Consider the following 144179-nt stretch of genomic DNA (forward strand, 5'->3'; position numbering starts at 1 on the left):
ACACAGTTGAATTATGCCAAAAGTTATATATTCAACACTCACTCGATACACATTTCTATATATTTGAGAAAGTTTCGACTTTTTAGCAAATAAAAAATTTCAGACTTATTTTGCATATATTCATTGATGAAACAAATCTAAAATCTTTTTCTCTCTAAATATAAATTAGTAAAAAAATTTTAACTAATTTTAAATTAGTGACTAACTTTTTGCTTTTGAATTAGATTAACAGAATATTTTTTTTTTTTTCAAGTCAATATATGGAATTTTTTTTTTTTTTTGTTTATTTTTTCAAGGCTTTGCATAAATTAGAAGGAGAAAAAAAAATTGACTTCAAGAGAGAATTCGTTTGCGTTTTACGAGCAAGGGGGATATTTCCCTTTCGAAGTGGGGAAAAAAGGCAAACAAAAATAAAAACCCGACTTTTCAAATTCGATTCGACTTTTAAATTTATATGTACCCCCAAACATCATTTGGCATTTCTTTATGAATTCTGAATTTTATCAAAAGAAGAATTTTTCCCTTTTTTTTATTTTTATTCCTCTGAATTTACGAATAATTTCCGAATTTCTACGAAAAAATTTCCATTTAAAAAAATTATATTTTATTTAAATATTAAATTATTATTATTATTTCATATAATAATCGTGAATATCTTTCGCTCATTCTGTCCACACCTGAAGTTAGTATTTGTTATAGGTCTTTTGTTTTTTTTAAATGTGTTGTTTGACATTATTTTGTGTTGGTTAAAATTTTTCAATGTTTTGACATTGTCATTTGTGCGGTCGTATTTTAATTATTAAAAATTATAAAATTGTTAGAATCGTGCAAAAAAATTGTGAGGATTGTGAGAAAAATTGATTCGATTGTTGTTAGAGTAAGCTGCATAAGTTGATAATTTTATCAAATTTCAAAAATTTATTTAATTACATCACAATAATTTAATTAATTTTAAAAATAATAAAAAAAAATTTATATTATTTATTTATTTATATTATTTATTTATTTATATTATATCTATTATTTATATTATATATTACAAATTAAATTTTTTTTTATTTTCACAAAATATTTATTTATTTTTGTTATTATAATTAAAAAAATTTATATTATATATACATATAAATTTTTAATTTTGACTAAATATTAATTTTTTTAATAATTTTTATTTTTAAATATTAACTTAATATAAAATTTTTTAAAATAATTTTTATTTAAAATAAAATTTAAGTTATTATATTTTATATATATTTATATATGTTACATTAATTAATTAATTAGGAATATTGAATAATATATATTAAATATTAAATTTAAATAATTTATAAATTATTTATTAATTAATTTAAATTTATTAATAATAATAATAATTATTTATTATTATATAATAAAAAATAAAAAATTTTATTTAATGATAAATATTTTGATGATAAGAAATTGTTACAAGACCTTTACCGATATATGTTAATATTAAAAATTATCAATTTAAATTTTAAATCGAAAATTTTCTTGAATAATTTCTGAAAAATTATCGACAGATAATCAAAAAAAAAATCAAGAAATATTTTTTTCTATTCGATAAAAATTAAGGAATTATTATTAACAATGTAATAATATTATAATAAATTAAAAATATTATTGATAATATTAATTTTAATTTCTTTATAATAAACAATTAAATCCCTAATTTCGCGCGCTTGTGCGCGTTTAATTTTGCTAGTATTTAATAATAGTCAAAACAAAAATGAAAATAAAAAAATTGAAAAAAAATTTCTAACATCTTGTTAAAAATATCAGTATTAAAAATAAAAAAAGTAATTGAATTTTTTTTTTATAGCATTGTTTCTATTCCCTATAGAGAAAAGGATCTCATTCAAAAGCAATAGAGTAATCAAAAATAGAAGTGAAAAAAATATATAGTAAAAAGGATCGTAAAGGATTTTCCTTCAGGCTACTGTCATTCTTTTTTTTCCAAAAATAAAATTCTAAAACATAATTCAATGTTCGTGTGTATAAGGTCAAATTTTTACGACTCCAAGATTTATATATATATATATATATATATATGGGCAATGTGCAATATGAAATTTTCTCACCCCAATATAAAATTATACATAGAAATATTGAGCCTGGGGTTTTTTTTTATTTCCCCTACATGTTCCCATGGGTATTTTCATACAATTTTCTCTATTATTATCAAAGTAAAATTATTCCCCACAGAAATTATCTAGTGACCATAAATAGCAAAACAATGTATTTCATTAAAAATATAAACTATATATATATAAACCTACTGCAAAATGGAGAAGGAAGCAAATTGGAGAAATTTACTCTAGGGAAATAAAATTTGAATATCAATTATAAATATATATATATATATAGAGAGAAGACGAATTTATTTATAGTGGATTTTAATTTTAAGTGCGGCGAGCGGTTATCCGGGAAAAATGGAAGTTAATAATGCCCTAGGCACCGAGGGTACCATTATTATCTTCGTGAGAGTATATTTTGCTCTAAAGTGCCATGAGATGCTGTGAAATGGCACAATATATATATATATATATATATATATATATATATATATATATATATATATGTATATAGTGGAAGGAAAAGTCCTTTTCTTGTATATCGCTTGAGAAGCAGAAAGTGACCATGACGTGTCTGTATGTGTTCCTTTCTCCCACTTTATTTCTATTACTCTCATATGTGTTTTTCTTTTTGCGCGCACTATTCTAGAAAAGACAATCTCTTTCCCTCTTTTTGGATTTATGGGAAGGGTAAGAGTGTCTATACTCTCGATTCAATTCCTTTTATCAAATATCGTATATATATAGTGTTCCTACATTTCTGTCACGACAATTTGCAGGGATGATTTTTTAGAAAAATTTTTAAAATCAATTCTAATTTTTTTTATCGTATACTGAGAAAAAAAATTTAGTCTTCACAGAAAATTAAAAGGCATTAAAATACACTCAGAAAAAAGATATGTTTGAACCAAATGTACCATTTTTTTTATATTTACCAAATTTTTTGGTTAGTTCAAACAAAATTTGTTTAATTCAAATAAATATTTATTTGATCTAAATAACTGTTTGGTTTATTTTAATAAATTTTTTGAACAAAGAAAAAATTTGATTGAGCTAAATAAACGTTTGGTTTATGTAACCAAATGTTTGGTTAACTGTATATCAATGCATTTATTTTGTTGATTTAACCAAAATTTGGTTGCTTATTTTAATCCATTTTGGTATTAAAATAAGCAAAATTGGATTAAAATAATAAGCGTTGCAGCTTATTTTAATACCTTATAATTTTCTGTGTTTGCAACAAAATTGTTTCATTAGGCAATTTTGGTTCTTGTAACCAAATTTTGGTTGGCTGAAACAAAGTCGTAGAGTTATCTTAACCAAACATTTGGTTAAGCCAACAAAATTATTTGGGTTGAACATTTTTAAATTCCAACCAAAATTTGGTTACAACAAAATAATTTGGTTGATACAACAAAATAGTTTGGTCTAAAAAACCAAATGATCGTTTGTTGTCCAAACCAAAATTTTGTTGCGACAACCAAATAATTTGATTCGCTCTCAGCTCATAGCTTAAGAGAACAGTTAGTTTAAACCTCTCACAAGGATGGTGGTGGTCCAGTGGTCAGAGCTCTCGACCTTCAGTTTTAAAACAGAGGTTCGATCCCAGGTGGGGATAAGATTTTTCAAAGTCCACAAATATTTCAATTGGTTAAATATAAATTCAATATCAAAATAATAATAAATAAATAATAAAATAAATAAAAAAGATAAAAAGAAAAGTGATAAGATAGAATAAAATTTTTAATTTTACAAAAAAAAACTGTTTATTTGATCAACCAAACATTTTTGTTGACCTAACAAAAAAAATTTGGTTGAGCTAACCAAACATTTTTGTTGTGCCAACAAAAAACACTCAACCAAATTTTTTGATTGACTCAAACAAATAGTTTGGTTGCTTAAATACCAACCAAATGTACCATTTTTTTATATTTACCCAATTTTTTGGTTAGTTCAAACAAAATTTGTTTAATTCAAATAAATATTTATTTGATCTAAATAACTGTTTGGTTCATTTTAATAAATTTTTTGAACAAAGAAAAAATTTGATTGAACTAAATAAACGTTTGGTTTATGCAACTAAATGTTTGGTTAACTGTATATCAATGTATTATATTTATTTGCATTATTATTATTTTTATTAAATTATTGGAAATTATTTAATTTTTTACATAATAATTACTAATTATTAATACATAATTACTTACTAATACTAAGTAATTCACTTTCACTTTAATTTCACTTTCCTTTCACTTCAATTTCACTTTAATTTCACTTTCACTTCACTTTCATTGCATTTAATTTTTTACATAATAATTACTAATTATTAGTACATAATTACTTACTAATACTAAGTAATTCACTTTCACTTTAATTTCACTTTCCTTTCACTTCAATTTCACTTTCACTTCAATTTCATTGCATTTTTACTTTGCAAATGAGAGTGAAGTAAAAGTGAAATGAAAGTGAAGTGAAATTGAAGTGAAATTAAAGCGAAATTGAAGCGAAATTTAAGTGAAATCGAAGTGAAATGGAAGTGAAATTGAAGTGAAAGTGATGTAATATTCCAAACACAAAGTCCCTCAATGTAACAATTTGTCTGTATATCTGAAAATTAGGGTCTTGTATATAATATTCCCTAGTTTTTTTTCGGGTGGCCCTGAATCCAATTTCATTTATTTCCTAAGGAAGAAATCCATCTTATTGAGTTATACAATACGAAAAGTTCGAAAGCAGAAATCTAGCCCTCTTGAAAATACTCAAGAGGACTGGATCATAGAGATTCCTCCCCTTTCGTTTTTACTAACACTTTCAAGAATCAAGTTTTTTCCCTTATTCCTTTTTTTTCGCAGTTTCATTAACTATACAAGAAATTTAAGTGCCATTCATTGTAATTTGTGAGAAGAATTTGAGTATATTTGCCTTTTTTTGGCACTTAAAAACGTTTATACTTTTTAAATGGTACCTCATCAGTGGAGTGTCAATTGCAAAATTTCAATATTTATTATAATTAAAAAAATTTTTTTTCTCCCTTTTTCTAAGAAATTGAGACACGTTTCTATGTCTCACCATCAATGAACACGAGAACAATCCTTGGCAAACAATACAGTGTATATATATATATATATATATGTATACGGTTTCTAGAATTGTTCCCTAGCCACGAATAATGTAACAATGTACTCCGCACATAGATGGGAAAATTACGAGGTACCAGTAATTGTTGCGCCTGAATTACTTTAGTATTGACCATCTTCATTAATTGAATCGCAATATTCGAGTTCAACAAGTGTAACAACTATCATACTCATCATCAGAGTTAAAATTGACCAATCATGAATATTTATTATTGTTCATAATAATTATATTCTGTTAAAGCAGATTTTTTTTTTTGGTTGAAAAAATCAATATTTATACAAATTAATTATATAATTAAATCTAAAAGCATTTTTTTTTCAATCATGAATTTTGACAATTAATTTGAAAAATATACAAGATTCGTAATCTGTACAAGAAATGTTTTTAACAAGACCTTTTTGGATGTTGATAAAACTTTGCAAAAAAAAAAAAAAAGACGAATTAAACAAGATTTAAACTTGATGAATATTGAAAAATTGTCTGATTATTATCTTCCTGGGAGCAAAAGATGTGTTTTTCCACCTGTTAGGCTGGGTTCGAGAAAATTATATTATTAAGGAAGTACATAATTATACAGTTAGAAAAAAAAAGTTACATTTTAAATCATTTTTTTCAAATTGAAAACTACTAAAAATTTACTATTATAATTGTTTTTTTATTAATATAATTATAATACACTTTTTTGGAAAAAAAAGATAATATTTAAAGTAGAAAATGGTTTTTTATAAATGAAAGAAAAAATTTTTGATTAAATATAACACCGTCCGACAAAATTCAACTTTTTTTTGACCCACAAAAAAATCCAACATTTTTGGAAACTAGGACCCAAAAAAAAAAATACCCGTGTCTGACCTTTTTGCTAGATCAAGTCATTTGTGGTTTTTAGGGGTGAAAACAGCCCCTAAATAAAAAGTGACATCTTTTAAAAATTATCAATATTTTATAAAACTCGGTATCGCTGATTATTAATCTGATGTCAGATTTTCAAAATTCAAAATGGCGGATTCAATATGGCGGTCAAAATTTTAAAAAGTTATTAAATTTTTTTTTAAATCTTGATATCTAGGGGTTTTTTGGGTCGCTGATGACGAATCTGATGTTAAATTTTCAAAATTCAAAATGGCGGATATAAAATAAAAAATTTAATAACTTTTTAAAATTTTGACCGCCATATTGAATCCGCCAATTTGAATTTTGAAAATCTGACATCAGATTAATAATCAGCGACCCCGAAAACCGCCAGATACCAAGTTTTATAAAATATTAATAATTTTTAAAAGATATCTTGTCACTTTTCATTTAGGGGTTGTTTTCACCCCTAAAAACCACAAACGACTTGATCTAGCAAAACGGCCAGATACGGGTATTTTTTTTTTTGGGGTCCTAGTTTCCGTAAATGTTAAATTTTTTTGTGAGTCAAAAATTGTGTCGGACGGTGTAAGGCTTCAAATGCATATTGAAAATTTATATGTAATTTCACCACCCCCCCAAAAAAAGGGAAAGTTCCCAACTTTTTTACTCGAGCAAAGGGAATATATATATATATATATTTATTAACTAAAAAGTACATTTGATGAATAGAAAATTATAAAGAGAATTCTAATTTCATTGTGACATATATGGATTAAAAATAAATTAATTCCGATGCATTACATAGAAATTTCTTTGTGAATTGAGGCATTGTTCTTGCCTATATTAAATATATATATATATGTATATGTATATGAAAATTAGATCAATACGCATGAGGCAGGTCAACCTCTATCTGATGCATTCTCTTTGAAGCACGCTGTCCGTGAATGTAAGGTCTTAAGGGTAGTCAGGGGTTCAAAGCGACGATTGCCATAATTTCCCTTTAAGCAAATTATACCCACTCAGTGGTCCGGTGAGACCTCTGCCACGTTATATCATATATAGAGAGAAGCAGGTATTCCTCTCTCTCTCTATGCTCAACATTAAACTATTTAGTTTCAAGATGGAAACTAATCAAGAAGTATCTTCGAAACTCAAAACTATTTCATCTTCTACAGCACTCTCAAACATACAAGAAAATTTTCTCGAGTTGAGCGCAAAGCCAAAAGTTTTATAAGCATCATTATCATTAATTAACGTCTAATAACATTGTAATTGTTTAACTAAAATCATTTACAAACATTTACACTTGTGATAATTATCACAGGCACACAAAAAAAAGTGGTTTGTCCGAGACACTACAGTAGTAAAATTAAAAAAAATTTTGAAAAATTAAATTTGCGAGATAAATAATCGGGAATACCGCCAAAGTCTTAACCCGAGAGTCTCGAACAAAAAATGTATGGCGCACTTTTTGATTGGTCCAGCGGATGCTGAACTACACTCAAATAAATTTCGGAAAAATTTTTGAAAAATTAAATTTTCGAGATAATCGTTCCGGAATACCATAACTGTCTTTAGCAAATAGTAGCGAACAAAAAATGTATGGGGCACTTTTTGTTTGGTCCAGCAGATGCTGAGCTAAAGTAAAAAACAAATTCGGAAAAAATTCCGAAAAATTAAATTTGCGAGATAATCGTTCGGCAATATTGCCAATAAAATTCGGAAAAAGTTTCGAACCAAAAATGTATGGCACACTTTTTGATTGGTCCAGCGGATGCTGAGCTACACTTAAATAAATTTTGGAAAAATTTTTGAATAATTAAATTTTCGAGATAATTGGTCGGGAATACCGCCAAAGTCTTAACCCGGGAGTCTCGAACAAAAAATGTATGGCGCACTTTTCGATTGGTCCAGCGGATGCTGAGCTACACTCAAATAAATTTCGGAAAAATTTTTGAATAATTAAATTTTAGAGATAATTGATCGGGAATACCGCCAAAGTCTTAACCCGGGAGTCTCGAACAAAGAATGTATGGCGCACTTTTTGTTTGGTCCAGCGGATGCTGAGCTACACTCAAAAATAATTTAGAAAAATTTTCAAAAAATTAAATTCGCTAGATAATCGTTCGGGAATACCGACATAGTGATTAGAAGAAAGTTCTGAACAAAGAATGTATGGCGCACTTTTTGATTGGTCCAGCGGATGCTGAGCTACACTCAAATAAATTTCGGAAAAATTTTTGAAAAATTAAATTTTTGAGATAATCGTTCCGGAATACCATAACTGTCTTTACCAAATAGTAGCGAACAAAAAATCTATGGGGCACTTTTTGATTGGTCCAGCGGATGCTGAGCTACAGTAAAAAACAAATTCGGAAAAATTTTTGAATAATTAAATTTTAGAGATAATTGGTCGGGAATACCGCCAAAGTCTTAACCCGGGAGTCTCGAACAAAAAATGTATGGCGTTCTTTTTGATTGGTCCAGCGGATGCTGAGCTACACTCAAAAATAATTTGGAAAAATTTTCAAAAAATTAAATTCGCTAGATAATCGTTCGGGAATACCGACATAGTGATTAGAAGAAAGTTCTGAACAAAGAATGTATGGCGCACTTTTTGATTGGTCCAGCGGATGCTGAGCTACACTCAAATAAATTTCGGAAAAATTTTTGAAAAATTAAATTTTTGAGATAATCGTTCCGGAATACCATAACTGTCTTTACCAAATAGTAGCGAACAAAAAATCTATGGGGCACTTTTTGATTGGTCCAGCGGATGCTGAGCTACAGTAAAAAACAAATTCGGAAAAATTTTTGAATAATTAAATTTTAGAGATAATTGGTCGGGAATACCGCCAAAGTCTTAACCCGGGAGTCTCGAACAAAAAATGTATGGCGTTCTTTTTGATTGGTCCAGCAGATGCTGAGCTACACTCAAAAATAATTTGGAAAAATTTTCAAAAAATTAAATTCGCTAGATAATCGTTCGGGAATACCGACATAGTGATTAGAAGAAAGTTCTGAACAAAGAATGTATGGCGCACTTTTTGATTGGTCCAGCGGATGCTGAGCTACACTCAAATAAATTTCGGAAAAATTTTTGAAAAATTAAATTTTTGAGATAATCGTTCCGGAATACCATAACTGTCTTTACCAAATAGTAGCGAACAAAAAATCTATGGGGCACTTTTTGATTGGTCCAGCGGATGCTGAGCTACAGTAAAAAACAAATTCGGAAAAATTTTTGAATAATTAAATTTTAGAGATAATTGGTCGGGAATACCGCCAAAGTCTTAACCCGGGAGTCTCGAACAAAAAATGTATGGCGTTCTTTTTGATTGGTCCAGCGGATGCTGAGCTACACTCAAAAATAATTTGGAAAAATTTTCAAAAAATTAAATTCGCTAGATAATCGTTCGGGAATACCGACATAGTGATTAGAAGAAAGTTCTGAACAAAGAATGTATGGCGCACTTTTTGATTGGTCCAGCGGATGCTGAGCTACACTCAAATAAATTTCGGAAAAATTTTTGAAAAATTAAATTTTTGAGATAATCGTTCCGGAATACCATAACTGTCTTTAGCAAATAGTAGCGAACAAAAAATCTATGGGGCACTTTTTGATTGGTCCAGCGGATGCTGAGCTACAGTAAAAAACAAATTCGGAAAAAATTACGAAAAATTAAATTTGCAAGATAATCGTTCGGCAATATTGCCAATAAAATTCGGAAAAAGTTTCGAACCAAAAATGTATGGCACACTTTTTGATTGGTCCAGCGGATGCTGAGCTACACTCAAATAAATTTCGGAAAAATTTTTGAATAATTAAATTTTAGAGATAATTGGTCGGGAATACCGCCAATGTCTTAACCCAGGAGTCTCAAACAAAAAATGTATGGCGCACTTTTCGATTGGTCCAGCGGATGCTGAGCTACACTCAGATAAATTTTTTAAAAAAATTTGAAAAATTAAATTTGCGAGATAATTGATCGGGAATACCGTCAAAGTCTTAACCCGGGAGTCTCGAACAAAAAATATATGGCGCACATTTTGATTGGTCCATCGGATGCTGAGCTACACTCAAATAAATTTCGGAAAATTTTTTGAATAATTAAATTTTAGAGATAATTGGTCGGGAATACCGCCAAAGTCTTAACCCGGGAGTCTCGAACAAAAAATGTATGGCGCACTTTTTGATTGGTCCAGCGGATGCTGAGCTACACTCAGATAAATTTTTTAAAAAATTTGAAAAATTAAATTTGTGAGAGAATTGATCGGGAATACCGCCAAAGTCTTAACCCGGGAGTCTCGAACAAATAATGTATGGCGCACTTTTTGATTGGTCCAGCGGATGCTGAGCTACACTAGAAAACAAATTTGGAAAAATTTCCGAAAAATTAAATTCGCGAGATAATGTCTCGGCAGTACCGCCAAAAAAATTGTCAAAAAGTTCCGAACAAAAAATGTATGGCGCACTTTTAGATTGGTACAGCGGATGCTGAGCTACACTCAAATAAATTTCGGAAAAAATTTTGAAAAATTAAATTTTCGAGATAATCGTTCCGGAATACCATAACTGTCTTTAGCAAATAGTAGCGAACAAAAAGTGTATGGGGCACTTTTTGATTGGTCCAGCGGATGCTGAGCTACACTCTGATAAATTTTTAAAAGTTTGAATCAGTCATATTTTACTGATTTGCAGTAGAAATCTACTAATTTCCATAGCGAGAATTGAGCAACTAACAATTAGTAGAAATTTACTGATTCAATTAGTAAAATATCAATTACTGATTGAATCAGTAATATAAATATATGGCGGCGGCCACAAAATCTACTGATTTACATAAGTTATTCTCTATTGCTTGCTAATTCACTAATTATATTAGTAAATTTCAAAAAATAACTGAAACTTCAGTTAAAATGAAAAGTACTAATTGAATTTGTAAAATTTCTACTGATTCAGATTTAGAGTGCAGTTATTTAAAAGTACTAGAGATATATATTTATAAATAGAAAATTACACCTAGACACGATATAGCTTTAAAAGTGTAAAGTAAAACCACTTGTTGCTGAGAAAAATATGTCGATTAGAATCGGAAATAATATGTCTACTATTATTTTGAAACTATTTTTAATTTTTAAAAAATGGTATTATAGTTGATAAATATTAAAAAGAAAAAATTGCTAAAGATTAAAAGGGGGCACATGAATTTCTCATCAAAATCATTATAATTTAAAAAAAAAATTTTATTCAAATTTTAATTTGACTGAATTTATATGAATTTTAAGTGATACGAATTTTTAAATACCAGAATTTCCAAATTCCAAATCTTGTCCGAATTTTTATTTGACTATTATTTGCTCTCTAAATCTGAATTAGTAAGAATGTTTACTAATTTGAATTAGTGACTCACTTTTTGCTTTAGAATTAGTTAATTTTTACTAATTGTTAGTAAAAGTTACTAATAATTAGTAAAATTTTACTAATTCAGAAGCAAAAAGTGAGTCACTATAATTCAAATTAGTACACATTTTTACTAATTCAGATTTAGAGAGTGACACAATTTTTAAAAAGAATTTCCCCCCCCCCTTTCCGTTATCAATAAATAGACAACTATTCTAATAATAACCTTGATGAATTTACAGCAAGGATTTCTAATTTCAATCTATTTTGTACTTTGCCTTGATGAGAGAGAATATAATAGAGATGTCGTTTGCATAATTGGATCCGCCTTGATGACATTCTAGAATGTTATGGATCTATATTTTACTTTCAAGGCAAAAAAAAAATAAAAAAGAAGATCGACTTCCCGTGTAGAAATTACTCTATATCAGGGCCCAAGTAGGGAATGAAACGCCACACCTGATCAGAGCCAAATTAGGGCAACCAGAAAATATGGATTTTCTAATCAGGGCCACATCAGGCGAAGGCGTTTCATTCCCTAATAGGGCAGCCTGATTTGGCCCCGATTTGTACCCTGGCAAAATTTCTGCATGGATTATTAAAAATTATTTCTCTAAAAACAAAAGATTCATTTTTCAAAAAATTTACAGTTCATATTTGTGCGCATACATTTCTTTAATATCAATGTATGAACATAACAACGACTGTACGATAAAAATAACACGAGAGTTATATTTTGGTTTTTCTTTCAAACATTTATATGTGAAACCATATATAACGAAAAAGAATATAAGAAAACTTTATCAAAATTTGTTATTATTACGCGCATTCTTTTTATTTTAATGTGTGTATAGGTCCTAATCTTTTTTTTACGTTTAGAAAGGATTCTGTTATATAGGATGTACTGTGGGATACAAAGTACGACTGGAAATAGACTCAGAGTCGGAAATGATTCCCAATGGAATGTACCAATGTCGTAAAATTGTACACACGCAGCGACCGATGCGACGATACCCAGCAATGTTTATAGACCACCATAAAAACGAAATAACTTGAAGGAGAATTTCACCAAAAATGGCCTTTCTGTTATAGAAGGTTCATGTCTTATTTTACTTTATATATATATATATATATATAAAACATACTCGAAAAAAAAACTATTTCATCACGTTATTTAAACATGAAAGAACACGAAAATGGATTTTAATGAAAATTTTATTCTCACAAACGCGAGTAAACGAAAATTCATTTAATTGTCCTATAAAAAACAAACATTAAAAAAAATTTTACAACGCAAACATATAAAAGATAAAAATGACACTATTGAAAATGTACTTAAAATGAAGAGAAAATAAATACTATTTTTCGAATCGTTGGATTGTTATTTTGAAAATTTATTTCTATTAAAATTATTTTATTAACGATAAGAAAAACTCGATAAAAAAAACTCTTTACATCAAGTGCAAATCAGGGATGCTATTCTGTAATTTCACTTTCACTTCACTTTCACTTTCACTTTACTTTCACTTCACTTTCACTTCACTTTCATTTCACTTTCACTTCACTTTCACTTCACTTTCACTTCACTTTCACTTCACTTTCACTTCACTTTCACTTCACTTTCACTTCACGTGTAGAAATTTTGCCGGGGCCTAGATCGGGGACAAGTCAGGCTACCCTATTAGGGAATGAAACGCCGCGTTTAATGTGGCCCTGATCAGAAAATCTATATTTTCTTATCGCCCTGATTCGATCCTGATCAGGTGTGGCGTTTCAATTCCTACTAGGGCCCTGATAAAGCAATTTCTACACGGGTTCACTTTCACTTCACTTTCTGAAGTTAAATGAAAGTGAAGTGAAAGTGAAATGAAAATGAATTGAAAGTGAAGTGAAAGTGAAGTGAAATTAAAGTAAAAGTGAAGTGAAAGTGAAGTGAAAGTGAAGTGAAATTAAAGTGGAAGTGAAATTAAAGTGAAAGTGAAATTAAAGTAGAAGTGAAAAAGAAGTGAAAATGAAATGAAAATGAATTGAAAGTAAAGTGAAAGTGAAGTGAAATTAAAGTGGAAGTGAAGTGAAAGTAAAGTAAACGTAAAATTAAAGTGGAAGTGAAAATGAAGTGAAAGTGAAATGAAAATGAATTAAAAGTAAAGTGATAGGGCAATTTCTACACGGGTTCACTTTCAATTCACTTTCTGAAGTTAAATGAAAGTGAAGTGAAAGTGAAGTGAAAGTAAAATGAAAGTGTAATTAAAGTGGAAGTGAAGTGAAAGTAAAGTGAAGTGAAAGTGAAGTGGAAGTGAAATTAAAGTGGAAGTAAAGTGAAAGTGAAGTAAAAGTAAAGTGAAAGTAAAGTGAACGTGAAATTAAAGTGGAAGTGAAAATGAAGTGAAAGTGAAGTGAAGTGAAGTGAAATTAAAGTGGAAGTGAAGTGAAAGTAAAGTGAAAGTGAAGTAAAAGTAAAGTGAAAGTAAAGTGAACGTGAAATTAAAGTGGAAGTGATAATGAAGTAAAAGTGAAATGAAAATGAATTGAAAGTAGAGTGAAAGTGAAGTGAAATTAAAGTGGAAGTGAAGTGAAAGTAAAGTGAAAGTGAAGTGAAAGTAAAGTGAAAGTAAAGTAAACGTGAAATTAAAGTGGAAGTGAAAATGAAGTGAAAGTGAAATTAAAGTGGAAGTGAAGTGAAAGTAAAGTGAAAGTAAAGTGAAAGTGAAGTGAAATTAAAGTGGAAGTGAAATTAAAGTGAAAGTGAAGTGAATGTGAAGTGAAAGTGAAGTGAAATTACAGAATAGCACCCCAGAATATAAAAGAAACAAACAAAAATTTATGTAATTTCCTTAACAAATTTTGTTGTTGTTTTTTCTTTTCATTTTATCCATTTGAAACGTTCCCCACCTCTTCTCATTTTGATTCAGTTGACTAATTTGCATCTCCTCGGAACGACAGATGTCGGAGTTTGTGAGCACTCACTGCTCCCTTTTTTTTTTTTTTTTCTTTTTATTCAAATTCTAGCTCTTGTAATAATGAAGCATATTCCGTACGGGCGAACACGAAAAAAAAAATCGGGTCGACCCTTGTGTTATACGCGTAACAGTCCTCAAAGCGGAGGAATTCAAAATTATGATCCTTGTATATACCTTTGTTCATTTCTAAATTCGTAGTGTTTCAAGCAGAACGAAAAGAATTTTTTTTTTTTCCTTTTTGTAAATAATTTCTATTTTATATTTATAAATATCAACATGTCGTCCTTTAAATTATTATTATTAAATAAAATGTTTCTAATTTTATTTATAAATGATGTTCGGATATATATTTAATGAGGAAAGAAAAAATCGCATAAATTACAGAAATGTAAGATCATATGACAATGATATAATAATCCATATCGTTAAAGGATTGATTGGGTCATAGAGGGTGCCCTGAGGAATAATCCAATCGTGAGCAGTGTCATGCATCATCGAACGAGGTAATTAGGGTACATCTCCCGAGAAGACTGTATACTATGTATATAGACTCTTCAACCTCGCCAACGACGTAATATGTTGTTTTCGAATAAACAGAATATATATAACATATCAATAATGTAATTATAAATAATAATAATAATAATAATTTATTATTAGAAATTTTTTTTTATAATTATTATTATTTATTAATATTTTTTTAATATTAAAACATTATTAGTTAATATTAGTTAAATAAATATTAACTTTCCCATACGTTAGTTGTTAAATAATTTCCAACGAAAGAATTCTTTCAGTCTGAAAAGTTCACTATACTCATCTGCAATTCTGAGTTTTAGATTTTTATACAACATTGAAATTACGAGTACTTGATCTCAGGGAAAAATAGCAAGATTAAAGGCACATTCACCGAGTTACGTGCATCAGGTTATGTGCGTGCACTATGCGGAGTATAATCTCGAATAACGAGAGATAGATATATAATAACACCTTAAGAATCTCAAGCAAGTATTCTAAGAATCACTAAAGTTTGATTTGTTTTTTGTTTGTTTATAAAAAAAAGAAAAAAATTTACCACGAACTTTTAACCTTTCTTTATATATATATATGTACTAATTGTAAAGAAGAAGGCAATAGAGAAATGTAAAAATATCCCTGAATGAGTATAGGAGAGCGAGAAATGTTACGTGATACTCTTCGTTACCGAGGCAATCGAGCAAGTAAATGGGAATTCAAGATCTAAGAACCTTCAAGGAGTTTCTGATATGGTGCCCGCAATTACTAATTAGCTCAAAACTCCACGGAGGGTTTAAAAGCCAGGATCATGCTGAATATAATTATGTAGAGTGTCTCGGCTAGCATATAATACTAGTATATATGCAGTTCACATTGAACTTCGTAAAATTAACCATTCTTGAGAAGCTTCATTTATATGAATTAGAATTCCGCAAATTTTATCTTGGATAAAAAAAATAGTGAAAAATATTCTTGTAAATTCCTTTTTTGTTTTACAAATTTTTCCATTTGCACAATTAATACACTATACTACTATACCCATATAGCACGTAAGTTTGTAGTAACCTTGCGGCAAGCTTGCCGCGCAATATTGCCAACCTTGCACGGCCACCTTGCCGCAAGCTTCAAATGTCCCACTTGACCCAAGGTTGCATGGTAAGCTTACCGAAAGATTGCAGTGTAAGTTTACTGCAAGATTGCACAATAAATTATCGCAAGATTTCTCAGGAAGCTTGCACGGTAAGCTTGAAGCAAGGTTGGTGCAAAGTTGCCAAATAACCTTGCTTTAAACCTAATTTTTTTTTTAATGTTTCGTCTAATTTATGTAACAACATTTATATAATAAAATTATATAAATTAGGCGAAACATTAAAAGGAATTTTTTTTAGGTTTAAAGAATAGTTATTTGGCAACCTTGCACCAACCTTGCTACAAGCTTACTGTGCAAGCTTACTGAGAAATCTTACGATAATCTTATTGTGCAATCTTGCAGTAACCTTACACTGCAATCTTTCGGTAAGCTTACCATATGCTTCAAATGTCCCACCTGAGTCAAGCCTGCATATATGGTTTTAAGATTGCATAAGATTGCAGTGTAAGGTTACTGCAAGATTGCACAATAAGATTATCGTAAGATTTCTCAGTAAGCTTGCACGGTAAGCTTGTAGCAAGGTTGGTGCAAGGTTGCCAAATAACTTTTCTTTAAACCTAAAAAAAAATTTCTTTTAATGTTTCGCCTAATTTATATAATTTTATTATATAAATGTTGTTATAAAAATTAGACGAAACATTTAAAAAAAATTTTTAGGTTTAAAGCAAGGTTATTTGACAACTTTGCACCAACCTTGCTTCTAGCTTACCGTGCAAGCTTCCTGAGCAATCTTGCGATAATTTTATTGTGCAATCTTGCAGTAACCTTACACTGCAATCTTTCGGTAAGCTTACCATATGCAGGCTTGGGTCAGGTGGGACATTTGAAGCTTGCAGTAAGCTTGCGGCAGGTTTGTCGTGTAAGGTTGGCAATATTGCGCGGCAAGCTTGCCTCAATGTTACTGGAAACTTACATGCTATCTGGGTACATATTATACAAATTCAACTTAAAATCGCATAATTAAACTCGACTAATTCAACCCCAAACTAACTATTTTTGGTAATTTTAAATTTTTTCGTTTATAACAATTTGTTTAAACAAATTACATTTTTTTTAATTTTTAATTTCAAATCAGTTAAATATCTATAAAGAAATATGATGTAAAATCAAATAAAATATAAAAAACTTGAATTTATTAATATATTGTCTTATTTCCTCGACAATTGCGATGCGCATTTACCCGCAATTAAAGTTCTAAAAGAATAATATTTCCGAAACAATAACGATTTTAATTTTCAATTAATATCAGTTTCAAATAATAGAAATTCCAAATAATAATATATAGCTTCAATTAAAAGTAAATTCAAACAATGCTTGTAATTCCAATGAACATTGTCAGTGTTCCAATTATTATTGTCCGTTCAATAAGACTTTGACATTCATATAAATGAAAATATCAAAGTTTTCCTTTTAGAATAGCAAATATTATTGATTATTATTATTTATTTTTGGATCCAAAATTAAAATTTATATTCAAAATATTTTAACTTCAATGTGGGCCTTGATTATTATCAAATAAATATTTATTTGAACCAAATAATTTTTGAGTCAATTAAATGGTATATATTTGTTTTAAATACAAAAATTATTGATTCAAATAAAAATTTATTTGGTTTAAGTAAATATTTATTTGACAATAATAACCGATTATTTGAATCAAATAAATTTTTTTTCCATTGTAAATTACAAAAAATTATTTTTCCATTGTATAAATTACAAAAAATTATTTTTAAACAAAAGCTGTTTTTTGTTTTGTTTCTAAATAACTGAACTCGGATATAATAAAAATAAATAACAAGAGTTCTTTCTACAAGAAGATTAAATATTTGATATAATCTTCTACATTTGTTTAAAGTAACTGCAAAGTCGTGCAGCACTTCTTATATATATGTGCGCATATATATTATGAAGCTCTTAAAGATATATATATGTAAACAAAAAAAAAAGAGAAGCTATAGGAAGTTCGCGTACGGCGAAAAGAGGATTTAAATCATTTATCGATTTTTTTGTTCAATGAAAAATCAAGGTTAAAGTTGTACTATATATAATAAATGTATATCCGACATTGCTTTCGAGATGATAGAGAAAGAGGATACTCTGCCTATATATATATATACCTATAAAACCTCGACGTCTCGAAGGAATCTGGTCCCAGGTCTCCTCACATAGTACCAAGCAAAGGTCATCGAAGGCGTTCACCAGAATTATTTTCCTCTTCCTCTCAAAGCCAACAACTACATATGGCCTTTCGCGAAGGCTATATCAATAAGAATTCTTGTTTTTTTTGTCTATCATTCATCAAACAGAAAAAATCTAAACCTAAATTGGGACAAAGCGCAAGAAAAATTAATTCTAAATTTCAAACTATTAGTTCCTCATATATCTTAGCCAAATGGTTATAGAGTGTCGACTTGTGAAAATTAGGGTCGCAAGTTCGATTCCAACCAGGCGTAAATATTTTAGTATTATTTTTATTTCAAATTCTTCTTTCATGGCTAAAAAGTTGAGAAATAAATTATTTATTACTTTAGAATATTAACTCTTTTAAAATGAATAAATTGATGTTAATACTTGGTGAAAATAAAGTCAAAAGTTAAAATACACCGCGTGTTTCCTTTTATGTGAATACGTTTCAACGAAATCGTTAAAACTTCTCTCTATGTACAAGAGAACACGTTTCATTTAAATATTCCATGTATATATATATATATATATTTCCGGAAATTTTTCTCTGTTTATAAAATTCGATTAAAGAATATTTACACACTATATAGAAGTTATTAATAAAAAGTAGAAATTCGCAATCACGTTTTATTTATTTTTCTTCATTATTATTTTATTTTTAATTATATTCGAAATTTAGTATATTCAAATAAAAATAATTTCTAAAATAAAGAATTTTCAATTTTTATTAATTTATTTCAAAATTCAATTTTTAAATAAATTTCATAATTTATTTGAATAATTTCCATTAAATGAAATGAGATCGATTTTCACTAGAATACAATTCTCCAATAGGTATATATAACAATATCAATGTTCTGAATATATGTGTTACCAACTTATTGTTTGGATCTCATTAGTGACCCCATGGTATATATATGGAGATAGTGTCAATAACTTTTAAGTACCATGCGGATCATTTGAAGCATTAGGTTTAAATACCCACTGAAGTATATATACGTGATTTAAACGATAATTTGGCTTTGTTCGGTTCTCGTTACACATTATTTCCCTGTAAAAGTCTTAATCATTTAATGCAAATTAATGAAATATTTATAAACAAATACAATTACTACTGTATTGTAAAGAAAAAATTTTTTAAAAAAATTTTCTAATAAATTCTATTCTTTTTGAAAATTTTTATTATTTAATTCAAATAAGAGCGCTATTTTGCTTCGGCCAATCAGATCGTGCATCTCATTCGAGTTTTCAATTATTTTCGACTTTCGACTTTTAAGTTAGGTTATAGGTATTTTAACTGTCATGGCGCCTCCATCGTTGGGTTTCGTGGTAAATATTAATATTACCGTTGCTAAGGAAAAAAAACTATAGCAACTGTTGCTATAGAAAAAAACGGTTATGGTAACGGTTGCTATGGTAACTACTGTCATGGAAACGGTAGTCATGGAAACGGTGGCTATGGAAACTGTTGTTATGGTAACGGTTGCTATGGAAACAGTTGGTATGGTAACGGTTGCTATGGTAACAGTTGCTATGGAAACAGTTGGTATGGTAACCGTTGCTATATAAATGGTTGCTATGGAAACAGTTGGTTTAGTAACCGTTGCTATAGAAATGGTAGCTATGGAAACGGTTGTTATGGTAACGGTTGCTATGGTAACAGTTGCTATGGAAACAGTTGGTATGGTAACCGTTGCTATATAAGTGGTTGCTATGGAAACTGTTGGTATGGTAACGGTTGCTTGGGAAACAGTTGTCATGGAAACAGTTGGTATGGTAACGGTTGCTATAGTAACAGTTGCTATAGTAACTGTTGTCATGAAAACGGTTGCTATGGAAACAGTTGGTATGGTAACGGTTGCTATGGTAACAGTTGTCATGGAAACAGTTGCTATATAAATGGTTGCTATGGAAACAGTTGGTTTGGTAACCGTTGCTATAGAAATGGTTGCTATGGAAACTGTTGTTATGGTAACGGTTGCTATGGTAACAGTTGCTATGGAAACGGTTGCTATGGAAACTGTTGGTATGGTAACGGTTGCTTGGGAAACAGTTGTCATGGAAACAGTTGGTATGGTAACGGTTGCTATAGTAACAGTTGCTATAGTAACTGTTGTCATGGAAACGGTTGCTATGGAAACAGTTGGTATGGAAACAGTTGGTATGGTAACGGTTGCTATGGAAACAGTTGGTATGGAAACAGTTGGTATGGTAACGGTTGCTATGGTAACAGTTGTCATGGAAACAGTTGGTATGGTAACGGTTGCTATATAAATGGTTGCTATGGAAACTGTTGTTATGGTAATCGTTGCTATGGAAACGGTTGCTATGGTAACTGTTGTCATGGAAACAGTTGGTATGGTAACGGTTGCTATGGTAACAGTTGCTATGGAAACGGTTACTATGGAAACAGTTTTCATGGAAACAGTTGGTATGGTAACGGTTGCTATGGTAACAGTTGTCATGGAAACAGTTGCTATATAAATGGTTGCTATGGAAACAGTTGGTTTGGTAACCGTTGCTATAGAAATGGTTGCTATGGAAACTGTTGTTATGGTAACGGTTGCTATGGTAACAGTTGCTATGGAAACGGTTGCTATGGAAACTGTTGGTATGGTAACGGTTGCTTGGGAAACAGTTGTCATGGAAACAGTTGGTATGGTAACGGTTGCTATAGTAACAGTTGCTATAGTAACTGTTGTCATGGAAACGGTTGCTATGGAAACAGTTGGTATGGAAACAGTTGGTATGGTAACGGTTGCTATGGAAACAGTTGGTATGGAAACAGTTGGTATGGTAACGGTTGCTATGGTAACAGTTGTCATGGAAACAGTTGGTATGGTAACGGTTGCTATATAAATGGTTGCTATGGAAACAGTTGGTTTGGTAACCGTTACTATAGAAATGGTTGCTATGGTAACAGTTGCTATGGAAACAGTTGGTATGGTAACCGTTTATATATAAATGGTTGCTATGGAAACGGTTGCTATGGAAACAGTTGGTTTGGTAACCGTTGTTATAGAAATGGTTGCTATGGAAACTGTTGTCATGGAAACGGTAGTCATGGAAACGGTTGCTATGGTAACAGTACGAGTGTACGACGGACGGACGGACGGACGCCAAAGCGAAATTACAAGTCTTTCGGGCCTGGGCCAAAAAACTCTAAAAATGAAAGCAAAAAAAACAATAACAACCTATAAAATGAAATTTACGGAACTTTTAGGTTAATTTACATTCGATTTTGAAATTTCCAAAGGTCTTGTATTTTTACTTTTAGGTTATAAAATATAGTTAATATTTGAAATGCAAAATATTTCCAATCCAGCTGAATCTAATTCGCATAGGCACACTAATTTATATATATATATATATATATATATATATATATTATATATATAGGCGAGTGACAGTAGTATGAACATTTATTCAAAATTGTACTAGACCGTTGGTCTTCTCTCGTGATCGATTCAATTATGTGATCACTCTCGCGTCGCGATTTAATTATAATACAGAGATAGAACGGGAAATTAATATTCTCTGAAAATTAATGAGAAAATTACATCATAGCTCGACCGAAATTAGCGTGAAGAAGTAGTGCTGAGCTGATATTGCATTTATCAAATTAGTTCGCTAAAAACAAGTTTTCACCGGAATATGTATCTGTATAGTCACGCATATTAAAAGTCATTTTTAATAAAATATTACATAATTTCATTATATTTGACAATTAAAGACTAATTATTCTACAAAAAAAAAAAAATTTTTTTAATAATCCAGTTTTTTTTAATAAAAAATGGAATTCGTTATATATTTGAGAGAAAAATTTTAGGGTAGAAATTTTTTTGTTTCATCTTGAAATAAAAATTAAAAGTAGAAAAGAAATTTTCTTTTTTGTGTATAAATCTCTGATGGAAAAATGTGTAGAGGTATATAAAGTGCAATATATATATATATATATGTGTAGCACTTATATATTCTGCGGCCAAAATGCAATATTGCTTCATTTAAAAAGGATATTTCAGGAGCTTATATACTACTTTGTGCAGAGATTACTCACACAAAGGAAGTTGCCAAGTCTTTGAAGTGAATATTCCTCTCTTTGTGTTACGATATATCGATAAACTGATTACTTTACAAAATGCATAACCACTTTATTTATTGGTTATATATCTTTTGCATATGCTCTACAATTAGAATTCTGTTTCCAATTTCAATTTTCATATATATATAGATATATACTTTGAAACATGAAATTAATGACATTATTTATTTACCAAATGGAAAATGTCTCAGAAATATTTTCACTTTATTCGCGAAATATATATTTCACTGAGTTTATAATTTTCAATTGTCTTGAATTTTTACTTTAATTTTAAAAATAGAAAAGCGTAAAATGAGGAGAAAACAATTTTTTCGAAATATTAAAATCGAATACTTTTTTTTGATAAACAGAAACATAATTTCAAATTTTAATGAATTATACTCAAAAAATTAATAAATATAGATAAAAATGAAATAATCTTTGAAGATATATATAAATAAAGTATAATTATTACGAAAGAATGTTTCTTGTGCTCTTTTATTATGAACAAGTTTTATGGTATACTTTTATGGATTTTTAAATGAAAAGTAATTGGATGATTGAAGAAATTCCTTGTGTCTAAATAACCGAGACGCGACGACCTTTAACCGTGAGGCAAGACAAAGATTGGGAAACAATCTTTCTCAAGATTAAAAGAAGATCGAAAACACAGGATCACTTTCGACATAATTGATCGTACAACTGGTTTAATGTTACGTAATATCATTATTTTATATATTTATAAAAGAGACTCTGCGAAAAGTTCAGGATTTTATACTGCATTTTTTTTCTTCTTATTTACCCATTAATAATCATCTTTCCAAGAAACTATAAAAATGTAAAATAAAATCATGTTCATTAAATTAATTTTTTTTTTAATTTTAATTATTTGACATTTAGTATTAATACTATATTTAGTATTATTAATAAATTTTTATTTATTTAACGAAATTATTATTGCATTTTGTAAAAATAAAAATTTTTACAACAAATATAAAATTAAAAGAATGATTTTTATTATTCTATGAAAAAAAAAGTGTAAATAAATCTGTCAATAATCAATGAACCCATAAAGTACTTTAAAAAACACAATATCGATTCGTTTTCACGCCAACACTAGTTTAAATCGACGACTCATGAACACAATCATACTTTTCATCAGTGCAACGATTTTTTTTTCTCCCGCTTCTTTTTTTTATCCTCAAACCACGATTTTCAATTACTACCAGACGAATGAGAGTTTCCATTGCTCGTAAATCGTATATACCAGTGTTTTATTTTCACTATACACATGAATTTCATCTTTTTTTTTTTTTTTTTTTTTTTTTTTTTATTTTTCTATTTAGCTGTCGCACCAGCATTTTACGTACCTGTCGTACGATACCTTGAGATAATTTTTTTTTAACATTAAAACTATTTCTAAATTTTTGAAATTCAATTTACTAGCAATTATTGCAAAATTTTATTAATATTACCATTGTGATGATAATAAAAAGTGAATTTATATAAAATTAAAATAAATATGATAAAAAAATGAATTGAAAGTAAATGTTTCGTTGAAAATGTGAAGGTAAATTTTGAAGGATGACATGGAATATGATTATTTTGCGTTATAGCTCTAGGGTGGAATAAAATTAAATAACGGTAGAATTTTGATTCTCTCTTGAATGTTGTTATATTCGAAATTTACTCTCTTCTCGATTATCTCGCACAATTTCCCTTGGTTGTGTTTTGTCGATATATATATATAGTTCTCTATTCGTTTCCACTAAATCTAAAACGAGACGCTTGACTATTCAGGGCCAGTACTTAGACTGATGGGACTACATTCAATATACACACTGCTTAACCATGCACACAACGGTCACTACTTCATCGTAAGTGAAACGAGGGTCAAGTATATTGCTCTCTACAAGTCAAGGAAAATGGGTTCAACGAGGCACCAACTTCAAATTTAACACATACTCAAAATTATATATAGCATTTCATCAGCATAATAATAATTTCCAAGTTTCCAAAATCTTATTCGATAGAAGCACATTTTTTTTGGTAATCCAAAAAAAAGGTTGATTACTAATAAACAAATAATAATAACAATAATGTTCATAATCACAATATAAATAAGAACAGTCATAAAATAAATAAATTAATAAAATTTACTTACCCATTCTTTTTTCATTCGTCATGCTTTATTGTGCTGTCAATTCTGCAACAAAAAAAAAGTGGAATGCAATAAATAAAATATAAAATTGTAAAATTTTCAAAAGAATTATTTATTTTCTGAAAAAAATTTACACAAAAATATAGTAATTAATCATTAATGATTATTCATTAAAGCTTTGTGTTCGAAATGCAATAAGCTTGATGCTATTAAGTCGCGGTATAAATTTTGTCTGACTTGTCCCATAACGTGGGAAAGGGACATTAATGTCCCATATAGCACGTAAGTTTACAGCAACCTTGCGGCAAGCTTGCCGCGCAATATTTCCAACCTTGCGCGGCAAACTTGCCGCAAGCTTACTGTAAACTTTAAATGTCCCACCTGACCCAAACTCGCAAGGTAAGCTTACCGAAAGATTGCAGTGTAAGATAACTGCAAGATTGCGGTGTAAGATTACTGCAAGGTTGCGGTTTGAGGTTACTGTAAGATTGCGATGTAAGGTTACTGCAAGATTGCTCAATAGGATTATCGCAAGATAGCTTAATAGCAATATTGCCAACCTTGCGCGGCAAACTTGCCGCAAGCTTACTGTAAACTTTAAATGTCCCACCTGACCCAAACTCGCAAGGTAAGCTTACCGAAAGATTACAGTGTAAGATTACTGCAAGATTGCGGTGTAAGATTACTGCAAGGTTGCGGTTTGAGGTTACTGTAAGATTGCAATGTAAGGTTACTGCAAGATTGCTCAATAGGATTATCGCAAGATAGCTCAATAGCAATATTGCCAACCTTGCGCGTCAAACTTGCCGCAAGCTTACTGTAAGCTTTAAATGTCCCACCTGACCCAAACTTTCAAGGTAACCTTACCGAAAGATTGCAGTGTACGATTACTGCAAGATTGCGGTGTAAGATTACTGCAAGGTTGCGGTTTGAGGTTACTGTAAGATTGCGATGTAAGGTTACTGCAAGATTGCTCAATAGGATTATCGCAAGATAGCTCAATAGCAATATTGCCAACCTTGCGCGGCAAAGTTGCCGCAAGCTTACTGTAAGCTTTAAATGTCCCACCTGACCCAAACTTTCAAGGTAACCTTACCGAAAGATTGCAGTGTAAGATTACTGCAAGATTGCGGTGTAAGATTACTGCAAGGTTGCGGTTTGAGGTTACTGTAAGATTGCGATGTAAGGTTACTGCAAGATTGCTCAATAGGATTATCGCAAGATAGCTCAATAGCAATATTGCCAACCTTGCGCGGCAAAGTTGCCGCAAGCTTACTGCAAGCTTTAAATATCAAACCTGACCCAAAATTGCAAGGTAAGCATACCGATGTAAGATTACTGCAAGCTTGCGGTTTGAGGTTACTGTAAGATTGCGATGTAAGGTTACTGCAAGATTGCTCAATAGGATTATCGCAAGATAGCTCGGTAAGCTTGCACGGTAAGCTTGTAGCAAGGTTGGTGCAAGGTTGCCAAATAACCTTACTTTGAACCTAAAAAATTTTTTTTAATGTTTTTAATGTTTTAAAAAAAATTAGGTTTAAAGCAAGGTTATTTGGCTACCTTGCACCAACCTTGCTTCAAGCTTACCGTGCAAGCTTTCTGAGCAATCTTGCGATAATCTTATTTTGCAATCTTACAGTAACCTTACACCGCAATCTTGCAGTAATATTACACTGCACTCTTTCGGTAAGCTTACCTTGCAAGCTTGGGTCAGGTGGGACACTTGAAGAAACTTACGGCGATTTTCCCGTGCAAGGTTGGCTACAGTGCGCGGCAAACTTGCCGCAAGGTTGCTGCAAACTTAAGTGCTATCTGGGCAGTGGGAAAAATCAATTAAACAAATGTCTCATCAAAAAAGAAATCATTCAACTACATTCGAAATATTAATTAATTTTATAAATGCGACTTTAATTTTTATAATTTCTTGCAAATGTGAAGAATAAAAATTCTCTGTGTGATTTTCAGATAAAATATATAAATACATATACAGTACATATATGTGGTCTAATAATTGTGACCTGTGACCTTATTATCCAGCGCAGCTTCACGCACACGCATTATAATATATACTCATGGACGAAAGCACACGCACGCATTGTGTGTGATTTGAATTTGCATATGCCTAGCACCAGGGGAGGTCGCTTCGATGTATTGTGTCGTATACACACTAGCGTGTTTACAGCATAAGCGTATCCGTGTGGAATCATGCACGTTTGTGCATAGGAAGCTTTAACGAACGTCACAGGGATGAATAATTTATTTCATATAGAATCCATGGGAGGACATCTAAAAGTGTCTCTCTCTCTCTTTCTCTCTTGTGTCTTTTATATAGTTCCACATGTCTGTATTTTCCGACTATATATATATTCGCAAATGGCTCTCCTTAATTTACACAAAACATTACACATTGCCTTTTCAAGATACACACACACACATACATACATACAAAACAGTCCATTTAATTCCATTTTCACTTCACACACCCGGTACGTGAATGAAATGCAAATTTTCTACAAGCTTTGTGGTCAGGGTTGCTCTTGGAAAATGATATTCAATGGTTCCATGCAATTTAATTATTAAAATATCAATAGTGTAAACAAAAAATAATTTGTAATACATAAATTATTTAGATATAATATAAATGTATATATAAAATTGATTCAATGAAATGGGGAAACAAAAAAAACTTTTTCTCAGTAACGAGATTTTTTTATGATCCGGAAAAATCGATACAATTTTTATTTTCTCTCTCTCTCTCTCTTCTCATTGGAGATTTTGCGGAATAAAAATGTTGGCTTTTGATATTCAACTCAGTGACCTCGAATAATATGTAGTGACCCAGTATACCTACGACAAACGATTTTGGTGCTTTTTCTTCTCAGTATATAGTGAGTCGCACGTTTCTACGATAAAATAAACATTTCTAGCTTTACGGCTAGATACCATTGGGACTAGAATTTCTTGCCTAATATGTTAACTTGTTCGGACATTGTAATCTACAGCGGCGCAAGGATTCAAGGTATATCCTGATGAGGATTTCAGTCCCTGAAATCTTGCATCATTTACTTGTTAAACCCGCTTTGAAACTATAATTTTCTCGGCTTTGAACACATCCTGAACATTACAATATATATATATATATATATAAACATGTTCTTTGCACCAGTTTCTAAATCTTATACATATGTAACAACTTCAAGTGTGTATATATATTCAAGCTTTGAATTGCTTTCGACTTACAATAACATTTATGATCTCTGGAAAGTGCGCTTAATCAAATTGTAAAAACTTGTTTAAATTATTTTCCTAATTTAACAGTTTTACAAATTAAAAAAAGCAAGTATTAAATATAATCAGTTTTATTATTTTTCTGTATATACGGAAGAGGAACCACTAGCAACGGTTGCTATTAAAACAGTTGCCATAACGGATACTATCACAGAAAATTAAAAGGCATTAAAATAAGCTGCAACGCTTCTTATTTTAATCCAATTTTGCTTATTTTAATCCATTTTGGTATTAAAATAAGCAAAATTGGATTAAAATAATAAGCGTTGCAGCTTATTGTAATACCTTATAATTTTCTGTGATGGTAACAGTTGCTATTGAAACAATTGTCATAGAAACAGTTGCTATGGTAACGGTTGTCATGGAAACGGTGGCTATGGTAACTGTTACCATTGCAACTGTACAAGTGTACGACAAACAAAAGAGGACCGCAAAGCGAAACTTTTCGGCCCCAAGCCACGAAACCCTAAAAAAGCAATGCAGATTTATAAATACAATTTTTTGTGTTGTCCAATGTTTTAAATTTCAAAATTATGTTACTCTGTAAATCTAAATTAATAGTTTTCTACTAATGAAAGAGTGCGGATTCGTTTACCAATTGAATTAGTAACAGTTTTGTCTCTTTTTTAGTAGAAAACTACTAATTCATGGAGAAAATCGTATTTTTTACTATTTGAAATTAGTAAGCCGATTTACTCCATGAATTAGTAGTTTTTTTTACTAGCAATTAGTAGTTTTCTACTAAAAAAAGAGTCAAAACTGTTACTAATTCAATTGGTAAACGAATCCGCACTCTTTCATATTAGTAGAAAACTATACACTGAGAAAAATGTTTAGTCAGAGCAACCAAAATTTGGTTGGGCCAACAAAAAAATTTTGTAGGTATTTAAGAAACCAAACTATTTGTTTGAGTCAATCAAAAAATTTGGTTGAGTGTTTTTTGTTGGCATAACAAAAATGTTTGGTTAGCTCAACCAAATTTTTTTTGTTAGTCAGAGCAACCAAAATTTGGTTGGGCCAACAAAAAAATTTTGTTGATATTTAAGCAACCAAACTATTTGTTTGAGTCAACCAAAAAATTTGGTTGAGTGTTTTTTGTTGGCATAACAAAAATGTTTGGTTAGCTCAAACAAATTTTTTTTGTTAGGTCAACAAAAATGTTTGGTTGATCAAATAAACAGTTTTTTTCAAAATTAAAAATTTTATTCTACCTTATTTCTTTCCTTTTTCTCTTTTTTATTTATTTTATTATTTATTATCAATTTAACATTGAATTTCTATTTATCCAATTGAAATATTTGTGGACTTTGAAAAATCTCATCTCCGCCTGGGATCGAACCTCTGTTTTAAAATTGAAGGTCGGGAGCTCTGACCACTGGACTACCCATCCTTGTGAGAGATTTAAACTAACTGTTCTCTTAAGCTATGAGCTGAGAGATAATCAAATTATTTGGTTGTCGTAATCGAATTTTGGTTGGAATTTAAAATAAATGTCTAACCAAATAATTTTGTTGGCCTAACCAAATGTTTGGTTGAGATAACTCTGCGACTTTGTTTCAGCCAACCAAAATTTGGTTACAAGAACCAAAATTGTCTATAATCAAACAATTTTGTTGCAATCACTAAATTTTTTTTCTCAGTGCGTACTAATTCAGATTTAGAGAGTATAAATAAGAAAGGGAAAAAAAAACATGAAAAAGTGTTTTGTGGAAAAATAAAATTTTTCAAAACTAAGGTTATTTGGAACGTGCATTATTTTCTACAATGGTATATATATACGCATTCTGTTCTGCATATTGCAGATCGTGAATTTTCTCGTTATACCGTTTTGCCTGTAATATCTGTCCAGGGTCGAGTTCATGAAATTCCGTCTGACTTTTGTCATCTATCGTCAAGTGTACTTAATAATAATAATGATAATAATAATAATAATAATAATAATAATAATTTTACGAAGAATTGGGGAAACATAAACTTTCCATACTATACTTCAAAACATTAATAATTAAATTAATTATATAAATATTTTATAAATTGTATAAATGATTTAAATAAAAGATCTTAAATTCTTTGTTTTACCTAATGGCTTTTGTAAATTTGGCACTAAAAATTCAATATAATGTTTTTTGATACAATATATACCCTCATCAATACAAATATCGATTATAAAAAAATTATGAATATTGATATTTTAATAGAAAATTACTATTTTAAATTATTATTGCAGTTCTCATGTCTAGACTGTCAATTTTTTGTGGTTAAAATGTAATAACGAAACGCTATAAATTAAATATGATATATACGTATAAGCTAATAGATATAATAATGAAACATAAGTCTAGAACGAAAGCTTCACATACGGAATTTGATGCAAATTGCAAAACGTTAATATTCTTGTGCAATAGAACTCTCATGCTCTGTAAAATCTGGTGAAGCAAGCACCACCTTAAGAGGATTAAATTTTAATTAAGCCAATAGAATGGTAATATGCGTATATATATATATATAGTATATATACTGAAATGTTCTTCTCTGTGACTTTCAAAATCGTGAAATTCTCTTATTCAAGGGTCGTAAATACAACACAATACTTTTTCTTATTAAATTTCTTTCTTATTATACATTTAATTTTAATCTAAAATCCAATGATGAATAATTAAGTTCTTTTCTTCAAAGAGAAAAATGCTTTTTTAAAAATACTACAATTTTTGTTAATTATATTCTATAATTATATATTATTCCCTAAGTTTATAAGAGATAAATAATTATATAAATCTTTTCATTTTCTTATTATATTTATGGAATATACATTTTCAAATCTAGTTATTTGAATAAAAATTTTCTCAACACGTAAATTAGTGAGTTTGAAATTTGCATAATGTTCAGACTGTGAGCGTCTTTAAGTAGTGTTAGTATAAGAAATGGTCAGACGCGGCAGTAGTAAAGAAACGACTGTAGATGACAAATTTCAACGAGATATATAAATTATATGTTTCTTAATTAATTTAAAAGCACTTTTTCCTCACTAATTATTTTATTTATAGCAGCCAATTATTTTGTCGTTAATTAAACTGTCTTAATGTTGTTTAATTTTTTTTAATTAAAAGATGTGTCGATTTTTTAATATTGAAATCATCATTTTATCATTGCAAACTAAATAAAATCTTTACATTTTTTGTCCCCAATGATATTCTTTTAATTCTCAATGATAAATAATAACTTTTGTCAAAATCTATTTATAATATATTTTATATATATAGATTATAATCTTGATTGGTGTTAATTAATGATTTTCTAGTGAGTAAATCATTAATTTCACTTTTCTTAAGAAATTGACAGGATTCACCGTACTTTTAGCAAGTGATAGATTAGAGGATTTCCCGGAAGTGACATATACCACTTGGGGTAAAAGAATATGTGGATAAAAAGTTGGAAGCTTTGAGTGAGAAGAAACGATGCCATCCAGAGTTGAAAGGATCCAAGTATATGTATACCTTCCGGGAATAGCAATGCTTCAAGGCTGCAACAGGTCTATATATACAAAACGAAAAATATAGACTCCTACAAAGATTATATCTTAGAAAATGATAGCACTATCAATCCATAATGTTTGCTTTCTTTTTAATTGGATTTTTCCTCTACGTGATTGGCAGCTTTTTCTCATAGTTAATCCCTCATAATTCAATATATTGATAGAAATATTTATATTTATAGAAACTTGTGATGTAATATATACCTTTGTCAATATATAGAAGTTCGTAACAGGCGAATTGCGCTTTAGAGGGGTTGTTATGTAAAATGTTTATTTTGAAAATTTTAGAGAAATTTAACCTTTTCGTTATTTTCAAAGACATAACAGATTTAATTATAAAATCATTAGAATATAATGATTATACCATAAAACAATAATATTCAATTTTAAAAATAAATTTTCCCTTTTTAATAATTATTGGAAATATGATTCTACTCTTTAAATCTAAATCAGTTATATTTCACTGATAAGCTGTAGAAATCTACTAATTGCCATAGCGAGAATTGAGCAACTAACCCAGGTGAAAAAATTAACGTTACTAACTTTACTAATGTTACTAATGTCACGGAAACTTTGCCACTACTTTCCCATTACCACTTTCACTTCCACTTAAACTTTTTATAATTTTCATTCCCATTTCTACTTCTACTTTTTCTAATTCTCATTCGCACTTCCATTCTCACTTCTACGCTTGCTAATTCTCATTCCCACTTCACTTCCACTTTTTCTAATTTTCATTCCCCATTTCCACTTCCACTTTTTTATATTCATTGCCACTTCCACTTTTTCTATTTTTCATTCCCATTCCTATTTCCACTTCCAGTTTTTTATATTTATTGCCACTACCACTTTTTCTAATTCTCATTCCCACTTTCACTTCCACTTCCACTTGTTCCAATTTTCATTCCCATTTCATCTTCCACTTTTTTATTTTCATTACAACTTTTTTATATTTTCACTCCCACTTCCATTCCTATTTTTTAAATTTCCATTACCACTTTCACTTTTTCTAATTTCCATCCATTGTAATTAAAAAAAGTGGAAATGGTTGTGTAAATGGAAACTAGAAAGAGTTTTAGTCGAAATGGCAACAGTTAATGAAAATTAGAAGTGGAAAAAATGGGAGTAGAAGTGGGAATGAAAATTAGAAAAAGGGAAGTGGGAAAAAAAATTAGAAAAAGTGGAAGTGGAAGTGGTAATGAAAATAAAAAGTGAAAATGGGAATGAAAATTAGAAAAAGTGAAAGTGGAAATGAGAATTAGAAAGAGTGGAAGTGGGAATGGAAGTGCGAATGAGAATTAGAAAAAGTGGAAGTGAAAACGGGCATGAAAATAATAAAAAATGGAAGTGAAAATGGGAATGAGAATTAGAAAAAGTGAAAGTGGAAACGGTAATGAAAATAAAAAAATGGAAGTGATTTTCGACAAGTTTCTGCAAAAATACAATTTAGAAACAGTTTCTTAATTTTTTTATAGGTACTAACGTTAGTAACATTAGTAACCTTAGTAATATTAGTAACGTTAGTAATGTTAATTTTTCTACCTGGGAATAATTAGTAGAAATTTACTGATTCAATTAGTAAAATATCAATTACTGATTGAATCAGTAATATAAATATATGGCGGCGGGCGCAAAATCTACTGATTTAATAGTTAATTTTAAAGGTTCAGTCATATATCACTGATTTCCAGTGAAAATTTTACTAAATGAATCAGTCAATCTGTTTTACCCATTACCGATAATACAGATTGACTGATTCATTTAGTGAAATTTTCACTGGAAATCAGTGATATATGACTGATTTTCAGTGAAAATTTCACTAAATGATTCAGTAACCGACTTCCTAGCTATTTCACTAGTGAAATTTCACTGATTCAAATTAAGAGAGCAGTTAAAATGAAAAGTACTGATTGAATTAGTAAAATTTCTACTGATTCAGATTTAGAGAGTAATTAGAAATTTAAATAAATTAATTCGTTGCCAATATTAATATTACCGTTGCTAAGGAAAGAAAGTCATTGTTACTAAGGAAAAAAACGGTCATGGTAACGATTGCCTTGGTAACGGTATAGCTATTGAAACAGTTGTCATAGAAACAATTACTATGGTAACAGAGTTGTCATAGAAACGAATGGTAACGGCTGTTAGGTCACGAAACCCTAAAAAATACCCTTATACAAATATTTAACCAAAACTGCACAAAGCAAAAATTATGATTGTAGTTATATCGAAAATAAAAAAAAAAGTGTGAAAATACCTTTTATAGTGGTATTTTATTTCCTAGGAGCACTATAATCTTAATGCCTGACAAAATTGATCTCTTAAACATATTATTTTCCACAAAAACGTGCTCTCAGCGTGTTTAATCCGAGTTATCGGAAATCTAAAAGGCGTAAGATGAGAAAAGAGGAAGAAGACGAAGAAGAAGAAGAAGAAAAAGAAGAACGACAAAGTACTGGAAAGCCAGCCTCTTTGTTAACAGTGTACATTTCCTTTGTTGGCAGGAATCGGTGTGGCAAAGTCAGAAGATGGAGGGGTTGAAAGCTAGGCAGGAGTACGGATCGATAGAGCCCCCAAGGGATAGTGTTATGGGGGAGGTTTCACTCGTAATGCATGGGGTTGTTGGCGTTCCATGGCGGTGGATATATTTTCGATCTCCCCCCTCCCAACATTGTCCAATTCGTCATCCCCTTATGTCTCCCACCTCTATTTCCAACCAGTCAGGGACTTCTTTGTCTGAGTTCGTTAAACTCCCCCGATGTTTCCTCGCCTCTATATACATATATATATACATATTATTCTTCCTTTCTTTTAATACCTACATCTTTGTTCGATTCTTTATATTCTTTTTCAATTTTTCAAAGAATGCGCGCATCATGCGACGATAATTATTATTAACAACTAAAGAGCACTTCGTTTGATTTTCTCTTTTCATTGAAAGTGTGAGGTGCGCACACACATGACTTTTTCTCTTCAATTGACAACAGTAGAATATATAATTCATCAGTTTTCAAAGCTATCCTTATATTTTAAAACAAAAGAAAGGAAGAAAGGCAAAATTATTAACGCGACACTGTTGAATTGAAAGAAAAGCGTGCGTAGATTTTGAAAGGATTATTTTTGTTGGTAAAGAGACTTAAATATATGCGTATATAAAGGAACAAAAGTCAAAAAGTTACTGTTAATGTACACTTAATCAAACATCCCAAGTAGCACGCAATATTACAGTAATGCAATGGTAACGGTAATGGTAACAGTTGCTATGGCAAAAATTGGCTTGAAGTCTGTTGCTATGGACCTATAGAAACATTTGCCATGGAAACGGTCGCTATGGTAACGGTTGCTATGGAAACGGTCGCTAAGGTAACGGTTGCTATAGAAACGGTCGCTATGGTAACGGTCGCTAAGGTAATGGTTGCTATAGAAACGGTTGCTATGGTAACGGTCGCTAAGGTAACGGTTGCTATAGAAACGGTTGCTATGGAAACGGTTGCTATGGAAACGGTTGCTATGGAAACAGTCGCTAAGGTAACGGTTGCTATAGAAACGGTTGCTATGGAAACGGTCTCTAAGGTAAAGGTTGCTATGGAAACAGTCGCTAAGGAAACGGTCGCTATGGAAACGGTTGCTATGGAAACAGTCGCTAAGGTAACGGTTGCTATAGAAACGGTTGCTATGGAAACGGTCGCTATGGAAACGGTTGCTATGGAAACAGTCGCTAAGGTAACGGTTGCTATAGAAACGGTTGCTATAGAAACGGTTGCTATGGAAACGGTCGCTATGGAAACGGTTGCTATGGAAACAGTCGCTAAGGTAACGGTTGCTATAGAAACGGTTGCTATGGAAACGGTCTCTAAGGTAAAGGTTGCTATGGAAACAGTCGCTAAGGTAACGGTTGCTATGGAAACGGTCGCTATGGAAACGGTTGCTATGGAAACAGTCGCTAAGGTAACGGTTGCTATAGAAACGGTTGCTATGGAAACGGTCTCTAAGGTAAAGGTTGCTATGGAAACAGTCGCTAAGGTAACGGTTGCTATGGAAACGGTCGCTATGGAAACGGTTGCTATGGAAACAGTCGCTAAGGTAACGGTTGCTATAGAAACGGTTGCTATAGAAACGGTTGCTATGGAAACGGTTGCTATGGTAACTGTTACACAGAAAAAACTTGGTCTCAAAATGAGTAGCGAACGTTACTCATTTTGAAGTGCAACAAAAATTAGCCAAGTTGGTGGCGCCACTGTCGATATCGATTAGCATTGGCTCATTTTGAGATGTAACAAAAATGAGACTAGATTTTTCTGTGTACTATGCATTACTTATTTTAACATTTACATTTCAATAATTATTGTAATATATATATAATTGAAAATTCCGATGATAAAAATTAAACTCTATGAAACTAAAAAATATTATTCCCTTACACATATATATTGATATAAATTTGTGTAGTCACCCGTGAATACAAATATATATATTTAAACATTTGATTCATTATATTTAATCAGATATAATAATATATATATATATGGCATAGAGATATTTTTTTTGTAAATGTTTTTACAACAATTAGTCATTGGGAATGTATAAAAAGTGTTGTCTTGAATATCATAAAATGGTGAGCACAGTCTGATAAGGCACCAGTTTTAAAGTGACGTTCAAAGTAGGAGGTATAAGTGAGTACCAGAAATATAAAAATCATGCCTGGTGAGTTAATATAAAATTTCATTTCTTTTTAGCTCATAAATTTGAAAATGTAATTAAAACATGTATTGTAATTTAAATTGAATCGCTTGCATTAAGTGGATATTATTTATGAAAGTTTATACGAATGAAATATATATATATATATATATATATATAATAAACGACTGAAAGTTTTTTTTTTATTTTAAATATACTCCTACTCGCACTTGCAAACTTATTTATTAGCGAATTATTATTCATTATTGTAAAACTATAATAACTATTAGAATTACTTTAACATATTTTAATTATTTTTTTTTATTTTTTTTTACAATAAATTTTTAATAAAATTTTTATTTAGATGATGAAATTCCAATTTGAATGGAGCATTCATTTAAAATTAATTTTTGATTTAAAATCATTGAAAATATAAATAAAGGAGTAATTTGAAAATCTTAAATTTATTAAAGAAAAAAATATATTAAAAAAAATCCAAAGAATGAAAAATTGAAAATATTTATCTATCATGTAATATTGGAGAAAGTTTTGAGCAGACGATTCAAAGTATATATATATATATATATATATATGGCTAAAGAAAGAAAATAAAAGTTTTTCTTCAACGAGAATATTTCTCTAGGCACTTGTTGCAAGGCCTTTGAAGTACACTCGTTTGCAATGTATTTTTCAATAACATTACGACATCAAATATATCACGTGATCCAACAGATAAAAGATAAACCATTTCAAAGCAAATAGTATTTAATATTTTTCTATATGTTAAAAAAAATAGATATAGAAAATAAAAAGAAAATATTCAATAACTTTTTGCTTTTTTTTATCTTCTTTTATATATATATATGTTATTCTATGCTTTTGTAAGTGTATTCTTTTCTGAAAAAGTCAAAATTCCTTGACTGTGTTTTATAAATGTTTAAAAGACCATATATGCGGGTTTTAATTACTCGTATTTACAGAGTGATAAAGATAAAAAAAAAAAGAGTACGTAGTAAAATAAACTGAAAATCGTTTTTGAAAATTAAATATCGGAAATGAAATTGTCTTAAATCAATAAAGTTTATTTTTGTGTGTTTTTGTTAAATACACATCAGGTTATATTAATCTAAAAAAAAAATTGTATAAAATTTTATTATAAGAAACAATTTTTTAAAAACTATAATTATCTTAATAAATCAAAAATTAAATTTCTCATTGTTTCAAAAATAATATTTTTATTTTTGTTAGCGAAAATCATGGAAATATATAGTTAAAATGAAGAAAACTTAATAAAACTGAAAATATGTGAAAAATAAATAGCAATTTGTTCATTCACAATTTGATGCAATTATTGATCAATAGAAGCATGATGAATGTAAATTCAAGTCGAATACTGTGTGTATATGTTTCTCTAATCGTACCGCATGTACGAACGGATTCATGTTTCAGGATACAAATGGGTCAGATACACAGGAGCACGTTACTGTGTGCCAGGAATGGTCTCAGTTGGTAGGGATCTCGATGGTTCTAACATAGTCGTAGGACGTGCCATGTTCCAAAATGATGTCATCCCTGCGAAGGTCAAACCGGAACATGGTGTCGCTTATGTTTGTCATGGGGGAAGGGAACACTTGATGCATGATTTTGAGGTATAAATTTTCAAAAGCCCGATTTATGTTTTTAAATATCTATATTGTCAACCTTCAATTTCAAGATTATGTCCAAAACCTTTACATTTTGAGGTTATGTCTGTTGGTTCTTAGAAAGAATCTAGATTCGCCTTTAGCGGCAAATAATAGTAAATATTACTATTTTATTATTTTTATCATTATTGTTCTTTTATTATTTACTTATTTAACAAGTAAATGGAAATAGATAAAAAAAATTTATTATCCAATTTCACAAAATTATTTATAACACTGACTTCATAGATTTTTATATAATTAAATATTTTAATAACGATTATCTGAAATTATTATCTTATGAACGTTATATAGATAAGATCCCATATGGCAAGCTGATTCATTATATCGATAAATATGTTTGCGAAATCATTTCTGTTTTTCACAAAAAAAAAAAAGATGAATAATTAAAATACTGAATTTGTTTTTTTGAATTATAATATTTTTGTTATGACAAACATAAATTAATATAGATTTAGTTAATTTTGTGTTAATTAATATTCATGTCAATTGCAATAATATTCAATAAGCGTATATGCTTCGGAAACCAGGTGCTAATGCCAGCTGATTTTCATTGGATTCATTCTCATAATGGATTCATACCACATGGAGCAGTGGAATCTGGTAGGACATCAAATGGAGAGACTCTTTATACTGGACGAGTTTATCATAACGGAGTTCTTACTGCCGGAAAGGTAATATTTTTAAATTAATTTTTTTTTTTGATTAAATAAAAATTAATTATTTCTTCATTTCACTCTTTTATATACAGGTACATCCTAGTCACAAGGTTCTCTACATCCCATTCGATGGAAAAGAAATTCCTTACAGAGAATATGAAATTCTTGTACAGAGTTGAATTTCTTTAATAAAAATGTTAGAAAAATAATTATAAAAAAATTGACTGTATTATAATACATATGTATAAATATAATATAAATAAATTAAAATTAAAAATTATTGTATAAATCCTTTACATTTTAGTCCATTTAACTGTTTAGTCAGGACGATTTTATTTAGCTAACCCTATATTCAGAGTAAACCAAAATCATTATAAAAATTCAACAAAAGAATTTCTTACATTTAGAACATTTAATCATCATATATATTGACACAACTAAAAGTATGTACCAACGTGTCAAAATAAATTGATCATCGCTTTATTTGAGTAAATCAATTAAGGAACATATCGGACAAATTCACAGAAAGAGATTTCATCTTGTGTGAACCTTAAAAATGAAATTTCAGTCTATATAGTATGCGTATAAAAGGGATTTGATTGTATATAATAAAAGTGTTTATTGAACGAACACCCTGTAGATCAGGGGCACGTGACCGTTGCCGATATTATTCCCATAGCCAGGGCACGTGTCTGCTGAGAAGTTCCATTGTTAGCTCTCCAACACTCGGGGGTTCTGCTATTTAATATTTTGATCGAAATAGGCCTAGAGGGTTGCCTTTGCACGATTCCCTTTTGATCAATTTCTCTCGCTTGGATCGGTGCCTACTAAACGTATATATATATTTTGAGAATGGCAACAGCTGCACCATCATATGTACCACTATATATATATATATATATATATATATGTATATATAGTCTAGTACATCGCGGACAATGATACAATATTGCGTGAAATACATTTTCCGTAGCGAATCTGTAACCCCATAACTCGTTTAATCAAAGGCCGCCGCTTATATTTCGAGGAAAAAAAAAAGAATCAACCCTTTCGTATATATCACCTTTTTGAGGGAGGACGCACACAATGAATCAGTCATTGACGAATTATATTTTTCATTCTTAATTTATATTATTAATTTTATTTGTAAGCTTAAATTAAATGAAAAAAAAAAATTATCTATTCTCTAAATCTGAATCAGTCATATTTTACTGATTAGCAGTATAGTAATCTACTAATTGACATAGCGAGAATTGAGCAACTGACAATTAGTAGAAATTTACTGATTCAATTAGTAAAATATCAATTACTGATTGAATCAATAATATAAATATATGGCGGCGGCCACAAAATCTACTGATTTAATAGTTAATTTTAAAGGTTATGTTATATACAACACAGAAAATTATAAGGTATTAAAATAAGCTGCAACGCTTATTTTAATGCCTTTTTATTTTTCTGTGAAATTACTGATTTACATAAGTTATTTTCTATTGCTTGCGCATATTCACTAATTGAGGCTTCAAATTCAAGAATCGGTCGCCCGCTATGGCTAAAACAGTGTGCACGACCGGTTCTTGAATTGGGAGCCTCAATTATATTAGTAAATTTCAAAAAATAACTGAAACTTCAGTTAAAATGAAAAGTACTGATTGAATTAGTAAAATTTCTACTGATTCAGATTTATTTATTTATTTTATTTAATTACAATGTACGGGCTTACAAATAAAAAGTTAAAAATGCCCTTTAGTGCAAAAGCACTTAATATTATAAGAAGATATAATGAATGTAATCATAGAATGACGAAATCATGTATAGGTGACTTATAGACTAATACAAAATTAATTTTCATAGGTCGTTTGTGAATTTGCCTAAAGATATACCAAAGAAGTCTAACGCGTGACAGTGCTCGTTATCTCTAATACAAATTCTGTTAATAACACTGTTGTCTAAATAGTTAAATTTATTGAATTTAACTCTGAACAGTTTTTGATTTCTTAAACCTTTTGAAGGAACAATAAAATTTATGCTTGACAATATCGATAGACAATTGATTAATCCGTTAATAATTTTGAACAATAATAGTAGGTCCAAAAAAAATAATTCTGGAGTAGAATTTTGAAACCATTAGTATTTTTCTTAAATCTGTATAATCATGACTGAGTAAGTTGTAATATAGATTTCGAGTGTATTACTTCTGGCCAGCAGCACCAGAACTGGGTTTGCGTCAGGTTTGACTCTAGACGTTCCAGACGATTCTTTTTACACGGATATTAAGAAACAAGAAAGGTTTGTGGCATTCCTTAATTATACCGCAATGCATTGTAGTCGAATATAAAGTCGGTTCTACAATGGGCAGAACATTGGGACATCAGCACGTACACTTTCACGTTAGCTTACAAACGTTGCCATTGGACTTAAAGTTGGTTCCACAATAATGCTGATTCTACACTCACCGAAAAATGAGCGAGCGGTCCGCTTTTCCGTGACGATTCCGATATTTAACTATATCTACACTGAGAGAAGAAAAGCACGGAATCTAAAATGGAGAAGTTCAACATCTGTACACCAAGTTGAGCGCAGCAGCAGCGTCACTGTGTGATAGATGCCGTACTAAAATGTGAAATGAATGGCTTGAGTATAGATACACTAAGAGAAGAAAAGCACAGAATCCGTACTGTGATGAACGCCGGCCGTGTAAAATGGGTGTCAGTATCCGTTCTTTAGTTTTGTTCAGTTGGTGTCGTTCATAGTTCAGATACTAAGCTCTAGCAGAGCGGCAGCGGTGTGAACTAAATTATACGGAATCTGTCTCATAACGACAGACAGATACTCAAGCCAGGCACAACATCCATTGTACGGCATCAATCACACAGTGACGCTGCTGCTGCGTTCAACTTGGTGTACAGATGCTGAACTTCTCCATTTCAGATTCCGTGCTTTTCTTCTCTCAGTGTACTGTACACAGATATGAACTGTTCTGAAGTACAGTATCTGTCGGTCGCTTTGAAACAGATTCCGTATAACTTAATTCACACCGCTGCCGCTCTATGAACGACACCGCAACTGAACAAAACTAAAGAACGGATACTGACACCCATTTTACACGACCGGCGTTCGTCACAGTACGGATTCTGTGCTTTTCTTCTCTCAGTGTATATATATTTAAAAAAAAGTAACGGAAATGCAGACCACTCGCGCAGTTGTATAGAATCAGCATAAGCTCGTCGGACGTGGACCTAATAAGAAAGAGGAGTATGGCGATATACATCTATACACCTCTCTCTCATTAGGTACACGTCCACGTCCGACGCACTTATTGTAAACCCAACTTTATGGCTAAAACATAAAATTTCGTGGTTCTAGAAGAATCGAAGAAGTCAGAAACCCGTTATGATTCATGTTTTCTTACAATGGGCGTTTTCGACCTTGAAGCCTAACATAGCGCGGGAGTTGATAGAGTTCAGTTCCAATGACGACTGCAAAGCTTAAACTGTGTATTTTTTCAAGAGATTTTTGAGTTTTAATTTAAAGTTCACTTTGTCTACTTCCTTTGTAGAATTCAGAACAAAAAATTATACATTCAGTCTGATATGTGCCACGAGAAGTAAAGCATAGAGTAAAAATTCACGGAAAAATTTATTGTCAACTATATTCAGAGCTTTCTCTCCTTTCCTTGGACTACGAACAATACAGTTATATTCGGTAAGTGTTTTATACACAGAAAATTAAAAGGCATTAAAATAAGCTGATTATTTTAATTCAATTTTGCTTATTTTAATATACATTTTGGTATTAAAATAAGCAAAATTGGATTAAAATAATAAGCGTTGCAGCTTATTTTAATATCTTATAACTTTATTTTTTATATACCAAAAAAGTATTTAAAATTTTTGATTAGAAAAGGGTGAGAGGTTCTTATATTAGAAATTCAATTTATAATTTTTTCATTCATTTGAACATCGAAAAAAAATATTCTTGTATTCAGAGGAAAATTCCTCTTACAGAATCCTCTTGAATTTTATTCTTAAAACAAGAGTATTACTCTTTAAATGAGAATATTTTCCTCTAATTTCAAGAGGATCGAAACAAAAGGACTATTCTAGAGCATTCCTCTTATATTCAGAATAATCTTTTTAGAATAAAAATAATACTCTTAGAATTTAGAATAATCTTCTATATTTAAGAATATTCCTCTAAATTCTAAGAGGATTTCCCGCGTAAAAAGTCGCTCATGCGTAAAGATGATTGCGTCATATCATTTATGTCGCGTCATAAATCGCATATCATGCGTGAAAAAGTTTTAATTTCTGTGTGAAAAAAAGGGGAATAAACCAAAATGGATAATAATCTTTTAAATATTTTGATAGAGTTGCAACTTACACAATACGTACCTATTTTTGTAGGTAAAAGAAATTTTTAAAAGTAATTTTTAAGAAAATTTAAATAATTTTGAGGTTATGCTATTTAAAAATTTATTTTATTACGATTTTTATTTATTTTAATTTTATTTAAAAAATTTATTTAAAATAAATTTTCAAATTTAATGAATTATATGTTTTGCGCATAAAAATATTATTAAAAATAAATTTAGTTGATTTATTCAAAAAAATTAAAATCAATTTCAATTTATTTATATACTCAAATAGATGTAAATCATGGAATAACAAATTTTATTCCTTTTAATTTTATAGATTATATCTATGACATACAAATTAGATGATTGCAATTTTATTATTTCAGACTTCTTTTTAAGATGATATTTTCCTCTTAAAATAAGAGTATCCTCTTAAATTAAAAGGAATAATTTTACATATAGAGGACAATCCTCTTAAATCTAGAGGACATCCTTTTGCAGCATATACTAGAGGAAAATATGCATTGAAATAAGAGGAATCCTCTTGAAACAAGAGGATTTTTTTTTCGGTGAACATTCAAAACTTTTGTATCATTTACTGAGTCCTTGAACATTTTTTTCTAATCCGTAATTATTTTACATTTATTACAAAATAATAAAAATTTTGTAATGGTTTTTACTTTTTTTCTACTTAAAAATTTGCATCTAAATTTTTATTTAAAATTGAAAATTTTTAATAGTTACGAAATTTGTTTGTAACATTAAATAATATCAATATTTTTCTTTTATAGAGGGCGCAATTTAAAATTGTATTGAAATTTCACTGCCACCATAACTGATCGAAATATGAGTTCAAAAAAACGTGTTGGATTTTCTTGTGTGGGATTTTTTTTAGCGGATAAACAAACAATGTCTGTCAAGAAGGAAAAATATAACGCGAGAAAAATAAGAAAAGGTGATTATCGATAATGTTTTATTGAAAATAATTTCTTAATATTACAATTATATTCATTTCTCTTTATACTCTAGGCTAATTAAATAGCGACCATTCGCTGATTACTAGCGAATAGTCGCTAACTCAAAGTAATATTTTTTAATAATGTTCTTTTTTTAAAAAAAAAAAAAAAAAAGTAAAATCACGTAAACCGAAGAACCCGACGTCTTTAACCGTCACACGAGGGAATAAAATTGATGAACTTCTGTTAAAATGGAGTCCACCCTTTAATGAGGACATAATAGAATATATTGTTGAAAAAAAAGACGGTACCTCCTGGAATGAATTTCGTATTCTAAGTGGTAATAGGGTTACTTGTCGCATCAAGAAATTACGTGAAGGAGAACGTCATCAGTTTCGAGTGAAAACTGTGAATCGTTATGGTAAATCAACTGGAACTAAGGCTGTGGAATTTTTTGTCCCCCCATTTGGTTTAAGTACGTCATCATTATATAGAAAATTATGTCTTATCTAATAAACTTGTTATTTGTAATTTATTAATAATCAAAATATTTATATTTCAGTGTACCGCCCTTACTCATGAATGTTTTCCATGGTCCTACTTGACTCATTTTTGCTGTTGATCAAAATAATAGAAAGAGCGGCAATACATTTTTTATAGTTTTTAATAAAATTAATGCTGTATGAACAATGGTAATACATTTTTAGTATTTTTTTTTTTTATTGAATTTTGGTTTTTTTTTATCCTTTTTCGTGTACCACGAATCGAGACAAAAATGCTTTTACCCTGGACACAAAGCATGGAAGAATATTTTTGGTATTTTTTTCTTGAATTATTTCAAACCCTTGGAAAACCATTACTTAGTATTTTTTAAGGCAACATAACAAAGATATGTGGTTAATCAGGATAAGAGAAACATGAAAATGTACTCAGACAAAGGAATTAGTAATAACGAATACCATTGAAAAGTTTGGCAAAATCTTGTAAAAAGTCATCAAGAAATTATTTGTTAAGATATTTTAAATCCACGAAAAATCAAGTTAGAAGTATCTTTATACCCTAGAAATAAACCGCAGCAATAGAATTTTTATAAAATAAGGCATTTAATGTTCCTTTTAATTTTTTTAATTTCTAATTTTATATTTTCAATTACTATCACAGAAAATTATAAGGTATTAAAATAAGCGTTGCAACTTATTTTAATTTAAACGGTTCTATTAACTATATAAAAATAGTTAAACCAATTAAAAATGTAATTGGTAGAATTACATTTTGTGATTGTATTAACTCAATTTAAAAATGTTAAAACAACTCAAGATGTAAGTAGTAGATTTTACTACTTAAAGTCTGCAAACTACTCGAAGACTACTTTCTGCTTGTCCAATTGGTAATTTAACTATTTAAAGTAGTCATTTTTACTATTTTTATTAGTTGTTATAACTATCCTTTTTAAGTTTTGACTTGTAAATTTTTCATCTTTTAATTATATTATAAGTTGTTCAATTGCATAGTGCAGTAAAATCTACTACTTAAAGTGATAGTTTTAATTGCAAAGGATTTTTTTAATTCTACAACAAAAATGTTCTTAAAGCCTATTGAACCACTTTAAGTAGTAAAAGCTACTACTGAAAATAGTAGTTTTAATTGGAAACGATTTCTAAATTTTACATCAAAAACGTTTTTCAAGCTTATTGAATTAATATCTACTACTCTCTAAATCTGAATCAGTAATATTTTACTGATTATCAGTAGAAATCTACTCATTGCCATAGCGAGAATTGAGCAACTGACAATTAGTAGAAATTTACTGATTCAATTAGTAAAATATCAATTACTGATTGAATCAGTAATATAAATATATGGCGGCGGCCACAAAATCTACTGATTTAATAATTAATTTTAAAGGTTATGTTCTATACAAATTACTGATTTACATAAGTTATTTTCTATTGCTTGCATATTCACTAATTATATATTAATAAATTTCAAAAAATAACTGAAACTTCAGTTAAAATGAAAAGTACTGATTGAATTAGTAAAATTTCTACTGATTCAGATTTAGAGAGTACTTAAAGTATAGTAGTTTTAACTGGAAACGATTTGTAAATTCTACATCAAAAATCTTCTTTAAGTTTATCGAATTAATTAAAATAGTAAAAATCTACTACTTAAAGTAGTAGTTTTAATTATAGACGACTTGTTAATTCTACAACAAGCATTTTATTTAGACCTATAAAATCATAGAAATTAATAAAAAAATTTACTACTCAAAAAGCAGTTATATTAATTAAAGAAAATAATTCCTTTTACTACATTTCATATACCTGGTGAATATAGTAGTTGGATTTACTACTCTTCAAATTTTGAGTTGACTACAATTCCACTTGTTTTTACTACCTTAAGAAAGTTAATTTTACTACCAACCTGTAGCTGTACATTAACTACATATTTACGTAAAATCAACTATTACTTATTAACTTCTTAAAAATAGTTACGTTAACTACATGAACATGATTAGATTAACTAAAAAAGTAGTCATTTTAACTACTTTCTAGTAAACTACCCAATGGTAGTTGAATTTCTCGGCAACATTTTTTTTCAGTGTATACCTTACTAATAATTAAAAGGAGTGAATGTTGTATCAAACTAAATAACTATTTGTTAGGAAAAGTGTTTTATAGACTCGAACGGATCCAATTAAGCCTTAGGTACTTTCATACGCGGCGAGACATGGAAACCAGAATCAGGATTGGGATTCAGGAACTACGGGTAGGACAGCTGCATCGATCTGGAAACTCGGCAGCTGCTTCACTATATACATATATATACACACACGTAGATCCTACTCGCATGCCAATCAAATTGGTCGATTCACCGCTATATGTCAGTTGAATGAAAAGTGTTGGGTGTTCTTTTTTCTTCATTCAAACGGGCTTGTTGATTCTCTTGAGTATTTTTCACCAATTCACCCAATATATTTCCACCCCTTTCTATATATACATGTATATATATATATATACCTCTTCACCGTTAGGAGGAGCATTAGAATCAATTGATTACTTGATGTTATGTTTCTATTTGCTGTCACAATGCAACAGATGACCTAAATTGTATTCAAATGCTATTAATAAGCAATGCAATTGTAGTGGTATCTTAATAATAAACAAATCTCACATTGTGTATTAAATTAATTATTAATGTACCAATTTATGACTTTAATATATAATTCAAATTTGCATTGTGACGTTTTATTTAGATATATACAAATTATAATTTCCCTTATGATTTAATTAAATATCTTGTATTTAATTTAATTATAAGTTCATGTACAGTGGAACCTCTATTATCCGAACCGAAAAACATTTTATCCGAACTTCTATTATCCGAACTATATTTTCGTCTCTCGAATTTTAAATTTTATTTTCTCTATTTATTTTATCATTCATTCATTTCTGAGAAGAATGCGTGATTTGGCATCTAAAAAACGAATAGATGCTATCTTTCAAAGCAAAATAACCAAATTTATGCCAAAAAAAAATCTTAAAAATTTCCAAATTTTCTGAGTTTTTAATATATTATTAATTTATATATATATTTACATATACACTGCCGCTCAGTAGATTTTGCCCACTCTACAGAATTTTGGGCGTTGCAAAAAGTTTTATATTTTTGTTTCTAATAAAGATAAAATAATAAACAATGACTTTTTTTAAAGCTTATATCCTCTACTTTTAGAATATCTAAAAATTTAATAAAAAAAAATTTTTTTTTCATTGCTTAATTGCTATTATTAATTAACAAAATTTTCCATTTTTTTTTTTGTAAATTTTTAAACTGATATATTTTCATAACAAATCATCACATTTTATTTTCACATATATCATTGGAAAGGTAATTTTATCACCTTTAAAACGCTTTTTTGAAAATTGTTATACGATAATTTTTAACAAAGATATGGTCAATTGTTTAAAAAAAAAATTTTTTATTAAATTTTTAGATATTCTAAAAGTAGAGGATATAAGCTTTAAAAAAAAGTCATTGTTTATTATTTTATCTTTATTAGAAACAAAAATATAAAACTTTTTGCAACGCCCAAAATTCTGTAGAGTGGGCAAAATCTACTGAGCGGCACTGTATGTATATACTTATTTATATTTAATATTAAGTTAAATATATAGTTCAACTGTATTTTTTTTTTACTTTAATTATAAAAAAAAATTAAAATCTCTATTATCCGAATTTTCGATTATCCGAACCCGGCCTTGCCTAGATTAGTTCGGATAATCGAGGTTCCACTGTAATTTGTCTTTTTGGTAAAAGAACACTGTGCGATCGGTTAATAAAAAAAAAAAAAATATCATAAAAAGTAGAAATATAAAAAAAATAGTCATATATTTTTTTTTATATACCTATATAGCGTTTATGATTATACAGTTGAAGAGTTTTATGAAACTAAAATGAAATGGTTTTCGAAGAGCGAAGTGAAAAAGCATAAGGTAAAAACGTTAAATTGAAATAGACGGATATATTTTGCAAAAAAGAAAAAAAGAAAAAGGGGTTGAAAATAAACTTTTGTGTATCTTTTCTCGAGTTTGACATGGTTTCAACCGGTGATGTGGTGGTGTCAAGGTGGCAGTTTAGGCACGAGCCAGACAACTATACTAATACCACCCGGCAACAACAGGTTTCCGTCGAGGCTTTCAACCTTTAAAAAACTACCCATGGGGGCTAAAAACTCTATGATCGAAGCAGGGAGGAGAAAGAGAGAGAGAGAGAGAGGTTATTTCCCCCATACGAGTTACACGACTTTTATGTTATATGGTTTCACGCTAAGCGAGTATTTCGGCAGATGTTCATTGCTGAGGCCCGTGCCATCTGCCATGAGGTGGTTACACGCGTGCGCAAAACTTATGGGGTCCATATAATGACCACACCTTTATATTGGGTGTACCGGAAATTCTTCAAAAAAAATCATCATTTAAAGTTAAATCATTCTAAATTACGAATCAGTAATTACTTTCCAAATAATTGTTATGTAATATATAAAAATTGTTCCAAAAATTGCATCGAGATGCAGTTCGATTCCCGCTGTTCAGAAAAATATTTTTTAAATTATCAATTCTTGAAATTAAACAAAATAATTCAGAACCGATGTAAACTGTGATTACATGTTTGTATAAAGAAGGACCCTCCTTCTCTATGTAATATGATAATAAATTTTTTTCATTAGCAGTCAATAATGTGAAGATTAATATTCCCCCTCTTTTTTTTTATATAAGATAAGATCGATAAAACTTTTCGCAAAAGCAGTTTTGGTCAATTAAGTGTGTGGCATGAAAAAAAAGGGACAAAGCAATTGCAAGTTTCCTGTCGGCGCTTTTTTTTTTTTGCGCGCACATGTTCCCGCCAATTGAAGCGCTGCATAAAAATTAGCATAACGAAAGGGCGTCACAATGGGATGGAATCTGGCACACAGCCGCCACGCGACATATATACGACGTATCCCTATATATATCGTCATCATCATCATCATCCCCATGAGAAGTGGGTTTGCTGACCAGAACAATGTTGTCGATCGTCACGTATGAAAGCTTAACAACTACGAATGAAATGTCATTATAAAAAGTAAAAAAAAACACAACCCTCGACAGGACCAAAGCACATACTGTATTATTTTGTTACCGATCGTGCCGTATGCACGCTTTAGGATTAAATATAAAATCCCCCTTCTCTCCTTTTTATTCTATAAATGTACCTAGTTTTGCATATTTCATGAGTAATCAGATCAGGTATGAACCTCCAGAAGCTGGTCATTTTCGAGGGGGAAATATATGGTTAAAATTTCGTACTGATTGCAGATTACTTCCGAATAGATATCATTTTGGAAAAAAAGTACGAAAATAATCTGAAAATGATTTGTATTAGTTTGGATGTAAAGAAAAATCCGATTACGTTATGATCGAAAATTTTTCAGCAATAACTAAAGATTATCGCCGCACCATTAGCTGTTGTACATTTCTACAAACAAAATTAATTCCTTAAACAAGCCTCTACGGTTGTGAAACAAATTTGAAAATTTTCCTGACAATACAACAGTTTAATTATTCATGATCGAATTATTTAATACACAACAATTAGCAATAATAATAAAATTTTGATTCTCTCACTCGGTAGTATTTAATAATATAAGAAGATGATATCGATCATTCCGAGTCAAGGATTAAATAAAAACATTATTCTTTACGTTTCAATGGCACAGCCATCCCCCTTCAGAAACTGAAAGTTTATTACAAAATATAAAAAAAAAATTTTTTATAAAATTTTAACACATTTGTAGAAAAAAAATATTTCTTATAAAAAAATAAAATTAAATGACTAAATTTACCTTTAAAAAAATGAAAAAAAAAACTTTTTTTGAATAAGTAAATTTAAAAGTGATTAAACGTCTCAATTGACACGATTGCTAATAGACACTGATCAATTACAAAGTTGTATGAAGAAGCGTTGAGTGAAATTAGGTTCATTGACCTTATTTCAATAATGTAAATAGAGAAACGTCAAGGTATTATTAGACAGGGATAAAAGTTATGAATATTTTCTGTCATTGAGAAAATGGAAGTAACAATTACTGAGATTTTGAGTGTCATCTTTTTTGTTTATTGCATTTCTTTTGCAGATTAATATGAATCATTTCGGATATCAAGCGTTTGTTTTCATTTAATTCTCTGTCAAGAATTGAAAAGTTATACCAGTCAAAATCATGCTTTTTAGAATCTCTATGAGTAGCAGTGACACCAACTTTTGATTTTTTATTTTCATTAATGTGAACCCCCACCATTCTCTTTGTTTCACCAACATAAGATGCGGTACAATTTTTTGCAATTTAATTTATAAACAACATTAGTTACTTCTGTTTTTTTTGTTTTTGTCCTTACCCTTTCTGATCAAATTATGACTCATAGCATTGTTATTTGTAGGAATCGTTAAAATATTATAATTACTAAGCATTGAAGACGTTTTTTCATATAAATTAGGAACATATACGGTAAAAAGACTTTGGGCGTTCGTTTGTATAAAATATTATTTGCATCGTTTTTTTGAGTATTGGACTTTATAGATCAAGTACGTTTGTTAATGTATTTGTCTATAAAGTCAGTGGGGTATTTATTGCGTAGAAGAACTTTTTTAACGTATTCAATGTTTTTTGAATAAAATTTTTTATTTGAAAGTTTTACTGCTCTGTCAATTAAGTTATAAATAATAGCAATTTTTTGAGTGATAGGATGCTGTGAATCATAATTTATTATTCGTTCAGAAAAAGTAGGTTTTCTATACCAGTCAGTTTTTTTTATACCAAAATTTTTTTATATTTTGTAATAAACTTTCAGTTTCTGAAGAGGATGTCTGTGCCATTGAAACGTAAAGAATAATGTTTTTATTTAATCCTTGACTCGGAATGATCGATATCATCTTCTTATATTATTAATTAGCAATAATGTTGTGAAGAAAGTATCATCAAGGGTGGGAGCAAAAATGAGAGGTGGGGGTAATGATAAGGAGTGGGGATAAGAGTATAAAGAGAGCAGCTCTGGGAGACTAGAGTCATTATCTTTACAGATACGCACGTCGTAGATTTCCAGTGCTTCAAGAGATCCTACAACGAATTTGTCATCAAAAACTATGCTATCATCCCACTTCAATAAAATGCTCATCCATTGTTTCTATTCGAATCAAAATTTGACAATTAAAAATAATTATCATTTTATTGATTGTGATCCTAGTGACATACCTTATGAAGATTTACAATCAAACGAATAATTAATAGATACAACTACAGTTTATGTAAAATTAGAAAAACAAAAATGATTAGTATATAAAATTCAGTCCGAAATGAGTTCGAAAAATCCGTAATTAATACACACAAATTCAATAGTCAGTCCGCATAAAACTCTTAATCAGAAAATAGTCCGAAATATAAGAAAACTGAATGTAACGATGAATTCGGATTTAGTCAGGTGAAAAATTTTAATTAAAAATCTGTTATTAGTCCGCTACGACAATAATTTTGTATATACAAATTCTAGATTATTTCAGACTCATTTCGGATTTGAATGTTCGATCAGATTAAGAACAAATTGTTGCTAATACAAGATTTTTCAAATTCTTAATCTGTTCAGCTAAATGTTATCTAAAAATTTTTATGAGAAAAAATATTATCTCTAAATAAATTGAAGAAATAATTTCAAAAATATTAACTCCTTTTGATGTAAAATAAATTCTTTGTCGTGAACTATATATATATATACTGGACTCTTGAAAGCCCCTCATATTTTCCCACTTGCGGCTTATATTCAACTACAGTGAATTCACTCCCCCAAACAATACACTTAGTCTCTCATTGAAATTTCTAGCTAAATGCAATTTCAAATAATGTATTATTGATAATCATTCAACTAGAGGTTTTATATATCGATTAAAATAATTTATTTCACAGGCAAACATAATATTTTTTCCCATTTATTTTTTTTTTAGTAAATTTATTTTTCGAATAATAATAAATAATTGCAATCTAGTTTGAAAATTTGAAAGTATATGGGCAAATCCACGAAACTTTTAAGAAAAAAAATTTCTTTTTTTAATTTGCAGGCACATTGATGTCACTTTGTATACACGTTTAAGAACATTTTAGCAAATTCATATGCGTGATTCATTTTTAGCTCACGCTGTCAATGTTTAACTCTTTAATGTTAATAAATTACATATAAAATTGGAAAATTCAACTTTTTTATTTTTGATATCGAGAGTGGTTTCTAAAGTATATTTTCGTCCTCTGAACACGATTCTGGCACCAAAATTTGCTAAGCACGTCAGGATTTTGAGAAAAGAGGGGGTAAAGACTCCAAAAAAGTGTTTTGAGCATATTCTTAACTTAATAAAATTTATTTCACTCAAAATCCTTAAGCGGCGTTTTTGTGTTCAAATGTATGAAAACACAGAAAATTAAAAGGCATTAAAATAAGCTGCAACGCTTATTATTTTAATCTAATTTTGATTATTTTAATACAATTTTGCTTATTTTAATACCAAAATGGATTAAAATAATCAAAATTAGATTAAAATAATAAGCATTGCAGCTTATTTTAATACCTTATAATTTTCTGTGAATGTTCCGATCACACCATAGATTGATCTGTTTAAAGCAAAAATGCAGTTGTGCCTTTAAAAAATGTATAAATTTAAATTAAATTACAGAAAATTAAAAGGCATTAAAATAAGCTGCAACGCTTATTATTTTAATCCAATTTTGCTTATTTTAATTCATTTTGGAATTAAAATAAGCAAAATTGGATTAAAATAATAAGCGTTGCAGCTTATTTTAATGCCTTTTAATTTTCTGTGATCACGATTTTTATCATCATCTTTAAATTGTTGCCACAGAAATACAATTAGAGGCACATCATTGAAAAAGGTCTTAAAATTTTTGTTTTTCAACACCTTTTAATAAATGCATTGAACTTTTATTTTTATCCAACGCCGTAATAGATATTTTCATAAGAAGACGTTCAATTGAATTTTTTTAAAAAGTGCTATCACTATACTGTATATAAATGTTCCTTTGTATATAATTTAGCAAAAAAAAATTATACCCAAAGTTTTAATTAAAAATAATTCCGATTTGAGAATCACAAAAGTTAAAAGTTTCATGGATTTGCCCATATATACATATAAATGATTAAAGTAAACCGATATTTGAAAATTGGATAAAATCTGATAGAAGGAAAATTGAGTCGATAAATAATGCAATTATTATACATGCTTCTATCATTTACAGTTGCGGTGGCGGCGGTCTTTTCCCTAAGGACACTTTGTATTCATCGACATGTATAACGTCATCTCTGAAACTCATTTCACACGTGGCAGCAATTTCACCGCTTGTCAAGGGCCAAAGTCTATCGTCTTCGATAAATTGGTTAACAAACTTTATATTTTCCAATTACACGGCCTCAAACGATCTAATTTCACGAATAGGTGAAGGTTGTAGGTCGCGCGTATATATCTGGGTTTATGGTCAAATTGGAAAAGCCGAGATTATTAATGACAAGACATAAAATTTTCTAATTTATCACCAGTTCTGTATACAAAATTACATTTTTTTTTTTTTATTTTTCTACAAGGATTCTCCCCCGTCAATGACAATTCATATAATTTATAAATAAAAAATAATCAGTAATTTTAAAAAAATGAAAAAAAACTATTAGTAAAATTTATAACGAGTAATGGGGATATGATGATCAAATTTCTCAAGATATCCACAACAAAGTTCTTTGTATATTTGAGGAAAGTTTAATTTACCCTTCAAAGGCAAAACTTTGTGTTATATAAGAATTTGATATCAAGAGCTGAAGAAGAGGCCAATGCTCCTTAGAATTGTTGAAGACTTGTCACGTTCTCAATCAAGCAATCTCAGAACTCACTTTTTTTTCTTTGTTATAAGCGATGAGAGTTCAGAAAATAGAAGAAAACAAAAATCCCCCTACAATATTTTTCGCAACCCTAAATCCTCTGGAAATATACTGATAGAATATCTTGATTTGCGATGAGCCATCTGGTTTGTCCACCCAGAGAGTGAGCATATAAGGGAGACAAAGAGAGTGAAAAAAAATAGGGTATATAATAATTTTTCAAAAAGGGACAAAAAAATTATATCTATAGTCAAAAGTAGAGTTTAGAAAAAATATAAAATAATAATACAGAGATTTTATATAAAATAATTGAAAACTAATTAAATAACCAAAAAAAAAATAGATTTTATTTTTAATAATATTTTTACTGAACAAATATATTTGATGGAAATAACAAATTTATGTGAAATTAAAAATGTTTTAAATTCTCTACAAAATTTAATACAAATGTTCCCACCTTTCGGACAAATTTTGAACCTTCTCAATAGAATTGATGGCTATTTCTTGATAAAGTAGACTACAATGATATATATTATACTGTTACAGAATAAAGGATGCACTGAGAAAAATGTTTAGTCAGAGCAACCAAAATTTGGTTGGGCCAACAAAATAATTTTGTTGGTATTTAAGTAACCAAACTATTTGTTTGAGTCAACCAAAAAATTTGGTTGAGTGTTTTTTGTTGGCATAACAAAAATGTTTGGTTTGCTCAACTAAAATTTTTTTGTTAGGTCAACAAAAATGTTTGGTTAGCTCAACCAAATTTTTTTTGTTAGGTCAACAAAAATGTTTGGTTGATCAAATAAACAGTTTTTTTTTGTAAAATTAAAAATTTTATTCTACCTTATCTCTTTTCTTTTTATCTTTTTTATTTATTTCATTATTTATTTATTTTATCAATTTAACATTGAATTTATATTTACTGTTCTATTATAAGCTATGAGCTGAGAGCGAATCAAATTATTTTGTTGTCGCAACCAAATTTTAGTTAGGACAACAAACGATCATTTGGTTTTTTAGACCAAACTATTTTGTTGTGATAACCAAATTATTATGTTGTGGTAACCAAATTTTGGTTGCGGAATTTAAAAATGTTCAACCAAATAATTTTGTTGGCATAACCAAATGTTTGGTTGAGATAACTCTATGACTTTGTTTCAGTCAACCAAAATTTGGTTGCAAGAACCAAAATCGTCTAACCAAACAATTTTATTGCAAACACTAAATTTTTTTTCTCAGTGTGTTCAATTTATTCCACACAGAAAAAAGGGTTTGGTATTGACCACCAAACGTTTGGTTGGTATTTAAGCAACCAAATTTTTTTTTATTGATTCAACAAAATTTTGGTTGTTCCAATCAAACTTTAGTTAGGACAACAAAAATCCTTTTTTTCTAATTTTGGTTGTGTTAAACAAATTTTGATTGAGACAATTAAAATTTTGTTGATTCAACAAAAAAATTTTGGTTGCTTAAATACCAACCAAACGTTTGGTTGTCAATACCAAACCCTTTTTTCAGTGCAAGCAAATCCAAAGCTTTTCCAATAGGTGGCAAATTTTGACCCTTTGATAACAACAAATAACACTCTAACAATTTTTTTATGTTCTGAAAATATTTAACAAACATTAAACATTTTCAGAACGTTATTTGAGAAGACATTAATTTTCTAAGATCGTTTTGTGCCCCTAATGGGCAATAATGAATTTCTTTAAAGTTTGTTAAATATTTTTTTTTTTACTTTTAAACTTTTATTTTTACAACATTAAATATTCTTTAATGAAACCACATAAATATATACGCGAGATTTATTAACACTTGATCGGTTCTTTTCAAGAATAACTTAAAAATTGTTTTCCTTAACTTTCAAAATGGTATTATAATTAATTTTCGATAACAAAATTGACTTATATTTATTTATACCAAAAAACTTCCAGAAATTTTGTTTGATAAGCTTTTATATTAAATACGAGGAAATAAATGATAAATTGAAAAGTTATTACATGATCCATATATTTGCGATAAGATAGATAAGATATTTTTATAAAACTGCAATCAACTAGAACTGAGTCAGTCATAAATTGGTAGAATTTTAGTCAGGTGAGTAAAACATTAAATGATTTAAATTTTACTTTTTACTTTTCAATTAAAACTAATTCAAATAAGTCAAAATTTGTACTAATTCAGATTTAGAGTGTATTACGTAAAACGTTCAAAATGAGTTCACATTTTTCAATATAAAATAAAAAACCACATATTAATAAATATTTAAATAGTTTCTAAAGAATTTTTTTTAAAATCTTTTTTAAATATAAATAACATTGAATTAAATTTTTCATTTCAGAATTGTGAAACTTTTTACCTTTCTAAAATGTTGTCATTAAAATCTGTGATAATATTTACATTTACGATAAGTATTGCACTGGCATGGAATTTAAAGTCACAAGAAACAAATCTAAAAGGCAAAGTTCCTGGACATGACATGATTGTCGGTTCACGTCTTCCTGGTGACAAAGTGATTCATAAGGAAAATATTGTAAAATCTGGAAAATGGTTACGAGTAGTTGAACTCACTAAAACAATAAATACCATTAAAGGAACAAAAATCACTCAAATTATAGCAAAAGATTTAGAAACCGATGGCAATGGTGGTTATGTAAAAGTAACAAATGGAGGTCCATCATTTTCTGATGTCACTATGAAATTCACTAGTCAAAGAAGTTATGGAATTAATTTTTCTCTTGAAATTTACGGTCGATAAAAATCTAATATAATTTGTAAATCAAAAAATTGATTAATAAATTTATATTAAAAAATTTTAATAAATTATTATTTTTAATTAAAAATTATAATAATATATGTACGTTACAGTTCTGCAAGTTGGGTTATCAAATAACAGGGGCATATCCTCTGGTATTTATCATACGGCTCCATCTATCGACGTAAGGTTAAACTAGCTACTACTATACATTTGTTACCTACTATAGGTTTCTAAAATTTCTACAGTATAAACTGCTGGTATTTTTATTAACAGAATTCCTATTAAATCCTCTTATAATTATACAGAATTTAGAAATTTAATTTTATTAAAATATTTCAAATTATTTTTGAATTATATTTTCCCTTCAATTTAAGTTTTAGTAGATTTTGAAATAGATTTTTGTTTTAAAAATTCAAATTCATTGACTGAAAATTCTTTTCTAAATTATTGCGCATGCGTTTTATTCATGTCCGTTAATTTGTCATGAATTATCTGGTTTCATGTCATGTCGTTTTTTGTGTTTCTTAAAAAGTGATTGTCGTGAAAAAAAAAAAAAATTGTAAACATTGTACAACAAAATTATTAATTAACAGTTTTATTCTTTTTAATTAGATTCAATAAAGAAAAGACTGAAATATTTTCTATTGTTTAGTAAAGACATTCTTAATCGCATTATAGAAATAAGATTTTTGATTTTGAGGTTAGAAAATATTTTGACATGTCAAGAAAAAGTTTTTAATTAAATTTAAAAATCGTAACATGGCGGTTCATTGATACTTTTAAAACATTAAAAAAATGACGAAAGACACTGATAACAATTTCTGTTTAGTATTCTTGGACTTTTACTTGAGAAACCGATAAATGAAAAATTAAAAGGTTATAAAAAGAGAAAGAAGAATTTTTTATTAACAATTGTAATTTATAATAATTAGCTGCTGGATTTTTAAATACTTGTTTTCAGAATGGTATGTATTAAATTTTGCTTTACTTAATTATCTGTAACAATTAGTTGAATAATTACAGAAAGAAATTACAATTGAAGGATAAAATAATAAAAGGAGTCAAGTTAAGCCTACAGTTAAATAAATTAAATAATTTCATTAAATTTAATATACATTGACTTTAAATTTAATGAAACTTTATATTAAATTTAGTTCTAGTACTCTCTAAATCTGAATCAGTAGAAATTTTATTTCATTACTTTTCATTTTAAATGAAGTTTCAGTTATTTTTTGAAATTTACTAATATAATTAGTGAATATATAAGCAATAGAAAATAATTTATGTAAATTTGTATAGAACATAACCTTTAAAATTAATTGTTAAATCAGTAGATTTTGCGGCCGCTGCCATATGTTTATATTACTGATTCAATCAGTAATTGATATTTTACTAATTGAATCAGTAAATTTCTACTTAATTATCAGTTGCTCAATTCTCGCTATGTCAATTAGTAGATTTCTACTGATAATCAGTAAAATATTACTGATTCAGGGTAGCGATTATGTATTTTGATTTAACTTTGACGTCAAAGTCATTTTTATTTTGATTTCGTAGTCAAATGTCATTTTTCGTAGTTTTACGTAAAATGATTGTTTTGATTTGTCAAATTGTAATATCCACAATTTATTTAGGAATTTAATTATAAAAAAGTAAAGTAAGTAATTTTAAACAGTTAAAAAAGCGGTATAATTAAGGAATTTTTAAAAGATTAATAATTAGGTTAAAATTATTTAATAAAAAATTATTTCATCTGTCAATGGTAAGTATTTTTTAATGTTGAAACCAGGGATATGTTATAATTGTTTTGAATAATGCCTTACTTTCATTTTTATAAATGTAGTCAGAATAAAATAAACTAAAATATCAAAAACTAAAGAAGAAATTATGTCGTTTAAAAGATAATTCAAAACATAAAAAATTACTTACATTTGACCGATGAAATATTTTTTTCCTAAAATAATTTTAACTTAAATTAGTTTCCTATACTGTTTTGAGCAAATTGACATTTTGTACATAATTTATTGATGTAATTTAAAATAGAAAATGCTCAACATAAATTATTATTAAAAATACCCAATTTTTTGGCATAATGTAATTGCAATTAATTCCTAAACATAAATTCAGTAACGAGACTGTTATTTATATTTGTGTAAATAAAAATTAACGATTAATTTTATTTAAACTGTAATTAATTATATATAAATAGTAATATTTAAATAATTCTTTCAATTTTTCCTCTTAACATATGTGAATGAATAAATAAATAAAATAATATTAATGTTTTAATTATATTTCATAAATTAAAGTTTTTTTAACCTCTTACTTTTACTTAGTTTGTTAAAGTTATAAAAGTTTTTTTTTTTAAATCCTTGTAAAGCTGTCTTGATCTTTTTAAAATTATACTTACTTCACTTTTTCATCATTTAATTCTTAAATAAACTTTTTATTCTTAAATTTTTAATAAAGGGAAAAAAGTAATTATACTTCAAAATTGTGGTTATTACAATTTGACAAATCTAAACAATGATTTTACGTAAAACTATTTAAAATGACATTTGACTACGAAGTCAAAATGAAAATGACTTTGACGTCAAAGGAAAATCAAAATACATAATCGCTACCCAGATTTAGAGAGTATTGTATATTTGCTTCATATTTAACAGTGTACTCACTAAATCTGCATGTGAAATTTCATTTATTCAAATTTAGAGAGCAGGCATTAAGATCTTTGAAAATATTTGTCATAATTAAGGAATGATTAAATTAATCTTAATTATTTTCTACTATAATACAGGCAATCGCAAAGAATGATATTGAATTGCCAGCTGATATTCCACAATTATTACTGGAAAAACATGCAGATTATCTCGTTTCCTATTCAATGAATAAAGATGATTATGTAGGTATATTAATATTTTTAATTCTAAAATTTATTTTCAGTTTCCATATCTGTATTAATTCAGTTCATCTATTTATTTTTTGCAGACATATTGTATGACAGAACATTTGAGAATGTCAGGTATATATTGGGGCTTAACAGCACTAGATCTTATGGATCAATTAGATCGTATAAATAGAGAAGAGGTATTAGAATTTATAGGAAAATGTCAATATGATTGTGGAGGAATTGGTGCTAGTATCAATCATGATCCACATTTATTGTACACATTAAGCGCAATTCAAATACTTTGTATATATGATGCATTGGATGTGATTAATGTTGATAAAGTTGTGAAATATATAAAAGAAAGACAACAACCTGATGGGAGTTTTACAGGTGATATTTGGGGTGAAATTGATGTCAGGTTTTCATTTTGTGCAGTAGCATCATTATCTCTGCTGGTGAGAAATTTTTATTTGTCAAATAGTTCATTTCTTTAAATAAAAGTAATCAAATTTTTTTTTTTACAGGGCAGATTAGACGAAATAGATGTTGAAAAAGCTGTAGAATTTGTAAAAAGTTGTATGAATTTTGATGGTGGATTTGGTTCGAAACCTGGAAGTGAAAGTCATTCGGGACTTATTTATTGTAGTCTTGGACTATTATCAATTACAGGTAAAAAGATTTATAAAAAAAAAATATTCTTTTTTTTAACATTGAATATCATAAGAAATAATTTTTCTGGCAGGTCATTTACATTTGGTGGAGGTTGATAGATTAGGCTGGTGGTTAGCTGAAAGGCAATTAGGATCTGGTGGATTAAATGGAAGACCAGAAAAATTACCAGATGTTTGCTACTCGTGGTGGGTTTTATCATCCCTTTCAATCTTGGGACGATTGCATTGGATAGATAAAGAAAAATTGGTAATTATTATTTTAATATGAAAATTATTTTCAATTTCTTTGATGATTAATTAATAAAATATAATTTACAGTTGAATTTTGTGATGTCGTGTCAAGATTTAGAGACCGGAGGTTTTAGCGATCGACCTGGAGACATGGTGGATCCATTTCACACCTTATTTGGCTTAACAGCTGTATCATTACTGGACACCAAAACTACATTGAAATCAATTAATCCAACATATTGCATGCCACAATATGTTATAGATCGTTTAGGTTTAAAACCATCTCGACTATCAAGATGATTTACCATCCGAGGTTTTTTTCCTCAACAATGGTTTTTAATTTCACCGAAAGATGTCAGCACTTACTCGAGAATTCAATGTGAAAAAAAACAATTTTACACGATTTCTGTAAACTTTCACTTATGTCGCTTCATCTATTTTTTTCCAATCAATCAGTATCGAATTTAGAAATTCATTAAATATCAACAAAATTTTTTTTTATATAACAATATTTTGTAATCAATGATCTAGATTCATATTTCAGAATTTTGCGCAATTTTACTACAATCAGAAATGTGATGTAGATTCTTCTAAAATAAAAGTACTGTTTACACTTGTAAAATGAATTTTTATAAAAAGCCTAGTTAAAAATTAATTTCTCGACATTTAGAATTGGAATAATTTGGATTTGATTTTTATGATTTGAAAAGTATTAACGAGGATGAAATTGGATGCTGTAACAAGTGTGCGGGTATCCTTTGGAAGAAGGTAATTAAAATTATGAAGGAATGTAAAGAAGAGAGGGCTATCTCTTTCTTTTTCTCATTCCCTTTATGGCGCGATAACTCCTTGTGGAGAGGATATGGCGCATGTTCGCGTGTGTACTCGTGCGATGCGCTTTATTCGCTTATGGCTTAAAAGGAGGTTCGGGCTGCAATATGTCAGAGCAAAAGTAGTGGGGAGGGTTTGGACATCGTATTAACGGCCATGACGTACGAGGCACGAAGCACGAGGCGCAATGTGCTTTACGACCTTCCCCTCCCGCGAAGAGAAAAGATTACTCGAGCGTGAAATCAATTACCTTCCTTCCCTTTCTCTCTACCCCTCACCCCACCCCTTTCTCACTATCTTTCCTTTACTCTCACAACAAAATCCCTTCCAAACTGGATTATATGCCCCTCCCTATCATCAGTGGCGTAACTTTTACTGGGCTATTGGGGTGATTAGCAATAATTTTTTTTTGAAACCGCAAAAGAAGATTTATTTATTTCAGATAATTGATTTTTAAAAAATATTGACTACAGTTGTCCTAGTACTATTGTACTAAATTACATATTAGGGCAACACTGATTTTGGTGCGACAAATGTCAAAGCTGTTTTTCGAATCCGTAAGTGGATTCGAAGGGGTCAAAAAAATCTCGAAATGTTTGAGTACATCTATAGCGATGAAACAATAAGTGCTAGAACCTTCATGGTTTCAAATTAAAGCTTAAACTTTCGACTACCTTGACGATAACTTTCCCGACGTGTTGAATTTTGTTGGGCACTTTTTCAATCTGGAAATTGTGATTAACTTCTAATCTAAAGCACGCAGTCGATTTGTCCTCTGCCTTACAGTGTCGTTCGTAATCGAGGCATCGATGTCACCTGACGACCTTTCTTCATCATACACTACTGAAAAAGTCTTGGGCGTTTAGAATTCCCAACGCATGTATGAGAAGCACCAAATAAAGAGATTCTGCACAACTTCATTGTGGGGCTAACTGTTTCCCATCTTGGGTGCTCTGAGTGCCCAAGTCTGATGCTGGAGCATCACCAAATCTTGGTAACAATAACGTGGAACATCTGCTCGCCCAACATTTAGCATAGAGGTTGCTCAAAATCATGCTCCGCAGACACTCCAAAGCAAAGAGCTATACTGTATTTCCACTGTTGGAACTGCTGATCGCTTAAGACTTTTTCAGTGTAGGCAACTCATAAAATATCTATATGTTTGAGACTTAGCCGCAAGGCTCTGTTAGGATTAAAACTCAACGGAGGCTTTCCCTTCTAAAACTCAAAAAGATCAGGGTTAGAGCAGTATGGTTAGGCTATATACTCACAGGACATATGGCCCCCTAAACTATCATCAGCACAAAATAGAGCGGATTTTCACGCCTTCATACCGAAGCATGACTTTAGGTATATATGCCTCTTTGGTAGCCTGACGTCTGGGGTACCAACGCAACTGCAAACCGTCGTCTGCTTTTGTTTATGTTTAGAGCAGACGACGGTTTGCAGTTGCATTGGTACCCCTGACGTCAGGCCACCAAAGAGGTGATGCAGAACAGGAATCTTCGACTCATATTTTATGTCACTGTCCATAGCTGACGCTGCAGTTATACATCAATACTGGGGTCATGCCTTATTTGTAGACCCAGATTGGATTCACAGAAAATTAAAAGGCATTAAAATAAGCTGCAACGTTTATTATTTTAATCCAATTTTGCTTATTTTAATCCATTTTGGTATTAAAATAAGCAAAATTGGATTAAAATAATAAGCGTTGCAGCTTATTTTAATGCCTTTTAATTTTGTGTTCGCAACCTTTTAGTAGAAGAATTACTAGACTTTTGGAATATAGGACAGGACTCTAGACTGGGTTCGAGCTTGCCGGGGTTAGGTGCAATGGGTCTTGCGACTTAAATATACCAACACTCGTACTAGAGGGGACTTCGATATAAGCTCGTTTTTGATTAGATTAGATTCCATCAACTGGATTGGTGACATACTGCGAGTGTCACTCCTCGATGGTTGCGGGTCACAGGACCGCATTTCTGGACTTTTTCAACTCCTCGATAAAACAATCCAATTCGCTGATTTCGAATGTAACCTTTCCATCCACCAACTATGCAGTACCATACCTTTAACCCAATTTGTCGCCATATTGCTAGAGCATAATTGATTGAGTGTCTAATCTAAGGCACATAAGTCCAATTAATGAGAGGAAATTATTTGTTAATGTCCTCATAGATGCCTCTACATTTAAATTCATCTGTTAAGGCCTGAGCAGAATAGAAACGTAACGCGGAATCGTAATCGCAAACGCAACCAGAAGAATGAGTTAGAAAAGGATAGATATATTGTTTGTCCTTCTCTAACTCATTATTCCGGTTGCGTTTGCGGTTATTCGATTCCCGTTACGTTTCTATTCTGCTTTGGCCTTTACATTTTCATTTTGACAGAAATTTCTTAACTTTTCCTAATATAGACATTCTGCCATCCTGATGATAAAAAAATTTGATGCCAGAATTCACTTTGCACTAAATTTCAGGTGGCAGCACGGTAAATATTCCTAGAAATTTCTCTCTATGTATATATAGTTTATGGCGAACTTCCACGAACTAAGAAGATTATTACAACGCAGAAAATTAGAAGGCATTAAAATAAGCTGCAACGCTTATTATTTTAATCCAATTTTGCTTATTTTAATACCAAAATGGATTAAAATAAGCAAAATTGGATTAAAATAATCAGCTTATTTTTAATGCCTCTTTTAATTTTCTGTGAATGTGTCATGATTTTTCAAAATACCGTCAAACCGGAAGCTTGAAACCTAATTTTTCATGACAAAAAATGAAAATATCGAAACATTATTGATTTTTTATTATTCTTTACTGCGTACAATCTCCAAAGATTGGAAAGTATATATAGCCCTTTTATAACTTTCCAAGTAATTTTTTTTTCTTTTTCCAATACTTATTCCAATGATCTACTTATTCATAATAATGATTTTATACATACTTATCATGATTTCTTAAACATCGTTCTTTATTCACAAGTACATATTATACATATATATATATATATACGTATGTGTATATATATACATATGAAAGTACAAAACGATCTCGTGAAAACAATTTAGAACAGAAAAAGGCGGAGACAAGAGAGAGAGCATAAAATTATATGCAGTGTGCAACCGAGCTCGTTATCTATAAACATACTTAAAGTATATGGAGGGGAGGTTTCTGCCACAAGGAAAATAGTCCCTCTGCCTCCATCTCTCTTTCTCTCTCTCTCTCTCTCTCTCTATTACTTTCGGAAGAACCGCGAGGTAGGTGGAGCTCACGGATGCGCACGCCTATATCTTTCGCTCAAAGAAGGTTCTGCTTGTATATGTCGACCATGTGACTGAAAACGACTAACAAGACATGAAAAAACGATATCTCCATTGATCGAAATCAAGATCAAACCAATCGATTTCTGATGCGAAAGATTGCCATTATATGAACTTATGAATATGAAAAATTTTCATATATATATCCGCAAAATCCTTTTATATTATTTTTGATGACCGCAACATTACGTTTGGGAATTTCAAATTATTTATTATCCGATCAAGGTGCATCATTGAATTCACTTTTCCCTCGATGTTGAACAAAAAAAATATATATTCTCTCATCTGCATATTATTAAATCATTCAAAATTATTATTTTCTTTTTAGATCCAAAAAGATCTGACAAAATGGACATTGAATTTGATTTTAGCAATCCGAAAATAGAAATATTTTTTTTGTGAAGATTTTGACGTGATGGGGTAAAATCTTGATTCAATTCCAAATGATTAAACATTTCAAACATATGAGCGCACATAAAATCCATTAATCATCAGAAAACTCTTATTTGTCACTACAAACTGATCTCCTCATTCCCAACTATATATAGCAAAACAACATACACACATTATTGGACAGGGACATATAAACAAAATTAATCAGACCCATGGCCATAAATCAAAAGTTTCTTTTAGCCACAAGCTTCTCTCCTGATATCCATTAACCTTAGTACTACACTTTTCTCGTTGCCTTCTTGTATGTCAGCAATCAAGAATTTGCATTAGTTACGTTCCGCTGATTGGAAGCTTAGTTTAAGTTCACAATAAACCTACCGTCAAACTATGTGGGCGCGTTCCATAAGCAACTAACTATATATACATATATAATATTGTGGAGCATCATTATGGGCGTTTACATTTTCAAGCTCCACCTCCTTCCTTGATAGAGGAATTTTCAACCCCTTCTTCAATTCCACATTTCAGAGGGGTCGCGGGTTCTTCCTACTTTTCATTCTTTCCCATTCCCCTTTTGGGTTGATCATTCCAACCCCCTTGGTTTACATCAAGATCTTCTCATTGGTCCCATTTGGTCAGAGTAATCGCCTCCAAACAAAATCTCCGGTCAAACAACATTCTCCTCTAACCAATGAGTTGCTGGTCTACCACTGGTGGGGCAAAAGTCAACCGCGAGGGTGTGGGGACTCTTTACCAGCAGTATCCGAGAAGCTCCGATCGTGGATGCTTGTATTTTATATATATTCTTTATTCCACATGCGGATTTCCCCTTTTTTTACACATATATATTTTGTCATTCGAGTTCACAAACACTCGATGACTATATAGCCAATCAACGTCGGTATAGTGATGGTGATGCGACACGTGCTTCGAAGTGATATATTCATATGTCAAGACTTGTCAAAAAGTTTCATTTTCATGAAAGAGTGTTCAATGGTTCTTCGCTATTTCAGTGACAAAGAAGACTGAAACTTTTTTTTTCAAGTGTTTAGAGGATTAAGTTCATTTTTTCATTAATTATAGTGAAAGTTTTTCAAGTGTTATTTTTCCTCAAGAAATTATTCTTGGACCTTAATTGTCAGTCTTCAATTTATGGTGGGGAAAATTTTACGCAATTTATTAATATAGTGATATGTTGGATTATTGTTTGGTGATTGCGTCCGTCGCTTATATGTTGATTCTTCGTGAAGAATTGCGCAGTTTTTAATAAAATTCAAAAACACAATGGAAATCAAAGAAGAATAATTGAAGATTCAAATTTCGCAACAGAAGAAACTAACAAATTCATAATTGTTTTCGATAATTAAAGTTTTTTAATATGACAAATTATAGATATATTTATGTTATCAAACCGTTCTAAAAGTAAATTCTTGTTTTAACTAAATCACTGATTGAAAAATTTTCAAAAACGAATTTGTAAATCGTCATCTACATGCAGAATTGAAATTATACATTTAAAAATCATAAGAATCTAATTCCTATATCATCTGAAGAGACATATATACCTCTGTTATTTCCCAAAGATTCAAGATTAAAATCATTGATAAATTTGATTAGTAAAGTCAAATTAATGAAATACTCTTGATGTTAATAATGATGCTCAAAATGAGGACATTTAAATCTAAAGACATTGGATTTTGATGTCAATTTTAGCATTAAGAAAAACAATGTGTTGTCAAATAATGTGATAATAAAAAAAAACTGAAATAAAATTAAAACTTTAGGAATTAATAATGCCACGACCGTCGCGTGACACTTATGGTGATCAAAAGCCACCTTATTCTTATATTTCACTGACAGCCATGGCAATATGGTCCTCAAGAGACAAGATGTTGCCCCTAGCTGAGATTTATAAATTTATTGCTGATCGATTTCCATATTATCGAAAGGACACCCGTCGATGGCAAAATTCTCTTCGGCATAATCTTTCCTTCAACGACTGTTTTATAAAGGTTGGTTTTATATTTATAAATCTATTTTATTTTCAATAATTATATCAATCTTTATATGCGCGCCAAAAGATTATAGTCACAGGATAAATTTCAGTAGGTAAAGGACATGTTTTGTGAGACGACACTGCGCGAATTCTCTATAATAATTTTGTCGAGATTCTCTTAAAATATCACAGAAAATTAAAAGGCATTAAAATAAGCTGCAACGCTTATATTATTTTAATTCAATTTTGCTTATTTTAATCTATTTTGGTATTAAAATAAGCAAAATTGGATTAAAATAATAAGCGTTGCAGCTTATTTTTATGCCTTTTAATTTTCTGTGATTTAATGGATATCTAAGTAGATTTTGTTTAGATGTCTATAAAATATGATGGAGGAATATGTGCGAAAAATTAAATATTTTGTTGAAAATAATATAATATTATATTATATTATATATTATTATTATATTATAATATAATATTATTATTAATAATAATATAATATCATTATTATATATATATATTATACAGTAAAACCTCGTTAATACGAATATTCGACGGGACTATAGAGAATTTGTTCTCGTTATAACGAAATTCGTATTATTCGTTAACATGTTGCCCGCATGTTATTTTCAAGGGACCGAAACTTTTGTTCGTCCTAAAGCGAAATTCGTGTTATAAGGGTTCGTGTTAACGAGGTTTTACTGTATATTTAAGTTTTTGTACATAACTTTTTCACAAAAGCACGGATCAAATGAATAAATATTTTTAAAGGACAAAATTAAAATCATGAAACAATCACGCATGTTTATATAAAAATTTCCCTTACAGAACTGACTACAGTAAAACCTCGTTAATACGAATATTCGACGGGACTATAGAGAATTTGTTCTCGTTATAACGAAATTCGTGTTATCCGTTAACATGTTGCCCATGTTATTTTCAAGGGACCGAAACTTTTGTTCGTCCTAAAGCGAAATTTGTGTTATAAGGGTTCGTGTTAACGAGGTTTTACTGTATATTTAAGTTTTTGAACATAACTTTTTTACAAAAGCACGAATCAAATGATTAAATATTTTTAAAGGACAAAATTAGAATCATAAAACAATCACGCATGTTTATATATAAAAATTTCCCTTACAGAACTGACTACAGTAAAACCTCGTTAATACGAATTTCGCTTTAGGATGTACAAAATAGTTTCGGTTCCTTGAAAATAACATATGGGCAACATATTAACGGATAACACGAATTTAGTTATAACAAGAACAAATTCTCTAGTTCCGTTAAATTCGTGTTAACGAGGTTTTACTGTAATAGGGAGTTATAAATAATTGTTCATGCACTAAATAATAAATAAATAATAATAATAATAATTTTAGCATCAATTCAATACGAATTTATCTGCCGTTTTTATTTCTATTCGTGTGTCGAACAAAATTCATATATCCACTGAGTTTAATATTTGTGTCAATATCCTGACACGAAAGTCAAACTAAGGATCGACAGTGTGTCTATATATAGAAAAATGTTTCTTTCAATCAAAGAAATATTTCTTTGATAAATATAGGATCAAAGAAACGTTTTCTTTAATTTAAAGAAAAATTGTTTAATTTAAAGAAATACTAAATAGATAATTAGATAGATTAACTATTAACTAATTTAATTAATTTTAACTAATTATCGAATATAATTTAATGTTGACTAAAAAATAATTTAACATTTACATTAGAAATTTGAATGATTTTTTTTTATAAATCCATATAGGTGGATAGGATTATTACTTTGTAGTATACGCGATTCTTGCATCTTATATTAGCTGAGATAATCGTTTTATTAGAATAGGTTGGAACTATTTATTATAGTTACACAATCGCAAATATACCCACTAATGAAATACCAAAGACATAAATTACAAACTATGTTACCCGGACCATATTTTTTTTAGTAAAATTAATAGAATTAATAATTAATAGAAATATTAAAATAAAATATAATATTTATCAATATTATATTAAAATACTCATTAGCATTTAATTACATTCAAAAATACTAAATAATTATTTTTAATGAACAAACATTCAAAATATTCATTACACGGGCGGAGAATTTTGATCGTGATAACGTCTCTTTTTTATTTTTTTTTTAATCGAATAACACAAAAATCTTGAAAATATGACTTTACACTGTAAAAAATCTTCACCTGAAACAGAAATAAGTTTCACTGAAACAGCGATATGTTTCACTAAAACAGCGAAAGTTTTCGCTAATCTAGAGAAATATATTGCTGTTCCAGATAAAGATTTTTTTTCGTGTATATAGTTTTTGAGTTCTGGCCGTGTCGATATGATTTTCTGACTGACTCCCTAAACCTCGGAGTAAGACGTTATTATCACGCCAAAAAATACAACTAAATTTTTTGTAATAAAATTTTTCCAATAAATTCAATTATTTACCTTAATAACGAATTCTCAGCTTCAAGGAGATTATTTCAAACTAAATAGCCCTCGGAGATCCCTACTTTCAAGTTAAATTTCCATTCAAAAAAATGTGAAAAATAACCGTAAAAATAGACCGAGTTCTAAAAAGTTTGTGTGAATTCTGTGCCCTTATGTTTGAAGTACACCCCAAGTCATCCAGGATAGAATCTGCAAAAAGAAAAATTAAAATACTGTCAGCGCTGCGTAATAACATATGTAGTTAAATCTTCAACCAGTCGGTAATATAGAAAACTATAAAAAATTTCATTTTCAAATTTGACAAAAATAAGTGTGGCATATCGAGAATAAACCCAACTCCTATAAAATATCATAATTATATAGATTAATGAAAAATGCATCTATTAATTTATTTGCAAAGTTTAATATAAATAAATTAAAATTCTTATTAAATAAACCATGAAAATATATTCTTTTCCAAATTCATAATTAATGTATATAATGATATAAAATCAATGAAATAAAATCTAGTAAATCGGGTTTTATGTTTTGAAATTACATAATTTTCATCTGGTTTAATTGCAATTGGCGAATAAGTCATGAAAATTGATTGCTGGATTTAATTGAATTTATGGTCTCGTTAACTTAAGGCCATGCGCGCGTTGAATATACACTAAATTAAATATTAACAGTTTTATTTGTCAAGGCCTGAATTATACAAAAAACATATTTAATTAATTACAATTTTAATTATATTTCTATTTTAATTACATTTAATTTAATTTTAAGTATTTTGTATAAATTTTTAGGTGCATTTGTCATTATTCTCTCTTTATTATACAGGGAAAAAATTCTTTATCTAGAATAGCGATATGTTTCTCTAAAATAGCGAAATACCCAGTAGGAAATTGCAAATTTTAACCATTGGGCTATTATAGGACCAATGATGGTCCAATATTGGACCAATGCTATGCCAATATTGGGCCACTCTTTTGCCAATGGTAAATTTCCCACTGGGTATATCCCTGTTTCAGTGAAACTTATCGATGTTCCAGGTGTGAATTTTTTTGAATTAAAAAATAATTCAGTTCTCTAAAAGAATGAAAAAAAATAATTGCATTCTAGTTAGTTTTATTTTAAATACGAATATTTTTTATATATGACAATGCGCAATACATATTTGCAACGCTTGTCCACTTAATCATTTGTTGTCACAACAACAGATTTTACTTATATATATATGTAACCGTATAATTACATAAAACTTTAAATTCCTTAACCGGAAGAATAATGGTGACACGTTGGTTTTACGTGACTTTTTTGTTACATACATTTTACCCTCTATTATATTTGAAATTGAAATAAATTGCATATATTGAATTGAATATATACGCAGTTGTATAACAAACTAATGTCACGATATTCAAGATGGTTAATTAACTTTAATAAAAAAAAAAAAAAAAATTTACTACTTAATTCGAAATTTGAGCTTATTGTATATAATGATATACTCATAAGTGATGAGTCTTCAAGTTTAAGTGTTTTGTATGTGTATAAACGACTACTTTGTTAAAAGAAACGATAGATAACATATTACAATAGTAAAGTGAAATAGCAACTTTGTATAATTTATGTGTATACTGTAATTATTATTAAGGAAGAAGACGAAAAAAATCAACTTAATCATGAATATACTTTCAGATGTTAATATCAAATTAATTCTGCGTCATTTACTAATTTTTCATTTGGTTATATGTTTTACGTTTTATATTTCTATTTTCTTTTTTTTACCTTCGATTGACTTCTCGTATAATACAGTAAACTCAGAACTAAGACTGAAATATACTATTTTATAGAGATGAGAGAAGATAGGTTCTTTCAAATACAATTGAACGTCTGTAATGTGACACATTGCTGGGAGATTTTCAAGGGTTGGAATTACGTAAAACTTCATAGAGGTGGAGGGACAAGTTATTTGTTACACACAGCAAAAAAATGACGCTAATGAATACAAAAATCTGTTACAAAGGGAGGGAGGGGGTTCAATTTTCAAAGAAAAAGCGTTACATAATTAAAGTGTACCCACTTGCTCTCTAAATCTGAATTAGTAAAAATGTTTACTAAATTAAATTAGTGACTCACTTTTTGCTTTAGAATTAGTTAAATTTTACTAATTGTTAGTAAAAGTTACTAATAATTAGTAAAATTTTACTAATTCAGAAGCATAAAAAGTGAGTCACTAATTTAAATTAGTAAACATTTTTACTAATTCAGATTTAGAGAGTGGAAAGATTTCCCGGAAAGTGCCCCCTGGAAGTTCTATCAGAATTCCGCCGGAACTTCCAACGTAATTCCGTCGGAATTCCATCGGAGTTCCAAAGAATTTCCGATGGGATTCCGACGGAATTCCGATTAATTGTTTTCAAAAATTTTAGAGTCCTAATTCCGTCGGAATCCCATCGGAAATTCTTTGGAACTCCGATGGAATTCCGACGGAATTACGTTGGAAGTTCCGGCGGAATTCTGATAGAACCTCCAGGGGGCACTTTCCGGGGAATCTTTCCAAGTGGGTATAGCCCCTATAAGGTAAATTACATTCACAACCCTGGGATATTTATTTCAATATTTTTCGTGTCACACTTCGGATGCTCAACTAGCCATGCGCAGAACAGTGCGCACATATCAAGCAATCTAAACGGATAACATAACCTTAACCTCTTAATTAAAAACCCTTAATCGGAAAATGCTGTGAAAAAATTTAAAAAAAACATACTACGACATTAATTGCGTTTAAAAATCAATTCGATTTAATCAATTGATGACTATTTCGATAAACGAACATTCCGTAAAATAAACTGTAAATCAGTATAATAAGACTGTGCACGGTAGCAAATCAAAATGGTAATAAAGACCCTTACCAATAATGTAACGTGTTATATGCGGCATTACAATGAAGCAAAATCGTGTAAATTTTTCATTCTTGATTATTACTTATTGACTATATTGGCATGACGTTCCATGAAAACGTGGCAAGGTGTCTGTTGGTAGGTGCAATATATATATATACGTGTATTATTATATTTGCCATCTGTTTCGCACCTGCCAAGGCGATGATCACTTTTGCACCTCCTACCAAACACGTTCAACATAGTTTTCTATATGGATATATATATAGCAGAGGATTTTGATGGAACCCTCCTACCAATTGGTCAACTTGTTGCAAAAGAAAAAAAAATGAAGCAAAGTATATATATATATATATATATAGTTATTACTGCAAACACGAAAAAAGTCACTTTATAAAGATTTCAAACCCTCCTAAATACAGGGCTCTTTATTTTTATGATTCTTTCCATGTTTGTACAACTTATATATACGATTTTGCTATATATATATATATATGTATATATCTCGAGATCAGACCGTTCAAATTTATGTCTTTTCGTCCCACTTCTGTTCAAATAACTTTGAATTATTATTCAAATAATGCATTGTTAACACGCGAAATAAAAATTGATTCATTTTTTATAAAAATTAATATAACAAACAATAATTGAGTTAATTTAATACAAAATTTCATTATCCAATATTTTCTCTTTAAGCTTTTTTTGTTGTATATATATATATAAGAAAAGTAATAAATTATTGTTATTTTTTTCCAAAGAGGAATAAAATTGAAATTTTTATGCAAAAAAATCAAGATTAAAACTAATTTCCTCTTGAATGACTTTTTTTTTGTTCATATATTATTTTTTTATTTTAGAAAAGATTTACATTTCTAATGGTAGGTTGAAGTATATATATATGAAGTTTAATATTTATGTTAATTTTTTTGCACGGAGATAGTATGCGCTAAATAGTAAATATAAATGGGTTGCCAATAGAAATGAAATGTTTACTCTGTTTGATAAATCGTTTTCTTTCTGCTTCAATGATTGCTTACTTTTATATATATATATAGTAGAGAGACACATTCTAACTAGTATTTGCTGTAGTTGCAATTAGAATATATACAAGACACCTGCATATATATTGTGATTGTAGGCTCGCAAAAGGAGGAGGCGTTAAATTATACAAATGCGTATTTATAAATATATCAGAAAATTGATCGCATTCTTATATATAAAACAGATTTAATTTATCTCGGTTCAACATTTTTATTTCATCTTTGTAAAATCTGCACATTTAGAAAAAGGATTCTTATAATTTTTTCACTTTCATTTAAAAATATTGTTTTTTTGAATTAAAATGATAAACTTTAGTTTAGAATAGGCGCATGTAAATTTTTCCCCTGGAATTCGAGTAGAACGTCCGAAATATGACATATCTTTATATTTTTGTCACCTGCTTCACCCTGCTTTCCTCTATTGCAAAATGGTTGATATCCATTGTTCCCACTCGCCATAATTCTCCAACTACCGCACCCTGCTCTAGTGAAAATTTATAGTGACATTCTAGTTAAAATTAAAAGTTACCACAAAGTCACAAAATTTTCACTAGAGCAGGGTGCGGTAGTTAAAATTAAAAGTTACCACAAAGTGACAAAATTTCCACTAGAGCAGGGTGCGGTAGTTAAAATTAAAAGTTACCACAAAGTCACAAAATTTTCACTAGACCAGGGCGCGGTAGTTAAAATTAAAAGTTACCACAAAGTGACAAAATTTTCACTAGAGCAGGGTGTGGTAGTTAAAAATAAAAGTTACCACAAAGTCACAAAATTTTCACTAGAGCAGGGTGCGGTAGTTGAAGAAGAATTATGACAAATGGGAACTTTGGTGAATGAGAACATTGGTATTTATATATTTTATCATTTATTATTGAATTAAATTTAAATACGTTTAGCAAAGATGAATGAATTTGTCTTTCATGAACGGAAATTCCACTAATGATACGTTGACATATTATCACAGATTTTTACAATAAAAATACGATTTACTTCCTTTATATTTATAAACTATGAAAAGAAAATGAGCATGATACGTAAAGTCGTGTAAAACGTATACTAATCAAATGATTTAAAAATATATAACCGCATAGTTAATAAAAAAAAAAACGTGCTTTATGTCGAAGAGTTTGCCATACACATAATCGCTTCGACATAATTTGACATAATTGAGCAAAAATGTTCTTTCCTCCTTTCTGCTTCTTGTATATATGCATAAATAATATATACATATATACAGTTGATTAATATGCGCGGAGTCTGTGAATAAATGGAGTAAAAAGATCCCTGAAACTCACTAGTCCGGTGACTGCTTCATTAATTTGTGATGTGGTTGACGGACTCGTAAGCAGTCATGCTATTAACTTTTCAGTAGTATAACTTTTTGTTTGTTTCATCATTCATCGAGTAAAGTGTCGCTTAGATAATAATTGCCACTTTATTAGAATCATCTTTAAACACATCACTCTCAATAGCTAAACTTTTAAAAAAAAAAATCAACGCTTTTTTTTGTCCTATTCAAATTGTTTTTACATTTCATTTATAAATTATTAATTTCTATTATTAAAATTTTAATGGACTAATATATATTAACAGCTGCGAATAAAACTCACGACATATACGAAACAAAGTATTTTAATAGAGTTTTAGTACACGGAAAAAAAGAAAAAGTAACTTTTACTACTTTAAAAGTAAAATTGGACCTGTCCGAAGTTTCTGCGCATCTCTGGCAACTTTTACTCCAAAAATAGTAAAATTTACTTCAGAAATAGTAAAAATTACTACGGAAACAGTAAAAATTACTACGGAAACAGTAAAATTTACTACAGAAATAGTCAATTTTACTATTTTTCGAGTAAAAGTTGCCAGAGATGCGCAGAAACTTCGGACAGGTCCAATTTTACTTTTAAAGTATAGTAAAAGTTACTTTATTCGTTTTTCCATTTTTCTCCGTGTACTCATCCCTGTTAGGAGAGGACTGACAGCAAGAGTTTCACATAATAGACGTTTCAGGAGTTTTACTTTGCATCTGTCAAAAAATATTGTATAAAGCATATTTCAATTGTTTGTATTATTTATTAAAAATGTAATTGTTTATTACTAAAAACTTTGATAACTGCTATAATAATATATAAATAATAAATAACTATTTGTAATAATTTTTTCTGCAAACATATATTACATATGTATTTTTAATATTATTTGTATTTTAATTTGAATGCTTTATTCGTGTACACGATTTGCGCACGTCTGCTTTTAACGCACCGAGTATAATGAATATGCGCGCCTTAAGGCACTATTCTTCGATTTGCACAATTTTCCATGAAATTTTGCCCCGGTATTTATGAATACATTTAATAAACTAAACAATATACAATGAAATAATCTGCGTGGAAAACTCAAACAAATCATTAATAATTCACACACATTCACTAAAGATGCATAAATTGTTCTGCAAGGTGTTTAACTAAAGTATATGTATGTGTGTGTTTGTAATAAAATAACGGGTGTTGGTGACGCACCTATATACGGTTTTGTTATTACTACCTAATTGTTATTAGCATTATAATAGTTATTGCGTCATTGAATCGACGTAAATGTGACACGGCTTCTGCGTTCAATGCGATTATTAGTTTTAACGGCAGAGTATAATAATTTTACAAATATTATTACTACCGGTCTTTTACCAACTGCTATACATGATATGCTATCAATAGTATTATAATCGATTGCATTTTTTTTAACCCAGATATAAAGATTGACAGCTTTTGGAAGTAAAAAAAAAATAATGCAATTTATGTGCAGCAGCGAGACTAGCATTTCTTGTAAATATTGAGACAATTTTCTGACGCCTATTAAGTTTAATGATCATTTGATAAAGTTAATCCTTTACACACATCTATACACATTAATGATAATTTTATAATTTAACTTTATAATGCGTCTACCGCATGAATATCTTATCGTTGATTGTTAAATTCGATAACATTTTTTTTTTTAATTGTATACAGAGCAATATGGAAATGAAAAATTTATTAATTAAGGCTGTAAAAAAAAAACATCTTTCAAAAAGTTTATTTAACACCTTGAAGACTTTCTCTTTTCAAGATTCTATTTGTTTTCCTACTGTCAATGATAATTATTATTCTAATATACTAATTAATATTATATTACAAAATAAATTAAAAATTACTTTGCTATTTTTTTTGAAAATAAAAATAATTAAATCACAGGATGTCAGAACTATGAAAAAAAATAAAATTTATGCTTTGGAATACATATATCTACTGTGATAGTAGCTCTTATAGTATTCAAGACTGATCTCAACTGTAGGAGAAAAAATTCACACCATCTAGCGGCGTAAGTGTGGAACTATGAAAATTCCCATATATTATCATAGTTCCACACTTACGCCGCAAGATGGTGAGAGTTTTTTCTCCTACAGTTGAGATCAGTCTTGAATACTATATAAGAGCGGAGACTAACTCAAAAGACGTATTCCAAAACATAAATTTTGTTCCTTTTCAGAATAATATTTTAATTTTCACCATTAATTACTTTAATTTAAAAAGAAAATTACCAAAGTAATTTTTGAGAAAACTTTCGTTGCTGAAAGTTTTTGTGCTAAATAACATGTTTCTATACAGAAACAGAAAATTCCCAAAAATTACTGAAATTTGAATTTGACGCTACCAAGTCAGAACATTTTGATCCAACAACTGTTTATTTTGACAATTTCAGGTTCCACGAGGTCCTCATAGGCCAGGAAAGGGTGCCTATTGGGCCCTGCATCCCGCGGCCCTTTCCATGTTCGAAAATGGATCTCTTCTTCGACGACGAAAACGATTTAAGCTTCATAAGCCGGACAAAGAACTTTTAAAATCCGAATTGCAAGCTCTCGCTTCCGCAATGCCACCACCACGACCGGAACCAGCGAGTTCAACAAGTCCAGGCGAAACAAGTAATGGACTTAGTGCAGCGAATCTTCATCGTCTACGGGAAGATCTTCTCAGGTGACTATTCTTTAAATTTTGTTTCCATTAATCCGAATCTATATTAGATCTTCTATAAACCTTCTGTAACGGGACTTTGAAAAGTTCTCTAATTAAAAAAAATTAAAGCGAATAATTTGCGACAATGAATTTTTACGACGCCTGTCCCAGGTGGGAGATGCAGGAGAGGCGAATGATGCTGGCAGCAGCAGCGGCTGCAGCGTCGGCAACAACGGGGAACTTTGGCTTTACCGAAGCGGCAGCGGGCGTCGGCACCGGAACTGATGCATGTCGTACAAATATTCCCTGCACCGGATATTATCTCCTATCACCCGAGGCAAGACAAAGGTTAGCCAGTGCAGTTCCCGAAGTTGGAAGTGAAGCCACAAGTCCCTATGAAGCAGCGACTCTTCTTCATCCTGGCTCGTGGAATTTCACCGGACTCAGTGGAACCCCCTACATTCCCCAATTACCCGCCTATCCTCATTCATCATCAGCTTCCGATTTGACAGACAGGCGACGTACAATTCCATCCCTGACAATGGTCGATAGTCAAGAGTCAACAATTCGCTCGCTGACAAGGGATATTGAACCATTCACGGAAAATTCCTACGACGTTGGCTACTATCATCGTGAACGAAACGATGAGGAATCACCATCATCAACATCCTCAAGATTGGAGGCTCTCTATTCAGATCCAAGTAATAATTTCACCTCAAGACTGTCACCTGGCTTTGAATCTTCCCCAAGTAATGTTAGTCAACAACAGAGAACACCCAGAACGAGTCCCAATCTTGATGTTTTACCTGTTCGACATTCGAATAGCAGTCCATCGAAACAAGTGGGGAAAAAGACGAAAAAACCATTTACTATTGAAAATATCATTGCACCTGACGAAGAGGAAAAAGCCTCAAGAGAGTCATTTGAGGTTGTTGAAAGGAAAACAACAAACCTGCTGAGTATGCCGAAACCATTGTACGCTGCGGGATATCCTTTGACGGGTGTGGTTGCGGGTAGCGCTATCCAGAGATCATCCTATGGCACTACCACGTAAGGTGATGAATTTTCGAATAAATGGGAAATTTATTATTATTAAGATTAATGGAACAAGTGGAGAGAGAGATTTTCAGTAGGAAGGCTATATTGTCGATATTGTGCTTCTAGGATTATTATATTTCTTTTAAAATTATCATTATGATCATAATAGTTGATGAAATTAATCTTTATGTCAATGATAAAAGTATTATTTTTACTTCAGGTAATAAAATTTGTTTGTTAAAAAGTTTAGTGGAAAAATTATAACGATTATTTCACTAAAAAAAACAATTCCTAAAAGGACCCTGCACTTTCTGTACAAAAATTGTCATTCGGCCAATTTTTCTGAAACTCTGTAGTTTAATCTGTTACTCGGGGGTTTTTTGGGGTCACAGATCAGGAATCTGAGGTCAGAATTTCATAATTCAAAAATGACGGACGCGTTTTGGAAAAATTTCTCCAATTCACTCAGAATCTGTTACTTAGGGATTTTTTGGGGTCAAGTAACAGATTCGGAGTGATTTTTCCATAACTCGACCGCCATATTGGATTCGCCATTTTGAATTCTAAAATTCTGACCTCAGATTCGCAATCTTAATCCAAAGCTGATCATTATTTTGAATTCTAAAATTCTGACCTCAGATTCGCAATCGTAATCAAAAGCTATGACCATTATTTTGAATTTTGTCATTAAAATTTATTGTTCAGTAGGTCTTAAACTACTAAACTGCGCAGAGTTTTAGAAAAATTGAAAGCCAATTTCTATACAAAAAGTTTATAACTTTAGTTTCATAAGTCGAAGAGATGACTCCACTTGGCAAATGAAGTTCATTTGCTGGCACGAATTGAAAAAAACTAGCCTGTAATAAATAAAATTAAAAAGTATAAAAACTCTGTCGTGCAACTGGTATAACAAGAATCGATGAGGGGGGGGGGGAAGATCTCTGACTCGCGTGACCAAAGCATCGATAGAACAACATTTTGACTCCGATGAAAGGAATCGCGTTCGGTTCATAGATATATACACACACAGTACTTAATTTATCGCCTCTTGAAAGTTAATGTATATTTGAAGCAAAATAGCGATCAACACTAAAATAATCTATTCACGAAAATCAAAGGTCAAAGATCTTCTTCAACCTACTTATGTTCATAGCGGAATATTTTAATGCATTTAACTTCTACCACGATCGTTAAATTAAATATTAATCTTTTCTTTTGAATTCATATATATGTCTATATATATTACAATTCGTTTCTTTCAATCTTTTGTATATAACGCAAGAAGCAGATACAACATCTAAAGATTTTGTGACTGCTTTATATAAAAAAAGGCATTATAATTTGTATCTTATATTCTATAAAATGGAACATTTTTTCAATCATTTTGTAGGTTAGAATTAGGGCGTTGCGCAAAACGCATTTTGCGCATACAATTACTTTTCTTTGAGTATCCGAAGTGTGATACGAAAAATATCGAAATAAATCCCAGGGTTTTGAACGTAATTTACCTTAGGTAAGTTATCCAACCCTGGGGGTCGATTACGTAACTTTCCCACTTCCCACATCCCACTTCCCACATCTCACTTCCCACATTTTACATCCCACTTCCCACATCTCACTTCCTACATTTTACATCCCACTTCCCACATCTCACTTCCTACATTTTACATCCCACTTCCCACATCTCACTTCCTACATTTTACATCCCACTTCTCACTTCCGACACTTTACATCTCACTTCCCACATTTTACATCCCACTTCTCACTTCCCACATTTTACATACCACATCCAACATCTCACTTCCTACATCTCACTTCCCACATCCCATTTCCCACATCTCACTTCCCACATTTTACATCCCACTTCTCACTTCCCACATGTGGGATGTGGGAAGTGGGATATGAAATATGGGAAGTGAGAAGTGGGATGTGAAATATGGGAAGTGGGATATGAAATATGGGAAGTAAGAAGTGGGATGTGGGAAGTGGGGTGTGCAATATGGGAAGTGGGATATGAAATATGGGAAGTGAGATATGAAATATGGGAAGTGAGAAGTGGGATGTGAAATATGGGAAGTCGGATATGAAATATCGGAAGTAAGAAGTGAGATGTGAAATATGGGAAGTGGGATGTGGGGTGTGCAATATGGGAAGTGGGATATGAAATATGGGAAGTGAGATGTGAAATATGGGATGTGGGAAGTGGGATATAAAATGTAAGAAGTGAGAAGTGGGATGTAAAATGTAGGAAGTGAGAAGTGGGATGTAAAATGTGGGAAGTGAGATGTGGGATGTGGGATGTGGGAAGTGGGAAAATTACGTAATCGACCCCCTGGTAAATCTCCCAGCAATGTGTGACATTTCGGACGTTCAATTGTATTTGAACCAAAACATATAAACTAAGATACTTCTTTTTGGTAACGCTTATTGTTGTCATGGTAATTACTACAGTAACAGCTACTATGGTAACGGTTAATATAGTAACAATTACCATTTCATGAAAGCGATTTTTTTTTTATTTCAAATCGGGTAGTGGTAATTTGCATTAAAATGTTTGAAATCCCGAGATACCAATGCTCACATCTATACAGATTGCTTTTGCTGCAGGTATATATATATAAAAACGGAAATCGATTACAATTTATTCGAATAAGAAAAAAGCGATATCGATATTACACTCAAAGTATGTATTTATAAACTTTGAAGCACAAGATCGATAAGACAAGGGCCTCTATATGTGGTAAGGCGGCGCGCCTCAAGCGAATAATATTCCTTGCTGCAACACCCTTCCTACAAATTGTCCATTTCCATCAGACAAAAAAAAATTTATTCCCATTTTTTTAAAACGCAATTTCTCTATTTTATGATCAATCTATTAAATATAATTTTCTAATTTCTTATTAATTTTTTTTTTGTTAAATAGATCCTTATTTTTGAAAAATACAATTAAAAGTAAAAAAAAAATTATTAAAAAAATTGTGAAAAATTTACGTCAAATAATTTTCTGTTTTACATTCTTTCTGTGGTTTATTTATTTATTATTATAAAGATTTGTCCTGTTTTTATATATTTTTTTCTAATTAACTTAAATTATAGAATAAATTCGAAAAAAAAAAAAATAATGGAAGGGTGCAGTTAAAGTCAAATAGGGACATTCTAATATTTGTAAATAGAGATAATTTCTTAGAGGAATCAGAGCTTAGCAGATTTCTTCTGGAAAATAATAAAAGATAAACAGTCTTAGCCACAGGGAAAATTGTACAGAAAACAATGTGGTGCAAAATATTGCTTGAACTGTTGTGATTATGGCGATTAGTTTTTTTTTTTTTTCATTCTCTCAAAGATATATATGTACAAGTGTAACGGCAATCAGGTTAATGCTATTTTATTAAATTCCTTTGATTACGGTTTATTGAGAGAGTTAAAGAATTTGTCTCGCTGCGACGTCACATATATTATATATTGCCAATATTAAAATTCTTTTTCTGATATATTAAAAAAAAAAAAAATCCCACTTTCTCCGGAAAGTGCCCCTTGGAGGTTCTATCAGAATTCCGTCGGAATTCCATCGGAGTTCCAAAGAATTTCCGATGGGATTCCGACGGAATTCCAACGGAATTAGGACTCTAAAAATTTTGAAAAAATTAATCCGAGTTCCGACGGAATTATGACGGAATTCCAACGGAATTAGGACTCTAAAAATTTTGAAAAAATTAATCGGAATTCCGTCGGAACTCCGTCGGAATCCCATCGGAAATTCTTTGGAACTCCTATGGAATTCCGACGGAATTACGTTGGAAGTTCCGGCGGAATTCTGATAGAACCTCCAGGCGGAACTTACCGGGGAATCTTTCCAAGTGGGATTCAACATTTGTAATTTTCAATTTTTCTAACGAAAATAAAAATTTTCAAACTATTGGAAAAATTAAAAACATTTTGAAAAATTGAAAACAATTTGAAAAATTAAAAACACTTTGAAAAATATGAAAGAATTTGATGTAAAAGTAAGAAAAAATTTGAAAAATTGTTTGCAATTACAATATTGTTACAGAAATTAAAAAATATTAAATTTTTTTCTTTAATTTTAAAAATTTGTGTAATATTAGAATTATAAATTTTTGACGTCGTGGAGTTATTATACAATATTCTAAAACGTTCGACATATTCATCAGTTGTTAAAGCATATATATATATATATGTATATTATATATGAAAAAATTGCTGTGATGACAGTGAGCGTGATGTTTCGGCTATATTCGTAGTAAACGTAGCGAGTAATAGAGTGACTACGTTAAAAATAATAAATAAAAAAAAACTATACTCCAATGATATTTGTTAACGAAAAAAAAAAAAAATTAATAATGAAAAATAGGATCGAATTCTCTTATATCCGGTTTATGTGGCGAGCTTGCACACTCGTTATCGTTCATGCGCATATTAGTCTACGTACTCACTCACACAACAAAGTATTTGTAAAAGTAGGACAAAGTAAATTATTGTAAATATTGCGAATATATTATATATATTATCTGCGTATCGATATAATCATTATGTTTTTATTCACTTTTCCTTCAAACTTTATTCCAAAAATCCCCCTTTACTAATTTAAAAAAAGAATTATTTTAAGATTTCATTAATTATTAATTCTTATTAAAAAGAAATTATAGATTTCTGCAAAAATAGTAGTGTTTTAAAAAAATGACGCAAAAATGATTTTGGAATTATTTTTTTCTTATTCAAAATGATTGCACCTCTAAGATAAACGTAAGTGAAAAAAAATATAAAATTTTCCATCATATTAAATTATTTCAATAAGAGATTTTTTTTAAAAAATGAAATTCACTTAAGATTTATTTTGCAGGTTGGATTTTTTGTAAGAAAGATTGATCTTTACAAATATCGTATCGTTGATTAACATCTGATTATCTTCGTTGACCTTTCCTATATAGTTTTGATTTAGTATTTATCTTCGCTGGTTCAGAATGTCAGCTATCTTTAATGTATCTTTCATCTCTCATATATATATATATATATTATATACTATGTACAGGTATATACAAAGAATTCATCAGATTTATCTCTGACAAAGTTTAAATAGATTCATAAAACTTTAATTGCAAAATAAAGACAATATTACTGCACATTTTAATCATGCGTGGAACTTATATGTATATATACAGGTATAAATTGCACAGTAATTACAAACGAGAAAATCTTTGTCAATAATTGATGATGAAAGATGCTCTTTTAGTATATATATATAAATGAATTCATTATGTATGCAGTAAAAAAAATTAAAATTTTGATTATAAAAATTAAATATTGTTTTTAATAATTTCTACTTTTGGAAAGTAGACTATAAAAGAATTTTTAATATAAAAGGTCAACAAAAATAATCAAGAAATAATAAATTTAATTGTGATAAGTACACGATTGGAAAAAAGGGACCCAAAAAATTATAGGTTATTTTAATCATAGTTTGTGAAAATACATATATCGAAAGATGATATATACTCTCAATAAAAACCCATTGGTCTTTTCATTTCATTCAAAATAGAAACTGATTTTGTTTTCACATATAATTAAAAAGAAACTTTTAATCAAGGTAAAAGCACGAAGTAGTTTCCTTAGAAAGTGATGACGATTTTTCTCACCTGAGTTGCAACAGTTTCTCCGCAAGAGCGCTAGTATCGCTAACTAAGCACGACTTGAGCAGAAAAGAAAAATCATCATCAAATTTTTTTGAATTAGAGTGGAAGCTATCATAAACATAACCTACAATTTTTTGCTTCTTAGGTCCCTTTCTTCAAAGAGTGTCACATATATGTTTTCTAATTATTAAAATTATGTTAATATCAAAAAGTAAGTCATTCAAATTAGTTACAATTTATTATACAGCGATATGTTTCTCTAGAATAGCGGAAACTTTTCCTGTTTTAGAGAAATATATATAGCTGTTTTAATGAAACTTATCGCTGTTCCAGGTGAAGATTTTTTTTCCGTGTTCTAATTTCGATATGTAGAGAGGAAACAAATGTTTAAGTCAATAAAATTAGTTTCTAATAGTCGAATAATCAAAAAGTAATTAATAAACTTTTCAATCATTTAAAGTGGACGTTAATTTTTAATCAAAAAGGTGAGAATATACTTTGATTTCGAAAGTAGTTAAAAGATCATCAAAATATAATATCCAGTTGGCTGTCATTAGGATACCAGGAAAGTTGCAGCATCTTTTGATTCTATTGTAAAGTTGATTTACAGTCGATCATTGTTGCGGGGAATTAGAACGACCCTTTTTCGGCTCAGCCTCCGACATCAATATATATGAGAATCCGTCGGGGCCTTATGGCTTTTTAGCTCCTACACCTTTCTTCCTCTATATATATATTTATATTTACTTACTATTCTCTTCCTCATCCAAAAAACTAAACACAAATCATCTTCAGACTCTTCAGACTCTTCAGAGTGACCCAGGGCCTCAGCTTTTGTGTTTTATACTTTGTATATACTATTTTGAGTTTTATGCTTTTCATTTCTATTTCTCTCAAGATGACTATACAGGAATATATTGGTTTTTATTGTTTGTTAATTCAGCGAGGAAAATGAATTTTAAGAAAGAGCAAAATTAATAAAAGATTTGCTAAATAATTTTAAAGGAATATATATATATATAACCTTTTGTTATTTTTTTGGGTAATTTAAAATGTTCTCACAGTGAATTTAGGTAATTTCGAAACACATCGTCGTTACTCAGTTTGGCCACAAAATCTTTGGCCCTCCAGTTAAAAATATACCTAAACGTGACAGACTTTCACGATTCGTTACGAGAGATCGTTTCTTGTGGTTTTGCGTGATATATATTTTCAAGAGGCAAATTTTTCTTCTCAGGCCCTTTATTTAAGTGAGTACACCACATTTGATATGCCCCCCCCAGAAAAAAAATATACAAATGCACCACGAGAAAGAATTGACCGCATATATAAATCAATGAAAAGGAAAAATGCATTGATTTCACGCTTCGATGACGAACGATGGATTTAAAACGATGGACAATGGATATTGTGTTTATTGGATTTCAACAATCTTTTGACACCGCAAATTGGGAGAATTCAAGTTCAAAAACCACCACCGCGCCAAGGAAGTCAACTTTGTTCCTCTATATTGGTGAGAACAAATACGACGACGACACAAATCAGAAGGCGAATTATGATATTACTTTTTTATACATGAAATTTTCTAACATCCGCCAATTTCAGTTAATTCAATATAATAAAGAAACAATTTTCCGCTTGAATTAACAATTTTGGAAATAATAAAAATAAATTCATGAAACTTGAAAATAAACGAATGCGACCATACCCTACAACATCCGAAATGTGAGACAAAAAATTTCTATAGTAAAATAAATCCCAAGGATGTGAACTTACTTCACCTCAGATAAATTTAACATCCGTAAATTTAATTTAATAATTTGAAAAGTTTTTAGAAAATGATGATGAATTGAGTACAACAAAACGTGTTCTTTTATATATATCTATAATAAGATTAAATTCAATATTGACTTTTGTTATTCATAACGGAAATGATAGTCACAATTTCAAGAAGAAGGAACAAAGCCACTGTCTGATCAAATTTGGACCTCCACTACTTTAAATAATTAAATTCAAGCTGAATAGCCCCGTTAATTGTGCATTAAATTTTAATTTTCGAAGAAATTATAAAAAAAAGGATTATTCATTTTATTTATATATGCGAGTACCGAGAAAAAGACTAGTATATTTTTGTGAACGATCGAAATGCAAGTCATGCCATCAGGATCGTTCTCGCGTATCAAACGCTATTGCGTATGTGTATATATATATATATATAGGTCTTTCAAGATACGTGTATGTATATATATATATATAGTGATCCGATTTCCAGAGATCCTTTTTTGTTTCCATCTTGGCTTGTCGAGGCGTGTCGACTCCTCGGTTTTTGAGGATCGTTAATTAAATTTATGAGAAGAAGCAACCGTGAGACTTCATAATGGACACCTCCGTGAACATGTGCCGGGTGGTTTGTCCCAAGCATTTTCGAATCACTTTTTTATAACAAGAGTTTTCTATAAGGTATCATTCAATGTTTAAAAAAAGAATCTCTCATACAAAAAAATCAGGAAAAAAAGCAGGCGCAAAGCGCCTACATCTATAGGATTTCGTGGCTTTTTAAATTTAGATCAAAAGTTATTTGAATATAATAAATATAATTTATAATTACATTATTTGTGAATTACTATGGTTGCCATGGAAACGGTTGGTACGAAAATCAACTGTTGCCATAGTAACTTTTGCCATAGCAACTATTGCCATAGTAACTACTTCTATAGTAACATTTGCCATTGTAAGTAACTGTTGCCATAGTAACTTTTGCCATAGTAACTTTTGCCATAGTAACTTTTGCCATAGTAACTTTTGCCATAGTAAGTAACGGTTCCCACAGTAACTATTCCCATGGTAACTATTGCCATGATAAGTAACGGATGCCATAGTAACTTTTGCCATAGAAACTATTGCCATAGTAACTACTTCTATAGTAACTTTTGCCATAGTAAGTAACTGTTGCCATAGTAACTTTTGCCACAGTAACTGTTGCCATGGTAACTATTGCCATGATAAGTAACGGATGCCATAGTAACTTTTGCCATAGTAAGTAACTGTTGCTATAGTAACTGTTGCTATAGTAACTTTTTTTATAGTAACTTTTTGCATCGTAACTATTGCCATGGTAACTATTGCCGTGGTAACTTTTGCCATGGTAACTTTTGCTATAGTAAGTAACGGTTGCCATAGTAACTATTACCATGGTAACTATTGCCATAGTAACTATTACCATGGTAACTATTGCCATGGTAAGTAACTGTTGCCATAGTAACTTTTGCCATAGTAACTATTGCCATAGTAAGTAATGATTGCCATAGTAACTGTTGCCATAGTAACTGTTGACATAGTAAGTAATAATTGCCATAGTAACTGTTGCCATAGTAAGTAATGATTGCCATAGTAACTGTTACCATGGTAACTATTGCCATGGTAAGTAACTGTTGCCATAGTAACTTTTGCCATAGTAACTATTGCCATAGTAAGTAATGATTGCCATAGTAACTGTTACCATGGTAACTATTGCCATAGAAACTATTGCCATAATAAGTAACTATTGCCATATAGTAAGTAACTGTTGACATAGTAACTGTTGCCATAGTAAGTAATAATTGCCATAGTAACTTTAGCCATAGTAACTGTTGCCATAGTAACTGTTGGCATAGTAAGTAACGGTTACCATAGTAACTATTACCATGGTAACTGTTGCCATGGTAAGTAACGGTTTCCATAGTAACTTTTGCCATCGTAACTTTTGCCATAGTAACTTTTGTCATTGTAACTGTTGCCATGGAAACGGTTACCATGTACGACGGATGGACGGACGGACGCCAAAGCGAAACTATAAAGCTTTCGTCCCTGGGCCACGAAACCCTAAAAACATGGACTCATGAGTATATCATTACTGCCCGAGTAAAAATTGCCCTACCAGAGTCCTAATGGGAAATGAAACGCCACACCTGATCAGGGCGGCCAGAAAATGTGGATTTCCTAATCAGGGCCACATAAGGCGCGGCATTTCATTCCCTAATAGGGCAGCCTGATCTGGGCCCTGTCTAAATTACTGCACGGGTGAAAAAATATATTTACCCCTTTTTTTTATTTACAAAAATTGTTAAAAATTAATGCAATGCAAAATACTTTTTTCACTGATATTTAAAGCAACGTTTAACGTACATGGAAAATGATACTATATATGACTGAAGAGTGCAAATGATGCAAAAGAATTGTTGCGTGTGTCGTGTTCCGCTTATAACAAGGGAGGTTCTATATCGCAGGAGAGGTAGCCATTGTATTGGCATCGCTCGCCGTTCGCGGAGCTTAGTACAATACATAAATGAATTATATACCCCCTTTTCTCTCGCTTGTTTCTCAGACCAACCCCTTTTGTTTCGCTTTTCTTTAGTCCTCTCCCCCACCCTTAATTCATTTTCATTCCCTCTTTCTAGTTCACAAATCTCTCACTCATTGACTTCCAACACCCAGAGAAAAAAAAATCTATACTCTCTAAATCTGAATTATTGAAAATTGAGCTTCTAATTTAAATTGGTAAGAATTTTTACTAATTTTTAGTCACTTTTACTAAAAATTTAGTAAAAAAAAAAATTTTTACCTACTAAATCAAATAGTAATATTTTACTAAAAATTAGTAAAAATTCTTACTAATGTGAATTAGTACTTTTCACTAATTCAAATTTAGAGAGTAATATTTGTCTCGAGAAAAATTATTCAAATAAATTTTTTTATTTGACTCAAATAAAACTTATTTTTGAAACAATAAATAAATTGTTATCTAATTCTGAAAAAAATATATATATAGTTTTATTTAATTCAAGTAATAGATTATATATTTTAGTTTGGAATAAAAAAATTTCTCTGGGTGCAATACAAAAACCACCATTTCTAATTTTATCTCAAATATGTATAACTTACTAACTATATCAGCGACAAGTTTTTTTTTTATTTTTATACTCAGCTTCGCAGACGTAATTTAATGTCAAGAATATAATAACCGCAAGTATTGATGCATCGATTTCATGATATATACTTTAGCCGACATATTATATATTAATAAAGCTACTTTTCTCCCTTTATACTTTTAATTACTATACACAATTGTGTACGTTTGTTTTAATCAATATTTAATCAAGAATATTAAATCCAGAGAAATGTTTTATTTGAACCAGATATAGAAATTTATTTAAATCAAATAAATATTATGCGAGACAAATATATCATTTCTCTGGGTGTAACATTTCCTTTACAGTTTTCTTGTTTTTCCAATTAATACCGCGTTAAACGGATCAACTCATATAATAAAAAATTAATTAATGATTGTATACACTGAAAACCCACAGTGATTTTCTAAATCGAAATTTCAAATTTTTTTTTTTTTTTAAAATGTATAACCACACCTTATTTTAACAACGGTCCGTGAATATTCGAGTTAATATAAGTATAGCATTAACACAAGAACTTTCCGATAAACAATTTATGGAGAAAAGTGATTATTGCTTCTAAGTCTTCCGACTCCAAAGCTTTAGAAAATTGATTATTACTCTTTGCGCGCACACCAACTTTGTGGGAGAGAAAAATTTTCCGTAAAATGGACTCATTCCTTATCCCAACGACCGGTAGGTTTCAATTCATCATGAGTGGCTACCACTTTCTAAACTCTCTAATGATGTGTAATCTGCACCCATTCAAGAAATAGAATTTATTTGCAAAATACAAAGTTCCTCTTGGTTGATGCGATGAGAAGGTTGATAAAGTCAAGTAGACCTTCTTCTTCTTCTTCTATGATCGAGTGAAAATCTGCACAATTTGCTTATATTATTAACTACACTGTATTACTATACTTTTATGTCCGGCACGTCCGGTTTATTCCACTTGATGAAGATTGAATTATGAGTTGGTATATAGTTTTATGGCTTATATCGCATAAAGTCGCATTTAAGTATAGCTGTGTGTATCTCCTATAGATACAAAGGTGACAACCTTTGTTTTAACTTGTAAACGTCGATGACACATTTCTTTGATTTTCTGACATCATATCACAGAAAAAAAACTGTACTCAAAATGAGTACGAAATCATACTCATTTTTATATGCAGCAAAAATGATAACGCTCTTATTCATTTTGAGTTTTCAGTGAAAAAATATCAAAATGAACAACGTCAGTTTCATTTTGAGTAAATTTTTTACTACACGGAGAAAAATGGAAAAACGAATAAAGTAACTTTTACTACTTTAAAAGTAAAATTGGACCTGTCCGAAGTTTCTGCGCATTTCTGGCAACTTTTACTCGAAAAATAGTAAAATTGACTATTTCTGTAGTAAATTTTACTGTTTCCGTAGTAATTTTTACTATTTCTGAAGTAAATTTTACTATTTTTGGAGTAAAAGTTGCCAGAGATGCGCAGAAACTTCGGACAGGTCCAATTTTACTTTTAAAATAGTAAAAGTTACTTTTTCTTTTTTTCCATGTATGAATTATAGATAAATAACAAATGATTATTTAATTTAAAATAGTACTAAAACAATTGTTCTTCATAAATAAACACTTTTAAACTAAAAAGACTTTAATTCTTAAAGTCAATCTATTATTATTTATAAAATAAAATAAATCAAGTTTTAGGTTAAGAAACATATGAAATGACAGGCAGTAGTACCAACTGCGTTAACATGAAGTAGAGAAAGAAAGCGCTATTGTCTAAAAACCAAAAGTAATGGCGCCTTATTTAAAAAATTTAAAAGTAAAATATTGTTTACGAAACAAAATGATATTGTGTTAAAATTTTTTTTTACATTAATTAATAAATAAAAAAAAATTATCTTTAAAAATTTTAACAAATAAATTTTAATTCTTAAAATCACTGTTTTGTGATCAATAAACTAATAAAAAATTATAAATTCAATATATGTGATTGATGTATAGTTTTTCTTTGGATCTATAATTTTTAGTAGAAGTTGTTCTTTTTTTATTTGAAAAAAATCCATCGTCAATGGACGAAAAGCTTTGCTTTTTTTGTAATAAACGAAATGATTATTTTAAAATATTATAATATTATAAGATTGAGTTTTTATTATTTAAAAATTCTTATGCAAAATATATTTAAAATAAAAATAAATTTATATTATTATATAATTAAATTAACTCATAATTATTAATATTATTAATATAATATTATAATATGAATAATAATAATTATTATTATAATTATTATAAACAACTTTAATAATAATGTGATAAAAAACTATGAAATAGTTCACAGTTAGTACCAACATAATAGTGGTAAACAATTTTATCTAGCATAACCTGACATTTGATACTAACCAGTTTCATTTTGAGTAACGTGAAGTTTGCCGTTTACTCATTTTGATAATTTACTCAAAATGATAAGCAGCAAAAATGAGTACAGTTTTTTTCTGTGATTTTAAAAATTCAAAATGTCACAAAAAAAAAATTAAACGCTGGATAAATTTTGTTACGGGTAATTTTAACCATATAATTTACTTGCGCCCTCGGACAAAATTTGTTGCAGTTAATTTTTATATCGTTTTTGAGGTGAAAATTCTATTTTTTTGGTGTGAGGGGAAAGAATTAGAAAAAACTGATCAAATTCGTTTTATCGTTAATTCACAAGTGTTTAGGATAAACTGATTAAAAATCCTATTTCAGATTTTCGTGCTATAATTTGTACACAGGAAAAACAAAGTGTTATTTTAACACCAGATTTGGTGTTAAAACAAATTTTACCCTAATTGTGGGTTAAATCTTATGGGTTTTAGCATTGGAGAAAATTGCCCGCAACAAAAATAACACTAGCTTTTTTTTGTGTAGTGATTTCTAATTAGGGCTCCTAATTTTGTATCGTTAAAAATCTCTTAAAAATGTATTAATATTTATATAACATAATTGAAGTTAAAATTTTCTTTTCATATATATAAACCTTGATTTGAAAAACAATTATATATCTTCCCATATTTGACAATTTGCAATGATCCTTGTTCCACGCGGTCTTGTTGAAATCTATAATTATTATTATTCTTAAGGAGCTGTATATAGAGGGTTCTCTCGCATGACAAACCCTATAATTTCCTTCACCCTCGTTGAAAGAAATAGTTTCCATTTTATGAAACGAAGAACGTTTTCCTTATTGATAGAAAAGTAAAGTAGATATATGGAATATTTTTGTTTCCGATGCTTGTTGAAGAGTAATTTACCACACACAAAGGGGGGTTGTTAAGTATGATAAACTCTACAATTTTCTGCGTCTATACTCCCTTTTTTTTCAAAGTAAAAACTAACGTTTTATTATATTATAAAAGCGGACCCCACTTGAATAAGAAACTTTTTTTTTTACATTGATAAAAACTTTTCTTCAATCGATATATATATACATATATATATCTTACTAAGTATTTAGATATTGAAGATTAATTCAATCTTATATTCATATTGCTATATTTTACTTAAACAATTTCTGTATACTTTCTAGTTTATTGAGACCTCTGTGATCTCTATTATCAACATTGAAACCTGTACTACTTTCTCTATAAACAAAATCAATATTAGAGGGCTTCATATGAAATATTGCAATTACTAATTTTCAAAATGTATTCCCATAACTTTCTACATGCTCAATTTGAAGCAGGGGATCAATCAGTATCATGGATCATTAATATTGACTTACTGAAACGGATTCAAGGAAAGTTATACAGCTTTTCTGCTCAGTGTATAGATGATGATGATGATGATGATTCTTGATATAAAATCTTTAAGTCTCGCATTAGGGCTGCTTGACTCGAGGGTTGTGTGAGTATGGTTGAGCACTTATATATATATATATACAGATTGTATGAGGAGGATGGAAGACAGCAAAGACGGGCGCGAAGAAGACAAAGATGAAAAGATGAAAGGCATTCCGCCTTGAGCCTCCGCCGCCGCCGTGTCTGGTCATCAACACCCGAGACTCAAGAGCGCTCCACCTTACCTTTATCTCCTCTCACCTCGTCTTACTACCTTCACCAAAGCGGTCGTCGCGCTCTTTTCTCATTCTCTCCCTCACTCTTTCTTGTGTATGTGCCTCGTATAGTTGTTGTGGCCTTACGCCCCTCTGCCCTTAGGCTATAGGTACACTTATATACTCTATACTGCCTATAACTAACGCGGCGTAGCTTGCCATGGATGGAATTCCTCGTTGCCGCCGCCGCCGCAAAACCGAACCAGAAAATATTAGGTACAGACCAAATGGTTCGATGCCGCTTTTGTGATCACTCTCTCCCTATACTGAGGGGAAGTCCTCATTTCAAACCGGTAGCAAATATAGAGTACAACCAGAGATAAGACTCGGAAATTTTTTTTTCAGACCTTGTACATTCTTTAAAAGGGTATCATTATAGAATTGATACCGATTGAATTTCATGGTTGCAATGGTGAAAAAAATACGATAAATAGTGAAGAATAATTTTGCCGTATCTATTCCAAGGTCATAATAATTTTTGTTCCATTATCTTTGGAAAGCGCAAGAAAAGGGAATTTTATCCTAAATCTGGAATATGAATTCTACTAAAGACACTTCTAACATCTGCAAAAGTACATTGCAAAAAGAAGTATCTTATTTTAAGATGTTTTGGTAGCGTTTTTAAGACATTAAGACAAACATCTAAATGCTACAAAAACATCTTAAAATCACAGAAAATTAAAAGGCATTAAAATAAGCTGCAACGCTTCTTATTTTAATCCAATTTTGCTTATTTTAATCCATTTTGGTATTAAAATAATCAAAATTGGATTAAAATAATAAACGTTGCAGCTTATTTTAATACCTTATAATTTTCTGTGATAAGATACTTTTTACAGTGTATAACTTATCTTTTTAAGCAGATTAAGGATCCAAAATCTGCAGTGTTGCTGCCAAATACATTTCGATGCAACACAGTGATTAGCTTTTATAAATATTGTATCATTTCTAACATATATTTAAAAGCCCCTCCAAAAAAAAATGATATTCCTCAACAAAAAACCGAAATCTAAAAATAACACTTGATAGCCCTAACAAATTCAGTCAATACCAAAAATCGATTACCGTTGAACCTTTTTTGGAATCTTAAGAAATAAATCCAGACTGTTTCTCTCGCCTCATAATAAGTTACACAATCATATACCTGACTTGAGAGGGAAGTTATGCGTTATAGAGTTTCACATGCATGAACAAGTTGAACTTGTGTTCACCTCCCGCGTTTGGAATTCCGCCGGTAGGTATATATACACTCCAAGAGAGAGACTATGGTATATATAAACCTGGCGAAGACGAGAGGCAGAGGAGTAATTTGGCACCGTCGAAAAAGTAATGGGTTTTGAGGGAGAAATGGTGGGAGTGTGGATGACCCCTTGGCTATGGGTCCTTTTTTTTTTATCATGTTTGTGTGTCTGCAAAACTTGTAGGTGAACAAATCACGTGTATATGTTTGTTGTGCAGGTATATATGAGTTGGAAGTTTTTTGGGGTGCCTGTAGCACACCTGCGAGGAGTCTTATATACGAACTCAACCGACGAGCCACGCTGTCTGGCTGGAGGCCGTTCCATCTTCGTTCGGCACATTCTCTTTGCTTTGGACCAACTCTCTCTCGCATCTTATTTGGTGAGAGGGAATTTTCTCTCTTTCGCGCGCGGTCTAAACCGAAAACAACGCTGCGCACAAAGGCGGCCTCTATAAATCACTCTTCGTGTCCAACATCTCCACTCTTGGGTACCTACGACCTTTCGCCCTTTGCACGATCGCGGTGGCTTCAACATCTACCGCGTCCTTTCAACTTTGATGAACGCTATCGTCGCTTCTTTCCAAGGAACCGTTATCAAGATCCACTTTTAGATTCATTGTGTCCCAATCTCTTTCATCCATTTCGAGCTTTGTATATATATATAGCTTTCTGCATGATTTTGTCCATTTTTAATTGTGTTTTATTTTAATATTAGTTATTTTTTATATCACTTTTTGATTGCTTTCTTTAACCCGTGATTTAAAAAATCCTAAATATTCCTTAAACTGGTTATTCGGGGGTTTTCGGGGTCGCTAATTCCAAATCTGATATCAGTTTTTCAAAATTCAAAATGGTGGATCCAATATGGCAATAATCGAATCCGTACATTTTTAAGAATTTCAATCCGCCATATTGGATCCGCCATTTTGAATTTTGAAAAACTGATGTCAGATTCGTAATCAGCAACCCTAAAAACCTTAGTATACCAATAAGTTTCATGAAAATCCGTTAAAATTTTTTTCGACACACTTTTGGCCCATACTGAAAAAAAATTCTGGTTAGGCTATATTTAACATTACTTTCTAGTTATGTTAACCAGAATTCTAGTTGAATTAACTAGAATTCTCGTTAAAATAACCAGAATTCTGGTTAACCTAACCAGAATCAAAATGTTAAATATACCCTAACCAGAATTCTGGTTATTCTAACTAGAATTCTGGTTATTCTAACTACACTCAAAAAAATAAGTAGTAGATTTGACTACTTTCTAACTACCCTGTATAGTACAATAGGTCCTCAACTCAATTTTAAAAGTTGTATTAACTACTAAAAAGTAGTTAAAATAACTAAGAATGTAGTTGATATAATAAGATTTTGTAGTTAGTTTTAAATTCTAACTACATTTTTAAGTTAATTGTACTACTAATTTTTAACTACTTAAGAAATAGTAAAATTAACTACACAAACATTGTTAAACTAACTAAGAAAGTAATTGTTTTAACTTCTTTTCACTTAACTACCCAAAGGTAGTTGAAGATTTCGGATAAATTTTTTTCAGTGTAGAATTTTTTTTCAGTGCAAACAGTGGAAATCTTGTCGACAGCCAAGGGCCGGGTTAACACTTTGTATTGTGTATCGTTACTATTAGCCACAGTTCTCCTGCCACTGTAAAAAGAAGGTACTAAAATAGTACCGATTTTAGGTATCAAAATAGAACCAAATAACAATTTAGTACCTACTCTCTAAATCTGTATTAGTAAAAATGTTTACTAATTTAAATTAGTAACTCACTTTTTGCTTCTCAATTAGTAAAATTTTACTAATTGTTAGTTTAAGTTACTAATAATTAGTAAAATTTTACTAATTGAGAAGCAAAAAGTCATTCACTAATTCAAATTAGTAGACTTTTTTACTAATTCAGATTTAGAGAGTAAAGTCGGTATTAAATTAATACCTTTCGTTTTACAGTGTGAAGGTATATAATTCTCATTATATCATCTTGATCCGCATTATTTGGATCATTTTTAGAAATGATACTAAAATTCGTATCAGTTGTTTTATATCTAAAATTTATATTAAAGAAACTAAACACTATTAAAACAACTGTTCAACTGTTCGGATCAAGTAAAAAAGTACCTTAAAGAAGCTTCTGGATCAAAATCAGTTTGTAAAAAAAGCAATTCAAAAATTAAATCCTCTTTTAGAAACATTTTCCGAATCATCTCATATTGTTTAGAATTTAATTCAATATTTTCAAAACAGTTTTATTGATCCAATGATCGATTGTGAAAATAATTTTAATTTCATAGAATTTTAAATTGATATTTATAGTTTTCGATTAATTATCGCATTTATAACATTGGAATATTTTCAAATAAAATTTCATAATACTTGATCGATGTTTAAAGATTTTCTAATGGGTTTCAATATATATATATATTTTATGTATATAATTTTGAATCACTCGATTTTATTCTTGATGAAGAATGTAATTGAAGATTAAAATATGACACGACACGTACGTATTTATAACAACTGACTAGCCAAGCGAATTACGATGACAAGAGGCTGTTCAGTATGTAAGAGAGCGTTATTTCGATGGTATACGGTCAATTAGTAAGGTAATTAAGCTCGTTTGCATACTTATTGATGGCGTGACGGCAATAAACAAATTTTTTTTTTTTTTTTTTTAATATTTTATTTTCTCCAATTAACGTTATATTACACGCAGTCAATAATTTAGTTGCAATAATTCGGAAGCTGTTAAACCGATATCTTTAGAAATAGAATCTTATAAAAAATTTCCCTTGAGTTATAAAAATTTACTTGCCTAAAATTTATCAGCACAGGAATTTATTTAAAATTCGTAAAGGAAAATACTTTTTGTCTCCCTTCTACTTTTTTTTAGTCTTTAATGGGACGTGAATATTACATTCACATTGGAAAAACAGAATTGTAGGGTCACATTTTTTGGGAGGGGTAAGAATGAATCTTGTGAGTTGCATCGTAGTGCAGAAACACACATTGGAGAGGGTTCGTGCGACTAACCAATGTACCATTTGTTATGATACATTACGCTCTACAATGGAGACGCCTACATGAATACCAAATGAACTACTTCTATAGTGTCAGCAAATAGTATACACACAATATAAAACATGTTTGATATTTTTAGACACACCTCTTTCCCTTACAAGAATACCTTTACAATTTTTTTAAAAATAAAATCGATTTAATACTAAATTAACCTTGCAATTTGTTTTTTTTTAAAGCTAGACAGGAATTTTTATTTCCTAAACTAAAAATCTTATATAGAACCCCTAAATAAAATTGTTGTTCTGAATGTAAAATTTTATTGAGGGGGTGAAACATTATTCATGCATCAACTAATTTATACACGCGTCGTTTATTTTTGTGACTTGAAAATATATAATATTTCGCGAATATATTCCAAACCGCCCTTAGTTATATGCTCCGTACACATATGTACATCAGAAAAACCACGACTTTGTAATTGCATAGTAAAACATATAACGACCATCTTTTGGTTAGAATGCATTACAATAAACCATTCATTGTTGCTACTGTGGTAACAGACGCATGACGTATAGTATTGTGTTAATGTATAATATCAGGTCGACTTGCTATTCACTCGTTTCACTTCTTCTAAGTATTATGCGGACGTTTCTCCAACTTCTGTCTAATTTCCTTTCATAATTATACACTTTTCGCGGATGTTCGCTTCTCCGCGCACTTCGATTCCAATTAAAGAAAAAGGAGAACCGCGAAATAACGGCATGCGAAAAACATTGTTTTCCATGAAATTCTAACAATGCTTTTATTTCTTTCTCTTTCTCCTGATATTATAAAATATAAAGAAAACGGACCACTTCATGCTTTACAGGCGCAGCGGATTCGCTTTGATAGACCTCCCACAAAATTTAGCGTGTAATTTTTGCTCTATTACATTGTATGATTAGTCTCTATAACATTGTATATGGAAGGAAGGTATATAGAATCATTGATCATATCATTATTATTATATATATATAATTTGTAATTTTAAAATCCTGAATAGAGAAAAAAAGTTTTACGCATAATATTGGACGACACGAACTATGCGGAAAGAAAGAAATATGATCAATATAAGAAACAGATATTTAATTGGCTGTGGCCTAATTACAATGAGAAACTATAGAAGTTGTATATACTTTCTTTACTCATTCTGATTATAAGGTCTTTATTTATTAATTAATGTGTACCCTCTACTCTACTTTAATATGATTTCTTTGCTTTATAACCTGAATTACTACAATATATCTTTCCTGTGCAAACAATACACCTTGTTATTAAATAAATATTTTTTTTTCCCCCAATTAGTTGAAATTGCAAACTTATATGAATGTATAAAGTAGTTATAAGGGTACAATTTGTCAGTATAATCATTTTTAGTGTCGGGCAGGTTATAACATAGAATTTATTGAGGGATAATTGAAATTGGTTCCAATATATATTCCGAGACTTGGCGGGAATGAAATAATAATGCTCGTCATCCTTTCTCACCCTCTCTTGGTGTTCGACCCTCATATGTATATATATATATATATATATAGACTGCGTTTCGCGTGCTGAGGGCATTATTCATTGTCTCTTTCTCTCTACCACCACCCCCTCCTCCTTTTTCCTCTCTTCTTCTCACTCTTCCGAAACAACAATTGAAAAATTGCCGTCCGCAAAAAGCGGCGCGTGCCACGCGGAATGGCAATGATTCAATGAATTCTGCAAACACGGCACTTTCTTGCAGCCGACCATGTTGTCGAGGGTGTGAGTCACGGCTTCTCAACTTGACAAGCTTACGCTCTTAAAGTATCACCACCATAAAGAATTATTAACAATGAGTCTTTTGGGAGCCAACAAAAAAAAAAACAATGAAATTGTTTTCTGAAATTTCATCCCAACAATGAAGAAAGAATACTGTATATTAAAGTCATATTTGCGGCAGTGTAAAATTTTTGCTTCCTTTTGTTGTTCAGGGGGGGGGGGAAATTCAATGTGCCATTTTGAAATTTATAATAAAATTTTGCTAAAGAAAGAAATATATATTTTTTTAAACATTGGTATTTAAAAATACTTCTCAAAATTCTAAGAAATAAACGTAATTTTTAACCGTGTTTGTTACAGTAGCAGATTTAGGGTCTGTTCAAAATCACAACACTTGAAAATATTTAATTATTTTTATGGTTCAAATGATAATTATAACAATTTAATAATTTAATTATAAATGAACAAAATTTAAACATTGCATACTTATTTTTCACGCGTTGGCAATTAATTCCTGCACTGTAAAACAAGAGGTATTAATTTAATACTAACTTTAGGTACTAAATTGCCTTTTTGGTTCTATTTTAATACCTAAAATCGGTACTATTTTAGTACCTTTTTTTTACAGTGTGTTATACAATATCTTAATTGGCAAACGACATTTGTAAACATAAACAGGGTTTGGAAGCAAGAGCCCAAAATATGTTCTTCAAAAGCAAAGGTGGATGAAATTTTGTCCAATAAGAATTTTCCGAAAAATTATTCTTCACAATGGTAACATCCATTGTGAACAGTTTAAACAGTTAACACTTTTCGAAAATTATTATTGACCAAAATTTCAATCCTATCCAACCCTGCTTTGGATAAACATATATTTTGGGCTCTTGCTTCCAAACCCTGTTCAAAAATGTTATCTGTCAATGAAAATGTTGTGGAACAGAAAATAATTGACAAACGCATAGAATCAAAATCGTTGCATGAATTTTGATCCAATTTAAGGTATTATTTTGGTATCTACAAGAAAATTGTGATAACGATTACATTACAATCTTAATTTACTAATAGCGATGCTTCTATCAAAAACATATGAATTTTTATAAGCGATCTATTGAATCGACACGAATTTTTCTATAAGCGCAGCATCGCGCATTCATTACTTAATCAAGAAACATTGTTTCGTGTGCCCACATATATGTTTAGTGTTCGGAACGTATCAGATTCACATCTGATATAATGGGGCTTATAGCGCTTATTGTTCGAAAGTATACCTTGTCGAATAATAAATATGATAATCGTGTAATCGATGTATATTACGAAAGAATATATGAATAACGATGAAATGGCTATATATGTATAGAAAGAGAGAGAGAAAGAGAAGATATAAACGAAGGCGGCTAAACAAGGGTTTCGATCGTTTGTCACAAGTTCAACGTACAAAGGGCCTATTTAAATGAATCTATATAAAAGTCGAAATTGGCATTTCTTTATCGAACTAATGTCTCAACAGATCATGATTCTATGATATACACTATATATATATAATTATATTTATTTTTATATTTGTATGTAGCTAGAGGCCTATGTTGCTTCTGTTTTTACTAGATGTATGTCCGATATTGGATTCAATTTACTGTTTTTACTAATAATAATCATTTCTAAACTTTTACTAAACTTATTACTACTATTCTCTAAATTTGAATCAGCGAAATCTTACTGATTCTCAGCTATAAGTATACCACTGATTCCAATCAGCGTATATGCACTGATAAATTAGTGAAAATTCACTGATTTTTCAGCGTATTTACACTAATTGGTAACAGTGGTATACTTATCGCTGCGATTCAAATTTAGAGAGTACTTTACTTCTTTCTAAACTTTTTAGTAGCGACTCTGAAATAGCATTTTTAGTTACCTTAGCTAATCCCAATTGCTATTATATGGATATGGCCATTATTTTTACACAGAAAAAACTCTGGGTAAATTTTGTTGCGGGTAATTTTCACCAATGTTAATTCACATAGATGGTGGCGCCCTCAACTAGGATAAAATTTGTTGCAGGTAATTTTTATACCGATTTTGGGATAAAAATTCTACTTTTTTTTTTCGTGTATAGCCAATACAGCTAATAATTTGTAATATTTTTAATTATCAGCCATATCACAGCTTAAAATTTATCTATTATAAATAGCAAACTCATTCTAGGTTTTTTAATTAATTATAATAATTATTATTTTAATTGACATAATAAAGTTCAGGGAAAAAGTAATTTATTTTAATTCAAATTATATCCATGAAAATAATAATTAAGAATGAATTAATTTTAATAGATTTATCTGTTAAAAATGTTTATATAGTGTTATACTGTCAACGTCATAGTGACAAAGCATGTTTAAGTTTGATTATAACTTATAGATTCTTTAAAAAATCACTATCATATAGCAGGTAGAAAAACCAGGGCCCTAGTAGGGAATAAAACGCCACATCCAATCAGGGTCACATCAGGAGCGGTGTTTCATTCCCTAATAGGGCAGCCTGATCCGGCCCCGATTTGGGCCTCGGCAAAAAATTTTCACGCAAACCTTTCTAATTTTCATCCCTTTCCAATCGCAAAGCACTATTTTTTTTTAATTTTTTCCCCTTATAAATATAAGAGCCAATAACTTATTCATAAGTTATTATTCATGCCACTTAACATGAAATATTATCGAGAAAAGGGAAGGAAAAAAAAAACAGTGTAATTATCAAATAACACGTGAAATGAAAGCATGCAGAAAGAAGATGGTTGGTGTAAAAGAAGTTGAAGTGATTAATTAAATGACTTAATGCGTCAATTTAGTGTAATGATCGAAAGCGTATTTGCTCGTTTTGGCATTATCGCTGCGGCTCTTCTGCATCCCGGCAAAATGGCCGACGCTCGTTAAGCTTGAAACAGCGTAATGGCGTTTAAAGGTATATATATATATATATATATGTATAGTGATAGTTTTATGTTGAGGTTCGAGTATAGAAAAGGACGCACGCATCGAACATTAAATGCATATACGCAGGCGCATGACTGCAAAACTTAACATCAGAAATTCTCTGGACTTTCGCGTATATAGCGTGTGAGAGAAGAGAGAAATAAGGGTATGGGCAATAGCTATTTTATTTTATGGCTCCAGCTAATGCGCTCTTTGTGTACCGGGCCGTAGGTTCCGTCGCGGTACACAACCTCGTATACGTATATTTCGCTAATGCGGGTGGAAGCTGACTGTATATATATATAGATATATATATAAATTAGAGTCGCATTCTCTAATATACTTTTCCCTTAAAATTTCCCACAAAGCCATTTTGCGATTATGACATTTTCAATTCGTACCAACAACTTCCGCCTTCATGGAAAAATGATGCGGACTCTCAAAATAAATTCTCTTATATACGATATTCATTTTGAGCTGCAAATTTTTTTATTATAACGTTTTTATATTTCATCCTTTTATATATGAAGGAACAAAATTATCTTTTATTAACCGAGGCGAAATTTGAGGTCTACTTTTCTACACTCAGAACAAAATTTGTTTGATACAACAAAAATTTGGTTGAATCAACCAAAAAAATGCACTGCTATATACAGTTAACCAAACGTTTAAGTTGATACAACCAAATTATTTAGTTGAATACTTTTATTTGAATCAACCAAATGGGTTATTTCATTTGACTAAAAAAGTTTGTTTCTCACAAGAAAAGAAATTTGTTTGATTCAAAAAAATTGTTTTGTTAAACTTATTTGTTTGGTTTGAATAAATATTTTGGTTGAATTAATTTCTATTTTTTTAATTTATTTATTATAAATTATTTAGAAAACACAAACTGAGAATTTTTTTTGACTTATTAAATAGATTAATTAAATTATAATGAACATAATATTAGCCTTTAAAAGACAGTTAAACGCCATAAACACGATTTTTAACTTTAACTGTCATTATAAATTACAAAAAATTTTCCGTTTGCTGAATTGTGAACAGAAGTTGGAAATTTATTGAATAAACTTTCCACTGTGATTGAATGAAATGACTATTAATTTATAAAAAAAGATCCGCACATTTAAGACGCGTTTCGAGCCGCGTGTTCATCGAAAAGTGTTCCACGAGAAATTGAAGTGAGTGCGCATGCACGGCGTCAAGCTGGCCATGCGCTTTGACACACGTATTTATTTGTTTTAACCAAATAAGTTTCTTTAAACTAGGAAGCCTTTAAATTTAATTAAATCATTTTGTCAAATGAAATAAATTTTTCTGTTGTGTGGACCAAATGATTTTTAACCAAACAGTATTCTTAATTCTAAAAAATTATTTGGTTAAATGAAACGAACAACTTTAAATAAAAATTTTGTTTGTGATAATCAAATGAAATCCAAGTATTTATTACAATCAACCAAATATTTATTTGAATTAACAAAACTTTTTTATTGATTCAAACAAATTAGGTTAAATAAACTGTTTAATTAAGTATGTTTTCTCTGAGTGTAGGAGTAAAGCAGGGTTAAACAGACCCTATTTAACTGACTGAAATGTGCGTAAACCTTTTATCCTCGTTTGGATTCAAACTGGAACCTAAAAATTGATTTTGAAATTACTCTAATTATATTAACTTTTTAAAACGCTTCAAAATATGTTAATTCCAGTTTTTAAGGGTAATGTTCAAATTTTTGTTCATTCGTAATTAAATTATTAAATTAATGATAATCATTTGAACCATAAAAATAATTAAAAATTGTCAAGTATTGTGATTCAAAATTAACCCTAAATCTGCTGTGACGATCATTAATAAAGATTATAGTGCATTAAATTAATTAAAAGAATAAACTTCAACTCCTTGGTAACAATTACTAAAACTTTTAAATCAATCAGATATATAGGGGTCTCAACTGTTTAGATGAGATTGGAGATTAATGTAAATTAATTGAATGATCTTAAATAAAACAATATGCAAAGCATTTCTTTAATAGGAAGATTTAAATATAAATTAGAAAATTCACAATCTTTGCAAATATATATTTACGTATAACACGCTACTTACAGTAGACCCGTGTTTGGAATTATAAAAGTATAATCGGCTTACAATGTAAAACTACTGCTTTCGTGCAGTAGATCAATGTCGTGTATGGTCAGACAGCGTGTCACGAGTTTTCTAATTGTTTCCCTCAAACAAGAATAATATCCGCGAGCGCTTAAGGAAAGACTATCAAATTATAAATTCTAAAGGAAGACAAAGTTTTGTAAACATTTGTTTTATTTATGTTCAGATTTTTTAAATATACCCGCAAAGTATAAGAAATTTGAATTTTATTTTCATTACTTTAAAAAAAAAATGCAGTATATAACAAAAGAAAAAGTTTATCATTTTCCTTTTCGATTAAATTTCTACTTTTAGTTATAAAAATATACTTCTTTTAGTACTACTATGCATACAAAAGAAAATAGAAATGGTGACTGAAACTTTTGTGTATACATATTCTTGATCATTGTAAGAAATATAAGTTATATTGATGTTTTTATACTTTATTTTTGTTTGTTGTGCACTAGAGAAATGCAAGTTCTTGATATTTAAACTTCGTCTATATAAAATGGTGGTTTGCAAAATATCGACTAGTGTTTATGAATAAATACGAAGTATTATTATCCTCTTATGGATTGTTCCTAAGCATATACTATGTCACTTACAATTGTAACTTTTTAATAAGAAAGTATAGAAAACTCTACCTTGCGTCATTTTACACACATATGCTTCACAAATCAGATATTGTTAAAAAAAAAACACTAATATAATTTTGTTCTAAAATATATCAGAAAGGGGAAAAAAATATATACCTAAAATTTGTTACTTCAAACTCCTACGTGAATTTAAAATTTTTTTAAAAATAAAATTGACGCCTTCCATTGACCAAATTTTTATTCTTATACAAATAAAACAAAACTATATAGAGAAAGTGAAAACTGGTAGTGCGATCACCGTCTGACAGCTGCATTAGGGACATTACCAAAGATATATAAACAAACTGATTACGATCTCCTTTATTGTCTACGTTTGTAAATCGTGTTTATGATTCCTCTAAACAGACCTTTCACTTCAAAGCAGGTTTCAACATTGAAATATGCCAAATTGATTAGGCTTGTGCAGTAGTTCAGGAAGAAAAGTCGCTATACTCATAAGAATTTCGTTTAGCATATGCTTACTAACATATCTTGTTATGACTTATAGTGAAAAGATTAACGAAAATAATTTTCTTATAAACTCCAAGTAACAATTGTAATAATAGTCGAAAAATAACTTCTTCGAAACGGTTAAACAACTTTGATGCTTTTCTTTTTCTTTTCTTTTTTTTTCGTTTACTAATATAACAAGTGTGCTCTACAGTTTAAAGAGGGAAATTAAAGAAGAAAAGCTTTAAATTATTGTTGTTCAGACAGTGTTTTGTATTCATAGCTCTGTTATTTACGCTGCCATTCTTCAACCAAGTCTAAGTACAATTCTCTTTTAATTAAATAATTTTTTACACATTGTTGCTCATTACTCAAGTTCTTGGAAAAGGCGAGAATTTTTTTGTTTCTTTCTAGAAACAAGTTTTTTTTTGTATCAATTAGTTTTCATTATATATAATCTTATTTAAATTAATAGAGCAATTAGTCATGGTTTTTTTATATTCTAGTTTTTTTAAACAAAGAAAACTCTTTTTGCTTTTAATATTTATTTTTCCAATTCTATAAAAACTTATTAAAATCAGTTTTAAGAATTCAAAACTCCATTGAGTGGAACTACCATATCGATTGATTACAACTATATATTATTAATTGAATCATTGATCGGAACTATACACTATAACAAGAAGAGGAGGTCCTTCATTATATAAGTAATGCTTTCACAAAGCATTTTCATTTACGAAATATAGACAATTTATATTCCAATAATATTAGAGCAATATATAATTAGAGCAATAATTATTGCTTAATTATTTAATTATTCAAGATTCAATATAAATTATTTTTAAAACAAAAAAAGTGCGAAATCCTAAAGAAATTCATTTCTTAACTTTTTAACTTTTTTTCTCACTTCTCAAATATATATTAATAAATCAAAATGTTCTGAAAAATCTCAACAAAAGGAAAAACAGGATAACTCGACACCCCTGTTAGAAAACATTAAATGATCCAGAGCCACAATTGTGTGAAAAAAAAAGAAGAGGGGGATCGATCAATTTCATTCGTTATGAATCGTATTTTTATGGAGTTTTAGAAACCCGGTATATTATATATATATATATATATATATATATATATATTTTATTCGATTTATTTTAAACGTTAACTGCTCGATTCAGAAGCAATCCGTTCCGGCCATCCTAGTTGCGGTACATATGCCACATAAGAGATTCATGCACGCCAAAAGGACCCTCGGGATTCGTTCTCAGATGTATATATATATATGAAATCAAACACATCGCAAATCGTACAATGAAACCCCTAATGCTGTTGTAATGTGAATATAATGGAGTTCGCGCCCCTGCTTTGTACGATGTACATTTCTTCCTCTAGGCGAACACGAGTCTCGTCTCTCTCCCTACGAGAATCTCAAAATTGACTTCCGTGACGACAAATTCGACACGAGTCGCAAAACATCACTATGCTATGTGTGTCTCTACGAATAACATAGTGAAACCCACTGAGAAATTACCGTATAATCGGTTTACATAAGTTTTATCTTTGAAAAAATATTTAGACAGTGAAATAACATTTTTTTTTTTTATTTGTTTGTTATTTTCGAGTATTTATTATTATTGGTAAACATTCTTCAAGAAAAGAAAGAGATTTTTTTTTAAGAAAGAGTGCTCTCTAAATCTGAATTAGTAAAAATGTTTACTAATTTAAATTCAATTTTTGCTTTAGAATTAGTTAAATTATACTAATTGTTTGTAAAAGTTACTAATTCAGAAGCAAAACGTGAGTCAATAATTCAAATTAGTAAACATTTCTACTAATTCAGATTTAAAGAGCAGAATGAAAATGTAAATAAATACTTTCTAAATCTGCATTAGTAAAAATGTTTACTAATTTAAAACAGTGACTCACTTTTTGCTTTAGAATTAGTTATATTTTACTAATTGTTAGTAAAACTTATTAATAACACAGGTACACAAAAAGTAAAATGTGGTTTGGCCGAGACACTACACTAGTCTATTTTCATGTATTTCTTCACGCTGAATCCGAAGCCGAAATCAGAATTATCAGATTGGCTTTTATTTTTGAGGTAAACTCAAAAAAACTGCTCAGAAAGAAAAATATAATCAAAAAGTTAAAAAAATTTTGAATGTCACTGCGATAGTGTAATTCCATGTATTTTTTGTCGCTGAATCCGAATCCAAAGTCAGAATTGTTAGATTCGCTCAAATTTTTTAGATAATTGCAAAAAAACCCAAAATACTCAAAATCAGTTTTTTGGAATTATCTTCAAAATTTGAGCCAATCTGTCAATTCTGACTTCGGATTCGGATTCAGAGTGAAAAAATACATGGAAATAGACTAGTGTAGTGTCTCGGCCAAACAGCTTTTTATTTTTTATGTGCCTGTGTAATTAGTAAAATTTTACTAATTCAGAAGCAAAAAGTGAGTCACTAATTCAAATTAGTAAACATTTCTTCTAATTCAGATTTAGAGAGTACACGCTAATTTAAAAGTAACAAATTGATACTGAAAATATGAATTTGATACAAATATCTATAATTTGATATTTTTGGTATCAATTTAATACTTCTAAATTAGTGAGTGTAAATTATCGCTAAATGGAATTGTATTTATATTGACTATAGTGATTCGCAGTTAATATAGCTTCTATTTAATGTAATAGTGATAATGATTTAATTTTCCAGCGGTAACAATCTACAGTTAATGTCATAATTGAAGAAAACACCAAAGATGTAATTAATGCTGGTATCAATTTACAGACCACTAATTAGAATCTTGACACAGTTATATACGTTAGAACGCTATTATGCAGTTTTAACCATTAATCGATATCTCATTGTTACGCATATATATATATATATATATGTCACTTAAAAGTTCTCCCATTTAATAATCACCCTTCTTATGTTATTGTGGAATGAAAATTATTACACGAAAGAAATATAAATTATAAATATATATAATAAAATACAAATTATTACAATTAAAATTCTTCGCAAGTTTTTTTTTTTGTAATTATATTTAAAAAAATCTTACTTTGGACACCCTTCATCCATCCTCGATCTCCATCCAAAAGCGGTAGTAGTTGAACAGTGATTTCCAAATTAGGCCATAAAAAACACTCACTCGCGGTTTTAAATTTTTCGCACACTCCCGAACCGTGTTAACTGAATAAAACTTTTTTAAACCTTTTAATGCGATCGCGGTTTTAAGTATTACGTACACTCCCGTAGATTAAATTAAGAAATATTTTTCTGTTTACATACGATCGCGATTTTAAGTAATATTCTCATAGAAATTAGGATACAAAATACTTTTTTTTTTATCAATTACGATTTTTATCAATTACTCTCTAAATCTGAATAAGTGAAATTTCACTTAAAATGTGTCAAAAGTCTTCCACGTAGAAAAATAAGTGTATATGCACTTTTAAATAAGTGGTTTTCACTCAAAAATAAGTGAAGTTTCACTTATTTTTAAGTGCATATACATTTATTTTTCTACGTGGAAGACTTTTGACACATTTTAAGTGAAATTTCACTTATTCAGATTTAGAGAGTACGATTTTTAAAATTTCAAACTTTTGCGTACTAAATATTAAACTATTTATAAAAATTACTTGATTTTATATATACGATCGCGGTTTTACGTAATACGAACACTCCCGAGACTTATGTATAAGTTAAGAAACAATTTTTATTAATCGCGATTCAAAAAAAAATTTAGAACTCTTCCAAAGAAATTGACTATATATAAAAATTAATTAATTTTACATTCGATCGCGATCTTAAGAATTTCGATTGCTCCCGAAACAAAAAAAGAAAAAAAAATGTGTTCTCTTCCGCATCACCCAGGAGGTGGAACACTAGACGCGCTTTTTTAACGTGCATCCCCATAGCACAATTTGTCTAATTGCAAATTAAAACTTAGGTTTTAATTTGTAATTAGGTTCAAAGTGTGCAAAAGGCCTAACCACGACACACAGTATAAAATTTATTACGGCAATCTTTGGAATATTTTGAATATTGCCGGCTTATATTGAAAATATTCCAAATATTACCGAAATATCTTTATACTGTGTGAGAGGCCTGAAAAGAGAAAAAGTTCGTTAGTACAAAACATGAAAATGAAAATTTTTCGTTTGTATCCACCTGAAAAGAAAAAATTTCGTTAGTACAAAACATGAAAATTTTTCGTTTGTATCCACCTGAAAAGAGAAAATTTTGTTAGTACAAGACATAAAAATAAAAATTTTCCGTTTGAATCCACGTGAAAAAAAATTTTTCGTTAGTATAAACCTGAAAATAAAAAATATTCGTTAGTATCCACCTAAAAAAGAAAAAAATGTTATTAACCATCTGAAACAGAAAAAAACATTATTAAAAACCTGAAACAGAAAAAAACATTATTAAAAATCTGAAACAGAAAAAAAACATTATTAACAACCTGAAACAGAAAAAATTCATTATTAATCACCTGAAATAAAAAGACATTCATTATTATTAATAATTTGTAAAAAAAATGTTTCACATCGAAAAAAAATTCTGAAATTTAGATTACATACTTGGAATACATTTCAGTATATTTTTTAATCTCAAATTCAGTATGTATAATATCCAAATTTTAAGAATAATACTTACTGAATTTAAGTATAGAATATTTTAAAATAGATGCCATGTACATATACCATAATTCAAAATGTTTTTTTTCAGTGCATTATTAAACTGAAAATAATTTTTTGTTAATAAACATTTACATGAAAACATTTTAAAAAAAAAAGTAATAATACAAAATAAATTTTCTCACCACGATGATCTTGCTGAAAGAAAAATTATTAAACAAGACATAAAAAATATTTAGCTCATTTTCAATATTATTTTGAAAAAATAGTTATTTCTATTTTTTCCAAATAAATGAAAATTTTTTTTACAAGAGAAAAGGAAGATAGCGACACGGATATATCATGCAAATTTCTTAAAACTACAAACTTTCACACAAAATTCCCTACCTATTCCCGTTTTTAAACATCACATTCATAAACTATCGACCTCCCTAACAATCTCTAAGGGGCGCGAACACCTGACGATTTTCACTCTCACATACCGCTCAGGTGCAATAAGACCTACACTAGGGATTACGTCCCGGAACGTATCCGTCACCTGAGCTTGAACGCTCACAAAAACAATCAGACAGGGAAGAAATTATTTTTTTGATTTTAATAAATATTAATTTTAATTAGTATTATAAATTTAATTTTGATAAATTTAATTTAAATTGACAATTTAAGATACGTTACTTTTATAATACATGAAACTTTTTGTTTCAATTTCAAGAAAATTATTTCAAATTACCGAGAAATTATTAATGATTCGAATTTTCAAAAATAACTGCAGGTAAAAAATATTAAATATTTTTAAAAGTGTTATTAATTATTTGATAAAAAGGAGGGATAAATTAAAAAATGTGTACCTGAAATAAATAACAATTTACAAAATTTCAAATGCAGAAATTATTCGTACATTTAAAATAGTGTCTTGCTATTTTTGGTAATTAATTTCTAAAATAGAATTTCTATTTGAGAAATTAAACATTTCAGATTGTGTCGCTATGTTCAAAAATAATATTTCACTTGCCGATCGCGGATTCACCACGACGGAGCGATGGCAGCATCGCCTCTTCTGGACCAGTCCCCCAGTGGCCCCTCTTCTATGCGGGGAGACCGGGGAACTATGCAGGGGCCATGCTTTCTCTGCATCCTCCTTCCTGTCCTTCAGTCTGAAAAAAAAGAAATATTTAAAAATTAGAAACAAAATTAAAAATTACAATTTTTCATACAACTATATTTTTTCAATTATTATAATTACAAAAAAAATTTCTTACCGTGGACACCCTTCGCCCATGCCCGATCTCCATCCCGGAGCGGCACTCGAACGGTGGTTTCCAAATTGGCAAAAAAAAAAATCACTCACACGCGTACACTCCCGGACCACGTGTTAACTTAAAAAAAAAACTTTCGTTTAATACGATCGCGGTTTTAAATATTGCGAACACTCCCGAAATTAAAAAATTATTTTATTTTAAACAAAAGTTTAAAAAAAGAAAATTACTTCCTAAATAACTCGGATCGCGGGTTTAAAGAAATTGCGAACACTCCCGAAAGCTAACACTGACTCGAAAGAATAAAAAATTTTTAAAATAGCTACAAAGTGATTCTTTCAAACTAAATAGCCCTCGGAGATCCCTACTTTCAAGTTAAATTTCCATTCAGAAAATGTGAAAAATAACCGTAAAAATAGACCGAGTTTTAAAAAGTTTGGAAGAATTTTGTGTTCTTCAATGATAAGATACCCTTTTTTACTTTCGCCCTTATCTTTGAAGTACGTAACACCATGAGCCAAAAAGACGTTTTCACGTGGAAAAATTCAAACCCTAAATATTACTCGATCGCGGGGTTATAAAGAAAATACGAAACACTCCCGAAAGCTAAAACACTGATTTTAAAGAATTATAAAATTTTTGATTTAATTTTCACAAACACGTGGTCATCAAAAATTAAAATGCCCGTTGACAACTTGCGATTTTGAACCAATGTATATGAACGACGCTAGAGAAATGATCCCACCCCATAAAATTGATGAAACACTAAAGTTAATTTACAATCACGTGGTTGTACAAATTTGTGACGCGCTGGAAAAATTTTGAATTTTCCACCAATCACATAGCGAGATAATGAGAGTAGAAACGCGTAACTATTTTTCTTTCTCACTCTTAAACTTATTCTATGTATTTTTTATACAAATAATTATTTTTATCAAATACATAAAAATATAAAAAAATTTACAAATCAAAATTTTTTATTTTTTAATGTACTACAAATATAATAAAATAATAACAGTAAATATCATATTAGAATAATTATTCACCAATCACGTTAAGAGTAGGGATATAAATCTTCGAGATTGATGCAAAATTATTCTCATATATTTTCGATTACCTAATTGTAATATTATGTTTACATTGTAATTAAAAAAAAATAATAAAAGTTTTTTTGGCAAAATATTTATATTTATATCTACAATATATTTTAAAATATAAAATATATTTAAAATTATATTTGAAAGCTAAGAGTGGGGGAAAAAAATTGTCTACTCTCTCAACTGCAAGCCGGGATGCGCGCGCATCCTATTGCCAACTGTCGCATTTTATTGTATTAAATTAATAATTTTAATTACTAATTATAAATTAATTTCGTTTTTAAATTTATTAATTAGTAATTAATATATAATTTAATACTAATTAATTTATTTAAAGAATTAATATCATATAATAAATTGCGACATTTGGCAACGTAATGCGCGCGCATCCAAGTCCAAGCAGAACACAACGTGACGCCACCCCGGTCGGTAAATTCACAGAAAGTAGAGCAATTACCATCGTGGTCCCAAGTTTCCCAATTTCAGAAATTAATTATTTTCTCTACAATTAGAAAATAATTCATAATGACTATTTTTATTTCAAATAAAGTAATAATTTATATAATACGTACTTGCTTATAATTATATCATTAATGTCTCAAAAATTAAAAAATCAGTTCTAGCAGACGAAATTCTCTTCTGCCTGATTTTTTATTATTTAATTTTTGAAACATAAATTAATTTTAATACATAAATTAACTTTAACAAAAATAAAAAAAGAAAACTTTAACAAAAATAGTGTTGTCGCCGTAAGAAACAACTAATAATATTATTTTTGGTGAGTTGGTTACTCGAGAGCCAACTCTACTTTATTTATTTAACAAGCAAAGTACAAAAACTTGAAGATAATAATCAATCCTTTCAAAGCTTCACTGAGTCTTTTTGGAAGACAATATATACTAACCGTGCTATCACTTTGATTAGTGACTAATTAATCTGACCACACCTGCTTATGCATTAGTTTTAAAGGATTGTGCAATAGTCCCCACTCTTTACAATACACACTCATACTTCATACTGTCGACAATAGTTATCATCAACATTATTTTCTAATTTCAGAGAAAATAATTAATTCCTAAAATCTTCCATATAAACCAATGGAAGCTTAAGACCACGATGGTAATCGCTGTATTTTCTGCGACTTTACCGACATAAATGACGTTGCGTTAGACATCTCTTTTTGCACGCGCTCTGCCGTCAGTTTTTGGTACGAACAAACACTGTATTTGCACGGTTCCGTCCTAAAATTACTAGGAACCTTACAAATACAGTTCTTGCTCGTACCCAAAAGTACGAGTGAAATAAAAATAGGTAACGTTCAGGGGTCCTATTCTCGAAATGATTCGAATATTGTTCGTATGCGAGCAAATTCGATGGGTAAGTTTCGTGTACGAAGCAACAACCGTATTCTCGAGCACCATTCGAAACTTCGTTCGACGATCGTTCGTAGACGAATAGGTTGTACAGTGTTGCCGTCGTTTATTTCTAGTGACTTTCCAGTGTAATTTTTTTGAACCAATGAAATTACTTATGATATAAAAAAATATTTATTGACTGCATCATTATTATTATTATTATTATTATTATTATTATTATTATTATTCTTATTATTATTATTATTATGAATGAAACTCTATAATTGATTACAATTCGAAACTTTGAATCCCTTTTAATATGTGTACATAACAAAATATTATTAAATAATACTACTGCGCATGAGCAGTACCAAAATTCGAACACGAAACTGTTGCTTCGAGTGGTTAAGACCACTCGTTGTATTTCACTCGAATCGTTTCGTCTATGAACGCCTAGTGAACAGTTCGATAATACAGTTTTCGACAAAGTTATTCGAAAGTCTTCGATTCGTGCACGGAACTCATTTCGAGAATAGCACCCCTGCTAGAAAGACTTGATAAAAAAATCTATATCGTTTTAGTCTCGTTAAATAATTTTTCATTGCTCCACGTTATTTTGGATAATGATAAATGATTTCTTGCATATATATATATATATATGTATAAGCGGTTGTCGCCTCATGCAATTCTCTTCACCTCTTTTATACGGTATATATAAGGATGAGGTCCCATAATGACTGCGAATCAGAGTCGTTTGCGAGGGGATCCGCGTTGTTATAATAAGCCGCGGGTCCAACTTGATCTTGACGTCGAGAAACCCTGCGTGCATAACGAGGCTCATTATTTACGCTGATCATTATTTTGAAGGCGCTGATCGGCCACCGTCCGTCACCTTTTGCTCCTGCCAAAATCCCTCTCTTAGCTCCCGCCGCTCTTTTATTATCTTAAAGCAAAAGCCCTGTGAGTGCCGCGACTGATTTCAATGTCATAAATCTGCCCAAAAGAATGGCGGCCAAAAGAGTAACTGGCTCATTAATTGGGCCACGTGGATATTGCTAAAAAGTCACTTCTCATTATTCGCCTTTCTTTCCTCTCCACCTCCTCCTCATCTTCCCTTTATATTCATGTTACATATAGAGAAGTGAAACGTATACGTATAGAGGTATATATATATTCTCTTGTCCTTCTTTTACGTGATCGACACCTTGAGGCTTCTGGCTTCCAAGAAGCCTCCACCTCTTATTGCATTTACGAGCTTTTTCAACGTGTGAGAAATTGCCGTGCAAGATGATCGTGATTACGCCCGACGTGCTGCAAGTATTTCTTGCAAATTTCAGACCGGTGTTTTTCGGTTTTTTTTAGCAGAGCGGGCTTCTATATACCGCCTTATCTTTATTTGCACAGGTTGCGAATCCTTTCACTGATATTTTTCTGCAGAACCACACTTTATGGCAATTTTAAGGAGTTTACAGCTGAACCTTTCAAAGATTTGAATTTAAATTTTATGCTCATTTCGATGTTAAAAAGCCTTCACTTTTTTATATTTAAATCCAATTTTCATTTGTTTAATGTTTATTTAATAATTTTTAGAAAAAAAAACAAATTTTAACTGGGTGATGCAATATGCAAATATTACTCGTGAAATAATCACAATATGAATGTATATATACACCAAAAAAGGAGGAGAGGAAACGCGGTTTATTTTTAAAATCAATTCTTCACAAAGAAATAAATAGTTGATGTCAAGTCGATCTTATATTTACAATCGCAAGTAGATGGAAATTATAATTATTCATCATCAGTTTAGAAAATTTTGTTCACCCGTATTTAAAACGCGCAAGAGAATTTTTTTCATTTTTATAGTGGGCAAGGATTTTTCCGCTGTAATTACACAAAAATTTTAGCGAATCGTAATGAATTTTATTAATTTTTTGTAATATCCACACGTTTAAAGTGCGAGAAGGTAATAATTATCCAATGAGTAGTTTTGAGTTTGTTTAACGTATGTAAGCGGTTTTTAAATATCCAAGTCAAATGTTACTGTTCTAATTGTATGCAAATTAGTTTTCAGGCTGTTTGACATGAAATTGCGTATTTCCAAGGCAGATCGTATCGAAAACTTAAAACGATTCGTTCAAGGTAGAGACGTATCGTCGCTTCGCGTTTGTTAGTTCTCGTGTATAGGTGCAATTAAGAAGCAAAGGGACCTTGCCGTTCTCGCACGACTTTTCACCCTTCTTTCTCCTTCGTCTTCTTCTTCTTCTTCTTCTTCTTTCAGTATACACACGCACGCCAGATGCAAGTTGTTTGTTTATTTTTCCAGAACCGACAAACTATAAGAACAGTCACTTTAAAACGATTTCAGTCAAGGAAATATGAAACATTTACAAGTCACGCATTCTTCTCTCTGTTTATATTACTTCGAGTGCAAAATTTTATTCCAATCTTCAAAGCGTGCAGACACGTTCTATATAATGGAATTGGAAATCATTATGTAAAGTTGCTTCTCTTTAAGAATAATTTTATTGTTTTGTAAAAACTCTGATTTGTTTGTCGTTGGAAATAAAAGTGTATTAGGAAATTTTTATAAAATGGTATAAAATTATGTAATCGATCCTAAACGAAAAGTTTTGATGATCAATTACAAGAATTTATAAGCTGTTATTTTGATCTTTAATCCCTAATTCAAGATTACAAAACCCATCTGCTGTATATGCTAAAAAAGCTTCAATGATTCCATTTGGTTTGCACGATTGATCTGGTAGATCGTTATCGGTCTAAGGGACGTGTGAGTTCACACTGGGAGCCACCTTTTGCGAATATAATATTGCAGTTGAAATATATATAGACGCTGCATGCACACGAGGATGGAGATGAAATCGAATGTCGATAGAGAACGGATAGGATCGTACGTAAGATCGTGCAGGATTAGAATCAGAATCAGATTCCTTGGGAGATATTATACGCTGGATAAAAGGAGTGAGTGTTTGATGGAGAGAAAAAGAGAGAAAGAGAAAGGGAGGGAAATAAAAGGGAGAAGGAGAGCCGAAGGTGTTTTTCGGGGCGTTGCAGTCCCGCATGATTACCGCGAGGATCGGTCAGCGCGCGGTGAGAGTTCAAAGCATCAAAGAGGGACCCGACTTGCGAGAAATTGCTCGAGGATTCATCCGCCAGATACGAGCCTGCCTGGCTGGCCTCTCGTTGCCACGGAACACTACATATATATATATATACATGCTTTATACAAACTCTTGCTTATATTCCGAGGCCTAATATCCCCTAAACGTCGTTTCGATCTTTCTCTTCTCTTATATGCTCTCGATCCTTATTTCGACCTCGTTTGTGGATCTCTTATGGCAGGTGCAGACATAATATATTGAATACAAGGGATTCCCCTTCAAATAAAATTGCCTAATTTGTTATTACATGCGGAAAATGATTGTTTAAGTATCTTACGTGACGTGTTTTTTAACGTTTCTTCACTGTTGAAATGTTTTTAAACTGCTTTTTTATTTTCGAATTCAAGAGCAAGATGAAAATTTAACATCAAATATTTAGTTTTGTATTAGGAATTACCTTGAAAATACAGAAATATATTTACAATCCTCTATAAAATTCAATTATTAATGCCACAGTTTTATTTTCATAATATAATTTGTGAATTATCTCCAAGGAATTTCTCAATATTCGAATTATTATCTAACCATCGCACAAATGCTTTTTACTATGATTGCGAATATTGTCTTGTCCATTATTTGCCACGCTCGACTAAATTCTATACTATATATATATATATAGAATACCTCGTACCGTCTTCGCGTTTTAACCCGAGTTTCTTATCCGCATCCATGAGCAATATACACTATCTCAAGAGCGACTTCACTTTCTTAAATATTTACACGTGCATGATGGACGCAATTGATCCTCGGTCAGGAAATGGGTAGTATAATCGACGCGGGCCCCTTTACCAACGGGTGTATATAAAAAAAAGAAAAAAAAGTAAGCAGAGAGAACGAGAAGAAAAAGCTGGCAAAATAAGGAGAAGAAAGTGCAAAATCAGAAGAAGGGTGCAAAATAAAATAACAAACCACTTGAAGAAGGAGTTAAAATAGAATTAGAGGGGAAAAAAATGAAGATCAAAAAGGAAGAGTTGAATATAAAATTTAAAAAAATAAAAGAAACTAAAAAAAAGAATAGAAGAAAAACTTCTTCTTTAAAGAAAATTTTTCCGTGACTGTTTTCATCTTTCCACACTATTCAAAAATTAATTCCAAATATTAAATCACCTGTTCCTTTTTGACTGAAATTTTATTGTTCGGAAGGATCTTCTAATTATGTTTTTTTTCCAATATACTCTATATGTGTTCTTAAATTATTAAAAATTATACGCACTGGCTATTTTAGGTACGACCTTGACATACTGTGGAAAACTTTCCAAAAAAATTAAATTCTTTAAACTGAAAATTAAATTTCATTCTCAGGGTTTTTGGGGTGCTCTTAATAAATTACTTTTGCCAGGTGATGAAAACCACAGTCAATATTTAATAGCTATTATATATATAGATCTCTTGCATTTTTTCTGCTTTTAATATATAAAATAATACAACAGGTGCTGCTCGAAAAAAAAGGTTATGAACTAAAATTATTTAAAATTATTTCGTTGAGGAAATAATTCTGATATTCTAGCATATGTATAACCAATTTAGGCTTCAGATCTTAAAAGGGCGCACACGCTCAAATTTGCATCAGAAGTTTTGGCCTCTGGTTCAAAAATTTAAAAATTTTTAATGTCAAATTTCAAAACGATAAGAATCAAAACTGTTAAAATCTGCTATTGAACAATTTCAAAATTTTAACTCCAGGGACAAAATTTATTTATGCAAATTCGAACGTGTGCCCCTTTAAAGATCCGGAGCCTCAATAAACTGAGAAAAATATGCTATTGCATCAACAGCATTTCTGCCAAAGGTATAAAAATTATTGATTCAAAACCATATGCTATAGAATCTTTATAATATTTTGCAAATTCTATATGCTTTTGAATAAATAATTTTTATGCCTTTAGCAGAAATGCTGTTGATTCAGTAGCACATTTTTCTCAGTGTAGGTAGATATATAAAATAGTTTCTTTGTGTGACAAAAAAAGGATGGTTAAGGGTTAAAGTAGGGCTAAAAGGACAAAAAAAGTACCAAAAGGTTTAAGTTAGGATTGAAGTAGGTTTAAAAGGTAGAAAACCAGTCGAAAATTTCATCTCGGGATATCACCCAAAATAAATATCAAAATGCATTGGAGAAGTATAAAAAACAAAAAATAAGTTAAGTATTATATTACATACCTCTAAACTTCAGAACATAACACAAATGAATCCAAGAAAGTAGTGATAATTAATTACTCCAATAATTGCCAACATTCAATAACAATATAAGCTTCTTGATATTATCTCCTGCACCATTCTTCATCGTCTAATATATACACCATATATTCTTCAAGCATGTACCAATTACAAATGCAATATCTGATCTGAAACTTTAATAAGTAATGAAAATATGTTCAATAAATATTCCAATTGGTATATATAAGGACTGTCAAAGAAACAACAATTGACAAAATTACGTGCACATATATGCACATATATACATATAGAAATTGAATGGTGAAAGAACATGTGAAAAGGTTCTTGCTCGGATGATCGTAACTCATTTTTTTAAATCGATAATCGGCTTACGCTGATTGACTTCTGAACCGTCGGCTTATACGTATAAGCGTTTAATCGTTCACGAGCAGGTTAATTCGCAACAAGAGTAAATGTATTCTTTCATATATACATCGGATATAAGAAAATGTTTATGAATATGCGCATACATGAACCTTAAATTCTCACACATATGCTTATATATATATATATATATATATATATATATATATATATATATATATATATATATATCGAAAAAATATCCCAAAAATATAAGAGCGTGAATGCATGTTGTTAAAATATATTGGTGTAAGTGAATACATGTTGTAAAATATGTCTGTAAGTGAGTGGTTGTGGATATTGGGAAGAAGTTTTTGGAGATGTGAGAAGCCATATTGCGAACGAAGAAGCGCTCTTTTCAAGCACGCGTGTTGGTATAATACGAGCGGTCCCAAGAGAGGATCAGAGGTGGTTGCGGCGGCTACAGGGGCTAATCACAGGCAGCCGAGCTCCCCGCCAATTAATACCACCGCCGGCAACACCTCGGCCCTCACCAGAACCCCATACCCTTGGTCCAGAATGTTTTGCGAGGCTTGCTTCGCATCCCATCCGTATTGTGTGTCCTGTATATATATATATATATATAGTAAGAAGAGAGCGCAAACTCACGCCTGATGAATACCGCAGATTCTTCGAGATATCTTCTTATTCTCATTTTCTACTTGCTTTTCTTACCATTCTTTTCTTTTTTTCTGATACTATTACTTTTACTGTAAGTACTATCGTAATTTTAATATGGTTGTACTACTAGTCCTATAAATCTTAATCCAAATTATGTTCTGTTGTAATGTTTACAAACGAATCCGGAATTTTGCTGTGACAGAGGAGAAATTTGTTTCGGAATTTGTTCGACTTAAGTTATTCGGATCATGCATTGAATAATCCGGAACTTGTCAAGTTAAATCCTAAATTAATGCCAACTGTGTGTAACTGTACTAAATGCACTGGTTGCATCTGATGACTTCGGATTTCACTGGACTGGAATCCAAAATTTTGATGCAAAAAAGGAGAAATTTATTCCAGAATTTGTTTGACCAAAGTTAGTCCAAAATCATACAGTGAGTCCAGAATTAGTCAAGTTAAATCCTAAATTAATCCCATCTGTGTAAGTATACAAAATCTGTAATCTGCATTCACTGCCATCTGATAACTTCGAATTTCACTGGACGGGACTGGAATCCGAAATTTTTATGCAAAAAAGGCGAAACTTATTCCAGAATTTGTTTGACCAAATACGGAGTTAGTCCAATCATGCAGTGAATAATACGGAACTAGTCAAGTTAAATCCTAAATTAATTCCTTCTGAGTAAATATACTGAATCTGTAATCTGTTGTTACTGGTTGCATCTGATGACTTCGGATTTCACTGGACTGGAATCCAAAATTTTGATGCAAAAAAGGAGAAATTTATTCCAGAATTTGTTTGACCAAAGTTAGTCCAAAATCATACAGTGAGTCCAGAATTAGTCAAGTTAAATCCTAAATTAATCCCATCTGTGTAAGTATACAAAATCTGTAATCTGCATTCACTGCCATCTGATAACTTCGAATTTCACTGGACGGGACTGGAATCCGAAATTTTTATGCAAAAAAGGCGAAACTTATTCCAGAATTTGTTTGACCAAATACGGAGTTAGTCCAATCATGCAGAGAATAATCCGGAACCAGTCAAGTTAAATCCTAAATTAATCCCTTCTGTGTAAATATACTGAATCTGTAATCTGCTGTTACTGGTTGTATTTGATGATTTTGGATTTCACTATACTGATTCCGGACATTTTATTCAGTTTCGAAATAATGAGTTCGATGAAGGATCTACTGCATTTTAATCCGTTAAAATATCAATTTTACTTCATAGTAATCTTATTATAACTGCATGGTTTACCAACAATAATTTCCTGATGTACACGAACGGTTTACTCTCCTCCATATATGTTGTATTAGATCTGAAGCAGCTTCCTTTGGTAACTTTTCTCAAAGTCTTCCACAGTTCAATCTTTTTGGTACCAAGGAATTCTTATCCAAATACTATGCGACTCAAATTCGAAAATCATGACTAATTTCGGGCTTTATCGAACTAATTTCAGAATAACTATATAGCCGTAACATAAACCTTAGAACTAATTCCATAGTTTAGAATTTTAGGTATTAATAAAGTGTTCCATATTTTCTTAAACATCTATATTTTTAGTAAAAGTTTTTGTAACTTCAAATTTTTGTAAACATAATTTTAATTTTCCCCTAATGTTTACATTTCCAATGAATTTTCCTATTTGTCATAATTATACATTTATATAGGTTGAGAGCTTCATCATAAAGGAATTTTTTTCTCTTCAAAGAAATTGGTTGTCATTTTTCACTTTGGTGTTCGTATTGGGTTGGACTTTTTATGAGACGATTAATATACGATTTTGGGATATATTTCTCTTGAGCATGGATTGGATAGTAAGGCAGTTACATGCCAGGCGAGATAATTACAGAGCGCTCACCGGCCGCCAAGTCAAACAACCTAAACATCAGTTCCACCATAGGCGTCCAATTCCGTGGACACAAAATGATTTCGTGCAAAGCATCATGACACCATTTCACCTTGCTACCGTCCATTGAATCTTCACGTGATTCTAAAGTCACGCTTTTATTTATTTTTTTTTCTCTTGCACCTTTGAAAGCAAAATTTACAAAAATGCATGTCCAATTAATTTTTGTAAACTCTTCATTTAATTTCTCGATTCAGACGCAAAAATTGGAATTTGAAAAAAAATTATTTAATAATTTAAAAATAATTTTTATTGGAATATGAATCTAATAATATTAAGTAATGCCTTTCGTAATTATGTCAATTATTTATTGTTTAAAAAAATACACGGAATTTAAATTATAATTTATAATTTTGAACAAACACTAAAAAAATATAATAAAAATTTTATTCGCTTCTGAATTTGTAAATATTGATTATTATATTCTCGTTACAAATGTAACATTGTGGTGTAAAATTATGTCTTATTGCATCAAGCTTTTGAAATATGTCAAGAAAACCGGATTTTTCAAAGTGGAATCAAAATGTTAAAGCAATCATGATACAATCCTTTTGAAGATATATATTTTTATGGTCATTGATCAGGATTCTCGTGTTTATGAGGAGGCCGTCGCTGAGGATTATGTCGACTCTGCGAACGATCGCTGTCTCCAACCGCAACACAAACTTGCGGATCCCTTAATGTTATTATTCTGTCAAATTATCCCCACCTTTATTTTTATATAAAAAGAACCTTTCTTAAAGTGCATTTCAAAAAAAAAAAATTTCTATTTTCAAATTATTATTATCTTTATTATTATTTTGATTTAATTTCCAATGAGAATAAATTTATGCTAATTTTATAGAAGTATCTTTTAATACTTTGTTTTATTTTTATGCACATTTCAAGAAATTTTAATGATATTAAAATAAATGTGTATGATAAAACATCATTTTAAAAAACATTTTATATTATATTAAAGCATTTTAAATAAGAGCGCCTTTTTCTGCCAATGAGAGAATTATAGTAGCGCAAGCGCAGTTGCATTTGGAGACGGTAATTGGCATCTTTGAGTTTACACACAGTCAGCCGCCAATGTCATGGGGGGGGGGGGGACTTGTGAAATTTGCATTGGCATATTTGGCAGTAGGAAGAATGCAGATGAGAGAAGCAGAAGATCCTTTATGAAATTGTAAAAGTATGAAGAATGCGAAGGCCCTAAACTTAACTGGTAACGTGTTGGATGTTGAATTAGGGTCCTCAACTCAACCACATCAAACGTGACCGCGGCGAGATATAATATCGAAATTGACTTTTAACTCTTCTCGCGATATAAATGAAAATCCTATATACTATGTTTCGACGAAATTACTCAAATATAAGTTCAAAGTAGCATTCAGTTATATATTAAGAAAATATATAATTATACATGTTGCTTAGAGTTATTCATATTTTGTCAAACGCCTAATTGTAAGTACAATTAGTCTATTGGTTAGGACTCTCGACTCATGTGCGTTAGGTTTGGAGTTCGATTCCCGTCACTTAAACTTTTTTTCATCAATTAAAAAATTTCTCAGTGCAGCATGTAATATTATTTGAATATTACTTTAATATTATACAATGTAATATTACCTCAATATTACCATGTAATATTACCTCAATATTACCATGTAATATTACCTCAATATTACCATGTAATATTACCTTCAGGCCGACATTTTAAGGTTACTGTAATATTACTGTAATATTGTACCGTAATATTACGAAACTTAGACGTAATATTACCTTAATATTACGAAACTTAGACGTAATATTACCTTAATATTAAAGTAATATTACGTGCTGCTTGGGAATATAAAGAATTTAATTCTTCAAATCGTATCTCATCAAATATTAATCCTTATATGGTTTTGTCAGTTTACTTTTTCATCAAGTATAATTTATAGAATACTTTTTAACAAATGGAAATTTATTTTCAAAACAAATTTATTTCTTCGTATATATAAATTGATAACCAGAAATAATTTGTAGTAAATACAAATTACGAATCGGCTTTTTTCTTTTTATATTCAAAGATGAAATCATGTGAAACGATATCTTAAATTAATTTACCTTCATTTATAGAGTGTTGTCATGTAGATCATTAAGGAGCAATCATCATACAAAGATTTTCAAAAGAATTATATTATTCTTTCCTATCTTTTGGTTTCATTGATCGATTGAAATGAGTTTATAACAGAACAAGAAATCCAACTTAAAAATTAGGATCCATTTCACAATCTTCTTTTCATAAAAAAAAGAACTTGACGGATTTGATGATTTATTGAAAGTATATTAAATTATATATGAAGATTGTTTAGAATCATTTTCAAATTGGGACATTATGTAATCAGTGATACAAAATTAAATTTCGCGTATTAAAATTAATTTTTTAAATTAATTAAAATAATTTTTATCAATTTAATTCAACACAATATTCATATTATATTGTAATTTTTTTTTTAAATAAATATAATAGTAAAATTTAGTTTGGAATAAAGTATTTTCATTTGGTTTTTATTCTCACCTTTAAAGAGAGCTAATCGATTTGAAATTGGATCCATGACGAAGTTCTTTCGTCTTCCCCGTGCCCGCTGAATTTCTTTTACCATATAGATTTCGACCACCCTGATGAAAACGGCTGCTTGCATTGTCCGAGACGAATACTGAACAGAGGAAAGTTTGGTTTAGAACAGTTTAGCCTCCGCGAGAAATCTCTTCACGGGTCCTCACTAATTCTCACCTTTTGTGATGTATCTTTAAGAGAAAACTTTTTTTTTTAAATGCTTCTACGGACCAGATTGAAAAATTTCCGGATGCTTTTTTGAATTATCACTTACAAACAGGCTAAACTTGATTATTTTTTTTTATCTCAAAAAAAAACTACAAAACAATATTTCCTTTTGTTTTTCTTGAGATAAAAAAAGCGCTTATAACCGCAAGTGAATAATTTTTCTATAAGGAAAAAATTTCAATTCATATATAAATGAAGATTAAAATTTTAAATATTAAATAAAAACTGTAATACTATATGTATAGAAATAAAAAGTTGCAGTACTGTGCGAGCATTGCGTGATACATCTTAAGTGAAAATAAAGTTACAAGTAAACTTTAGTCCATGAACAAGAATATAATGATAATAATTTTATAAATACTACGAATTCAGTGAGTGAAAGGAATAAATAATAAATTTAGTGTAATCAATATAGCGCACATACTACTTAAATGAAAGAAATTTTATGCACTTCATTGGTTTTATTACAATTTATAAAACAAATATTGCATTGTGAAACAGAATTTTGAAATATAATTTAAAATTTTGGTCCATTGTAGCTTGGATGCTGTTGGTCCTATCGAAAAGTGCATTATTTTTATTAGAGCACTATCTCTGGATACCTCTTGTATTCTTGAGTTTATTTAAAAAAATTTTAATTTCGAAAATTTTGGTCCATTGTAGCTTGGATGCTGTTGGTCCATTAGGAAAAGATTCCCATACAATTTTTGTAGAATTCCAAATTTTTGGTTACCTTCTGTAGTATTTCCAATAGATTTTATCGAAAATTTAAAATTCTAAAATTTGTTGTCCGCTGGTCCATTGTAGCTTGGATGCTGTTGGTCCTATCAAAAAGGGTTCCATACATTTTTTGTAGATTATCATTTGGGGATAACTCTCTTACTGTGCCCGAGGGTTTTTCTTGAAAATTTTAAAATTTTTTCCTACTTTGGTCCATTGTAGCTCGGATGCTGTTGGTCCTATCAAAAAGTGTTCCATACATTTTTTATAGAGCATCATTTGGGGATAACTGTGCCCGAAGGTTTATTTTGAAAATTTAAAATTTCAAAATTTTTTCCTACTTTGGTCCATTGTAGCTCGGATGCTGTTGGTCCTATGAAAAAGTGTTCCATATATTTTTTGTAGAGCATCATTTGGGGATAACTCTCTTACTGTGCCCGAGGGTTTATCTTGAAAATTTAAAATTTCAAAATTTTTTCCCACTTTGGTTCATTGTAGCTCGGATGCTGTTGGTCCTAGCAAAAAATGATCCATATATTTTTGTAGAGCATCATTTGGTGATAACTCTTTTTATAGGGGGTTTATCTCGAAATTTTTTGGTCCATTGTAACTCGGATGCTGTAGGTCCTATCAAAAAGTGCTTCATACTAAGAATAATTAGTATTTTCTAATTATGCATTAGAATTTTACTCATTATGAATTCAATTTTAATAAATGAAATTGCTTCATTTTTTTGCTTTTCGTAGCTCGATCAATTATTTTAAATAAAAATTAAAGTAAATACTATTATATATATATATATATATATATTTAAATATAGTTTTGAACAAATAAAGACTGTTCGCAGGTAACAACAGGTAACTATTTACATTATTGTTTGAATGATCCTAGTCACGATGTAAAGAAATAGAGAAAAGATGGGACAAAACAATGGGAATTTCTGAGCACAATTTGCTTTTATATTCTTTTGAAGAATAAAAGTAACCATATGTGGCCAGCACAGTAGACCTATATATATATATATATATATATATATATATGTATATATGTGGGACTGAGGCGAAACAATTTTTCTCTTATGATGCCGACAGTGGGTCAAATTAGTCGGCTTTCTTCTTGCGGGGTGTGGCCCCCCCCCTTTTTTTTGACTTTGGCTATATTGGTGTTAGAGGTGTTAGGCACAAACAACAACGTTCTAGAGAGAGAAGAGTGAACAATCTGTTTGTTCTGGCGGCGCGGCGGCTTAATGACACGTTACACCTGTGCCATCCCGACGGGGAGTCCATAAGTCCCGCGTGCCTTATTCCCATCTCTGAGAGTTTGTTCCTATAATTTCTTGGACACAATATAAAAGCGGTTGCAAAGTCAAGAGTTTTTACATTCAAACGACCACACGGTCTTCTTCAAACCACGAAGAGATGGATTTTAACAAACATTTCACCTTAGCAGTTGTTTTCCACTCCACTTGTCTCTTTTTAATGCCGTGTAAACAGTTTTTTTCTGCGAATATATTCACCGTGTGGTCATGTATATGATCAGCCTGAATGAATTTACATGGTTTTTTTTTTAAATCTTTATATATAATTTTATATTCTTACAATAATTGGTAGCTAATATTATTATTTTTTCTTTGAAATTTAAATTTCGCGCTTCTTATAACTCTGTAACAATCCTTCAGAGGGCAGAATTGTTGCTCTCTCTCATAAACGACATGGAACCGCCAGGACTATAAGTATTCGATGAAATAAATAAAATACCTACACTTTGGTTTCTACTCCCAGCCTCGGGCCAATATTGGACCAATATCAGTAACACTGCTTCTAATATTGGTCCAATATTCCACCAATCGTATTTTTCCCACTGGAGTGCTGGCAAAGTGTAAAATTCTATTATACAATATTTTCGCATCTTATTATATAACAATAAAATAATTTTGTTTAAATATGAAATAATATATTACTTAAAATATGCATTAGTTTTTTAATATAAAAAATTCTTTTTTCTCAATTACTCTTTTATTTCATTTTATTCCACGTTCCTTTTCTAATTTATATCGTTTTATTTTACTAGTGTAATTTAAATATTAAAATAAGCAATATATATGATCGCGCCTATATGTATATATATTTCTGGGAGCTGTTGAATGGCAAGAGAGTCTTATAATTATTTTATAAAATATTAAAAGCGGTTAGTGCCACTGGTAACCGCGCGCGCTCTCTCTCAAAGAATATGAACAAGAAGAAAAAAATGAAAAGAAATATATAATAAGACAGAAAAGTACAACTTTGTATTCATTATATTATTTAAATTGTAAGGAAGTCAATCATTTTTCTTACAATTACATATGCATAAAAAAATATATCTCTGTATATATATATATTGATGCAAATTGTAAACTCACGCGGGTGGAATCATTCTAGTATATTATATATTATATATTAGTGTAAATATATATATAATTTGCATTTTAAACTAGTAACCCCTTTTTTAAATTACATCATTTAAATTTAAATTGAAGAGAAAAGAATGAAAAATTTGTTCGTTCAATCAAAAATAATAATAATAATTTAATAAGTTTTTATAAGTAAAGATTAAAAACCGCATAGGTATAGAAATAAAATATGAATATAATAACTCATATATTCTCCATAGAAAGTAATGAATTCGCTGCTATGGAAAAAAATCCTTAGCAACGGTTTTCATGAAAACTATTACTATGGTAACGGTTGCTATGGTAACAGTTGTCATGGAAACGGTTGCTACGGTAACTGTTACACACTAAAAAAGAAATCTTGATTTCAGCCTATTTTTGAGGCTGAATTTAAGGTGTAAACGGAGTCAGACAAATTAAAAAAGGACAGACTTATGCAAAATATATGGGCTTAATTTAAGGTGTAAACGGTTTAAGACTTTGTTTTTACTGTGTACCATGGCAACCGTCCGAGTGTACGACGGACAGACAGACGGACGCCAAAGCGAAACTATAAGCGAACAAACACGGTAAAAAATCTTTACCTTGAACAGCGATATGTTTCTTTAGATTAGCGAAAACTTTATCTGTTTTAGTGAAACATATCGCTATTGCAGTGAAACTTATAGCTGTTTTAAGTAAAGATTTTTTTTCCATGTAACATTGAACATGTCGAATATAATAAAACGTCAAACCTTGAGTGGAAATGAGGTCCGAAATTGATGTTATTACGTGTGAATAATTAGCTTCTTTCACACACAAGTAACTGTGTGCAAATGTTTCGTTTACATGAAGAAAAAAAAACGTCATATGAATTTCAGGCAATTTCGAGTATGATTAATGAAAAGGAAGAAATCGAAAAAGAGGGGGGGAGGCATATTATTAATGAATTTTCTGCTTCGATATTATATTTATATATGGTATATATATATACCAATATATAAGAAGAGCCGAAATGCAAGTATATATATACCGATATTAAATGTGCGCTGTACAGCGTGTACAAAACACTTACACTTTCGAGAAGCGACCACCCTGCATTTAAGCAAAGTGGCACGTATGCCTGGCTTCGAGCCGCGAGGCACTTTGGACGCTGTTACTCAGTAATCTTGTTGAATAAGAGGTAGGTAGTCTCGTTTCAGCGGATTCGTCAGAATACAAAAATCACTGCAGACAGCTTCCAAAACTCTTTACAAACACCCTTTTTCAAATTGCTTCTTGAAATCGAGTTGTACGACTTTTAATGGCCAAATAAGAGAAACAAGAAAACGCATTGAGATCTACGGCTGTCAGAATTATTATATATATTTCCTTGGATTTCAGAAACAATATTGACGGTGAAGCCTTTTCAATTTTTAAATTTCAGTTCTGGTCTATTCAATGTTAAAAAAAAAGGGAATTAGATTTTAACTCCCAACGGGACTCTATGAGGTTGGCTACAACGAGAGCCAATCAGGAGGGTTAAATTTAATCCTCTGGCGCACTAAACAAGTGGACTAAATTTTGCGTCTGCGCAGAATGTTTGTGTAGATCTGCGACCATGGTTGCAATAGGACAGGTTTGAAAAGTTCGCTGGCTTTGGCGACCACGTGGTCACCTTTTCTAACCTAACTTTTTTAACCTGTCGCTATCGCAACCATGGTCGCAGATGTACACAAACATTCTGCGCAGACGCAAAATTTAGTCCACTTGTTTAGTGCGCCAGAGGATTAAATTTAACCCTCCTGATTGGCTCTCTGTGTAGACACACGGAAAAAAATTTTCTGGTAATTCTTTAACATCGATTTAGAAATTTTACATGTTCCTAAATCTGTTAATTCTACAGATATTTTCTGTAAGGATTTAACTGTAGTGATTAAGTGAGAAAAGTCGTTTGTTTCAATTTCTCAACATAAGAAAAAGTGGATTCATCATAAGTTTTGAAAACTTGCTCCTCATTTTTTTTGTTAAAAAATTATTGAAGGATGAATTTATTTACATAGAAGTTATACTAATTTATACAATAATGTTCCGCGAATTTAATGTATTCGGAGGGGAATATAACCTATAAGAAATACTCTACCAAATATATATTATCCCCATATAGTATACATAATTTGGTCACTCAACAATTTTTAAGAACTGTAGCTCAAACTTGTAGAATTAACAGATTTTAATGCCAATGATTCTACAAATTTCTCTATTTGGAGAAACATCAGTAGATGGCGCAGGAGTTTCTGTAAATTCTACAGAAAATTTTTTTCCGTGCAGCCTCTATATAAGAGAGTCCCAACCCTTTTGGAGTTGCAACGCTAAAAGGGAGTTAATACTTCAACCTTTTTGACTCAAAATTTGCTATCGCAAAAAGGAAAAAATTTAAAGAGTTAACAACCGGAATTGGAACTAAAATTTTTGAAGTTATCTTTCTTTACTTTAACTCTAAAAAAATTGGGACGACTTTTATAGAGTTCCGTTTGGAGTTAATATATCTAACTCCCTTTTTTAGATATTTTTTGTTTCCTCTATATTTACTTAACGGATTATACATGGCCTAATTAAATGATAGTGTCCAATTTTTAAATTAAGTTTTTGTCTTCATATACGTTAATTTAAAGAATTTAGCCCAATTGTGCATCCATTATACAAAACAATAAATTACTATTTAATAGACGTTATTAATCCTATCATTAGACTATATTACACGAGTGTAAAAAACCAAGACCTTTTTTTTTACTATCCAATTATTTCAATTCAAATATTATTTTACAAATTTTATATTCTCTTATAGAAAAAGAATTGTGATTACTTTTTTTTTCATAATTTAATACTTCTTATTGAGAAAGACTTTCTTTTATGTTACGGTAAACATGGTTAATTTGTAATTTTTTGTGAACCAATATATATATAACCGTTAGATGAGAGAACCAATACAAGAATATATGTGTATTATAAGAAAAAAAAGGTGGTTTTTTTTTTATAAAGACGAAGAAAAGTAGTAAAGACATCGTAAAGAAGTTCTGTTAGGTTTACAAAAGTTTTTCTCGACAAGTCAAAGACGAACCAATGGAGAAAAAAGAAAAAAGAGAGAAATGTATTGAAGAGTATTATATTGAAGGACCGCGTTTGTAAAGGAGAAGAGGGGGACTCACAATCAGTCGGTTTTTTCTTCCCTCTTTTTCGCTATCTTACTCTTTCTTCTTGACCGACACTGACCATCTTTGAGCGCGAAACACCAACTTTACGACACCTTAGGAATCCTCAAAGTATCTCTGGAGGTTTTCAAACTTTTATATATATATATATATATATATATATATATACAGGTCGAGTGCTCTGCAAGAGCGAAGTTGGTTTCATCCCGCGTGCGCACTTCGAAAACAGTGTAAAGGGCCGGTCGTTAAGGCTGCAATAAGTGCCGGTAACATTGCGCGCAAAAGAGCCTCGAAGGCCGAATCCCTTTTGCTTGTGAGACCAAAGTAGTTCTCTCTCTCTCTTTCTCTATCGGTGAGTTGAAAGTAAACCAGTGAGTGCGCAGTAGAGCTACCGATCTACGGATTCTGGCTAAATCGAGATCTCCCTCGTACAACCCCTTTATTTAGGTTTCTTTATTTTGAAACCTGGCGATCGATTATTTAAATCTTTTTCCACTTTTTTCAAATTTCCATTCTAACTTTCACTTTTTTAAATTTCCTCTTCCAGTTAATATTGGTTAAAAACTTAACAAAATGGTAAAAAAAAATTGAAAAATAAAAATACACACAATTATCGACGTAGAAATCTACTTTACCGACTGATGGTAAAACAATTTTTTCAAATGAAAAAACAAATAAATTACTGACACAGGAATCTACCTTTCCGACTGATGGTAAAGAAATCTTTTGAAAAATGTTGATATAAAAATTACCGACATAGAAATCTACCTTACCGACTGATGGTAAGTACCAACTGATGGTAAAACAGTTTTGAAAAAGTTAGTATAAATTCTTTACTATCAGTCGGTAAGGTAGATTACTGTGTCGGTAATTTTTCTATTTTCATTTTTCCAAAAACGGTTTTACCATCAGTCGGTTAGGTAGATTTCTATTTGGTTATCTATTATATTTTCATTTTTCCAAAAACTGTTTTACCATCAGTCGGTAAGGTAGATTCCTGTGTTGGTAATTTTATATAATTTTCTTTTTTCAAAAAAAAAATTCTTTACCATCAGTCGGTAAGGTAGGTTCTAGGTCGGTAATTTTTATATTTTCATTTTTCCAAAAACTGTTTTACCATCAGTCGGCTAGGTAGATTTCTATTTGGTTATCTATTATATTTTCATTTTTCCAAAAACTGTTTTACCATCAGTCGGTAAGGTAGATTCCTGTGTTGGTAATTTTTATATATTCTTTTTTCAAACAAAAATTCTTTACCATCCGTCGGTAAGGTAGGTTTTAAGGTCGGTAATTTTTATATTTTCATTTTTCAGAAAAAAATTCTTCACCATCAGTCGGTAAATATAAGTAAATGACAAATTTTGAATCGCAAAAAAGGCGCAGGAAATCTTATCTCTAAAAAGGGAAGAAAAAAAAGAAAAGTTATTCAATTTAAAACTATCAAGATTTCTTCTGCATTTATTTTATATTTTCAAGTGTTTGTTCGTCAAATTTTTTTTTTTTTTTTTAAATATATGGATTCTTATCAGTGATATTAATGTTTGCCGCAAGAAAGAGTGTCTTATTTTAAGATGGTGTTTAAACGCATGTAAATATATTGGTAATAAATATTGTCGATAAGACGCATATATGCGAGAAGTATATATAGTTTGCCTGTAGATATAATAAAGAAAGTTTGCTCTATCTTGTGCTCTGTAATTAAATAATTAAAGCTATATACTACCTTCTTCTTGTGCTTCGAATATAAATAAATAATAGGAGGTGTGTGTGCGCGCGCGATGGAGAAAGACTAAATGACTCTCACCTCGTCATTATCCCTATATACACGGCTGCCGTTAGATTTCGGTGGTCATTTAAATTTAAGCAAATTAAATATATATACAGGATATGCAGATGGAAGAACTTTGGTATAAATTATCATTAAAGCACGTTATCATATAATAACTTTATTTTCTATTTATTACAAAATAGATATTCCCCACACATTTCAAGAATAATTTTCCGATTTAGTTAAAATGATTTTTAGTCTTGTTTTATATTTAAATCATAAATTAGCATATTTAATTTTGCTTTGTAAGGGTTTTTTTTTTAAATGTGTATATGTAAGAATTCAGTGATACATTCAGATTGATTGCTCAGGTGTTGATTGAGGGAGATTTCAGCTTTGAAGGTGTATAATAAGTATATAGTTCCTAACGGGTTAGAACTATTTTTTTCTTCAACCGCAAAACACTAAGAAACCACATTGTACAATTTTGTTAAAATTTTTATCAAAATTTACTAAATTATAGATAAATTAATGGTAGAAATAATTATTTTCCATAATTATATAAACATGACAAAAAAAAACCATAACAAAAGATAAATGGGAAGAAAATTTTTTGTCGCCTATAGTGTCAACACGGTAATTTTTCAGCCGCAGCAGCTCAAATTATATCAGCGTTCTAACAATACTGCCAGCGTTGTCCCAAGACTTGAAAGTTCCCATTAGGCGGAAGTGATTGCACAGAAGCATCGGAAGAAGGGAACAAGGTTGGATATATATATATATAGAAGAGGAGAGTGGGAACAGGCTTTGGAGCATTGGAAAGGAGAGGTCGACGAAGAGGGAGTTATAAAAGGTGGTAGGTTGAGGTTGGTAGAAGGAGAGAAAGAAATGGACCCAGCTCTCTCGTAGTTTGGGGCGGGGCACGCCCCTCGCCCGAGCACAAAGCGGCCTGCGGTATAAATTGGTTTGTTTGCCGCGGAGATGAAAGGGGCCGCTAAATGCTATCTTTAAGGTGTCGGATCAACGCAAATGTGGCTGACTTACTCGTAATTATAGGATAGTCCGAAGAGAGAAAGAGAGAGAGAGAGACAGCACAGAGCTATACGGCCTTAGCTCGTCTAACTGCCTACCTGCCTGACTGCCTTGTTGCTGACTCGTTGGGACCAGTATATATATATATACATTGGTGCCCGTTCTATAAGGGCTCCACATCATGAACCAGCCGATGACGTAATGCCTCATTTACATGCATTGACTTTTATCCTTTTTACATCTCGCCATAGTTAGGATCTTATAAATTCGAGATACGCAAGGACCTCTTATTACATCCTGCGCGCATATATATCGTGTCCATCAAAATCAATTGTCTATTTTTAGCCGATGTCATCTTTATCGGCATTCTTCATCAATAATTTATTTTCATCTAACCAAGATTGCAAGAAACAAATCTTGCAAAGATAATTTTTTGTATATAGTATTTGCATAAATGCTGCTCTTTGACGACATTTTGAAATGAGAACAACATATTTCTCTCCCTCTCATTCATCTTTAGACTCGTCTTTAGATGAGGATTTAAAAATAAGAAGAAATTATCTAGCTTTGTGCTTCAGATTTTTCATAGATCTCGATCCAGACCTATAGCTATAACATTATACAAGAAAATAATTCATAAATAAGCGCCGCGTCTGTTTAGTGCAGTGTGTGGCTTCGTAATTTTTGCATACAAATACACATTCATTAAGAAACTGTATGCGAGCATAAGAACGAGATGATGCACTGGGACTTATAAACATTATACCGCAGTTGTTCTTACGGATCCATATATATTTGTTTTATGTGCATTGACCGTAACGACAATATTATCATCAGAATAATAGGAGCACTGACTTGTAACTATTTCACAGCTTCTGCTTGAGTGGCCTCGTTTCCTTTTAAATTTTAATGATACTAAATATACATGCTTCTCTCGAGAGTTGATGTAAGATGCTGAGTTTTATTGCCATTATGAAATATAACAACAAGAATATATATATTGTTACAACTCCTGTAATCGTTTTATAATTGCGCTAATTACGTCATCATGTACTCTGTTGCATCGTTTTTCTATAAAGAAAACAAAAAATTTTGGTTCAATAATATACTACTTGTATTCTCAAAATCAGTTTTTTAATTCTTATAAATAAACCTTAAAACGAATCTTAAGAGTTCTATTGCGGTAAAATATAAGAATGACAAAATTTTGTTATTTCCCCAAGATATCAAATACAGTAGAAAATGTTTCAATCAATTATAAGAAGCAGAAACCTGCAAAACCGGTTTCCCATATTTAAAAAACTGATATTTTGACATTAATAGAATTCTTCACTTTCAAATTGTCATTTCAGTATGGAAATTTATGATTTTGCGGATTAAAGTGGATTTCACCGTTTAGCAAATATTAGCAACAATGTTTTATATTTACGATTGAAGTTTTAAATATAATGTATCCCGTGTGAGAATTGCAAAACTGTGCGGAAAATTATATTTGACTGAGAAGAAGCTTTTTGAATAAAATGAACATATGTCTTAAGGAGGATTTATCTTTCGATTGCTGTATCGGAATATAAGCGCGCGAGATTACAGAGTTTCTTATAACGGATATATAGCCTTTGACGGCTTTACTTTGATCCAAGAAATTTGCGATTACAGATTCCTTATACATGCGACGCACAGAAAATCTATTTCTCGTATGGTGTTTCATTCAACACGAACACACAACAGCACCAAAAGCTTAAAAGCCTGGCGCGCGGGTTACGCTAAACGATCAGAGCCCAGGTATCGAAATAATTAATGTAAATTATACAGATGAGAAACTATTATGCTTGAGACTATTTATGCAGATATACTGGAACACTAATATAATTCAAAAGATGTTGGGATTTATTAAAAAAAAAAACATTTTAAAACTTGTCTTCTTCGATTTCATTAACAATCATTAATTTGACCGAATTTTAGAATTACGAATCGTTTTTTTTTATCAGATTTACTTGAAACTTTTTATCAGACGTTTTTTTAGGGTTTCGTGGCTCAGGCTTGAAAGCATAATAGTAAAAGTTGCTATGATAAAAGTTACTATAACAACCGTTGCCATATAGCTTTTCTCATATTTTTTAGGGTCGTTCAAAATGTACTTTACTGTAGTTAACGTACTTTTTTCTATCAGAATCACCAATAAAAAGGTAAAAATTGATTTTTTGAAACTTGTTCAAGAAAATAAACAGCTCTCGAGACCATATTCAATTTAATGAACGCCCCTATATAAAGAACAAAATATATATTTGACCAGCGCCAAAATAATTATATGTATAGAACAAAAGCTTCTGTTTGACTGTATTGAATATTTTATACATATATTAAATCTTCGAGTTTAGCAATCAACAAAAAGCAGGTAGACTAATACATGTGCGTATATATATATAAATTGCTGTCATGTAGTAATTATACTTTACAGGGCAATTTAATTTACTGTCGTACATCAATTAAAGTGTATTTAATTACATCTTGGCTAATAAGATGTTAATCAAACTAATTACATATTACATGTAGACATATATAGTGTTAAAATATATTGCGAATATTAAATATGAAAATATTTTCAAATCCATATAAAATAGAGGGAAAAATAATTTAATTAAATATACGAATATATTTGAAAATTGATATAATTTTACGTAAAATTTATTTTCAAGTAAACAGAAAAACTTTCTATTTAATTTAATTTTTTTTAAATGAAAAATCAATTAAACCTCGAGAGCGTAATAAAAATTGATTTTTCTGCAAAATAACAAACATATTTCGACTTTCTATTACAGTTAGAAAGTATATATAAAATTTCTGTATACTTCCAAGGATATTTAAAACATATTTCTTTGATAATGAGTTTTTTTTTTTCGTTAAAGAATCTTTCAATATTAAATATAATGACTAAATTTTTAATAAATATGCCTTATTAGATGCGCGTATACAAAGTATTAAAATGAGTGAGGAGAAACAAAACTTTTTCCATTAAACGAAACATAAATTCATAATATAAATGATTAAATTAAAATTGATGATGCCATAATGATGGGATTATTTTCACTATTTCTGACTTCACACCTTTATATTAATGTTCAATAATTGACGAGCATGTTCTTATATTAAATCTAGGCATTTTTTATAATGGTATACACAAGAATATCCTCTTTTAGAATAAATATATTTCTTTCTTTCATAATTATATTAATGTTTTCTTTCATATATATATTGAAGAAAGAAAAAAAATTAAAACAATTAGAAAATATATAGAATATATTGTTAATTAATTTATGCTAGTTCATAGAATTTTATAAATTATATTATACAGAAGCAATAATTTTCTAAAGTAGATTCTAAAAAGCAGAATGAAATATAATTTTCCATTTATGAGCACTCGAATGAATTTTGCTCAAATTAGTATTCAAATGGCATAAACCTTAACGATTGCCATTGTTACGGTCACATGATTTTATAAAATGCATTTTTTTTTTATTATAAATAATAAGAAAGTTAAAATTCTTTAAAGAAAAATATTTTAATAAAATGATATTCTTTTAAAATATTCAAATGTCGTTAGTTTACTAAATATTTAATAAATTAATTTTTTTGAAAACTGTAATTCAATATAAAAATATTAAATGGAGATAAATTTATTACATGCGTTCCATGGGAGCATATGCGGCTATGTCGACTAATTCAAAGGTGACGCTAGAAATTATGTATCGTACATGATTTTCTTAATGCACAAACCACATCACGTATATATATTGCAACGGAGTGACGAGATCGCGGGCATTACTTAGCATTTTAAAAAACGACGCACGCGTAATTTGCCCTCGACAAGAACACGGCATGTTCATAAAGGAGTTACCTGAGGGGCACGGAAGGTTAAAACATTGAATGAAAACTGGAACAACTTTCAGAACACGTTGCTGTCGTATATTTGCGAATAATCAGTGTGTATATGCCTCGTTTTTATATTAATTTTATCTTTAATGCAAACAGATCAAGTTTGTTTATTTTATTTTAGATATTTAAAAAAAAATTAAAGCTTAGAAAATTAAATACTAAAATAGATTGAAATAAGATACAACTCGAAAAGATTGTTAGACAACTATAAATCGATTATCCAGTGCGGAAATTAAATCCGCCTGCCGTCCAGGAAGCTTTTCCTAAATGTCACCTAATGACCATCATTTTTTTGTTGGACATAAAACCTTTCTTTATGAAAATGCTTCTGGTCCCGCATCTTCTTGATCAGTGACTACAACTGCGAGCTTCATCCCTCACTTTTTGGGGTCAACTGGCTTCTTGTATTTTCGATAACTTTTTTGCAAACTTTGTTGCATTTTTTATTCTTGGGTAAGGCAATCCAGGTCGCGAATCTCCAGTGTGACACTTTTATCCACCGACTGAATTTTTCTAATGCCTCCAAACGCTTTGGTGACGTCTGCGGTGAATGCCTCTTTGTTAGAGTCTCCCTACAATTTCAATCAGATTTTGATTTTGGTCTCCCTTTCACGTAGGCTTTGCACCCACGACCCACTTGTAGCTGACGTCCGGATACACTTCCCTACTCTCTATTTTTGAATCATCTAAAATCCGCTGATTGGCAGCGAATAGTCGATGATTGAAAAAGCTATAAGTATGCAGCTGCGAATCAGCGACTAACAATACTATTTCAATCAGCGGAATACTCCATTTTAAAAATAAATTTATCTTCCGACGAAAATGACCGACGTTCGCCGATTTGTGTTTCGCTATTTTATTAGCTGTATCCGCTGATTTGAAGTGAAAACTTTATTCAAACAGTGAAATTTTAGCTAAATCAAATTTAGAGAGTACGTCGGCATACGTCTTTCCGTTTGCAATTCGAATCACCATTGTAGATCCACTCGTCACTTTCTTCTTCCTGGTTTGCTTAGGATTCGGTGCTTTCGTCACCTTTGCAATCTCCTTCGAAATAGGTGTCTCATCCCTTTCGCTTCGGCATCAGTCCTTTCTGGACTACCTTCTTCTCCGTTTTCTCATGGATACGCTCTCTCTTCCTGTTCCTCCTGGTTTGTTTCTCCAAAGCCAATCACTGACAAGATCCTAAAAAATCTTTGCTCCGTCCTTAACAGTCCTCGCTCACAGATTGTTTAGACTAATCCAGAGAAGTTGCAAATATTTCTAAACATCCAAATATAAGATTGTTTGATGAACCCCAAATTTCCCGAAGAACAAGTATCCGAATAATTCCTGTGCATCTGTTACCGCAAAAATCTTTTACAAAAATCTGTATTGCTACTTTTAATACCTCAAGATTTTCTCTACTAGTTTATACCTATAATTTTTGTATAAAAGCATTTAAATTATCAAAGTAACACTATATTAAAAAAGAAATCTTCTTTACGGGTTCAACAGCATTTGGTTAGCGCAAAAGAAGGAGGAACGGTGTATTTTGTAAATTTATGATATTATAAGGACGCAACCCTTGGTTGTTGTAGTCCCATTTTGTTCTGAGAAACGAGCGACTCATCTTGCTTGTTTTCCGCCTGGCCACGATTAGCGAGCGTCAGTCAAGCACACCTGGGGGGGCCCCCTTTTACCTTTACACCTTCAAAATTGTTCTTTCACACTTCCACCACGGGTGGGACACACACTTTAGATCACAAGTCATCGCGCGCCAGAAAAACATATACATATACTTGTATATTCACCAAGAGAACTGAATTTCAAAGACTCTTCCTCTATTTCCTTTTCAATCTCAATACAATATATATATATATTTATTAGTTCCCTTTCAAATAGAAGCGATCACGTTTCTCTAATACCACCATCGATAATTATTTCCAAGAATTAAATATCATTTATTGCTTTTTTTATACTCGATAAATTGATTCTGACTGTGGGATCTAATAATTAATTACGATAAGTTTCTTTATACTTTTTTTATTTAAATATGAATATGTACTTTTTGAGTCTTTTAATGTTAAGAGTTATTATTTAAATAAAAATTACAATTTAAACTTTTAATAAAATAAATCAACCCAACCGTGTTTGTAACGTCCAATTAACTATTAAATTCATAGGATAACCGAAAATTGTTTAAACAAATTATTTTGCAAAAAGAAAAAATAGGGGTACTTTTTCGTTTACGATATCAACATACATCTTTAAATAAATAATTACTACAGTAACGTAACTACATCTTCTAAAATTTAATTAAGTGGAAAGTGTTGTATAGTGTTCTAAATTAAAAAAAAAAATTTTCCCGCGTTCTTGTTGATGATCCATAGGGATGGGATTATAAAAAGGTCTACATTTGCCCAAGGGCGTTCCTCGAGACAGAGTTAAAACAAGCCATAAACGAAGGTAACTCTTATTTATAGCCGACCACCATAGTTCAGGTGATCTAATTATCTTAATGGTCGATAAAACATTTCTTGGCTTTTTATTCGCCTACGAGGACAGTCTCTCTCCCTCTCTCTCTCTAGATCTCTTTTCTCAAATCCTTCACGAGTTTTCGAAGAAAGCCAAAAAACCTAAACGAGATTTATGAGTGTGAACAATTTAAGACAATAATAAAATTATGGTAATTATCTTTAATTTTATCCTTAAAAAAACATTTCACAAATTTTTAATATAGTTTAAAAGTTTTAAAGTGCGTTTTTCGTTCATTAATTTTGAGACTTTTTTTTAGTTTTCTACTTTTTGCTATTTTGATTTTTATTGAAAAAGTAAAAGTTTCACAAGATTGAGTTTTGAAAGTATAAAGCTGTAAACAAAGAAAATTGCGTCTCCAACAGGCAGGTTTAAACAAATTACAAAACAATCTGTTTTTTTCACAAAAAATTTTCGTGTGCACCAAAATTTTTGTTTTGTTCGCAAATTCCATTTGTGTATTTCCCAAAATCAGCTGTTTTGTAAAGACTACAATTGCAGTTTGTAGATAACACATACGAGATTCTTGTAGATAACACAAGGAATTTTTTTTTTTTTTGAATCAAATAATCACTCATTATTTTGTGTAACAAAAATTTTATATATAGCAAAAGAGTGTATTTTTCACAATTGGATGATTGCATGTTGTCGCTTTCAGGATATTCAGTAAACATATGCAACAAAGAAGATTCAATTATAATATTTCTCAAGAGTATATGAATGAAAACTTTGTGGTTGCAGTCTCACTAAATAAAATTGAATATTGTAAAGAAATTTTTTAGACATTGTAAAATACATTTTTTTTATCCATTGACTTTAAAAATGTGGAAATTTTTGAAAAATTTGATAAAAGATCCTTTTTGCAAAGCAGGTATACCGCAACTAAATATATATGAATATGGAACATTTTTTGCATACGAAGTGTAATTTCTCTAGTTATTTTCAAGAGTATGCATTATGCTCTACTTAATAATTTAACGAAGAAAGCAGCCAATATATATATATACTAATAATTCTCTTCGATCTGAATGTTGAATCGCTTACTTGGCACGATTCAAGGGTGCTATGGGAGCTAATACAGCTGCATCAGACATCCCCCGATAATTTAAGTTAAATATTATGCATAGCACGCGTGAGCATCGCCGACAAAGGATTCACCGAAATTGTTTCTCGCTTCACTTTTGCCCCGTTAAGTCGGTTCAAATTTCACATCTCCCGCTTCTGAGATGGAAAGGTATAAAACCATATATAGAATTCAATTTTAAATAGTTGCATTTCCCATGGCTTTCTCCAATCGCTGCTTCTTCTTCTTCTTCTTCTTTCTCCTTCACTTGCGGAACGCAAGTTATTTTATTTTTATCATCGAATGAGAGATTCGTTCTTATTTTCAATAAGAAACCATTATTTTATTTATATGTATATATTAAAAAGTGAAAGAGAATATGTACTGTGGTTTCAACGAATGAAGCAACACGCGTTTCCGGAGTTCTCGTGAAATTTAATAACATCATGTGTGTATTCATGACGATGTATATTAACTTATGTATTATTCGCCAAGTTACCAAATGTTGATCAAAGACCTCAACATGTCGAATACAGGTAGAAGTCGATGACAATGAGTTTACATGCATCGAGGATGTGGTTACCATTGTTCCATTTCCAATTGGTTTCATCGCGCATCTGTCTTTCCAAAACTCTTCCTCTTCTTCTTCTTCTTTCATCCCCAAAAATTGAATCTTCTTCAAACACGAGATTATATAATTTCTTTGCCATAAAGAATAGTATTCTTTTCATTCAAAAAAAAAAAACCATATCCTTGCAGATTAATGTAAGCAAATATTTGCAAGTCATAATTTTTAAAAATAATTATGATAATTATTATCAACTTTTAGTAAAATTAGTAAAAAAGAGGAGTATAAATAATGAAGTAATTAATAAGAGCATATATTGTAAACAAATTAATTGTAACGCACACGTTTTATTCATCTCTTTAAATTAATTTTCGTATAAATATCATAGTCACGCATTAGTTGTCAGCTTCCGGTGATAGGCCTGTCGATTTTGAATTTACATATAAGTGCAACGTTTTAAATATACATATATATATATGAAGAATCTTTGCTCTGTTTGTGACTTTAATTGTACGGCTGCTACTTGCTTTTAGAAGGTAAATAATTAATTGAACTCTTCAACGCAACGCGGTTCTCTTTGATTTTCTCTACACTTTGTAGTGCGCGAGTAGTAATTATTTCCCTTTCTCCTCTCCTTGACTTCAGAATATTGTATATATATATACAACAACTCAAAATGTAATTATCCCGAGGCGAATATTAGCACAAATTAAATGTATAATTTCAACACGCTTATATATAACTCTCTTAGAATTTTGATTCACTTGACTTATTATATGTATCTTTTGCATGAACTGGTGTTTACTCTTGTAAACGTGTATATCTTATAAATATTAAGTCCCGTTTAATATTAATAAATAATTTTAAAAAATTAGAAATAAAAAATGAAGACATTTGGATAAATATTGAAACATAAAGTGACTTAGAATTCTTATTGAAATATATATATATAAACAAAACAGGAAATCATTTTCTAAGGGATGTGAATGATATATTATTTTCACATTCTCGGGAAATAACCACTCTTTAAATTGTATTCAGCATCCTTTTCTTCAGGTTCATCCATATAGGGTACAGATCTTTAAAATTTCGCCCTCGAGCTTCAGTTCCACCTGTTTACATATATATACTTTCTATAATATGCAGAGAGATTCAATTCTGATCTCTTCTTTGAATACTGCTGTTAATATCAAATGACAATAAAATATTTTAATCCTTTAAACGAAAAGATTTTTGTTGGTATTTAACAAAAAAATATTGTTTGTATAACATATATGATAAATGAAAAGTAGTTTTTAAAAGAAAATATTTGTAAAGTGATTTCACAGCATTCTTGATTTATAAATATGCATATATAGAGGTTGAAAATTTTGTATTCTCTCCTATACATAAATTGCGAGTCATCCTTGAACGGAAACGAGAGGTTGCCTCCTTCGTAAAGGGGTAATGTTTCCATCCCAGTAGGAATAATATGTAGTTGTGTTTTCTAAAGCGATCCTTGGAAGCTCTACTAGCGTTGATGTTGTGCGAGAGAGCGAACTATATGCACGAAAGGCAGTGCAGGTGCACCTATACATATAAGTGGGGAGTTATTATAAAGTACATTTTTCGCCTATTTATATGCTTTTACATCTATATTACGCCACAGCACGAAATTTCGATTTTTCACTTTTCCTGAATTGCTAAACTGAAAATTACTTTCTCACGGTAATAAAATTAAAATTAAAAAAAAAATGCCCTATAATAGTGTGAAAAATGAAGGAAAATTTCAAAATTTGTATTAGAACATGTGATTTTTCATAATTGTAATACTATCTTAATATGAATCAGGTGATTTCAATTCAGTGTAATATTTTTTTATAGAATAGAGTCATAATATGTAAATTTAAAAATTATAATTTCGAAGTATTT

The 144179-nt window shown here is 30.2% G+C and overlaps 5 protein-coding genes across 5 annotated transcripts; all 5 read left to right on the forward strand.

Moving 5' to 3' along the window:
- The first annotated feature begins 35943 nt into the window (after positions 1-35943).
- LOC127284518 (uncharacterized) lies at positions 35944-38681 on the forward strand. The gene is made up of 4 exons (XM_051309993.1): positions 35944-36063; positions 37489-37688; positions 38273-38416; positions 38494-38681. The coding sequence occupies exons 1-4, from the start codon at positions 36057-36059 to the stop codon at positions 38578-38580; spliced, it is 438 nt and encodes a 145-aa protein (XP_051165950.1). The 5' UTR covers positions 35944-36056; the 3' UTR covers positions 38581-38681.
- Positions 38682-41822: 3141 nt separating this feature from the next.
- LOC127284519 (twitchin-like) lies at positions 41823-44431 on the forward strand. The gene is made up of 4 exons (XM_051309994.1): positions 41823-42106; positions 43550-43713; positions 43890-44189; positions 44277-44431. Exons 2-4 carry the CDS (start codon positions 43605-43607, stop codon positions 44294-44296), a joined length of 429 nt encoding a protein of 142 aa, XP_051165951.1. The 5' UTR covers positions 41823-42106; positions 43550-43604; the 3' UTR covers positions 44297-44431.
- An 11704-nt stretch (positions 44432-56135) lies between these two features.
- LOC127284520 (probable salivary secreted peptide) lies at positions 56136-57000 on the forward strand. Its single transcript, XM_051309996.1, has 2 exons — positions 56136-56274; positions 56519-57000. The coding sequence occupies exon 2, from the start codon at positions 56546-56548 to the stop codon at positions 56933-56935; it is 390 nt and encodes a 129-aa protein (XP_051165953.1). The 5' UTR covers positions 56136-56274; positions 56519-56545; the 3' UTR covers positions 56936-57000.
- A 418-nt stretch (positions 57001-57418) lies between these two features.
- Positions 57419-61349, forward strand: LOC127284515 (geranylgeranyl transferase type-2 subunit beta). The gene is made up of 6 exons (XM_051309991.1): positions 57419-57900; positions 59733-59837; positions 59924-60280; positions 60350-60494; positions 60568-60743; positions 60815-61349. The coding sequence occupies exons 1-6, from the start codon at positions 57898-57900 to the stop codon at positions 61025-61027; spliced, it is 999 nt and encodes a 332-aa protein (XP_051165948.1). The 5' UTR covers positions 57419-57897; the 3' UTR covers positions 61028-61349.
- A 4677-nt stretch (positions 61350-66026) lies between these two features.
- On the forward strand, positions 66027-83231 carry LOC127284482 (forkhead box protein D1-like). The gene is made up of 3 exons (XM_051309926.1): positions 66027-67291; positions 77398-77669; positions 77820-83231. Exons 1-3 carry the CDS (start codon positions 67073-67075, stop codon positions 78700-78702), a joined length of 1374 nt encoding a protein of 457 aa, XP_051165883.1. The 5' UTR covers positions 66027-67072; the 3' UTR covers positions 78703-83231.
- The last annotated feature ends 60948 nt before the right edge of the window (positions 83232-144179 follow it).

This window comes from Leptopilina boulardi, unplaced genomic scaffold (assembly GCF_019393585.1).
Source record: "Leptopilina boulardi isolate dan_hultmark-lab unplaced genomic scaffold, ZJU_Lbou_2.1 LbouV2_325, whole genome shotgun sequence".
NCBI classification, from domain to species: Eukaryota; Metazoa; Arthropoda; class Insecta; order Hymenoptera; family Figitidae; genus Leptopilina; species Leptopilina boulardi.

Excerpts from the sequence above, each read along its gene's own strand:
- LOC127284518 (XM_051309993.1), top strand. Across the intron at positions 37,689-38,272 it reads ACTTGATGCATGATTTTGAG|GTGCTAATGCCAGCTGATTT; the intron begins GTATAAATTTTC and ends TTCGGAAACCAG. Across the intron at positions 38,417-38,493 it reads GAGTTCTTACTGCCGGAAAG|GTACATCCTAGTCACAAGGT; the intron begins GTAATATTTTTA and ends TTTTATATACAG.
- LOC127284519 (XM_051309994.1), top strand. The coding sequence starts at position 43,605 with ATGAGTTCAAAAAAACGTGTTGGATTTTCTTGTGTGGGATTTTTTTTA. Across the intron at positions 43,714-43,889 it reads CGCGAGAAAAATAAGAAAAG|TAAAATCACGTAAACCGAAG; the intron begins GTGATTATCGAT and ends AAAAAAAAAAAG. Across the intron at positions 44,190-44,276 it reads TGTCCCCCCATTTGGTTTAA|TGTACCGCCCTTACTCATGA; the intron begins GTACGTCATCAT and ends TTTATATTTCAG.
- LOC127284520 (XM_051309996.1), top strand. The coding sequence starts at position 56,546 with ATGTTGTCATTAAAATCTGTGATAATATTTACATTTACGATAAGTATT.
- LOC127284515 (XM_051309991.1), top strand. Across the intron at positions 59,838-59,923 it reads CAATGAATAAAGATGATTAT|ACATATTGTATGACAGAACA; the intron begins GTAGGTATATTA and ends TATTTTTTGCAG. Across the intron at positions 60,744-60,814 it reads GGATAGATAAAGAAAAATTG|TTGAATTTTGTGATGTCGTG; the intron begins GTAATTATTATT and ends TATAATTTACAG.
- LOC127284482 (XM_051309926.1), top strand. The coding sequence starts at position 67,073 with ATGCCACGACCGTCGCGTGACACTTATGGTGATCAAAAGCCACCTTAT. Across the intron at positions 67,292-77,397 it reads TCAACGACTGTTTTATAAAG|GTTCCACGAGGTCCTCATAG; the intron begins GTTGGTTTTATA and ends TGACAATTTCAG. Across the intron at positions 77,670-77,819 it reads CTACGGGAAGATCTTCTCAG|GTGGGAGATGCAGGAGAGGC; the intron begins GTGACTATTCTT and ends CGCCTGTCCCAG.